The sequence below is a fragment of the Salvelinus alpinus genome, chromosome 19 (genome assembly GCF_045679555.1).
Source record: "Salvelinus alpinus chromosome 19, SLU_Salpinus.1, whole genome shotgun sequence".
NCBI classification, from domain to species: domain Eukaryota; kingdom Metazoa; phylum Chordata; class Actinopteri; order Salmoniformes; family Salmonidae; genus Salvelinus; species Salvelinus alpinus.
Window position 1 is genome coordinate 30845633 of NC_092104.1, and position 112168 is coordinate 30957800.

The 112168-nt window shown below is 42.5% G+C and overlaps 4 protein-coding genes, 1 long non-coding RNA gene and 1 pseudogene across 11 annotated transcripts; 4 read left to right on the forward strand and 2 right to left on the reverse strand.

Moving 5' to 3' along the window:
- The first annotated feature begins 4011 nt into the window (after positions 1-4011).
- Positions 4012-37313, forward strand: LOC139545322 (LIM domain kinase 2-like). Of its 4 annotated transcripts, XM_071352957.1 has the most exons (16): positions 4012-4239; positions 6835-6931; positions 20091-20226; positions 24427-24536; positions 24866-25054; positions 25571-25676; positions 29762-29976; positions 30118-30304; positions 30427-30513; positions 30911-31042; positions 31836-31892; positions 32494-32559; positions 33384-33558; positions 33677-33732; positions 33942-34099; positions 34593-37313. In XM_071352957.1, the coding sequence occupies exons 1-16, from the start codon at positions 4224-4226 to the stop codon at positions 34801-34803; spliced, it is 1998 nt and encodes a 665-aa protein (XP_071209058.1). In that variant the 5' UTR covers positions 4012-4223; the 3' UTR covers positions 34804-37313. The 4 variants fall into 4 exon arrangements, with proteins under 4 accessions (XP_071209058.1, XP_071209061.1, XP_071209062.1 ...); XM_071352960.1 differs by lacking the exon at positions 6835-6931 and having other exon boundaries at positions 4013-4239; XM_071352961.1 differs by lacking the exons at positions 4012-4239; positions 6835-6931 and adding an exon at positions 18173-19528.
- A 191-nt stretch (positions 37314-37504) lies between these two features.
- LOC139545323 (phosphoinositide-3-kinase-interacting protein 1-like) lies at positions 37505-45462 on the reverse strand. Its single transcript, XM_071352962.1, has 6 exons — positions 45179-45462; positions 44629-44757; positions 43937-44053; positions 41569-41733; positions 41206-41284; positions 37505-39499 (listed from the first exon to the last, which is right to left on the reverse strand). The coding sequence occupies exons 1-6, from the start codon at positions 45243-45245 to the stop codon at positions 39286-39288; spliced, it is 771 nt and encodes a 256-aa protein (XP_071209063.1). The 5' UTR covers positions 45246-45462; the 3' UTR covers positions 37505-39285.
- LOC139545324 (uncharacterized) lies at positions 45401-47161 on the forward strand. Its single transcript, XR_011669039.1, has 3 exons — positions 45401-45527; positions 45984-46100; positions 46321-47161. It is a non-coding gene; the product is annotated as an uncharacterized lncRNA (long non-coding RNA).
- A 3744-nt stretch (positions 47162-50905) lies between these two features.
- On the reverse strand, positions 50906-59916 carry LOC139545846 (uncharacterized; annotated as a pseudogene).
- Positions 59917-63883: 3967 nt separating this feature from the next.
- tctn2 (tectonic family member 2) lies at positions 63884-71181 on the forward strand. The gene is made up of 17 exons (XM_071352967.1): positions 63884-64044; positions 64179-64292; positions 64395-64465; positions 64733-64931; positions 65035-65135; positions 65252-65451; positions 65606-65726; positions 65868-66024; positions 66114-66308; positions 66464-66538; positions 66657-66752; positions 66964-67078; positions 67464-67567; positions 67707-67854; positions 68037-68174; positions 68304-68392; positions 68490-71181. Exons 1-17 carry the CDS (start codon positions 63957-63959, stop codon positions 68609-68611), a joined length of 2133 nt encoding a protein of 710 aa, XP_071209068.1. The 5' UTR covers positions 63884-63956; the 3' UTR covers positions 68612-71181.
- Positions 71182-74238: 3057 nt separating this feature from the next.
- Positions 74239-102643, forward strand: LOC139545325 (V-type proton ATPase 116 kDa subunit a 2-like). 4 transcript variants are annotated; one of them, XM_071352965.1, is made up of 21 exons: positions 74239-77864; positions 78530-78619; positions 81316-81394; positions 82572-82669; positions 84029-84166; positions 84514-84608; positions 84699-84825; positions 85043-85125; positions 85285-85378; positions 85976-86188; positions 86839-86989; positions 87201-87340; positions 87510-87670; positions 88287-88377; positions 88641-88759; positions 89290-89500; positions 89752-89874; positions 90845-90964; positions 99209-99326; positions 99568-99739; positions 99875-102643. In XM_071352965.1, the coding sequence occupies exons 3-21, from the start codon at positions 81379-81381 to the stop codon at positions 99975-99977; spliced, it is 2373 nt and encodes a 790-aa protein (XP_071209066.1). In that variant the 5' UTR covers positions 74239-77864; positions 78530-78619; positions 81316-81378; the 3' UTR covers positions 99978-102643. The 4 variants fall into 4 exon arrangements, 3 of the variants coding, with proteins under 3 accessions (XP_071209066.1, XP_071209064.1, XP_071209065.1); XM_071352963.1 differs by lacking the exons at positions 74239-77864; positions 78530-78619 and adding an exon at positions 78681-79403; XM_071352964.1 differs by lacking the exons at positions 74239-77864; positions 78530-78619 and adding an exon at positions 79746-79909.
- Positions 102644-112168: the final 9525 nt, after the last annotated feature.

Here is a 112168-nt window from a genome sequence, read left to right on the forward strand (position 1 = left end):
TGACTCAAATCATTTCCCCTGTATGAAGACATATGATCAGATGTACCTTCCAAACACTGTTCGAATAGGCCTACTGAAAAAGCTAGAATCTTTAACTGAAACAATAACAAAGACACAACCCGCCTCCGTTTTCATGGGCCTTGAGAACGCTCAAATTCATAGATGCAAGGACTGACCCTCCATGATATCAAAATTATAGTTTTAACCATGTTTTGAGGCTGTACAGTGTTTGTTGTCCCCACGATGAAATCGGGGAGGGGCCTGTGAATCTTTCTCCATCCATAAGTACTTTAGTTACACGCGATATCTCAGACAGCACTGGCCCGATTTTGACGAAACATGGGTGAATGCTGCGTCTTGCCATAGAGATCCGGCATTTAAAAAAATTCACTGATTGGCCCAAGGCGGGAGCTGTAGTAATTCACAGAAATGTGTTAGTCGCATGCAATATCTCAATTAATCTCAATTGGCCCAAGGGGAGCGCTGCATCATTCGTGGGGAATGACATTTTTAACCTTTATTTAACTAGGCAAGTCTGTTAAGAACAAATTCTTATTTACAATGGCAGTCTACCAGGGAACAGTGAGTTAACTGCCTTGTTCAGGGGCAGAACAACAGATTTTTACCTTGTCAGCTCAGGGATTCGATCCAGCAACCTTTCGGTTACTGGCCCAACTCTCTAACCACCTGCCGCCCCAAAATGTTTACATTTATTGCCTTGTTTACAAGCATATATTTTGGGTTCTGATGGATACAAGCAAATATAGAGATTTACACTGTAATCAAAACGTCACGCCAGCGTGAGCCTACACGAAACACAGCCCATATTTGAAGTGTTTCTAAAATCCCCTATGGGAAAAATGAATGGTGGAAAAATGATTGGATCCATTTCCCTGTTTGACTGCTAGGTTTTATGGGTTTTATTCATGTATTTTTTACACTGGTGGGGGAGTGCCAAGACTGAGGCAGGGTGGCATCAACACAGCGCCCCCGGTCAGTCATCTAGTGTATATATAAATCATTGGTTCAATATAATGACATATAAACGCAGCAATTTTTTTTTACTTCCTCTCACTGTCAACTGCGTTTATTTTCAGCAAACTAAACATGTGTAAATATTTGTATGAACATAAGATTCAACAACTTAGACATAAACTGAACAAGTTCCACAGACATGTGACTAACATAAATGGAATAATGTGTCCCTGAACAAAGGGGGGGGGGTCAAAATTAAAAGTAACAGTCAGTATCTGGTGTGGCCAACAGCTGCATTAAGTACAGCAGTGCATCTCCTCCTCATGGACTGCACCAGATTTGCCTGTTTTTGCTGTGAGATTTTACCCCACTCTTCCACCAAGGCACCTGCAAGTTCCCGGACATTTCTGGGGGGAATGGCCCTAGCCCTCACCCTCCGATCCAACAGGTCCCAGATGTGCTCAATGGGATTGAGATCCGGGCTCTTCGCTGACCATGGCAGAACACTGACATTCCTGTCTTGCAGGAAATCACGCACAGAACGAGCAGTATGGCTGGTGGCATTGTCATGCCAGAATGAGCCTGCAGGAAGGGTACCACATGAGGGAGGAGTATGGCTTCCCTGTAACGCACAGCATTGAGATTGCCTGCAATGACAAAAAGCTCAGTCCGATGATGCTGTGACACACCGCCCCAGACCATGACGGACCCTCCACCTCCAAATCAATCCCGCTCCAGAGTGCAGGCCTCGGTGTAATGCTCATTCCTTCGACGATAAACGCAAATCCGACCATCACCCCTGGTGAGACAAAACCACGACTCGTCAGTGAAGAGCACTTTTTGCCCGTCCTGTCTGGTCCAGCGACGGTGGGTTTGTGTCCATAGGCGACGTTGTTGCCGGTGATGTCTGGTGAGGACCTGCCTTACAACAGGCCTACTACAAGCCCTCAGTCCAGCCTCTCTCAGCCTATTGCGGACAGTCTGAGCACTGATGGAGGATTCCTGGTGTAACTTAGACAGTTGTTGTTGCCATCCTGTACCTGTCCCGCAGGTGTGATGTTCGGATGTACCGATCCTGTGCAGGTGTTGTTACACGTGGTCTGCCACTGGGAGGACGATCAGCTGTCCTCCCTGTCTCCCTGTAGTGCTGTCTTAGGCATCTCACAGTATGGACATTGCAATTTATTGCCCTGGCCACAGCTGCAGTCCTCATGCCTCCTTGCAGCATGCCTAAGGCACGTTCACGGAGATGAGCAGGGACCCTGGGCATCTTTCTTTTGGTGTTTTTCAGAGTCAGTAGAAAGGCCTCTTTAGTGTCCTAAGTTTTCATAACTGTGACCTTAATTGCCTACCGTCTGTACGGTCTTAACGACCGTTCCATAGGTGTAAGTTCATTAATTGTTTATGGTTCATTGAACAAGCATGGGAAACAGTGTTTAAACCCTTTACAATGAAGATCTGTGAAATTATTTGGATTTTTACAAATGATCTTTGAAAGACAGGGTCCTGAAAAAGGGACATTTCTTTTTTTGCTGTGTTTATAAACCCTGGATTGCTGATGCAAGGTATTGGCCATTGAGAGACTATGAAGCCACCCGTCTATTGGCACTCCATAGTAGGAGCAATCCTCCATGGGAATGAATGGAATTCTACTGTATTTCAATTATATGTTTCAAGGACAAAATTACATGTATTTAAATATGTTTTTGTTGTAGTGGGGACAGTAACACTAGTACTCAATAAAAAAACGACTTGAATGATTTTTTAAAAATATGTTTTTATTTTTATGTTTAGCTCGCATAATTTAAAAGTATGCATTAAGGTATTGTAATAGAGTAAATGTGTCAAATGAACGTAGACCTTAATATATGCATTTCTATACCTTCCAAAATATTTTTACAATCGAGGAGATGGCTGCGTGGTGCCTTCAATACAACGCCCCCTGTCTGTCATCCAGGGTTTATACACATAATTGGTTCACTCCCATGACGAGGCTGAACACTAAACTAAGCCAGTATAGTAATGCAGTCTGGTGGTTGTTTGGGAAGTTGACATAATACTGTAGCAAGGTGGTCATTCCATTTGTGAAAATGTAACAAGAATGTCCATCAAGCAGGACAGGGCGATAAGACCTCAGACACTTAAGTAAGGTTAAGTAACCACAAGAGTCGTCAACATACTATAGATTAGATAGGCACAATACCTTAGGTAAAGCATTACAAATTAAGTCATTAGGCCACTGCACCTATGCAGTTTGCCTGGAAAACCGACGTTGATTTCCATTGCATTTTACGTCAGGCAGAAATTAGCGTTTGAATCAGGAGTTCCTCTCACGACTTCTACAGGCCAGAATGTTGAATAACATTGTCCGTGTGGTTGGTCGTTTGGCAATAGGAATGTGAGACGATATCCACAGGAAAGTATAATTACATCAACTTTTCAAAACGCTGGTAGTGCGTTCAGATTTCTACCACTTGAAGCATGCGCACAAGATAAAAAATATATGCATGCATACTTGCCGAGTTCGTGCACAAGTTTATATGGTTCTGTGCATGTTTCAGGTGATATAAATCTGAATGCACTAACAGCGATTTGAAAAGTTGATGTGGACCAACCGCACAGGCAACTATGGGTTCCCTTAGAAGTTTCCTTCTTCCCAGCTGCTCGATTTGGAGTTACAGGGTAGCTTATTCAGTTTGATGGTTGCAACAATTTTGGTTGACTAGTGTCAAAGTCGTGTTTTATCTTCAGGTATAAGTATCCACTCGCCGCACAGACATACTTGGGGAACAGTAGGCTATCCTGCGTGTAGGACTCAGTCATAACAAGCTGGCATTACAGATGCTCAGGGAATGTCATAATATAAGTTATTCATATATGAAAATGGTTCAACAAAAATAATAACGTGAAATCTTTTTGGCAGTAGATGGTGCTATAGTTTCAGTGTAGTGGATATTTGCCTTTTCGGCTCCAATTTGCTCCTGTTCCAGGTGTTGCTGCTGCCGAGCCCTTCCGGTCTCCGTACAGGAATTTCAACTGCATGACGTCATCCTGCCAACAAAGTAGGCTATTCCAAAACTGAAAGGCGATATTTTCCCTCATAAGAAAATGTACCCGGGATTTAAACTACTATTTCTATATACGATTCTTGTATTCGTAGAATAAATAACCCTGAATGTAACACACACTGGATCACTGTGAGAACTTTCTGGGGAAAAAAGAACAAATATCGACGACACAACAATTAGATGGAGGAGCTGGAAGGTGAGCAGTCTAAACTTCTCTCCCAGTTGATAGTTACGCTTACATGTGGATAACAATGTTGACTTTTTTTATTTATACATACAATCTATTGTTTGGGGAAAGGGAAGCCCAAGCTAAATCGAGTAGGGGGATGCACGATCTTCGAGACTTGATACATTTGCGAGCTGATATTGTTTGTCAAATGAGAACTCGCTACAATGCATCTGATCATCATAACATGCATAGTTACTTTGTAACAACGTCAATGATTCTGCCATTAAGTTCGGGCCGATGTGTAAAATAATGTTACTTGAATTTAGCAGCTTGGATCCATTCATTTCAAAACTCAATATTTATTGCATAGTAGTCTTGTGAATGCAGGCTTGTTTGAGAACAAATGAAAGAGCTCAACGAAAGAGATCTAACTGGAATCTTTAATTGCTACATATATTTTTAGACTTATACAGTGTCATTCAAGTTTGGACACACCTACTCATTCCAGGGTTGTTATTTTTTACTGTTTTCCACAATGGAGAATAATAGTGAAGACTTCAAAACTATGAAATAACACACATGGAATCATTTAGTAACCAAAAAAGTGTTAAACAAATCAAAATATATTTTATATTTGAGATTCTTCAAAGGAGCCACCTTTTGCCTTGATGACAGCTTTGCACACTCTTGGCATTCTCTCAACCAGCTTCACCTGGAATGATTTTCCAACAGTCCTGAAGGAGTTCCCACATATGCTGAGCACTTGTTGGCTGCTTCTCCTTCACTCTGCCTTCCGACTCATCCCAAACCATCTCAATTTTGTTGAGGTCATGGGGTTGTGGAGGCAAGGTCATCTGATGCAGCACTCATCACTCTCCTTCTTGGTCAAATAGCCCGTACACAGCCTGGAGGTGTGTTGGGTCATTGTCCTGTTAAAAAACAAATGATAGTCCCACTAAGTCCAAACCAGATGGGATGGCGTATCGCTGCAGAATGCTGTGGATGCCATGTTGGTTAAGTGTGCCTTGAATTTTTTTTTAAATCACAGTGTCAGCAGCAAAGCACCCCCACACCATAACACCACCTTCTCCATGCTTTACGGTGGGAAATACACATGCAGAGATCATCCGTTCACCAACATGGCATCTCACAAAGACACGGCGGTTGGAACCAAAAATCTCCAATTTGGACTCCAGACCAAAGGACAAATTTCGACTGGTCTAATGTCCATTGCTTGTGTTTCTTGGCCCAAGCAAGTCTCTACTTATTGGTGTCCTTTTTAGTAGTGGTTTCTTTGCAGCAATTCGACCATGAAGGCCTGATTCATACAGTCTCCTCTGAACAGTTGATGTTGAGATGTGTCTGTTACATGAACTCTGTGAAGCATTTATTTGGGCTGCAATTTCTGAGGCTGGTAACTCTAATGAACTTATCCTCTGCAGCAGAGGTAACTCTGGGTCTTCCTTTCCTGTGGCGGTCCTCATGAGAGCCAGTTTCATCATAGCGCTTTTTAAATTTAAATAGATTTTTTATTTGACCTTTATTTAACTAATCAAGTCAGTTAAGAACAAATTCTTATTTACAATGATGGCCTACCGGGGAACAGTGGGTTAACTGCCTTGTTCAGGGGCAGAATGACAGATTTTTACCTTGTCAGCTCGGGAATTCAATCCAGCAACCTTTCGGTTCAATGCTCTAACCACAATGCTACCGGCCGCACTGAACCTGATGGTTTTTGCGACTGTACTTGAAGAAACGTTCAAAGTTTTTGAAATTTCCGTATTGACTGACCTTCATGTCTTAAAGTAATGATGGACTGTCGTTTCTCTTTGCTTATTTAAGCTGTTCTTGCCATAATATGGACTTGTTTTTTTACCAAATAAAGTATTCCTGTATTCCACCCCTACCTGTTCACAACACAACTGTTTGGCTGAAACACATTAAGAAAGAAAGAAATTCCACAAATTAATTTTTAACAAGGCACACCTGTTAATTGAAATGCATTCCAGGTGACTACCTCATGAAGCTGGTTGAGAGAATGCCAAGAGTATGCAAAGCTGTCATCAAGGCAAAGGGTGGCTATTTGAAGAATCTCAAGTAGAAAATATATTTTGATTAGTATAACACTTTTCTTTGGTTACTACATGATTCCATATGTGTTATTTCAAAGAGTTTATGTTTTCACTATTATTATACAATGTAGAAAATAGTAAAAACATTTTTTAAACCTTGAATGATTAGGAGTCCAAACTTTTGATTGGTGTGTGTGTATATATAAATAACAGAAGAATGATGCTCAGGCTTGTCTAAACGTTTTCCTTTTTACTGGAGAATAATTTATAGCCTGAACATTATAATGTAAACAACCTGTGTCAGCCTATGTTCTACAAAAACATTATCCCTATAATCATTGACTGACTGTATTTGCAATTACTCAAAATTGATTGTTATTATAGGTCAGGGAATTTCCATATATTCTTATTTTCTTAAAAAATGTGTCTATGCATACAGATTACAAGTCACACCTTTGTTCAGTCAATAAAATATATGCAGAAATGCATTGTTACTTTTATGAATGGATAGAGTATGCTTTTCCTGTAGTGACATAATTGAACCCTACAGGTACAGATGGATGCCACTGTGAGGGTTGCGGGGGAACAATTCAAGACACATTCAATGTGAAGGTTCTTCAAGGAACTTGGCACAATGCCTGTTTTCAGTAAGTCATACTTTTAAATGTAGATTTCAGTTACATTCACTGTTTAATGTTTTTTTAAATAATTTTTTGTAGGACTTACTGTCTGTGCAGTAGACACGTGAGCTTGGTTTCCTTATGACATGGAATAAGCAGCAATGAAATTAATAGAGACAATATATTCTGTTGGTTAAAATGCAGTTTTTGACTATTTCAGGTATTCTTTGTGGTCAAATGCTGTATGCACATGCTTACAAATTGACATGTGGGTAGTCCTGGAGAGTTCTACCTGTGGAATGTTTTAGCATCATTGTGGGCAGGAATGTTTCTGTTTTAGTGTTCGGACCATTCTACAGTGAGGCAGAACTCTTGTACAGTGCATTCCTGTACACATCCCAGTGGCAGATACCACCATTCTACAGTGAGGCAGAACTCTTGTACAGTGCATTCCTGTACACATCCCAGTGGCAGATACCACCATTCTACAGTGAGGCAGAACTCTTGTACAGTGCATTCCTGTACACATCCCAGTGGCAGATACCACCATTCTACAGTGAGGCAGAACTCTTGTACAGTGCATTCCTGTACACATCCCAGTGGCAGATACCACCATTCTACAGTGAGGCAGAACTCTTGTACAGTGCATTCCTGTACACATCCCAGTGGCAGATTCACCATTCTACAGTGAGGCAGAACTCTTGTACAGTGCATTCCTGTACACATCCCAGTGGCAGATACCACCATTCTACAGTGAGGCAGAACTCTTGTACAGTGCATTCCTGTACACATCCCAGTGGCAGATACCACCATTCTACAGTGAGGCAGAACTCTTGTACAGTGCATTCCTGTACACATCCCAGTGGCAGATACCACCATTCTACAGTGAGGCAGAACTCTTGTACAGTGCATTCCTGTACACATCCCAGTGGCAGATTCACCATTCTACAGTGAGGCAGAACTCTTGTACAGTGCATTCCTGTACACATCCCAGTGGCAGATACCACCATTCTACAGTGAGGCAGAACTCTTGTACAGTGCATTCCTGTACACATCCCAGTGGCAGATACCACCATTCTACAGTGAGGCAGAACTCTTGTACAGTGCATTCCTGTACACATCCCAGTGGCAGATACCACCATTCTACAGTGAGGCAGAACTCTTGTACAGTGCATTCCTGTACACATCCCAGTGGCAGATACCACCATTCTACTTTTTAACCATTGTTGTTAGTACAACAAGTTAACAACTTAGAGGTGGTAGATGATTGTCGTCCTTTTGCCTTTTAAAGGGGAAAATGTTAAACGTGTATGAGGCAACACTCACACATGAATTTGGGTGGGTCACCGGGACACAATGTGAGGAGGATCCCACCACATCTCTGGCCTTGAGGACTTTGGCCCTGGCAGATTCTCTTGTCCGGTGGCTTAATCATTGTCTGGATGGAGACTGACATTAACTATCTGGCATTCCCAGGTTACTGGCCCCCATTGAGAAACCTCTGGACTTAAGCTGAACACTGAGGGCAGTACAATAGGACATACAGTGCATTCGGAAAGGATTTAGACCCCTTAACTTTTTCCACATTTTGTTACGTTACAGCCTTATTGTAAAATGTATTTAAATTATTTTTTTCCCTCATCATTCTACACACAATATCCATAATGACAAAGCGAAAACTGGTTTTTTAGAGGTTTTTGCAAATGTATTCAAATTAAAAACAGAAATACCTTATTTACATAAGTATTCAGACCTTTTGCTATGAGACTCGAAATTGAGCTCAGGTGCATCATGTTTCCATTGATCAAACTTGAGATGTTTCTACAACTTGGAGTCCACCTGTGGTATATTCAATTGATTGGACATGATTTGGAAAGGCACACACCTGTCTATATAAGGTCCCACAGTTGACAGTGCATGTCAGAGCAAAAACCAAGCCATGAGGTTCGAAGGAATTGTCCGTAGAGCTCTGAGATAGGATTGTGTCAAGGCACAGATCTGGGGAAGGGTACCAAAACATTTCTGCAGCATTGAAGGTCCCCAAAAACACAGTGGCCTCCATCATTCTTAAATGGAAGAAGTTTGGAACCACCAATACTATTCCTACAGCTGGCCGATCGGCCAAACTGAGCAATCGGGGGAGAAGGGCCTTGGTCAGGGAGGTGACCAAGAACCTGATGGTCACTCTGACAGAGCTCCAGAGTTCCTGTGGAGATGGGAAATCCTTCCAGAAGGACAACCATCTCTGCAGCACTCCACCTATCAGGCCTTTATGGTAGAGTGGCCAGACGGAAACCACTCCTCAGTAAAAGGCACATGACTGCCAGCTTGGAGTTTTCCAAAAGGCACCTAAATAACTCTGACCATGAGAAACAAGATTCTCTGATCTGATGAAACCAAGATTTAACTTGTTGGTCTGAATGCCAAGCGTCATGTCTGTAGGAAACCTGGCGCCATCCCTACGGTGAAGCGTGGTGGTGGCAGCATCATGCTGAGGGGATGTTTTTCAGCGGCAGAGACTGGAAGACTAGTCCGTATCGAGGGAAAGATGAACGGCTCAAAGTACAGAGATACTTGATGAAAATCTGTTCCAGAGTGCTCAGGACCTCAGACTTGGGCAAAGGTTCACCTTCCAACAGGACAACGACCCTAAGTACACAGCCAAGACAACGCAGGAGTGGTTTCGGGACAAGTCTCTGAATGTCCTTGAGTTGGACAGCCAAACCGCAGACTTGAACCCGATTGAACATCTCTGGAGAGACCTGAAAATAGCTGTGCAGTGACACTGCCCATCCAACATGACAGAGCTTGAGAGGATCTGCAGAGAAGAATGGGAGAAACTCCCCAAATACAAGTGTGCATGCTTGTAGCGTCATACTCAAGGCTGTAATCGCTGCAAGGATGCTTCAACAAAGTACTGAGTAAAGGATATGAATACTTGCAGTACCAGGCAAAAGTTTGTACACACCTACTCATTCAAGGCTTTTTATTTATTTTTACTATTTTCTACGTTGTAGAATAATGGTGAAGAAATCAAAACTATGAAATAACATGTGGAATCCTGTAGTAACCAAAAAAGTGTTAAACAAATCAAAATATATTTTAGATTCTCCAAAGTAGCCAGCTTTTTTTTGCCTTGATGACAGCTTTGCACACTCTTGGATTCTCTCAACCAGCTTCACTTGGAATGCTTTTCCAAAAGTCTTGAAGGAGTTCCCACATGCTGAGTATTTGTTGGCTTCTTTTCCTTCATTCTGCAGTCCAACTCATCCCAAACCATCTCAATTGGGTTGAGGTCGGGTGATTGTGGAGGCCAGGTCATCTGATGCAGCACTCATCACTCTCCTTCTTGGTCAAATAGCCCTTACATAGCCTGGAGGTGTGTTTTGGGTCATTGTCCTGTTGAAAAACAAATTACAGTCCCAAAAACAGTTCTATGTTTTGTTTCATCAGACCAGAGTACATTTTCCAAAAAGTACAATATTTGTCCCCATGTGCAGTTGTAAACCGTAGTTTGGCTTTTTTATGGTGGTTTTGGAGCAGTGGCTTCTTCCTTGCTGAGCGGCCTATCAGGTTATGTCGATATAGGACTCGGTTTACTGTGGATATAGATACTTTTGTACCTGTTTCCTCCAGCATTTTCACAACAACAGTCCTTTGCTGTTGTTCTGGGATTGATTTGCACTTTTCGCAGCAAAGTACGTTAAAAACTTCTTCTTAATAGGGGGCGCTATTTTCACTTTGGGAAAAAATTGTGCCCAAATTAAACAGCCTTGTACTCTGTTCTAGATCATATGATATGCATATTATTATTACTATTGGATAGAAAACACTCTGACGTTTCTAAAACTGTTTGAATTATATCTGTGAGTAAAACAGAACTCATTTGGCAGGCAAACTTCCAAAAAGGAAGTGAAAATTCTGAAATGGGTCTCTGTGAAGGGCTTCGCCTATTCAATTGCCTTGTATTTATGGATATGTATGCACTTCATACGCCTTCCACTAGATGTCAACAGGCAGTAGAACGTTGAATGAGGTGTCTAGCCTGATGTGGGACCGAATAAGAGCTTTTGGAGTGACAGGTCAGCCATATTGGCAGTATTTTGCTGCACACCTGGGTGCACCATATCGTTGTCTGCAATGCCTTAGGTAGACACGAAGAAATGCTCCGTCTGGGACGTTATTGGATACATACGAGAAAAACATCCTAAAGATGGATTCTCAACTGAGTTTGACCAGTTTATTCGACTTTTATTATGACTTTTTGAATTTTTTGTTCCATGCGTCAAACTTTCATGGACACGTGAGCTCCACTATGCTAGCCAAAGTTGCTAATTCGACAGAAGAAATGGACATTCTAAAACAAAACAACGATTTATTGTGGAACTAGGACTCCTTGCACTGCATTCTGATGAAAGATCATCAAAGGTAAGGGAATATTTATGCTGTTATTTCGTATTTTTGTGGACTCTTTGGACTCCAACATGGCGGAGAATGGCTGAGCGCTGTCTCAGATTATTGTATGCTGTGCTTTTTACTAAAGTTATTTTTTTTAATCTAACACAGCGGTTGCATTAAGAACCAGTGTATCTTTAATTATATGTCCAACATGTATTTTTCAGCAAAGTTTATGATGAGTTTTTCTGTTAGATTACGTGACTCTCTAAAATTTCTCCGGACAATTTGGAGCATTTTTGCGCCATGTTCACAATGTAAAACCAGGATTTGTAACTATAAATATGCACATTTTCGAACAAAACATAAATGTATTGTATAACATGATGTTATAAGACTGTCATATGATGAAGTTGTTCAAAGGTTAGTGATTATTTTTATCTCTATTTGTGGGTTTTGTGAAAGCTATCTTTGCTGTGAAAACATGGCTGTGTTTTTTTGGATATGGTGGTGAGCTAACATAAATATATGTTGTGTTTTCGCTGTAAAACATTTAAAAAATCTGACATTTTGGCTGGATTCACAAGATGTTTATCTTTCATTTGCTGTATTGGACTTGTGATTTCATGATATTTATATGCTATTATTTACTTGTGGCACTATGCTAGGCTATGCTAGTCAGTGTTTCTGATGAGGAGGATCCCGGATCCGGGAGGGTGATTCGGTAGAGGTTTTAATCTCTAGGAGACAGAACGCATCTCCTTCCTGAGCGGTATGATGGCTGCGTGGTCCCATGGTGTTTATACTTGCGTACTATTGTTTGTACAGATGAACGTGGTACCTTCAGGTGTTTGGAAATTGCACCCAAGGATGAACCCGACTTGTGGAGGTCTACATGGGGAAATCTTTTGATTTTTCCATGATGTCAAGCAATGAGGCACTGAGTTTGATGGTAGGCCTTGAAATACATCCACAGGTACACCTCCGATTGACTCAAATGATGTCAATTAGCCTATCAGAAGCTTCTGAAGCCATGACATAATTTTCGGGAATTTTCCAAGCTGTTTAAATGCACAGTCTACTTAGTATGTGTAAACGTCTGACCCACTGGAATTGTGATACAGTGATTATATGTGAAATAATCTGTCTGTAAAGATTTGTTGGAAAACTTACTTGTGTCATGCACAAAGTAGATGTCCTAACTGACTTGCCAGAACTATAGTTTGTTAACAAGAAATTTGTGGAGTGGTTGAAAAATGAGTTTTAATGACTCCAACCTAAGTGTCTGTAAACTTCCGACTTCAACTGTACCCCTGGGTCTTCTTTTCCTGTTACGGTCCTCATGAGAGCCATTTTCGTAATCACGCTTGATGGTTTTGGTGACTGCACTTGAAGAAACTTTCAAAGTTCTTGAAATTTTCCAGATTGACTGACCTTCATGTCTTAAAGTAATGATGGACTGTTGTTTCTCTTTGCATATTTGAGCTGTTCTTGGCATAATATGGACTTGGTCTTTTACCAAATAGGACTATCTTCTGTATACCACCCCTACCTAGTCACAACACAACACAACTGAAAAGCCTATTCCCCCTCAGGAAACTAAAAAGATTTGGCATGGGTCCTGAGATCCTCAAAAGGTTCTACAGCTGCAAAATCGAGAGCGTCCTGACTGGTTGCATCACTGCCTGGTACGGCAATTGCTCGGCCTCTGACCGCAAGGCACTACAGAGGGTAGTGCGTACGGCCCAGTACATCACTGGGGCTTAGCTGCCTGCCATCCAGGACCTCTACACCAGGCGGTGTCAGAGGAAGGCCCTAAAAATTGTCAATGACCCCAGCCACCCCAGTCATAGACTGTTCTCTCTACTACCGCATGGCAAGCGGTACCTGAGTGCCAAGTCTAGGACAAAAAGGCTTCTCAACAGTTTTTACCCCCAAGCCATAAGACTCCTGAACAGGTAATCAAATGGCTACCCGGACTATTTGCATTGTGTGCCCCCCAACCCCTCTTTTTACGCTGCTGCTACTCTCTGTTTATCATATATGCATAGTCACTTTAACTATACATTCATGTACATACTACCTCAATTGGGCCGATCAACCAGTGCTCCTGCACATTGGCTAACCGGACTATCTGGATTGTGTCCCGCCACCCACCAACCACTCTTTTATGCTACTGCTACTCTCTGTTCATCATATATGCATTGCCACTTTAACCATATCTACATGTACATACTACCTCATTCAGCCTGACTAACCGGTGTTTGTATGTAGCCTCGCTACTTTTTATAGCCTCGTTACTGTATATAGCCTGTCCTTTTACTGTTGTTTTATTTCTTTACTTACCTATTGTTCACCTAATACCTTTTTTGCACTGTTGGTTAGTAAGCATTTCACTGTAAGGTCTACTACACCTGTTGTATTCGGCGCATGTGACAAATAAACTTTGATTTGATTGGCTCAAACGCATTAAGAAGGAAAGAAATCCCAGAAATGTACTTTTAACAAGGCTGACCTGTTAATTGAAAGGCATTCCAGGTGACTACCTCATGAAGCTGGTTGAGAGAATACCAAGGTGTGCAAAGTTGTCATCAAGGCAAAGGGTGGCTACTTTGAAGAATCTGAAATATTAAATATTTGTATTTGTTTAGCACTTTTTTGGTTACTACATGATTCCATATGTGTTATTTAAAAGTGTTGTCATCACTATTATTCTACAATGTAGAGAATAGTAAAAATAACCAAAAACCCTTGACTGGTACTGTATGTAAATGGTGCGGCAGGTAGCCTAGTGGTTAGAGCATTGGGCCAGTAACCAAAAGGTTGCTAGATTGAATCCCCAAGCTGACAAGCTAAAAATCTGTTGTTCTGCCCCTGAACAAGGCAGTTAATCCACTGTTCCTAGGCCGTCATTGTAAATAAAAATGTGTTTAAACTGACTTGCCTAGTTTAAAAAAAGTGATATTTCAGTTTTGTATTTTTTATACATTTGAAAATATTTCTAAATGGTTTTTGCTTTTTCATTGTGGGGTATTGTGTGTAGATTGATGGGGAGGGGGGACAACTATTTAATCCATTTTAGAATAAGGCTGTAATGTAACAATGTGGAAAAAGTCAAGGAGTCTGAATACTTTGTCGGCACTGTATGTGGTCAATTCCACGTTAACAGAGTGACACTGAGACTCAGATTTTTCATATCTATGTCACACAAAAACCAATGATTGCAAAGGTCAACAAAACAAACAGCTCTATGCACAAGGACTACTTTTAACAATTTACACTGAATATTTTACAAAAACACATTTACTTGAAAAACAGTGCAGATGCAAAGTTTGTAAACAGAATACCTGTTTGTGCCGTCATTTTTTCAGAACTTTGCATCTGCACTGTGGAATTGTCCATGTACAGACGCTCAAACAAACATTTAGCTCCTCTAAAGCTCTGTTTGTGAAATGCAATCACTCAGGTTTTACTTTACCTGAAGATAATTTATGGATTTGACGATGGGGCTTCAGATAGACAATCCAAGAATGGACAGGTCATGGTCTAGAAGATGACAATGCGCTCCACAGGGCTTTTGTGAGAGGGGAAGCTGGGATTGAGGGCAGAGTCACGGCAGCTTTGTTAATATAATGAGGAGAGGGAGTGTGTTTCTGACACTCACTGTGCCCATCCAGCACACAAGGTTACGTAACACGAATGAAAGAGTAGAACTAATGACTAGTTGAATAGAACTGATTAGAGTATAGCTGTTTTTCTTGAGCTCTGAATTGCCCCTGAATATAATAAATGAATGAAGTCTAAGATTACCTGAATTGTGCATCCTAGTATGAGGTATTTCCGATTATGTCTCCCTAGAGTAGAAGGGACTTGCCATTTGTGAGTGTTCCTTATTTTTTCATCTGAAATTTGCCCAAGCACTCAAATGTCTAGCAAAGCTTTTTAGCAGCACAATGTTCTTACATAACCCAGTATTTGGGTCTCTTTCTGTATTTCTATAATTTACTCTTTTATAGCTCCACTGCACCTAGTGTCAGTTCAAAAGCCAAGTCCTTGATGCAGTTGCGCAACTTTCTCTCTCTAGCTCCTTCTTTCTCTCTCTTTCTAGCTCCTTCTTTCTCTCTTGCCCCCCCCCGCCACCCCCAAATCACCTCACACATTTTCTGTGAAATTAACTCTTCAGATGGAGCATCTGCTTTGGAAAAAACCTCCAATCCAGACTACCATACTGACGCTAAACCAAGTGGGCTGGAGTTCAACAGTCAGAACCCCTGGCCCAAAATCTTCCTTTTCCTCAAATGTTAGCTTCTTTTCTGGTAACTTCATTCATTTTGTCATTGTAATACAGAATTATTCCCACTCCATGTGGGACATTGTCAAACTCTAAAGCAACGACAGTAGTTTCCTTTTCCATGTTACCCCCCGCTCTGTTCTATTGTGCACACAGAGCTCTGCACCTCCTCCAAGTTGTACAGCATTGTTAAAGGCTGACGTTATCCTTGTTCCAGTAAAGCTGACATTGTGAGGCAAACGTAAAGGTAAAGACTGGACAGTGTGTTTGTTGTGTGCCTGCATTCCTAGACAGCGATTCAGAGTCGTGGGCCCGCAGCGCCAGACACTGCACAAAGTCCTTTGTTTTTGCCATGGAAAACTGGATCCTGGCTTGTCCCGAAGGATTGTGCTTTATGAGTCAATGTTATTCCTGTAAAAGAAGTGAAGCCTTCTGGCTCAAGTCATACTGACAATCTTATCCCCTCATTAATTGTCTGTGTGGTCCAATTATGTAACCTTGATGTGTTTGATTAGAACTGTAACTATCTGTTCACATTGGTTGCCTTCTGGGTAGTCTTAAAGGGAGTCCTACGGCATCTTGAACTAGTGTTTGTGTTGTTTCCATTCCCACAACACTGCTTCCCTATAGGCTTAATGCTTAGTGTCAGTTTCCAGCATTTTAGAATACATTTCAGTATGAATTCTCTATGGAACCTCCTTGCAATAGAATTAGAGGAGTGGTTTTCTCTCCCTCTCAGAAACTAGTAGTGTAACATGGGAGCACAACAGAGTCACCCTGAGATAAGGGTCCGTGCTATCCGGAATCCTTGGGACTTCCTCCCTACCCCATTGAAGTTGAAATGTAAAATGATAGGGGTTCGGGGGGAGGGGGGGGGGGGGTTATGCAAATCCAAACAAACTTGGAGTCACTGGATGACATGGTATATGGTCCTTCCGCTACGACTCGGGAAACCAATCAGTTTTTAGGCAACAGATGAAATAAGTACTGATGAACTTAAGTGTTCATAAAGTGCATGGGGATGAGCTTGATGATCCTTTACAATAAATATCAAGAGTCTTATTCTGATGCTATGATGATCGATGCTTGACTGCTATTTGACAAATACAAATATTCTCACTCTTATCCAAAATCATCTCATCATGTAGACTAGCCTACCCACACAACCTACCTGCACTATCTGCAAGCTGTTGGCTAGAGCGCATGTCCCACGACCAGAGTGGGCACATTTGAGCTATTTAAGGCAACCGTTTTCATTAGAAAAATTTTGGTAGAGTTGAAAATGCAATGGAAACACATTGAACATTAGATTTTTATTGGGTACATACAAATGTAAGCCAAAAAGTACATGTTGTGTGCACTTTGTCATCATGCACTGATTTTTAAAATATTTTTGTTTATCTGTAACAAGTCTGTTTGGTGGAAACACCACTGGAGGGAAAATGTGCATATTTTCTTCATGCAGATTTGAGAATATTTGCATGAAAATCTGTCGCCAATTGGATGGAAACATAGTTTAAGACCAGCTTTAGTTGCACGACCTGCCTGGGAGATTCTAGTACACTAAAACAAAAGGCATTTGTAAAGGCCTTCCACTAGTTCTTGCTCTGGCTCTTTACACACACAATGATGATATACAGGTTGCTCACAAATACTCACATACAGTGCATGCGTGAGTGTACATGCAATATTCAGGTTTACTATCACATAGAGTAGGGCACTACTACTGACCACAGATTGGCTAACACACTAAACAGTCTCAGTAGTACAGAGACTGGTCAACATTCCGTCAGACAAAAGGATCTAATTTGGGCGTTAGGCCAGTCCGAGGGCAGCGTTCCCTATTACACACAGCACTCCCCTCACTAATGTGATCTTTATCTGGACAGCCTTTCTGCACCCCTCTGCTTTTCCACACCATCCCTCTGTGCGCCAACCTAGTCTCGGAGCATTTCGTATTATTCTGTTCGTAAATCCGTCACACTCCATTTAGTATGATATGTTACATTTTGTATGGTATGTATTAATTTGTGGATGTCCATCACCCATTTCGAATTACAATTTGTATTATATGCTATGAATTTGCCCAGCGTATGATATGTTATGAATTCTAGCTAGCTGGCTAACGTTAGCTAGGCTAGGGTTAAGTTTATGAGTTTGTTTAAAGGTGAAGGCAGTGTTTCCCAAACTCGGTCCTGGGGACCCCAAGGGGTGCATGTTTTGGTTTTTGCCCTAGTACTACATAGCTGATTCAAATAATCAAAGAATCATCAAGCTTTGATATAAGAGTTGAGGTTAGGGGAAGGGTTAGCTAACATTCTAAGTAGATGCAAATTAGCTAAAAAGTAGTAAGTAGTTGAAAAGTTGCAAAAGTTTTCTGTGATGATGAGATTCAAACTCGCAACCTTTTGAGTTGCTATAATTTCGCATTATACGCCCACCCATCCACCCCGACCATCCACCCCGGACCACCTTTAAGTAACCATCTGTCTTATGTAACCAAACCAAACTTAACATATCATACTAATTAGAGTGTCCTGGATTTACATTTGCTATGTTACGTCTAGTCTATGAGACCAGGCTGTGTGCACGGGAAGGCCTGGAAATAACATTTTCACTCTTTTCCTGCTTACCTATTCTTGCTTTAATCTCTCTGTGTGTGTATGTAGGCTGCATGTTTTTGGAGCATTGGTTTTCTCACACAATGTACCAGAAGCCATGAACCACCTCCATAAGATTTTGTCCAAGTTACCAGTAATAAGTGTTGTGTTAGAATGAACCATTGTAAACGGGAATTGACCTGCCTAATCTCCAGGAGTGGATTTTCTCTCCAAACGCTGATGAGCCAGAATCAACTCTACTGCAGGTTAAGAGAACTGTGATCCATAGTGGCGCAGCAGTCGAAGGCACTGCATTGCGGTGCTAGAGGCGTCACTACAGACCCTGGTTTGATCCTGGGTAGGCCATCATTGTAAATAAGAATTTGTTCTTAACTGACTTGCCTAGTTAAATAAAATAAAAATGAGCCCCGCCCACAGACCCAGGCTAGCACTGGGATGTTCTGGTGCTTTATAAAGGGAAAAACTACCCCAATACCCCAGACAGGCAGCTGCTTGGCATATTTGTTAAGACTGTTACCTCAATGTTTTTCTGCTGCCAGTTTACCGAGTGTCCTCCAGTCAAGGGGTCTCATTTAAGGGGTCTCACTTAGACTTCATTCATCCTCATAGCCTGCAGGTGCTCCCTGATCTCTCGGCAACTCCAGCATTCCTAACTCTATGAACATTCCGTCTCTATTGTTGAAGCCATACATTTCTGCCTGATTTGCCAAGTTTCTCTCCAGTCAAGGATATGGATCAATCAGCTCTGGAGTAGAGGTGTGGTGGCAGAATTGTTTTGTGAAAAATGAAGGTTTTTGAACAACAACCTAATCAAATCAAGCATTTCTCAACTATAAATTCAGACAAATTAGTGCATTCACCACATTTTTTGTTGATTCCCCCCCCCTCCACCAGGCTGTGTAGAGGGTTGTTAGGGTTTCTATCTGAGAGGTGCTTCATCCTCCTCAGAAACAACTGGAACACATTAAGATGCTGGAATGTGGCTGTGGATGGGGAGAGCTGAGGGCAGCCTTTGGTGTTAGTTGCTGGTATTTAGGTAAGGTTAATGATCAGCGTTTCCCAAGGTCTGCTGCTTATCGCTTTATTCTTCTGGGAAACCACAGCCCTCATGTAGACATTGTGTGTGTGTGTAGTCACTCTCTTCACAGTGTTACCTACCTTGTGATGGATCACACCAACGAGACGTGACATGTCTCAGGAACAAGGTAACCTACTTCCTTTACATCGTACCCTGGCGATCAGAGACAAGTAGATACCGTCATCCTAAAGAAAGGCCTGAAGCAACCGCTGCACTCCAGTGCAACATGGGAGTGGAAGGTATCATGTTCACCAGTGTAATTTCTCACATGATGAATGGCTTCTGCTGCGCTGTGTCTACAGTGCCAGTGCCTCTCGTTAAGGGATACTTTCACCGTCACTTTCTTTGTAAAGAGGATTGGTTGAGGGAAAGTGTACAGACAGGTCAACTGTTTGCGTGTTGGTTAAGGTATTTCCAATATTAACTGACTTAGATCGCACACTAAGTCCCCAGTGTATTTGTCTTTTTCAGATGCTGTTTTCTTTGAGAATCTTTTTCTAGTTATTCTGCTCCAGCTTTGTCTATTGTTTATTGGTTCTATCTGCATGTCATCTCCCAGACTCTCCATTGTTTGAGTGGTGGGAATCTCTGCTCAATAGGAATCTTTCAGAAATCTAACACATGCCTTTGAGATTGTCAACAGGTCTTTGAAATGATACACTCAGGCTTTGTGGGGACTCTCCTCTAAATCACCTTGAAACAGCTTGCTCTACACTTGATATGGTCTCTGCTGAAAGGATCCGTATGTCCACTCTTCTCTCTTCATTTCTTGCAGAGGTAAAGTGTTTTTCCCATTCACAGGTGCTCGGAGTGCTGTGACCACCTGACCAACTGGTACTATGAGAAGGATGGCAAGCTGTACTGCCGTAAACACTACTGGGAGAAGTTTGGAGAGCTGTGTCACGGCTGTTCTCTGCTCATGACTGGACCTGCCATGGTGAGTCACCCCACTCCATCCTCCTCACCTCACTGTCAGTAGACACTGAGACTATGGTTTGTCATTTCCACATACCAGTATATCCCAGTCTGATTGTGATCCTGGAGCTTCTGCACACCTGGTCTGTTCTATCACCGTGTGAAAGCAAGAAGAACCCTGGTTGCCGTTTAGGTTGGCCCAGGATCCAGAGTATCAGGTATTATTATGCAGTAGGCTTCAGGCTTGGTTCACTTTTAGATCTCATTGAACATAAAGACGACCGTGTTGGTATGGAGAATAGTCAGACAAAGCTGTACATTAGATAATATATTAATAATTCACTGTCAGGATTACTATTGTATTCAGAGGTTAGATGTGTAGGGCCACACTCGGATAACACCAACTCACAGTGAATCACTGTTCTTTGATATGAGCTCAGTGGGTTGTGCAGCAATAGGATCTGTTTTTCTCCATGTGTACAAATGAGGGAACTGTCAGCTTTACCAACTTTTCCCCCTCTCCTCAACTTTCAGCAGAATCCCTAGAGGGAAGGTTGAAGCCCTATGTTGTAACACACATCTCCTTGGTGATTGAGGTCAATACTTATGTACAGGAGAGGTCATGGGGGCTGGGCACTGGCACAGCAGTAATCATCCACACAGAGCAACCATGCTCTGCATCCTGGTTGCTTTAAAAGATGGCAGACTGGACCTGAACCTTCTCTCTGTGTCTGTGTTAGTTAGGTCCCCCAGCACAATGTGTGTGTCTGTGTTAATTAGGTCCCCCAGCACAATGTGTGTGTCTGTGTTAGTTAGGTCCCCCAGCACAATGTGTGTGTCTGGGTTAATTAGGTCCCCCAGCACAATGTGTGTGTCAGTGTTAGTTAGGTTCCCCCATCGTGGATGCTTCTCTCTCTGTTAGTTAGGTTCCCCCAGCATGGTCCTTCTCTCTGTGTCTGTGTGTTAGTTAGGTTCCCCCGTCATGGCCCCGCTCAGTTCTCCTCTGTACAGTCTCCACAGTTCACTTCCCCCAGCACATAGTGAACTTTGGGGGGGAAATGGAGAACGTGGAGTGGTTTTGGAACCAGTCCATCACCTGATTCAGTGCACTGCGGTGGAAAGGCAACAGATACTACCCACACTGCACGGCCAGTCTGCCACCAGACCACCACAGTGTTTATTGGAGACAGTTTTTGAAAGATCAAGTATCTGTTATTAAGGGAAGGTAAGAATGTTTGGCTCGACTGCGTTTGTCAAATCAATGTTCATCTTTCAGGATTAGATCATGAGCTCATGGTTATGCTATTAAAGTGTAGCTGAAGGCTGAATATTGGTTAGCTTTCTTCTTGTTTCATCAGTGCTATGGAATTCCCATGCATGGGGTTGGAGTGCTGTGCTTTTTAATGGAACTTAATTTGAACAGTGTTATGGTCCCTATTAAACCAGGTCTAAATACAACTAGAACTGCTGAAAACACAAACAATTGCTGGTCACAAAAGGGTCATTTCTCTTTAACTGGATTAAAGTGGACCCCAAAATGAAGTATTTTTTTAAACCTGAAGTTTGCCAGTAAGCAAAACACATAATGGGCCTTTCTATTTGGTTTTGGACACATTGGCTCTGTACGCGAAGTGCCAAGTATTTCTGGCAGGGTTGAATTGGCAGCCTTCTCTTACCCTGCAGCCGAACCAACACTGCGTTAAATGTTGGGTCTCTCAGGAGAGGAGAGGAGAGTAGTGTGGAGCATGCAGCTACTTAAAGCTGTTGGGTCTCTCAGGAGAGGAGAGTAGTGTGGAGCATGCAGCTACTTAAAGCTGTTGGGTCTCTCAGGAGAGGAGAGTAGTGTGGAGCATGCAGCTACTTAAAGCTGTTGGGTCTCTCAGGAGAGGAGAGTAGTGTTGAGCATGCAGCTACTTAAAGCTGTTGGGTCTCTCAGGAGAAGAGAGTAGTGTCGAGCATGCAGCTACTTAAAGCTGTTGGGTCTCTCAGGAGAGGAGAGTAGTGTGGAGCATGCAGCTACTTAAATCTGTTGGGTCTCAGGAGAGTAGTGTGGAGCATGCAGCTACTTAAAGCTGTTGGGTCTCAGGAGAGGAGAGTAGTGTGGAGCATGCAGCAACTTAAAGCTGTTGGGTCTCAGGAGAGGAGAGTAGTGTGGAGAATGCAGCAACTTAAAGCTGTTGGGTCTCAGGAGAAGAGAGTAGTGTGGAGCATGCAGCTACTTAAAGCTGTTGGGTCTCAGGAGAAGAGAGTAGTGTGGAGCATGCAGCTACTTAAAGCTGTTGGGTCTCTCAGGAGAGGAGAGTAGTGTGGAGCATGCAGCTACTTAAAGCTGTTGGGTCTCTCAGGAGAGGAGAGTAGTGTGGAGCATGCAGCTACTTAAAGCTGTTGGGTCTCAGGAGAGGAGAGTAGTGTGGAGCATGCAGCTACTTAAAGCTGTTGGGTCTCAGGAGAGGAGAGTATTGTGGAGCATGCAGCTACTTAAAGCTGTTGGGTCTCAGGGGAGGAGAGTAGTGTGGAGCATGCAGCTACTTAAAGCTGTTGGGTCTCAGGAGAAGAGAGTAGTGTGGAGCATGCAGCTACTTAAAGCTGTTGGGTCTCAGGAGAAGAGAGTAGTGTGGAGCATGCAGCTACTTAAAGCTGTTGGGTCTCTCAGGAGAGGAGAGTAGTGTGGAGCATGCAGCTACTTAAAGCTGTTGGGTCTCTCAGGAGAGGAGAGTAGTGTGGAGCATGCAGCTACTTAAAGATGTTGGGTCTCAGGAGAGGAGAGTAGTGTGGAGCATGCAGCTACTTAAAGCTGTTGGGTCTCAGGAGAGGAGAGTAGTGTGGAGCATGCAGCTACTTAAAGCTGTTGGGTCTCTCAGGAGAGGAGAGTAGTGTGGAGCATGCAGCTACTTAAAGCTGTTGGGTCTCTCAGGAGAGGAGAGTAGTGTGGAGCATGCAGCTACTTAAAGCTGTTGTGTGTTTGTGGGGCAGGCTATGGCACCAAATGCCATTTTGTTCTCTGATGAGGAGATCGTCACATGGCATTTCATTTCAGTTTGCCTACTTTTCTCTGTGGCTGTGGAGATGTTTTACAGTTCTTGACAGTTGTAAATCCTCTCAAATTATACCAGCTCCACACACACACTAGCCTCCCCTTGCCGAGAGAGTCTGCACACACACAGCCACCTATGGACTATGACACAGCTGTGTGTGTCTAGCTGGGGTTCCTTCAGGCTGTTTCTGACTGGGGTCAGTGTGGTAATGCTTCAGCCTGGAGGGAGGGAGTCACAGCCACAGACGCACACATGGCTTACATCACTCAGCCTAATCCTAGTGCCTCCTGGACCAGCAACAAGATCCTTTCCCAACACTTTTGCTCATAGCAGCCTACAATGAAGAGCTGGGGAGAATGGAACATATTATCCCACTTCAAAGACTACAGGTTTTCATTAATATATTCACATTCTTTAGAAATGATCCTGTTTTTAAATGATCTGGTGAGGAGCTTAGGTCTTGAGACAAAATCTCTAACCAAAATTGAATTCAAGCTTTAGAAGGCATTGCAGCTCTTTTGTTGTTGTTGTTGTAGACTTAAGACTCCAATGAAATTGAAGTCTGTTAACACTGACTGGTTAAAATAGATTATCTCTCCAGGCCTCATGTACAGGAGCACATTTTAGATTTTCCAGCTGCCCGCCCAGCCTTAACATCACATGATCACTTCAGATCCAGGAATGAAGTTCAAACCCACATGAAGTGGCCTCTGAACCTCCTCTATGGCACATACCATGTGTGTAGGAGTGTGTGTGTGTCACTTGCTTCAGGAGGTGGATACTTTGTCTAATTTAGCATGAGAGCAAGACCAATAGATTAGGAGTGTGTAAGTTATAGAGAAGTAACATGTGAATGAGTAAGCTGTTGCACATGCGTGAGAGAACCAGACTTTCTTTCAGAGTTTGTTAATGTGTGAAAAGAGAGAGCGTCAGTGAGAGGCTGTGATTAGAGAAGGCAGGGCTTGGGTCCCAGGGAGGTGGATTACATCATACCATATTCCAGATAGGTTCAGAGTGGAGCAGCTGTTACTGACTGTGTCACTGCCACAAAGAGAGGAGGACAGCACACAGAACACAACACCATCTAGCACACAACACCGGACAGTACAGAACAGCACACAGCACAGTTCTCTCCATGAAGCTGGAAAGCCATGGGAAAGACAAACCACCTGTATCTGTTCTTCCAGGTGGCCGGAGAATACAAGTATCACCCAGAGTGCTTTGTGTGTCTGAGCTGCAAAGTTGTCATCGAGGACAGGGACACCTATGCCCTGGTGGAGCGCTCCAAACTGTACTGGTGAGAGTTGTTTTAATTCTGTTCAATTCTTTTGTTTAGTCTGATGTTGATAGAGGCAGTTTAGGGAATGTGATTTATATTATTGGAAACAGGCAGCATCGCTCTATTTCTGATGAATCTGTTGTCTGTCACACCTGACTCTCGCCACACCTGCTCTCTCCTTCTCTACATATTTTTCTACAATAAAACTTTACTGTTCCCAAAGGGCAATTGTTTTGAAACAATGTACAGACAGATGACATAGGTGAAGTAGAACACGTTGATGAACACTTTAATAACATTATCCACAACACTGCCCCACTTCCTTCTTCTCTCCCTCTTCCTCTCAGTGGGAAGTGCTATAAGCAGGTAGTCCTGGCACCCGTGTTGGAGAAGCGTTCGGCCGACTCGTCCCTGGACTCTCTGCCTCACACGGTCACCCTCATCTCCATGCCCTCTGCCACCAACAGCAAGAGGGGCTTTTCTGTCTCTGTCATAGGGGACGCGGCCAGCGGCTTGGCTAGCGTGCAAGTCAAAGAGTGAGTGGATTTAACTGTCACTCACAGCCAGTGAATCTATATCTATTTAACTAGGCAAGTCGGTTAAGAACAAATTCTTATTTTCAATGACGGCCTAGGAACAGCGGGTTAACTGCCTGTTCAGGGGCAGAACGACAGATTTGTACCTTGTCAGCTCGGGGATTTGAACTTGCAACCTTTCGGTTACTAGTCCAACGCTCTAACCACTAGGCTACCCTGCCGTCCCACATCACCAATAAGACTATGTAACCTGGATGTTAAATCCCATGTCTCTTTACTTTGGTGGCGTTATTATAGTCTTGATCCGGACTCGGCCAAAGGAGTTGCTCATTAGTTGATTGATGTACTTGATGTTGTGGACAGTCAGACACACCCACCTCTGTATTGTCTAGGTGCTCACTGCTGATTAGTCAATAGAACCAGCTCTCTTCTGATAGACCTGTATGAACTCAGGTCATAGTTCATGCTGATACTGGTGCTTCTGACAGACATGTATTTGTGCTGTATTTCTCTCAGAGTCAGAGGGATGCATATCAGCCCGGAGGTTCGGAATGCCATCCACGTTGGTGACCGGATCCTGGAGATCAACGGTTTTCCAGTGGGGACACTGGTGGAGGAAGAGGTGACTTGCATGATCCCGTTGTTCACCATTCACTGACGTTTTACGTGGTTAACTGCATAATTAACATTCAGTAGTTTGAATAAAGCAATGAAATGTAGTCTCTATTCAGTAGTAACCCAGTGGTGTTTTATAAGTTTGACTATTACATAAGTATTTGTGACCGTTGCTCTACTATGCACCTCATTTTCAAACACTTTTAAAACACGGAAGCCAAACGCAGAAACTATGGATACAACTTCCCGCTCGCTCGCACATTATTCATAATTCATTTGTGCGCCACTAGAAATCCCTGCATTAGCATGTTTCTGTTAGCCGAAACATCCTGACAAAATACAATAGATCACTGGCCTTATGTGTCTGGACCTTGTAGACTAAACTGCAGAGAAATCCCCCCATAATTCATCCAAATGGTTACCCAATCAGGCAGGCTAATGCAGTTATTTCTAAATGAATACTGCAATGCATTCAAAACGCTGGGCGTTTGACTGGTTATTCAAATTACATATGCTTTTCACTGCAGTTTACAGCCTAGACTAGAGTTTTGTACTCACTTGAAAACAATAATAATATTCTTCATTACATTCTGATGTTGTAGCCTAGGTAAGATATTTCTTGTCCCTATAAAACTGAAACATAATGTAGCTTTTCCAGCTTCGTTCCCAGGGACTGGGAGGGAGCACACTCAGCACAGCTTCGGGATCAGCTTCAGGATCAACTTATTTTATTTCGCTGTGTAAATTGACAGGACATATTCACTGCGGCACTAAGCCTAACATTGAGCTCATGAATTATGGTATAATATGCATACGCTTCTACTTATGCTATAGGCTACATTTCTAGCCTTTGTTCTGTTGCACAATTACGCACCTGGCCTCTCCGCTGCCACGGCTATTCCTCTTACATCTTGTGAAGTCCCAGGAAAAAGCAGACTACAAAATGTTGTTGAACACTTATTTTAGTCTTTTTTTGCCTACTTATAGCCTATAGGAGGAGAGATGCGCGCTTGCTCTTGCTTGCTGAATGTAAAATAGGCTACAGCACTAGCGGCCCGGGGAGTTTGAAAGGAGAATCACATATTTTCTTATAGTAGGCCTATCTTAACATCGATAGGCTACATCTTGACAAAATACACCATATGAGCGGCCTGCTAATGTACCTTTCTTGTGCTTCTAAACTGTGGAGAATAGACCCAAACTGATCCATATTGTTTCATAATCAGGCCTAGGCTGTAGACCTATGCAGTTATTTTGGCATGAAACAAAACAGGACGTTTAAGCGGTTATTCAAATTTGCCAACATCACTGCCGTTTACAACCTATGGATAATAATTGTATATTCACTTGAGAATGACAATACATTTGTTGTTGCACTGTGTTGTTGTAGCCCGGGTACAATAATGGTCTTGTCTTAAAAATGTAGGCCTATGCCTAATCAATAGTGGAACTCTGCGTGCCCTGCCCAGGGACCACAGAGCGCAGCCTGGAGGAACGCACTACAGATTTTCTATTTCATCATCTGTTAACTTTTTTTTCTTACACTTTGACAGGTAATTATTTTGCCTATAGGCCTAATATTTAGTTAATGAATGGCCTAATATCAAGCTAGTATTTAGCTTCTTACCTCAGCTACACATCACTACCCTCTCTCTTCCGGCTGTTCCCGTGCGCAACAGGCTATAGGCTACGTACGCCTCTCCACAATAGGCCATTCCTCTTCTCTTGAAATCCCAGGAAAGCTATAGGCTACAAAAGCTATAGGACGTTTAAAAAAATACTTTTTAATACTAAGCCCAATAACCGATTCAGGGAAAGAAGCAGACTTGCTTTTACAAATTGCTGAATGTAAAACAGGCGTACAGCATAGAAAATGCATTTCGGGGAAAGTTGAGGAGAGAAAGTGCATTAGTGTGGTTGTTTTGGGCCGGTAATGATAACATTGTTTCACTGATGCATTGCAAATACACTACATGACCAAAAGTTGAACATCTCATTCCAGAATCATGGGCATTAACATAGATGTTGGTCTAGATGTTGGTCCCCCTTTTACTGCTATAACAGCTTCCACTCTTCTGGGATGGCTTTCCTCTAGATGTTGGAACATTGCTGTGGGGACTTGCTTCCATCCAGCCACGAGCATTAGTGAGGTCGGGCACTGATGTTGGGCAATTAGGCCTGGCTCGCAGTCGGCGTTCCAATTCATCCCAAAGGTGTTCGATGGGGTTGAGGTCAGGGTTCTGTTGCAGGCCAGTCATGTTCTTCCACACTGATCGATACAAACCATTTCTGTATGGACCTCGCTTTGTGCATGAGGGCATGGTCATGCTGAAACAGGAAAGGGCCTTCTCCAAACTGTTGCCACAAAGTTGGAAGCACAGAATCGTCTAGAATGTCATTGTATGCTGTAGCGTTGATTTCCCTTCACTGGTACTAAGGGGCCTAGCCCGAACCATGAAAAACAGCACCAGACCATTATTCCTCTGCCACCAAACTTTACAGTTGGCACTATGCATTGAGGCAGGAAGCGTTGTTTTGGCATCCGCCAAACCCAGATTCGTATGTCGGACTGCCAGATGGTGAAGCGTGATTCATCCCGCCAGAGAACGCGTTTCCACCGCACCAGAGTCCAATGGCAGCGAGCTTTACATCACTCCAGCCGACGCTTGGCATTGCGCATGGTGATCTTAGACTTGTGTGCGGCTGTTCGGCCATGGAAACCCATTTCCTGAAGCTCCCGATGAACAGTTCTTGTGCGAACTTTGCTTCTAGAGTCAGTTTGGGACTCAGTAGTGAGTGTTGCAACTGAGGACAGACGCTTCAGCACTCGGCGGTCCCGTTCTGTGAGCTTTTGTGGCCTACCACTTTGCAGCTGAGCCATTGTTGCTCCTAGACGTTTCCACTTCACAATAACAGGACTTACAGTTGACCGGGGCAAGGCAGACATTTGACGAACTGACTTGTTGGAAAGGTGGCATTTTATGACGGTGCTATGTTGAAAGTCACTGAGCTCTTTAGTAAGGCCATTCTACTGCCAATGTTTGTCTATGGAGATTGCATGGCTGTGCTGAATTTTATACACCTGTCAGCAACGGGTGTGGCTGAAATAGTCGAATCCACTCATTTGAAGGGGTGTCCACAAACTTTCGTGTATATATAGTGTAGTTGCACAGGCATAGCCTAGTTGAGCACAGTGAAAAAGAAGACCCAAAGGAATTGACAACCGTTAGAAAAACCGAAATCACTTGCAAACCACTTGAGCAATTAGTCAATGACATGCTGTAAAAGATGCTCAGGATAAATGCCGTTTGTTGTCGAATTGCTACATTTAAATACAGGTTATATTATTTTTTTGTTAGGCCTACATGTACATTGAAGTATTATTTGCAGTTGTCACTGACAAAACACACCTTGACAGCACTGAATGGTGTGAACCAGTATCTGTGCGTTAGAGACCTCATGAAGGGTTTTATGTTACCCCCTTATTAATAGGCAGTGTGCAGTAGGATGCGTTGATCAGTTGATTAACAGGTGCAGGACTATAGAATGATAAACTTTCCTGTACAGGCTCACCTGTAGGTAGTAGGTAAGTAAAGCAGAAGTCAAATCCATCACTTCCATTGTTTGGCTGTGCCCATAGCCATGTTCTAAAATGAAGTGGATAGAAGACAGAACGTGATCTTTGCATTCTGTCCATTCTTCCTTAAGTTAAACATTCTTTAGTTGGGGAGGATGGCATCTGGAAGGACTCAACACAATCTCACCACACCACCTTACCAAACCATGTGCATTCCAATGGTGCATTCACTGATCTCATTTTAGTTCCCACCTTTCCTGTTTGCCACAAGGTGCGTTCGAATTAAAATTCTTTGGCTCCATTCAAGTCATGTTGTACAAGTCAATTTGATAGCTCTTTGGGTGGTCAGGAATCAGGAACCTGTTCTCATTGGAACCCTGCCTAGTTCTTCTAATTCCATCCTGTGTTCTATGGGCCTTATACCAATACCACTCTCATTAGTGTTGCGTGCTCATGTTACTATGTCAGAGAGGACTTTGTCCAAGCAGATTATGTATTTTCATTGGTGTTTTCAGGTGGAGGATCTCATCCATAGGACCAGTCAGACACTGCAGCTGCTCATAGAGTATGATCCAGTCAGGCAGCGGTTGGACAGGCTCAGACTGGGGTCCTCGCAAAACCGCTTGGGGGTCCCCGCCACCTCCCGCATGCGCCTTTCTTCGCCCTCTAACAGTGTTCTGGAGAGAACAGACGTGGTGGATGACGGCACCCTAAAGAGGAGGTCTCTAAGGTACAGCTGAACCAGCCGACCTTAGGAGAGTCTAATCGTTGGGGGCAGAAATGGAGAGATACAAAGTTATTTATATTTTGTTCCAGTATATCTTGATCTACGTATGTCTAATTGACAATTGTCCCTCTCTGTAAATGGAAGGCGTAGCAACAGCATCTGTAAGTCCCCTGGGCCAACCTCCCCTAAGGAACGCCCTATCCTGACCCGGGACATTGGGCGCTCCGAGTCCCTGCGCTCCTCCAGCAGCTGCTCCCATCGCATCTTCCGCCCCTGTGACCTCATCCACGGAGAAGTGCTGGGCAAGGGCTTCTTCGGCCAGGCTATCAAGGTCAGCTCCTCACCCAACAATCAACCTCTTTTTCCACACACATCTCAATCTCTCACATCTACTCCATGCCTTCACATGTCTTCACACAGACGTCAGTGTTTTGTTTTTCTCCTCATTGACAGGTAACCCACAAAGCCACTGGTGAGGTGATGGTGATGAAGGAGTTGATTCGCTGTGATGAGGAGACGCAGAAGACCTTTCTAAAGGAGGTCAGTAGTCTAGTCCACTCATCTTTACGGATTTGCTTCAGTCTTCAGTGGGAAAAATAAGCTTCAGATTCTTTTCAAAGATAAAATGTGGAAATTGATTGCTGTGGTGTTAAAGTTCAGATTGAAAGCATAAAGGTGAGTTTTTAAAGATGGAATCTGCAGTAAGGGGAAATGGCGCCACTGGCTGCCCACCACCGTTGTTATTGTTATTGTTGTCGAGTTGAGGAGAGTCACGCAGCATGGTAAAACAAAGTCAGTACAACAAAGTCAGTACATATTGTGGTCTTCTATTGCGCGTGCAATGATGTCCGAGGTAGAAAATACTGTGTTGGTTGTTTACAGGACGTGGCTGTTTCACCATTAAGGATTGCAGCTTTAAGTGTATCTCTCTCTCCAGGTAAAAGTGATGAGGAGTCTGGAACATCCCCACGTGTTGAAGTTCATCGGCGTGCTATACAAGGACAAGAGGCTGAATTTAATAACCGAGTTTATTGAGGGAGGCACACTGAAGGATTTCATTAGAGACATGGTGCGTTTCAGCTAATTAATTCACTTAACCCTCTCTTCTCTCCCACTGCACCAAAATATAGTTTATAAATAAATAGCTGTTACTGTTTTCCTTAAAGGTATACTTTGGGATTTTGGCAATGAGGCCCTTTATCTACTTACCCAGAGTCAGATGAACTTGTGGATACCATTTTTATGTCTGGCAAGTATGAAGGAAGTTAGAGGTAAGCACAATATCTGGAAGTCAGACTTCTAGACATTGTGCTAAAGCTAGTTAGCATTGGCTCACAAAACTACCTGTAACTTCCTTCATACTGGACACAGAGACAGAAAAATTGTATCCATGAGTTCATCAGACTCTGGGAAAGTAGATACAGGGCCACATTGCCAATCCCAAAGTATCCCTTTAAGGGCCTGTGCTGTGTGGGACTGGGACTGACTTGACCTGAGGTAAACTCTGCTCAGATAAAGGCTGTTGGCTCAGTGGTGGGCTGGCTGGCATGTCAACCAGCAGAGATGTGGAATGGGAGTAAATAGAGCAAGTGTTCCCAGGTGAAAATTCAAAGGAGTTTATTACCACCCTTACTTCCCAGATTGGATCATTTACACCGCAGTCCAACAAAACATATGGTCAACAGCAATCAGAGGGAACTGGAGTTTCAATTATTTGATTTGAGATTTTCAGTGGTGGGTTACACTATATGATTTTGTGTAACTTTCCTTTGAACTCCCACAATATTCTGTGTAGCCATAAAGGCTACTCGGGGGCCCACCTATTCATTTCTTGTTGTTTATTTTTCCCTGGGTTGCTACAGGACCAGTTTCCATGGGAGCAGAGGGTTAGTTTCGCCAAAGGCATTGCTTCTGGAATGGTGAGTTGGCCCCTTCCAGGGATATTTACTGTTGGAGGGTAAATACTGTCCATATAGACACTGGCTGCTTTTTGTTCAGCTGGAGCAGCTTCCAATATGTATGGTGGTAGTTAAACACAATGCATTTTAAAGGTACAGTACTTGGTTTCAGGTTGAATCTGACTCTATGAACTGAGATCAGATTAATTGAGGCAGGGATTGCTCTTGCCAATGGGTCATACTGGAGTGTGGCTTTGCAGTGACCTAGGGATAGCCATATGTTCCACATACCTTACTGTCTGTCTTAGCCAACAGAGTGGCAGGCCTTCCCATTTCCCTAGAGACCACTTCAATACTGACAGTTCCTTCTCTGATTCCCTTTCCTTACAACCCACAGTCCCTCCAAAGAAACACAAGTATGTAGGGCAACAAAATCATTTATTTGTTCCCTTAAGACATTGTCAAATTATGAAGTTTCTATCAGCCAGGCTTAGTGGGAGACGTTTTAAAGCTACATTGTTTTCTATGCAGCATAAAGCACTATTTCTGTCTTTTAATATGCTGTGTTTGCTTCCATTGTGGATGATTGGTTTGTTTGACTCATATTGTTTCCTTATTTCAGGCTTACTTGCATTCAATGAGCATCATCCACAGAGATCTTAACTCTCACAACTGCCTGGTGAAACTGGTAGGTGACCTATCCTGAATTGTACATGGCACGCTAACTCAAAGATAGGTAGGTAGAGGAGAATATAGAAGAGCAGAGATCCATTTCAGTTTTCCTGATCCATTTACAGAAACACATGCAGATACAACTCCTACTTCATTATCTCTCGTTAATCAGTCATTGTTTCTCTCTTATACCAAAATGTGTGTTTTGCTTCTAAACTGTTAAAGATTGATGTACTGTGGGTAGTGTAGGTTCTTGTTTTAGATTAACCTGGAGGCAGGGTGTTCTAGAACATGTTTTGTTGTTGTGACAGAAGCCTTTGATTGGGACAGAGTAGTCTTGTTGGTACAGGCCAAGTAGAGCTATGTTCTATTCTAGCAGCAGAACACAACTCACAACAACATATTGTGTAAGTAATAAAGTACAGGCTTATATAGGTCTTTACAGAGCTTTCACTGTATGGCACCCCTCCATGAGGTGTAATGAGTCTTGTCTGTTATTTCCACAGACAGATTAAAAATGTACATGTAGTGACCTATGTATAACTGTATACCGGTCTCAGTTCAGTGTATTCCTATATATAAATATATAGGAAGACAACACACATTATTTACAGTTGATATACCCATCTGGTCATACTTCATTGGGATTTATTTAATTTTATTGGTCATTGACTTTACACACAAGCAACAACTCTTGGAAACAATCTTATCTTTTGTTGTTATTTGACCCATATTGATTGATGTATGTTAAGTAAAATGCTCCTTGACTGAAGAAAACACCTGGCACTCTTACATTGCCACGTCATATTCTATTGACCTCTAACCCTTGACCTCCCTCAGGACAACACAGTGGTGGTGGCAGACTTCGGCCTATCCCGGCTCATGGTGGAGGAGGTCAAGCAACCTCCCCCTGAGAAACTGGTCAATAAGAAGAGGGTGTTCAGGCGCATTGACCGTAAGAAGCGCTACACGGTGGTGGGGAACCCCTACTGGATGGCTCCAGAGATGCTGAATGGTGAGCAGAGCAGGAGGACCTAGCTTGGAGCTGTGGATCACATGTATCATTCACTTTAACACTTCTTCATTCATTGTATGCTGGCCTGTTAATTAACTGTCCATTTTGTCATCCTCAGGTAAACGCTATGATGAAAAGGTGGACATTTTCTCCTTTGGGATTGTGCTTTGTGAGGTAAGAATACCATTTTAAAGGCCTGCTTTTTATATTTACTCACATAATTAGGCTATGGGCTATATGTTGAAATGGAGGATACTTGTTGTGTTTGGAAATTGCGCTAATATTGCTTCAGTATCATTTATTTTGTTTGATTTGTCCACAGTGTTGGTCAGATACTGCAATCTGGAGTGTATATTCATTTTTAACTCTCTCTGTTATTGTAGATTATTGGGCAGGTGAATGCAGACCCAGAGTGCCTTCCCAGGACCTATGACTTTGGCCTGAATGTAGACAAGTTCATGGAGAAGTTTCTCCCTGACAACTGCCCACCAGCTTTCTTCCCATTGGCTGTGGCTTGTTGTGACCTCATCCCTGAAAACAGGTGAGTTGAGACAATTGTTTTATACAGTGGCTGATGGCTTAAGATGCTGAGTAATGTATTACAGTTGAATGTATTACTTTGATAAACAAGTCAGTGTAGTGACAACATAGCTGTAGTAGGCATGTATACAAAACATTCTGTAATTGAAGGCTCAAAGTAACAGTGAGAACAAAGGTAGAGAGAGAGAGAGACCAGGGAGGAAGATTACAGAGAGGGGGTGAGGGGTAGCACATGGAACAGAAAGCAGTGTTTGTAACTGAGCTGAACGGCCACATGTGGGAAAGTTTTCCCCTGCCTCCCCATGAGACATTATCCAGGCTATTCTCTGCCCTCTAGAGCCACAAAAGCAAGTGGAAAAACTGAACACTCTTCAGAACCAGATAGCATCTCCGTCTCAGAAGGCAGATTGCTCCCTCATGTTCCCTCACACCATGACCTTCCTTCCTGGTTGTAACCTCTCACCCCCCTGTATCTCCCCCCACTCCCTCCCCAGGCCTGCCTTCCAGAAGCTGGAGGACTGTTTCGAGGCCTTGTTCCTTAACCAGGAGATGGGCATCCGTCTACCAGCCGAACTGGAAGAGCTGCACCAGAAACTGTGTCGACTCCACCCTCCAAAAGAAAGCTCCTCACTCCCAGCTCCCCAGAGCACAGTCCCAACTCCAGCCCCTCCAGAGGAGTCCAGCCTGGCTGACAATTGCACCTAGCAGACGCCTGCCCCTCTGGATCCCCAAGCCCTCCCTCCAAGACCACAGCCTGGACTGCACTAACACAGCTGGAGGAGGAGTGGGGAAGACAAACCTAACTCATGCCATCTGGGAACTGGATAACCTGAGCTAGCTGGACCAAGCTCCTCTCTCTGTGTGTTATTTTGATATGGTCTGTAGTGGATGTGTGTGAGTGACCATACAGCTCTGAGAGCACCAAGGAACTGCAGTGTGTGTAGACTGGAGACAAGGGAGGAGACACATTTCAATGAGAAGACTAGAGGTGTTTGGTATTTATTTTTGTCCTGTTACATTTTTTAAATCGTTTTTTTTTTGCACACACCAGGACATGCAGGGTTTTACACATCTGTTTACCATGCTATCAGATCCTGTTATGTGGTTGGTTCTCTGCTCTCTCAATATGATTCCTTATTTTATCGAGACAATTTAATATCAATCCTCATGTGAAAGCTGTTGTGTTTTTCACTGACTGTTTTTATCTCGTCGGGTGGGTCTTAAGTTGTAGTGCTATGTGTGGATTGTGGAGAGAAGACTCGCTCGGCAGGCAGCAGCAGTGAAAATAGAGATGTGCGACAGACTAGCTGATTGACGGAGTTAACCCAGGGCAGAGCATTTGGAGTGAAGTTTGTTTACCAACAGGAGGACAGAGGGGTATCCTACGAAGCGGTACCCTCCTACAGAGGGGTATCCTATTTGAGTAGTTAGCGAGGTTACTTTGGTCAACTCGGAATAACCGGTCATACGAAGGTGATTCACCTTTTATCCAGGTAAATTTCAATGACAATGAATCCTTCAGAACTAACCTTTTCCGGGGCAGGCTAATTCAGGTAACTCTGCTTACCCTGAAATGACTGAGCCACGCGTTGAGGACTGCATCGTCATCCCTTTCAATTGGAGGAAGACGACTGATTAAAATATATCACATTTATTATTGACGGAATGCATTTACATTTTCCAGCACAGTACCACTTTTGTATGACTTAATGCAGTTATTTTATCGATAGGAGTGGGGAAAGACGGTTGTGCATTGATACGCACACCAAAGTCTGCATTAACGATAAGTAATAAATATACCATAGCCTGCTGAATTTGCAAGATAACTTTTATTTTAGTTTGACTATAGCACAAATGAAATCGAAGTTTTAGCATTGTCGCAATGAAGAGTTCAGCATTCAACTAGCCATGTGCAACATGCACTCGCAGTTATAATTCTGCTAGAGTTAGTGGCAGGCGGACAAGCAATATCCACCGTCATAGTACGGATGAAGCCTGAGCTGGAATGTGAAGCTAACTGAAACTAGTTAGCTTTAGAAAACGCTAAGTAGATTTAGCTTGCTTTGTAGGATACCCCTTTGGTGTGAAGAGCACAGCAGGGACCAAACAAGCACTCTCTGAGGAGGCCACACACTGTCACACCAGTCAGAGAAATATGTGGAGCTGTGTCAAAGGAATGTTATGAGCTCACTGACCAGGAAAATCCTTGTCAAACAGTGATTCAACTTGAAATGTGACCTTAATTTTAGAGAACTTCCAAGCTTCACTGATGGCATCAGATCCACTCTACAACCGTTAACAGTAATCATCCTTTAGTCTTATTGTCATTTGGTTTGTGGTTCGTGGGGCATCTACTAATGTAAAGTTACTGTAGAGGGTGGACATGGTAGTGTATAGATTTTCTTACAATTAACAAAATGTTTTTTATCCACTAAATTAACTCTGAATTTGTTTTTGTCCACGTGCACATGGACAGATTTAAAATTGTATTATGATTTGGAGCTGTTGACTGATTTGGAGTTTGTTATAGGATGAGTAGTGTTTTTACATGCAGCACACCTTTTAGAACCAGACTTGTACCTGGTGCTTGTTAAGGACCACTCAACACAGAGCTCTGTATGCGCTCCAGAATCTCAACTCTGATTGGACAGCATGAACCTGGTGTGTACTCAATGGAGCTCTGCTCTCTGTCAAAGGCATTGTACAATTTACTAAAAAGGCTCTGTTTACACAGGCAACCCAATTATGATATTTTTCCCACATTCGTCTTGACCAATCACATCAGGTAGCCTAGCGGTTAAGAGCGTTGGACCAGTAAGACATGTTTCAAATCCCAGAGCTGACTAGGTAAAATCTGTCTGTGCCCTTGAGCAAGGCATTTAACCCTAATTGCTCTGCTAAATGTATATTTTTCTGATGTGATTGGTCAATGGACAAATTAGTGAAATATCTAAATTGGGCTGCTTTTGTAAACCCTGACCAAGTGAATTGTAGTTAAATAAAACTGGATTTATATATGTAAGTTGGCTGTAAGAAATGTATGTATGCCTAAGGGAATCAAGGGTTTGTTTAGAATAGAGATTTAAATAAACATGGTTTTGTATGCTAACATAATCTAAAGGTACTGATTTGTACACATTGTAATCACTTATCACCATGATGTTGAATGAATAAAATACAATTTCTTTTTTGCTAACTTTAAAGATACACAAAAACCCTACTCTCCCTTTGTAAATGGATGTGTAGATGACCACTAGAGGGTGGTAGTGTATAACTTTGCTCATGGAATGGGTGAATCTTAAACCTGATAGTCTTATTGAATTCCCAGTGAGCATGAGTCACTCACTTTTAGCAGGTTTCAGCTAAATTAAGGAACTCATTTAAAAGGTGAGGAATGAGGATGCAGTTATGCTTTTTCAAAGTCAATTTTATTGAAATCTGCCAAACTTACAAGTACTGTACTCATTTCCAATGATGAGCAACAGTGAAGAAACATTTAAAAAACAGCATTGCACCAAAACTAAGGAACCACAATGATTGAAGAGTAACCACATGTGATGCAGAATGACAACCATTTCAAAGATTAACTCTAAATCACAAAAGACAACCATTTGGAGTGATGCAAGATATTGCATTAGCAGAATAGAGAAATCATGTAAAGCAGAAAGATATTACATTGGTCAATAACATGTTACATTTTCTAACCAACTGTGGCATTACTTTCAGCATCCTGTTTCAAAACATGCAACAGGCTGCTTATTATGCAATTATTCCATCCTGTAAATATCTAATATGGTAGGTTACCTCAGTTTTGGACTCATATCCTGTTTATTACCCTTTTACTTTGCTCGTCTGCTTGCCCTGACATTTGGGACACAATTCAAAATGGTCAAAATTCAATCTAATGCCCCAGGCTTCAACTTTTAAACAGACTTCTGTTCTGCCCAAGCGTCATTCAGACAGCCTCTGTCCGGTTCTAGCCAGACCTCAGACTAAGCTGTATTCTGTTTCACAGCTGTGCTGCTGCATTTCCTCCTGAGAACAGACTCTCCGATTTACAAAGACGTCTCCCTTTTCCTGTCAGTCTCTAACCTAAGGAACCATACAGCCTGTCCTCTCATGTAAAGCCAACGACTCCTGATGTTTCTAGTTACTGCACATTGGTTTCTATCACCCAGCCTTATGAGTTAAACAGAAAGGTCACCAGGGGAACCATGTACAAATACATTCAGACGCATTATGCTAAGGCAACGTCACAGCTTCAGAGAGCAGGAGATGTTTCCTTTCCTTTTGCAGATCTGACATAAATGTTCCCTCATGCTAATTATTACTCCACACATCTGTTCCAACGGTCTTCGTTCCCTGATGCTAACTAATTACTCCACATCTGTTCCAACGGTCTTCGTTCCCTGATGCTAACTAATTACTCCACATCTGTTCCAACGGTCTTCGTTCCCTGATGCTAACTAATTACTCCACATCTGTTCCAACGGTCTTCGTTCCCTGATGCTAACTAATTACTCCACATCTGTTCCAATGGTCTTTATGATGTCTAACGCAGATGTTTAACAGGGCTATCCTATTCCTATAGTAGATGCCCTCCCCATACCCGCCCTAGCAAAGCCAAAAGGGCCAGGGGAAGTGTAGCATTGTTTTCTCAGGTAAGCCCATAACACCAAACTGCCGAACACCTCAATATGAAAAAGAAAGAATAAGTAAAGGCTATGAATTCCCCCTTTCCAAACACTGTCTCCTACTCTTCATCCAAAGCTTATAACATCCCCCTCCATCATTAATGTTGATTGATGCACATCCCATTCACAAGACAATCATACTGCTATAGCAGAGCGTCAGCCCATGATCATGTTTTCTTGGATATCAAATGCACTGTTTCTTAATGAGCATCCCTGACATGCACTTTTGTACACAACCATCCCCGATTGGTCTCCATGTGGAGTGAAATTAGTCCTTCAATTCCACCTGTTGTCATCTTTTTCCCCTGTTGGTGACACGTGTGTTAAAACCAGGGCAATAAGGAAACAGTTTAGTCTTTGGAGCTCAGCCCTGCTCCCCTTCTCCTCATAGGCCTTTAAAAAAGGGGGGTGATTTGGGGGCTGAGGGGAGTATTTGGATCCTCTGAGGTTCGAATGTCCTTGTTCATTCCCAGTCCAGTGGGGTGGTCAGTGCTCAGGCTCCTGGGGTACCAGCCTGCTGGCCCATCAGGGGGTCTCCCCCCTCCATCCCCTCCTGGGTGGGGGTCTGCTCCTCGGCCATGATGACGATGGAGTTCTCATCCACCAGCTCACAGGTTGGGTTGGAGAAGGCCGACAGGGGCAGGGTGATCCTCTGCATCTCCCGCTCATACACTCGCTGCTCATGCTGCTTCTTCAGGTCCCGACCCCTGCAACAAACAGCACAGACACAAGAGGTTAGGATGACGGTGATACTGATCATCGGAGCAGATTATGTAGGCGCATGGTGTTGTTTACACTAACAGTTTACAGGACTAATGTCTTTAACCTGAAGGGAAAAAAAACACTGCTATGAATCAGAGTTTCATCATAGCGTGCCTCGGAAACTTCCAATGACCTGCATCATCTTTCGAAACACAGAGACAGCTAGGTAGCGATTTCTATTTATGACCAGAACGAGAGGCAACGTCCCATACTGAGTCTCATATCACTGGGATGAGGCTATTTTCAACAGTGGCCATTAACCTTGCGGTAGCAAAAACGACAGGGCCAGACAGACCGGTTCGAGACGGTATCTGGTCTGGCACAGGGGATGTTTTGATGGGACCGGGGCTAGTTGGTGGCAGGCATCCTGCAGTATGACATAAGCCAGACCAGGCAGCTGACTGGGGCAGAGTGTCAAATGGCACCCTATTTCCTAGAGATCTTCTCAAAAGTAGTGCACTATGGAGGGAATAGGGTGCCATTTGGGGTACAATCTGAGGGTGTGAGATCTGCCATCTGCTGAACCCCATCCAACACAGGGAACATGCCATACTGTTGGACTGGCGCCTCTTCCTGCTTGACTGCTTCTATGCGACACGTTACGCAACTGTGCTCTGCTCCACTACAGCACTGATTCCTATGCATAGGGTTTGCATAGTGTAATTTTAAAAATCAGCAATTACTCCTAAACCCACTATTCACATTTTTCCTAGTCTTGTGGGGCCATCCTTCCAAATCTTGTTGACTTGATAAGCACGGGCTTCAGAGGCTAAACTTTTTTCTTAAACCTGATATTACTACGTGAGAAAGAAATCAATTTCCTTGACCGATTTAAATCAAGCTATTTGAAACACACCACCCCCCCCCAGCTTCTTAGAATAGATAACGCTGACAGTCAAATAATCAGATTGGACAGACAAACTTGGAGCTCCAGAACATTTAGTTCTGTGCCAGAGGCCATCAGTCAGAATACCCCATCTGCAGAACTGGGTCCTTCTCTCTGCAGTATATTCTCTATCTCCCCCCAGGACTCCTGCATGCTCTCCACTATTTCAGAAACATCAAACGCGGGTGCCTAAAATAGCCAGGCTACAGACGCTCTCTTTTTTTCTCCCTTCCGCTTTCATGTTGCTTCTGAACAGGCCTCATCACATTGGAGAGAGACAGCTATCAGGATGGGTAGTGGAGGGAGGCAACAGGATGGGTAGAGGGGGAGGCAGCCTGTGGCCTCTGCTCCACATCCTGGTAACATTCTGTGCCAACTGCCCACACAAGCCCTCCCTCACCCCACTGACATTCTGCCTGAGAGGTTCCAAGCCTTTAACTGCTGCCTGTGTCATGGACACAACAAGTCTAAGCTGTGCAACGCTACATCAGAGTTCTGAATCACCAATATAGCGGAACATTTTGTTAATGTTCTATTTCGGTCTCTCTGCGCTGTAGAAATAAGCATCTGTTGCAAATCAATGTAGCATTGTGTGTCCCTACTCTCTGAGGCACCATTTGGTCTAGTGGTTCCCGGGTTCCACTTCTTATGTCACTCAGACATACCACATGATGCAACCTAACAAAGTAGTAGACAATAGCTAGGGTTGTAATGCTCTGTGTCGCCAGTCGGAGCACCTAGTGTAGCATAGTGGCTGATACTGACCTCTTGTAGAAGTAGCCGAAGGTGATGCCCACCCCCATGAGGATGATGATGGCCATCATGAGGATGCCAACCACATAGCCTGAGAGAGACAAGACACACAGACTATGGTTACCAAACTGAATTCAAAGGTTTGTATACAGTCTGCATTTGAAAATGTGCATATCAGTGCACCTCACATTTTATCCATATGATAATATTGTGAGTCCTTTTTAAGTCATTTATATCCATCTCATTCTATTGTACCAAGCCAAGCTGCACCAAGCTGGACCACTTTTTAAGAGTATCCCTTGAGGCTCACGTTATGGCCCTATGACATCCCCCCTATGTTAATCCCTCTGCTTCAGCAGTGAGATAAGGACATACCGAGAGTGCCCAGGTCCTTCTTCTTGGGTCCTGTGCGTATCCGCTGGCTGATGCCAATGACTGGCTGGACCGCAGCGCCCCCTCCCTGGGCTGACCCAGACTTGGTCAGCTCAAAGACCTCTCTCTGTGCTGTGGTAAGGGGGCCTGCCTCTGTAGGGGCTTCGTCTGTGGACAATATGAGAAAAGCAGATAAGATCAACAGCCAGTCCCCATACACCGCCCGACCACCATGTTAGTTTGCTTTCTAGGTTCACTGATGTTGAATTTGGGTTTGCATACTTGAACACATGATAGTAGTAGTGGATTCAATTTAACTGTATTGTTTAATTTCACTCTAAGTGCTTTTATTGTAGAATAAATGTGTGAATAATTTCCACTTTGTCCCATTTTAAGAAATCAGACAGCATGGTTTCTAAAATCACTGCCTTTGACATTAAAAACATTGCTGCATGGACTCAGTAGGACGAGGAGAGCTACTGGATTATCCATCATTTGTTCACTCAGTTCTATAAAGAAATTAAATAATTAAAAAAGGACAGCCATTTCCCAGCAAAATGGGGCAGAAGTGCACTACACGTCTCGGAGGAAAGGAAGCTGCTAGTGTCAACATCTGCTCTTGAGCTCCACTGAGTCAGGCCCTACCCCTCCAGAAAAAGTTGTTTATCAACTCTGCTGGAGTTGAAGAGCCTGAGGTCATAACCATCAGTAGCCAATTACCTACTGTCTCCATGGTAAAAGTATAACTTTCCACCAATGGGTTGAGGAATAGGGTGGGGCTTACACCTACCCTGAGGCAGCCATCTGCCTAACAAGTTATGGCTCTACAGGCTCAGTACGGACAGGGCCCTTGTTATTGCTTGACATGCACCGCCTTCCCAGACAATGTGAGAGCAAAGGTCAAACCCCAGGAAACAACCTCAAAGTGGATTAACTGACAAACTGGCCTAGTCTTTTCTTCTCCCACAGCTTCTCACGTGGGAGAAGATATTTCTCTAGAGATGTTCAAATAAGACAGCTAATTAGGCATTATGCACAAAGAATTAGGAATTAGAATACTTTAATAGGATCTCTACAATTTTGCAGCAGTTCTTGTATAAATTGTTGCATTAAAATAAAATAACTACAAATATACCGTCAAAAAATATTGTAGCAAAAGTGCTCTAGCTTCCTTATGAGAATAAATACATTCTAGGTTCCCAAGAAAGAAACCAAGGGGAGCCATGTGTTTTCTTTGTTCTCACGGCCCACTCTGGGGGGGAAAAAGTCCCACCATACCACTTCCAGACTCTCACTTTGGATTTAATAATAACATTCACAGGGTTAGAAATAGCCCCAGAAAAAGATTTACATTTAATCTCTTTAAAAGTTACACATTCCCCAAATACAGTGACACCCTTTTCCAAGAACTGCATCTAGATTCAATTTAGGGAAGGGCTGAGACGACAGTCTTTTCCCCATCCAGTAATGCATTTTGCCCAGCCTTGACCTACATTTCAATGTGTGCACAATATTTATATTCACTCCGTCGCAGCTATGTTTAAACAGCATTTTACATACATTTTCCCAATGTAGTGCGTTCACCTGTGCACTGTATGTATTTCAGATACCACGTTTCCATCCACATGTTTTACGCAAGTAAAGTCATACCGTATAAAAAATAAATAATAAATCACGACAGCTGTGATGGAAACAGGAAGTTTCGGTACAATTTTATAAATGCCGACAGATCGTTCGTTCAACATTGTGCGATATTTGTGTGTCTAAAATAAATTATGTGAATAATGGCAGTGGAAACACCAAAAATTGATAGAACAACCATCATATCGAAGTAAACTTGATATGGTGTGTGGTCCTCCGACTATGACTTGGGAAACCGTGCAGTTTATTAGGCAACAGATTAAATAAATTATTTACTTCACAGGGTTGAGAAAGTGCACAGTGATCTTGATGCTCCTTTCCAATAAATATTGAGGGTCTTATTCTGGTGACATGACAAATAAAAATATCCTCTCCCTTATCCATAATAATCTCATTATGTCGACTAGCATACCCGCGCAAGCTTTTGGCTAGAGCGCACAGACCAAAACCAGAGTAGGCACATTTGCTATTTAATGCAACGGTTTTAGTGACAAAACTATCAGTAACTTTGAAAATGCGATGGAAACGCATTGAACTTTTGATTTTTTTTGGTACATGAAAACTTAAGTGAAAAAGTACATTTTGTGTGCACTATGTCATCACGTACTGAAGTCAGTTTGGTGGAAACATGCCACTGGTGAGAAAATGTGCATATTTTCTTTATGCAGCTTTTAGAATAGTCACATGAAAATATGTTGCCAGTTGGATGGAAACCTAGCTAAATAAATACCTTTGCAGGTGTCAATGGCACAGGATTGTCTCCGGGCCTGTGCGTCTAGGTCAGTCACGTAGCACCAGGGCTTCTCAGAGGAGTCTGGGTTACGGCAGTAGTTATGGTCCCCAACGCCTATAGAGCATAAAGAAAAGGACACATCAACCAAGTCTTCACAAGGATAGTAAAACAAGGAACATACTGACAAGTGGGGACATGTTGCTGGTCCCCACAAGGCCATTTTAGGCTGAAGTTCAGGATCACAATTAAGGTTAGGACTAGGGGTTAAAGTTAGGTTTAGCATTAGGGAAAATAGGATTTTGAATGGGAATAAACTGTTTGGTCCCCACAAGGATAGTAAAACAAGCATGTGTGTGTGTGTGTGTGTGTAGATATGCATGTGACATCTTTGATATGCTGTACTACTGAAATGCATACTCTGGGTAGGTATTTTGCCAACAAGATTCAAAGTTCAAACCTGACCTTGCTAATATAACCCACACAGAGAGACTAGAGCCTGCAGTTATACACTCTAAATAACATCTATAACCAAATAAACTGTTTACCATTAAAACAAATGTGAGTGACCTTTAAATCATGGCACTTGTAGTGAACACCATAGCAATGGTAGCAGATGATAAACTTGTGTCAAATCAATGAAACATCAATTTGATGGCATATTACATGTTTGATTGTGTAATGTAATTTACCCATTTGTGAATCTGTATATGCCATTACATCATAGTCCCGGGTTGTGTTGGTCCAGTTTAGACAGGTTAGTCCTGTGGAGGAGCTCTGTTGCTCCCCTCTGTACTCCACACCATTGAATCTGATGCAGTCTGGGGACGCATTCAGTGATTTATGGAAAAATTGTATTGAAAATTAAGAGGATAAATTACCAGCAAATAAAACATACTAAGTGTGGAATGTAAAAAAGTCTGATGTTTTCACAATGTCATACATTCAAAAAGGAATTCCCATGGAAGTATCACAATTATGCTTAATAATCAACAAAAATTGTATTCTTGAATTTTCTTGTTGTAAACAAATACATTTTATAACTTATTTTGCAACTGCTTAGACATTTCTCAGGTCCTACACAATAATGTAACTATAAAATCCACATTTTAAACTGAAAATAGGATGATAACTTTTTAAACAAAGCCTTGCACATTAATTAAGTAACAAATGCACACATTCTATCGGATAATGTGGACTAATGTGAACAAAAGCATTGATTTTCAGTCATATGAATGTTACCTTCCACAATGGATGCGCTGTCCACAAAAGCGACGCTCAGCAAAACAAAGTGCAACGACAAAAACATACTGTAGAATTTATAGGATGAATAAAAACGAAAACAATATGCACGAAAATTAAATTGATAGGTTATTTCTCAACCCAAAAAAATACTTTGTGCGGAAGAGCCTATGCTGAATAATTCAGTCAAACTGCTCCCATCTGCAGATCAGCCCTTTTTTGTCGAAGTGAGTAGAGCTTTCTTCGTAAACAGCCTTTCTCTTGGACAAGGAAATCCCATTTGCAGTATCGTGCCGCGGCGCCAGCATCTTCAAGGTCCTAGAGCCAACCTCTCCATGCAGAAAAACAGGTGTGTAAAGTACTTAAGTCGTTTTTTTTTGCTATCTGTACTTTACTATTTATATTTTTGACAACTTTTACTTTACTACATTCCTAAAGAAAATGTACTTTTTACTCCATACATTTTCCTGACACCCAAAAGTACTCCTTATATTTTGAATGCTTAGCAGGACAGTAAAATGGTCTGATTCACACACTTATTATCAAGAGAACATCCCGACTGCCTCTGATCTGGCAGATGCTTCGTTTGTAAATTATGTCTGAGTATCCATAAATAAAACTATTTTAAAAATGGTGCCGCCTGCTTTGCTTAATATAAGGAACTTTTGATACTTAAGTATATTTTAGCAATTACATTTACTTTTGATACTTAAGTATATTTAAACTTTCACTTGAGTCATTTTCTATTAAGGTATCTTTACTTTTACTCGAGTATGACCATTTTGTACTTTTTCCACCACTGCAGAAAACAAGCTTTATCCATTGGGACCAAGTTTGAGCACCTGTTGCGTGACACTGCGAATAAAATAAATGAAGCATTGTGGCAATGTTGTCTCTGTACAACAACGTGAGCCTGCTGCAGGTAACTCAACTGATTACTAATCCCAGCAAAGCCCAATTAGTAGTCTACTAAATGGCCTTTGTGTCCATGTTCTAATCCAGGGATGGGCAACTCCAGTCCTTCGGGCCTGTGTGGTGTCACACTTTTGCCCCAGCCCCAGCTAACACACCTGACTCCAATAATCAACTAATCATGATCTTCAGTTTAGAATGCAATTACTTTAATCAGCTGTGTTTTCTAGGGATGGGGGACAAGTGGGACACCACTCCGGCCCATTTCCACTGAGGGTACTACATGGAACCAAAAACGTTTCTCCTATGGACAGCCGAAAACCCCTTTTTTTCTGAAGGTGTACATGCTCAAATAGATTAAGCCTATTTGGCACTGAATGCTACTCATTTTAATGAAGTTATGGTGAGGGTCATTCAACGCAGTTTGATTTGAATAACTCATGGTTTCTCCTGATATTTGAGTGGCTTAATAATTGTTTCTATTGGTAAATAATATCTGGTTCCTTTGGATCTTCTGATCTGAAACCTGTGTTAAATGAAACAGAGGAAGAACCATGAAGTTGTTACTCTAGACTTGGTCACCAAGGGCCTTGTTATACTGATCACTGATCAGTTTTTTCCAATCTTTTTTTTTATGGTGGTAAGACTTGATCTCCTCCTTTGGCAGCATAGAACTGCCCTGACAATCAGATTATAGGCTGCAGGAAACATGTAAAGAAAAAATAAATGCAGCAAAAGAAAAAAGGAACAATCTCCCTGTACAGTAGCAGCATTGAAACACTTCTCCCTTGTTTGTTCACCATTTATCCTGCTGGCCCACTAGGCCAAATAGAACACATTACAGCACTCATAAATAATTTGCCCCACTGCCCTACTTTGCAAGCTTCCAAAACATCACTTTAGAGACTGTTCAGAGTCCAGACACTGTTCCACTGTATATCTCAAATCTCTGCCTTCCTGAGCTGTCCAAAGATTTTCCCCAAAAACTCACACTCAGCCAACAGACATACTGGATTAGTTTACTATTCAGACGTTCCTGCTTTTTAACACTAAAATAAAACACTCTAATGATTTACTTGCCTTCATTCTAAATACAATCCTTTCTGCAAATTTTGTTGACAGAGATTTCAACTTCACTGTGGCTTTTTACTTACAGGAGGTCTAATCCCAGAGAAACTTTTACCAAAAATATTCACAATATTTTAAGGACAGTGTTAATTTAGTGTCAGAGTTACTTGAATTATTATCAGACACACCCTATAAAATAATGCTGGCAATAGACTTTACATTCAACACTTTATCCCAGACAGACCCTTTCATCCCCACACACAGCCCCTCTCTCTCAACCCTACTGTATTCTCCCTCATCCTCAGTCACTGACCCATGTTGATGTCACTGACAGGCCAAGACTTCATAAGGGCATGGGGACCGAAGGAGGCCAATGTTAAATGCTATCTCCTCTCCTTGTGCAGGCAGCTGGGTGCTTAAAGGAGAGAGGCCCCTGTCATTGTTGGCTGACCCCAGCAGAAGGAGAGAGCCACAGGCCACTAACAGAGCATGACTCAGTCAGCGTTCACTCAGCAGCGGCTTTTCACACAAATGTCACCCTGCTTTGTCAATTACCAATACAAACATTCTCCCTCTCTCTCTCAAACTCTCTATCCCATTCTACAGTCACTCGTTCTTTCTTCCCAAGCTAACACAAATACTCTCTCACGCTCTCTTTTTCTCTCATGTAAACACAAATACCCACTGCTGCTGATAGCAGTGTAAGAGGAAGTTAAAACCAATCTTATTCAAACTGACTTCATATATTTGATTAGCTCTTTACATTGAGTTGACCTAAAATCATGTTGTGTTGATGCTGAGTAAAGTGTGAATGTTCCCTCTTATTGTTTTCTTAACCAGAACAGAAGACTGGCAGTGATATGTCAGTGAGTGGAAAAGCAGATTCCTTGTGACCTTAAATGGAACACACAGCTCATAAAAGCCTTGATGCTTACTTGGCCTTGTTCCTGTCTGCCGTGGCTAATCATTTCATTACATGGACACAGACTTAATGAAAACCTCTGAGGCTGTATCCAGGTAACCCTGCAGTCTCAGGGAATGGTAACAAAGGCTCTAATAAGGCCAGATGGTCTGCCTCCAGGTTCCTATTAAACCCTAGCCAGAGTGCAGGAAACACACACACCGACACACACACACACACACCCACACACACACTCCGTAAAAAAACTTACATTTTCTTAATTATCTATGGAAAGTTTCCCATGGAAAAACAATTGGACAGTTAAATAGGTCATAGTTAGAGTGAGCCAGACAAGGAAACAACACCGAAGTGAAAGGAGCAAGAAAATACTAAAGGGTTGTATATAAGATTACACAAGTTGTTTCCATTATTCATTTCATAATGTATTTTTTAGTTCAGTGTTCAGACATACTCAAGGACCGAAATCACAACATGTTATTTGTCTGTCTGTAAGTCGCACAGAGTTCACATAGAAACATTTGTACTGTTTGTTTTCAAAGCACATAGTGTTGGTATCACAATGGGTAAATCAGTAGATTATGTTAAAGTGCTATAGTATTGTACCTGCTCTTAGACATATTTAAATCCTGTAAGATTATACACCCTGTTTATCTCCCTGTGTCTCTAATTTCTAAGACATCTTAGGAACATGGATTGAATAAGTGGCATGTATGAGTTATTAATACAAATTTGATCTCAGAAGTGGTTACATAAAATAGATGAACACAGGTACAAGAGTTAGAGACCTCTCTCAGAGACAGATGTCTACAGTAAACCAATAGGGACCAACACTAAATACCACAGGATTTAAAAAAAAACTTGGTCATGAAAATAAAGCATACCTGGTAAAAGTAGCAAAAAAGTTTCACCACAACACTTGAGCATGAGGTGGATGACAGGCAGTAAGTGCAATGAAAAAAACATATATGATCATGTAAACATGTCTGAAAGAGACCGCATAGATATGCTGGCATGTGGAAATGGTTTTTCAGAATCAAACGTTCAGATAATAGACTCTTGTTTTCTTAAGTTATCACTACCCCCTTTGTGTGCTGCCCTCCACATCCTGGAACCACACTATTATTTCCTCCAAGGCCAAGAAGGCAGCATTTTATTATTTGTCTGACTGTTGATCACATCTGGTGTATATGCTCCTCGCCTCAATAACACTACATCACACATGATCACACTGACCTCCTCCAAGCACATCAAGGACATATTAGAAAAGGTCATTCAGACCCAATGTACACACAAACGCTTCCAAAGAGGGTGGACAGCACAGTAGCTGTAGCCTCTTATCAAATATTTGCCTGCACTGATAGATGCACATCTCCAACAAAAGGAGTGGACTGCTGTAATGATTATGATGTAAGACTGTTCTAGTGTGTAGGGTGTTGCAGGGCAACCAGCAGCTCTACAGTACAGTCAATCATCTTCATCTGACGGAGGGAGGCAGGCGGTCTGACAATGGACACTTATCCAGGCAGAAGGCCGGCCACTAACAGAGCATAAAGCCTTGTATTCCCATGCTGTTCACCAACCCTGCTGTCTGTCTGTCTCTACTGCTGCCGGCCTACTGCTGGCATTACGTCACCGTCTGAGTCTCTCTGCTGCAGATGAAACCCAATAAGACGTAGCTAATATAGAAAGAAGAAGTGAGTCGTAAGACTACAGTACGTGGGTGAGAAGAAAATACCCAGGATAGAATATGGTCTGCCTTTGGTGTATCATATTGTGATTGTCTTGTGTATGTATAAGACATTGAATGTTGTATATATTAGGTGCATGCGAGACCAGGGAGATGGACCTGTCCAGAGTAGTGTAATAGGAAATGGAACTGTACTAATTAGCTCATTTTATGAAACAAACAACTTTTTTTTTCTGTAATAGAACCCCACAGTGTAGTGGTCATAATACCAATTAAACCTAGCGGTCAAACCGGAAAATGGTTCCAATAATTCTTAAACCATTTATTATTCCCATAGGGAATTTTAGAAACACTTCAAATAGGGGCTGTGTTTCATGTAGGTTTACCCTGGCGTGACGTTTTGATAACAGTGTAAATCTCTCTAGAACAAGGGGACTTTTATCAATATATTCAGCTCTATTTACACTCAGATTAGAAAATGCGAATTAAAATCAAAGTGGACATCATGCAAGATTACAAATCCCTGCAAGCTCCTGTCTTGTCCAGATCATCATGTCGTTTGTAGTCCTTTATGATGGCCACATTAGCAGCTAATTAGCATTCATTTTTTGTCAGGGGAAATACAGGCGAATATATTGATAAAAGTCACCTTATCCTAGAAAGATTTACACGGTTATCAAAACGTCATGCCAGGGTAAACCTACATGAAACACAGCCCTTATTTTAAGTGTTTCTAAAAATCCCTTATAGGAAAAATGAATGCTGGAAAAACAATTGGAACCATTTGATGCTAGGTTTTGTAACTCATACTGTGATACTGTTTGTCACTACCATTGCTACCTAACCTTGCTGCATTCCCCCCTTCCTTTATTAATTGTAATCCTTGATGCTTTTCTTAAATTGCATGTGGAGGAATCACTGGCTTGAGCACCCTTAAGTATGTTTTTTTATTTTTTATTGTATAATCATTTCAATCAATCAACAGGAGAAAAGAAAATGCAATGTAGTTTACTGTAGACTGAAATGAAGGGTGCCTTGCTGTGGCTGCTGGGGGTATGACAGTTACACCAGGAGTGGTCAGAGGCAGTTGGAACCGGTCTAGGGAGTCAGAGCTGTATGCATATCCTCACAGAGGGGCTTTGTTCATGGTCTAGTCAAGTACAACAGAGGGATTTAACGTTGGGCTACAGATAAAACACATCTAAACATGAAAGCCTATAGGAAAGAGAGGACAATCCCACTTGAATAGATTATTTAATCTATGACATTAAAAACATAACTTTTAAAACCATGCAAAATATTACTTGCATCATGGTTGCATTATTATTACACAGACATGCAAATGCATGGAAACACAATGTTAATAAAACAAGCAATGGCATCAACTGAAATGAGGCTCTTTGGATGAGTCACTATAGACACTCAGCTCAGGCATTGTAGGTGTAAGGAGAGGCTCTCCATAGGTTATAGCTGTTCAATACTTAGCAGGCCTCATCAGCAGCAGTAAGTAATCTGATCATTGCCATTCATCTGGCTGTAGTCAGTCAGCTCTCGTACATTACTCATCTGAGAGCCTTCCTGCCAAATGCTACTGCATTATAGTGTAGGATAGGAACATAGGAATTAAGCAGCTGCAGAGTGTCCATTCAAAGCCCACATAGTTTGTAACTTCTGTAGGCATTCATACAGCATCCATGGATGTATTTATTCTGGACTTAGATCATCAAAGAGGAGGTCCTAAGGAAATAGATTGTGTGAACCAGACTACTGTATCATCCAGGCAGGTCTCCAGTCATAGCTGCAGTAAAGGCAGCAGGCAACTGGACACCGTTCTGGCTGGACATACAGGTAATTTCCTGGATGTTCTTACATAAACTCTTAGGATCACAGAGGGGCCGTAGATCAGACATTTCCAGCAGCCACAGGAGGAATACTAGCCTGGCCAACAGGCCACCATGGAAACCAGAATCCATGAGAAGAGCCAACCAGGCCGGGTCCTGTGTCTCACCTAGAATGGAAGAACAGTTAGACACGATCAGTAAGTATGTGGCCCTTGGTCCTTGGCCACTGTGTTACCTGGCTGGAGGTCTTTGCAGACCCCAAGGTTCTCCAGCAGGTCTGTAACATTCTCCCTGGCGCACACACCCACGCGCTCTGCCACCACTGACGATGCTGGGTACTTTCAGCGAGCTGAAGCAGGTATGGAAGCCGAGATGCTGACATCACAGACGGTTCTGCAAACACATTGGCCTCATCCTGCTCATAGAGACTAGCACACCTGTGAAACACAGAGTGAACGATGAACAACAACAAAAGTACATAAGACTGAGTGACAAAATACATATTCTGTAGTGATGAGTGATTAACTGAAATGTCGGCTATTTTTCGTTTTTTAAACAAGTAATTGACCGACATCGGTTCAATTATTTAAATTCCATTTGGCTCGTTTTTTCCCAACGGGCTCAATGTGCACATTACGCTGCAGTTTCTCTAGAGATAAATCAGATCAAGCGTGAACTGTGCAATGTAGTAGGGAGTTGTAGTTTCCAACAGGCCAATGTTCTACATAGTTTAGCACAGAAAACCTGATAATTAACTACAATGACCATACTCCATTGCTTCTGTTTCTTATCTAGCAGGCGTAAAAGAAACACAGACCCGACAAATAGCCGCGCAATGGATTAGAGTCAATGTAGTTAATTATCAGGGCTCTTATAAATTATAAATCATGGCATAGAGAGCAGTTGCTTCATGAGGTATTGGTATTCAGCAGTCAAATGTATGCCTTATTTACTTTGAAGAACTACTAAAATTGTGATTTTTGTCAGACAGATGAGATGATGACTTTGAATTAAATAATACATTATTAATTGTTTTATTCTGTGTTGTTACAGCATTCAACTCACATAATGCATATTGCATTTAATGTAAAAAAAAGAAAAAAAGAATAGAAGCCGAAACAGTGATAATTTTTTAAATAATTGAACCGACCTCAAAAAGCACCAAATCGCTCAACGCTAATATTCTGTCTACATGAGCATGTTAATTGCCTGTGAGTGCGGTAACTCACCCAGTGTCCCTGGCCTCCCTCGGTACAGGTCTCAGGTCAGACTGGGGAAGGTGACACAGCAACACTTCCAGGGCACCAGCGTTATCCCAGTATTCCTCCAGCAGCAGCTCCAGCAGGAAGGGCAGAGCCTGATTGACCTGCATCAGGTACAAGCTCCTCTCCCCTCCTCCTCTCCTGGCCTACTCTCATCCTGCAGCAGGTAAAGCCCTGTGTTGATCAACATGTAGAGGAAGCACAAGTAGAGGATATTATCATGATGAGACAAGATAAACGACAGCAGATTGTGAGGAAGTCAGTAGGTATAGTATACTGTACTTTTTAATCTACGACCCTGCTCTAGATCTCTACCTGGTGCTGAAGACAGGGAGAGGAGTGTGGTCCCTCAGGACCATGCTCAGTGACGTGGCCCCAGCCAGACAGGGCCCAGGCTATCCTGAGAGCCTCAGGGGCCTTCAGGGCCAGGTGGACCGCCAACAGACTGCACCAGCGAGGAAACAGAGATGTCTGAAGACTGAGATAGAGGGAGAAGAAAAAGACACTGAAGGTTTCGGCATGTTTATTGTGTCTCTGACACCATAATGCCATGTTATTGTACAGTGTAATAAATCATGGCAAAAAAACAGAGAAGAGTGTGGTGTGCTGAATCTGTATCCTGACCTTTGGGAGAGCAGCAGGCTGGCATCCCACAGGGTCTGGGAGAGGAACTCCGTACCCCCTTCTGTTGCCCGCCAGGGCCACCAGCAGCAGCTCCACACACTCCAGCAGGACTGGACCATCCAGTGTGGGAGAAGGAGATGGGTCCTGGGACAGAGTCATCACTGCCACTAGGGCTGTCAGATACAGTATATCCTGCTGTACTCCACACTCTGGTCCAACAGCGTCTCCTTCAGGTTGGCCGGAGCAGAGTGCCATTCAACATAACACAGCAAGGTCAGGTCAGCATTGTCAATTCAGGAATGTGGAGTCATTAAAGGGACTAAAAGGGCAGCCAATAGGTGGGGACACTTAGCTTTCCAGAAACTGAAGGAGGTGTAACACGGGCACTGACACAAGCATATTGATTGGACCTATGGGGCTTTTTATCAAAGGCAAAATAATGTTTTCTTTATATAGAGGAAGTATCAAGAGCTCTTATCAGACTATGCTACAGGAAACATTTGTGGACTGAAAGGCAGATCACTATTTGGTCACCAATGGGTTATGGAGAGAATGTAGTGCAGTGTTGACTTAGTTTTCTTTAATACAACAATCTCAGCGAACCCATAATGACTTTGACACAACAGAGAAAAAGGACGGATATCCTTGACTGGTCTTGTTCAGATCTGCCTGATTAGTTAGTATATAATAGCTGTGAGCTGATACACACCCATTTCATGAGAAAATAAAAGATTCTCAGCTTGATTTCAGCCCCATGCAGCAGTGTGTTTTAAGTCAAACATATCTTTGATGCCTTGGTTTCCTCATATTGTGCGTTGAAAACTAGTCCATGAAAACTGTTAGTAGGTTTTGGGCAGGGTGACTCTGCAGCACCTGTTACATGCTGGTCCCAAACCATCGCCGCCCCTCCGCCGCCCAACTGACCAATGACAGCCTCAGGTCGGAGCTCTCAGAGGATAAACTCCCCCAAACCCACTTGGGCTCTGCACACAAGAAATGGATAGAGCTGGAAGGAAGTGCACCCAACCTGTAAGGTGCACAAATCACATGTCATAAACTTTCTATATGGTGGGATGGTTAACACAAACACAATGTGATTAGTTAGCACATCATGAATGTACTGTGTTTCTGGAAAAGAGTGAGTGAGTGAGTGAGTGAGTGAGTGAGTGAGTGAGTGAGTGAGTGAGTGAGTGAGTGAGTGAGTGAGTGAGTGAGTGAGTGAGTGAGTGAGTGTGAGAGAGAAAGCGAGAGAGTTACTTGGAGCCTGTGGTGAGCCTGTGGTACATTACTCAGCTGGTGGAGGAACCCCTGTGAGCAGCGCCCCCTCAGCACGCCTGCCTCTCCCAGGTAGGCCCCCCGCACCAGGGGGAAATGCTGAACCTCTGTCACCAGCCACAGTCTGGACTCTACATAGCCCACCACATCACATCAGGGAGAGGGCTGGGGAAATATAAAACAGATTATAAAACCTGTCAATCACTGAATTAAAAAGAACATGAATTAAAGGATCTCTATGGCCTCAATGGAATCTTTCCCTTATATTCTGTTCTGTAAACCCTCAGCTGTGTGTGCATAGAGCTCAGTCCAGGATGGCTCTGATCTGCAGTAGCTATCCATGCAGACGGTTGTGAGCACAGTGGTCCTGGGACCTTGCCAGTCTCCTGTCAAATGGGGCAGGGTACTCATGTATTGGGAGGGGGGCGTCATCCAAGGCTTTGGAGGTCTAGATCCTCACACTGTAGATGAGACTGGCAGCCAGATGGAGCAGGGGAATCAGGAAGTCTGACAGAGCCCTGGGAACAAAGATTACATGGATCACTTTACATAATGCAGGGGGACGGACGCACAGAACACTGTAAATGATTATGTGCCTAACTGAGCATACAGGTTTGTCATCCTTAAACAGGTACACTACCGTTCAAAAGTTTGGGGTCACTTAGAAATGTCCTTGTTTTTGAAAGAAAAGCAATTTTTTTGTCCATTAAAATAACATCAAATTGATCAGAAATACAGTGTAGACATTGTTAATTTTGTAAATTACTATATACTTTTCTGAATATAACTCTTCAGATATTTTAATATCTGATCAATTAGTCTTCTATTAATGAATTATTCTTTACCTCACGTCAGTCTCATCTGAACGTCGTAAATTATTGGTTATCTGCACGAACCCAGCCTTTACTATAAATCATCCATACACCAATTGGCTTAATCATTTATTTACCAACTAACTAAATAATCACAGAAACACATAAACAAACAAACAGTAGATATTGGTTACTAACAATGATAGGGAAGATCCCTAGTGGGCTAAACCGATATGACGGCTTGGTGGGGATGTGGACTGAGAGAGAGCGGGAAAGACAAAATAGATTCATTACACAGTCTATAATCATATACATTGAAATGCTAATCCTTCGCACATGAACTGCCGCTCATTCGAGAATAATTGCAAGTACATATTTACGGCATATGTCATTCTCTGTTGGAATCCGGTCCGTCTGTTGGAGAGTTCATCCGAGTCTCTCTCTCTCTCTTTCTATTTCCCTGAAGATCAAAGTATTTCGTGGTTAGTATGGATACTTCAAAGTACCATTCAGAAATGTTCTCATAGAATAGATGTTTCGGCGGTTATCTGTATTCGCATCCCAGGTTTACATAATTTCTAGCTGCAGACTAGTAATTAGTATCTAAGATTTGCTCTTATTCTGTAGGGATCGATAGTCTCAGAGTTTAACCATTTCCAGCCATGTAGCCAATGCTCCACGTGGTATGGTTAGGAATTCAATAACCTGTGCCACCTCAGCTTACACCGAGGTATGCGTGGTCTTAACTATTCGCAATCACAGCTCACGCTGTGGGTTTGCTTAGTCTGAAGAGGATTTTCTTAGGAGGGGCTTTTATTCGTAACAGTAGAAAAGGTGGTTCCATGATGCCAGATCATGTCTGTGCTGACGGGGGCGTGGCCACTGACTAGGTCAACTTTACACATTACATCATTTCACAAATAGTTTCATCTTTACTCATTCATTTTATACAAGAATTAGATGCAAACACCATAATTGAGAAATGTACACATTCAGAGATATAGTAATGTGTGTTTCCTGTCCTTTGTGAGAGAGGTCACCAAATGAAACACACTCAACAAACAAGTGGACATATAGTTTCATTTTCCCATTTTGGGGATTCAGGAGTTCGGTCACGTGAAATCCTTTATTCACTCTGTGGTCTCACTCTCTGCATGAAAAGGGGAAGAGAGTCTCCGCCAGGAATTTACGACCTGAGATAACAGAATGTGGGTGTAGGAGAGAGTGAGAAGCCACGATCTACACCCAGAAAGGGCCACGCCATGACAGTGGTTATTAATTACACTTTGGATCGTGTATCAATAAACCAAGTCACTACAAAGATAAAGACGTCCTTCATAACTCAGTTGCCTGAGAGGAAGGAAACCACTCAGGGATTTCACCATGAGGCCAATGGTGACTTTCAAACAATTACAGAGTTTATTGGCTGTGATAAGAGAAAACTGAGGATGGATCAACAACATTGTAGTTACTCCAGAATACTAACCTAATTGACAGAGTGAAAAGGAGGAAGCTTGTACAGAATAAAAAATATTCCAAAGCAGGCATCCTGTTTGCAAGAAGGCACTAAAGTAATACTGCAAAACATTTATCAAAGCAATTCACTTTTTGTCCTGAACACAATGCGTTATGTTGGGGGTAAATTCAATACAACACATTACTGAGTAGCACTTTCCATATTTTCAAGAATTGTGGTGGTTGCGTCATGCTATGGGTATGCTTTTATTCATTAACGACCTGTCAGTTTTTCAGGAGGAAAAAGGAAAACCTGGTTCAGTCTGCTTTCCACCAGACACTGAGAGATGAATTCACCTTTCAGCAGGACAATAACCTAAAACACAAGGCTAAATCTACATTGGAGTTGCTTACCAAGAAGACAATGAATGTTGCTGTGTGGCCGAGTTACAGTTTTGACTTAAATCTATGGCAAGACCTGAAAATGGTTGTCTAGCAATGATCAACAACCAATTTGACAGAGTTTGAGTAATTTTGAAAAGAATAATGGGCAAATGTTGCACAATCCAGGTGTGGAAAGCTCTTAGAGACTTACCTAGAGAAACTCACAGCTGTAATGGCCGCCAAAGATGCTTCTACAAATATTGACTCAGGGATGTGAATACTTATGTAAATTAGATATTTCTGTATTTCATTTTCAATACATTTGCTAAAATGTCTAAAAACATGTTTTCACTTTGTCATTATGGGGTATTGTGTCACGCCCTGACCTTAGAGAGCCTTTTATGTCTCTATTTTGGTTTGGTCAGGGTGTGATTTGGGTGGGCATTCTATGTTCTTTATTTCTAGGTTTTGTATTTCTTTGTTTCTGGCCGAGTGTGGTTCCCAATCAGAGGCAGCTGTCTATCGTTGTCTCTGATTGGGGATCATACTTAGGCAGCCCTTTCCCTCCTTCTGTGTGGGATCTTGTTCTTTGTTTGTGTGCAGATAATTTGCACATCGAAGCTGTTCGGTCGTTGTATTCTTTATTGTTTTGTCCTTTCAAAGTTTCACTTCGTTATTAAATTATGTGGAAATCAAAGAACGCTGCGCCTTGGTCTCTTCCTTCCGACGACACCCGTTACATATTGTGTGTAGATTGGCGAGGGAAAAAATATGTTTAATCAATTTTGAATTGAGGCAGTAACATAACAAGATGTGGAATAAGTCAAGGGGTATGAATACTTTCTGAAGGCACTGTATATCTCGCTAACTTATGTTTGGTGCATTGATGATGTGTGTTACCTGTGGCAGGACCAGTGTCTGGTCCCAGTCCTGGGGCAAAGGGGCCCTGGCTGTGCCCAGCAGGGTGTGTATGCTGTGGGCCAGGAGGGACAGAGCCTTACTGGCCTCCTCTGCTGACACCACTCATCCTGCTGACAGGATGAGCATGGGCAGTCCTGCCGCCCGCCGGGTCATTGACGTACAGCGAGACTGCAGCACCTCTAGGCCTTGGAGAGAAAACCAGTTAGCAGTTTAGCACACACACGGTTTAACCATACTAGCTAAATAAGCACGCAACATGATTGTTGAAGGTAAAATTAGATATGAATTGGCAGAGAATAATGCTGTACATCCCCGGCCTGGACCTAAAACATACTCTACAGAAACCCCTTCACCCCATGAGAGCCCTGTGTGAGGTGTAGGTGAGTCCCTCAGCAGTGTCTGGGTAAGATTATACCTGCTTTAACATGTGGGCTGGAATGTCCCTGAGCTCTGGGTCACTGCTACTCAGGAAGCAGGCACAGAACCTTGTGAAGCCCACACAGAGGCCCTCTACTGCCCACTGGGGGATAGAAACATGGATGCCAGGACTGAAGGTGAGACAAGAAACCAAGGGAGGCTTTGAGTTGTGGCCCATAGATGGATGTTGTATCCTTCTTACCCAGTGGCGACATTTGAGAAGAGAGGATTCTGTCTGCTTGGCCTAAGCAAGGATTCTCTCCACCAGGGAACCTAGAAAGATTCCCATTTCCTGAAATGCAAAACATTGCAATAGTTATTGAAGGCCAGAATGTATTTTTTAGTGGTGCTGAACATTTATTAGAATGTGCTGCCGGGTGGTCAGTGAGTGTAGATCGGTAAGATGTAGAGTACCTTGAGGTAGACCCAGCAGGATTAGACACTTGGTGGACAGGCACTTCAGATGATTGGGAAGAGTACTGCTCTAGCACCTGAGGGGTTAACAAAAAATGAATTAGAAAAATTTCCACAACTAAACATACACTTACATACTCAGAGGTTAAGATTACTTTGTATAATATACATGTATAATATAATAGTGAGCTCCAAGTATTGGGACAGTGACAAATTTTTTGTTGTTTTGGCTCTGTACTCCAGCACTTTGGATTTGAAATGTTACAATGGCTATGAGGTGAGGGTATTATCATTTTTGCACATAGTCTCCCCCATTTTAGGGGACCAAAAGTATTGGAACAAATTCACTTATACAGTTGAAGTCAGAAGTTTACATACACTTAGGTTGGAGTCATTAAAACAAATTTTTCAACCACTCCACAAATATCTTGTTAACAAACTATAGTTTTTTTTTGGCAAGTCGGTTGGGACATCTACTTTGTGCATGACACAAGTAATTTTTCCAACAATTGTTTACAGACAGATTATTTCACTTATAATTCACTGTATCACACATCCAGTGGGTCAGAAGTTTACATACACTAAGTTGACTGTGCCTTTAAACAGCTTGGAAAATTCCAGAGAATTATGTCATGGCTTTAGAAGCTTCTGATAGGCTAGTTGACATCATTTGAGTCAATTGGAGGTGTACCTGTGGATGCGTTTCAAGGCCTCCATCAGAATCAGTGCCTCTTTGCTTGACATCATGGGAAAATCAAAAGAATTCAGCTAAGACCACAGAAAAAAAATTGTAGACCTCCACAAGTCTGGTTCATCCTTGGGAGCAATTTCCAAACGCCTGAAGGTACCACGTTCATCTGTACAAACAATAGTACACAAGTATAAACACCATGGGACCACGCAGCCGTCATACCGCTCAGGAAGGAGACGGGTTCTGTCTCCTAGAGATTAACGTACTTTGCTGCGAAAAGTACAAATAAATCCCAGAACAACAGCAAAGGACCTTGTAAAGATGCTGGGGGAAACAGGTACAAAAGTATCTATATCCACAGTAAAACGAGTCCTATATCAACATAACCTGAAAGGCCGCTCAGCAAGGAAGAAGCCACTGCTCCAAAACCACCATAAAAAAGCCAGACTACGGTTTGCAACTGCACATGGGGACAAAGGTCGTACTTTTTGGAGAAATGTCCTCTGGTCTGATGAAACAAAACATAGAACTGTTTGGCCATAATGACCATTGTTATGTTTGGAGGAAAAAGGGGGAAGCTTGCAAGCCGAAGAACACCATCCCAACCGTGAAGCACGGGGGTGGCAGCATCATGTTGTGGGGGTGCTTTGGTGCAGGAGGGACTGGTGCACTTCACAAAATAGATGGCATCATGAAAAACTAAAATTATGTGAATATATTCTAGATAATATATTGAATATATATATAATATATTGAAGCAACATCTCAAGACATCAGTCAGGAAGTTAAAGCTTGGTCGCAAATGGGTCTTCCAGATAGACAATGACCCTAAGCATACTTCCAAAGTTGTGGCAAAATGGCTTAAGGACAACAAAGTCAAGGTATTGGAGTGGCCATCACAAAGTCCTGACCTCAATCCTATAGAAAATTTGTGGGCAGAACTGAAAAAGCATGTGCGAGCAAGAGGCCTAAAAACCTGACTCAGTTACACAAGCTCTGTCAGGATGAATGGGCCAAAATTCACCCAAGTTATTGTGGGAAGGTTGTGGAAGGCTACCCGAAACGTTTGACCCAAGTTAAAACAATTTAAAGGCAATGCTACCAAATACTAATTGAGTCTATGTAAGCTTCTGACCTACTGGGAATGGGATGAAAGAAATAAAAGCTGAAACAAATCATTCTCTCTACTATTATTCTGACATTTCACATTCTGTGAAAGTGGTGATCCTAACTGACCTAAGACAGTACATTTTTACTATGATTAAATGTCAGGAATTGTGAAAAACTGAGTTAAAATGTATTTGGCTAAGGTGTATGTAAACTTCTGACTTCAACTGTATGTGTATTAAAGTAGTCAAAAGTGAAGTATTTGGTCCCATATTCATAGCACGCAATGACTACATCAAACTTGTGACTACAAACTTGTTGGATGCATTTGCTGTTTGTTTTGGTTATATTTCAGATTATTTTGTGCCCAATAGAAATGAATGGTACATAATGTATTGTGTCATTTTGGAGTCCCTTTTATTGTAAATAAGAATATGTTTCTAAACACTTCTACATTAATGTGGATGCTACCATGATTACAGATAATCTTGAATGGATCGTAAATAATAATAATGAGTGAGACAGTTACACAGACATAAATATCATATCCCCCCCAAAAATGCTAACCTCCCCTGTTATTGTAATAGTGAAAGGTTAGCATGTCTTGCGGGTATGATATAACATGGAACTTAAAATGAGGCCAACAAGATTATTGTTCATATTGACATATTCACACTAAAACAGAAGACAAAAATGATTCTGATCCACAACTAACCTCTGTGGAGGTCCCCAAATGATAATGCCTGAAAAGGAAAGCTGCTGAAACATGACTGCATTGCTAAAGAATACTTCTAACCATGGATAATGTTTTAGAACAATAAGACACCTACCTGATCATTTTCCACTACAGTGAACATACAGGGTTGGATCTCTCTAAAAACCAGCAAGTGGTTGACTTTCGCCAGATGTTGAAACATCTGTAATGACATGATCAAACACATATTCAGGATAGCAAAAATCTAATGATTTATTATTGAAATAGCATGGGTGACCGAGAAATACGAATTGGTACAATTTAAGGCCATGTGAAAATCAATAATTGCCTAGTTAAATAAAGGTAAAAAAAGATATTATAATAATAATGCAGGCACTAGGGATGGGGGTGTGAGAATGCAGGACTGGGCAGATGAGATCTAGTCATTGTTTGTGTGCGTCTGTGTATGTTTGTATCTGGGGTGGGGAAAAACATTTGGGAAAAAATTATAAATAAAATATTAGTTTAAAAATGAAAACAACTTCTAGAGGATAGAGCTTGTTCTGGACCTGGTCTAATTTGCAACTGTCAACGGAGATGTTAAACATCTACATCTGTATGGTGATGAGGAGCCTGATCAGTAGTGCTTCTCCTCCAAACACTGGGGCTGCTTCTCTGGGATCTTCCTCAGCAGCTAGCCTGCCTCCTCCAGACTGCACTCTTTGCATCGCTTTATGCTGCTCCTGTGCAGAGACAGACAACATGTGATGCCATCAAGAGACAGTGACACAAACGGTAAACAATGAATGTGTAACAAGATGGTAGGAACAGTCAGTGTTGGGCTTGAACCAGTCACTCAGAGACCGCAGAGAATATACCACTGCTGCCACCAATGTAGTGATTGAATGAGAACAGTCACTGCTTGAACCAGCAACCTTGTGGCTATGGGGTAAACATTATTATATTTTTTTTACCTTTATTTAACCAGGTAGGCTAGTTGAGAACAAGTTCTAATTTACAACTGCGACCTGGCCAAGACAAAGCAAAGCAGTTCAACACATACAACAACACAGAGTTACACATGGAATAAACAAACATACAGTAAATAATACAGTAGAAAAAGTCTATATACAGTGTGTGCAAATGAGGTAAGATAAGGGAGGTAAGGCAACAAATAGGCCATGGTGGCAAAGTAATTACAATATACCAATTAAACACTGGAGTGATAGATGTGCATAAGATTAATGTGCAAGTAGAGATACTGGGGTGCAAAGGAGCAAGATAAATAAATACAGTATGGGGATGAGGTAGTTGGATGGGCTATTTACAGATGGGCTATGTACATGTGCAGTGATCTGTGAGCTGCTCTGACAGCTGGTGCTTAAAGCTAGTCAGGGAGATATGAGTCTCCAGCTTCAGTGATTTTTTTCAGTTCGTTCCAGTATTGCACTACCACATACTGCCTGTGCCACAAAATCCCAGATCTTTTGGCAGAAGCAGTAGTAAATCATTCATATACAGGTGAGGCTACACATGCACTTCCCTACAACTGCCAGAGAAAACACATTAGGCACTTCCCAACCAGATTTACCTTGAGCACTCATCAAGGTTGTTTATGAAGAGCTTCAAAGTAGTGCTAATGTAACAGTATAGCTTCCGACCCTTTCCTCGCCCCAACCTGGGCTCGAACCAGGGACCCTCTGCACACACCAACCACAGTCACTCACGAAGCATCGTTACCCATCGCGCCACAAAAGCCGCGCACCACCGCTAACTAGCTAGCCATTTCACATCCGCCACACTAGTACAGCTTTCATTTGATCTTCGACTGATCCAACAAGCACCATTGTTTTCTAATTCCTAAGGTTTTTGCCTTAAACTTATCCCTGGAAAGAAAGATGACATGCTTCCTTCCTCGTGTTTTTCCTTGTCATTTTAACTCTACTATTGGAGCTGAGTCGTTACAGAACCGTGTACGATGAATTGCCGCCAGTTAGTGTATAGGATTATACATTGGCTCAACAGATCATCTTTGCAAAATGATGCTTTTTGTTGCAACATTGTTGGCTTCAAGAATTAACAGTTGCATGATTGTTTGTCTGTTTTTGTAGTACACACTCGGCTCCACAAGCGTCGCTGTTGACTGTCTGAACAGTAGCATGTCCTCTATGGAGCACGAGAGAGCAAGTCATCGTATAAACTGTGATTGGTTGATATGTCGTTGCCATAGCTAGAGATCTCAACAACACTTCGTAAAAATGGCGACTCCCTGGTGAACCGATATTTTCAGCGATGGCTAATATACTTTCTGCGCGTGTTTTATGTCGATGTGCATACATTCTTCTGATTATTTTGATTACGGATGCAAAGAGCAATGTCGGTAAGTCATTCAACTCTCATACTTATTCCATGAATCAATCAACTAACATGATGTGTGGCCCTAAGGCTAGCTAACTTTAGCTAACGTTAGCTAGCTAACGTTACCTGGCTAACATCAAGCAATCCCTTTTCTAGTTTTTCAGCCGTCGTATCTCGTCACATCCGGACCTAGATTGTCTGCTTTCTTGCTTGGAAACACATCTGGCATATCCCTGACCCTAAGCTCTCTATCGCTCTCCAATCCCTCAGGTAAATAAGCTACTTGCATGGTGTTGTCAATATGCACTTGTCATTGTCCATGGCATGGGTTTTGTAAGCAATAACATGCATTTTGTCGATTCATTTTGGCAGGTCGCCTTCCACCCCCATCATGCTCAGAAGATCTGACGCAGTGGGTTCTCACACAGGAGTTGGTGGGCAGGGTAAGTGTGTGACATACTGCTCTCACCAGGAGCTGTTTTTCAGCACGACAGAGTCCCTCCTGACCACTGCTACCAAAAATGACTGCTACCTCTTCCTGGCCTTTTCATGGTTTAAGTAGACATAAAATATTTTGTTAGCAAACAAATAGTCTTGTCTACACACAAAGACACCAAACGATTGACACCATTCAGAACTTTCTTCATGGTAATTACTCTCGCCACTTAATTGTTGTCTCCCTGCAACCTCTCTCTTTCCCTGTGTGTCAGACTACAGTGCGAGTGCAGCTGAATCTGAACCGCAGCCTGCTCCTGTGTGGTAATAATAATGACACAGACTGCTGTCCTGAGCCACTGTGTGTGCTGGAGACTCTACGTGTGTCTGCCTGTCTGGGGAACACACCTCAGGCCTCACTGCTAATCCAGGCTAGGATCTATGCCCAGGTGTTTCCCACTGAACCTGTGTCTGGTAAGTCTGGCTCTTTTTAAAGTAGGTATCTTTAAACAATCCAAGGGATATTTTGTTTGTCTGGTTTTCCCCCTTTTTAATAGTGCTTTTTCATTTTTGTCAGACAACAAAACAGTAATTCCCAACCAAGTGTACCGGCCCCTGGGCTCCTGTCCCTGCGACCTCACTGTGGGAGCCTGTGATGTGCGATGCTGCTGTGACAAGGTATTTACATCCATCGTTGTACATACTAATCTGCTTGCTCTCTGGCTAGAGTAGACATTTTGATTCTGTCTATCTGTCCATCAGGTAATGGTGTTTCTGTCATGTGTCTCCCCCAGGACTGTTCTCCTGAAGCCCTGAAGCTGTTTCAGGGCCAGTGTCTTTCGGGGCCCTTTGGAGGGGAAATTTCTCCAGTTCCTGATTACCTGTGCATTGCACAGTCTGCTGAAAATGCCCCCGATTGGTTTCCATTTCTCTGTGTCATCTCCCTGCCTGAAAACAATCCCTTCCTTGGACTTTTTTATGAAGGGGACACAATGTGAGACACCGTCTATTTCCTCAAGACATTTTTGTCTCAAAATCCAGTTGTCATAAACATAGACTTCAATCTTAATTGATAGAGTTTTTGTGTTTGCTATATCTCCTTTAGTGCATCGACCTAATATGTGTTGTGCCTTCTATACATGCTCCAGCACACCAAAGCCCAGGCCATCTTTCCAAAGGCCAGTGCTGTCAGCTCCACTGCCCACCCATATCTACCAGCAGGGGGATCCCATTTTTACCATAAGTGATCACTATTTCACCATTCCTCAGGTTAGACTTGTGTGTCTGATTCTCTCTCTCTGTGTTTAAACTGTGTTTGTAAATGTACAGTCAGAAGTCTCTGTGGCTCAATGCAAAGTGTTTTGTCTTCTATGCCATCTGATATGTCTAATTTATGTCTTAATTCCTCAGAACTCCCTGGTTGGCCAGTGTGTAGATAATGCCCCTGTGGCATTTTTGAAAAACTTCCAAGCGCAGTGTGTGACCCGTCTCCTGTCCTGCCCAACTGGACCCCCCTTACAGACGACACCAACTGAGCTGAGGGTGCAAGTCAGGGATGGCCAAGGGGGTACGTCTCTCTCCCTATGATCAGAACAATTACTTACTTTTTCTGATTGATTTGATTTGCTTTGTGTGCTCATTGGGGAAACATTTCAGGTGTGGTCACAGTGGATGTCACAGATAAAATGGCTGTTGATCTGAGGCCCTTTGTCGCGAGTCCTGTGGCTGAAGATGGCATACTGCTGTGTGAAAATGTGACCTTGGCCTTAGATTACAAATTCTTCTGGAAAGGGAACGGTCTCACAAATATCACACTAACCCGCATACTTGGGAATGTCCTTTCTGCTAGTGGTAAGGGCCTCTTTCTTTTAGTTTTTACATGCTGAGCATTACTGGGTATTTGTAGTATCATTAATTATCCTTATCAACGCTGACGTTGTGTTTGTCAACGATTAACAGATAATTGTACTGCTTTTATGTGTTTGTATTTTCTCTTGCTCTCACAGTGGGTTTGACAGCCAGGTATTCAGTTGTGTTTTTGAATGGAGATGCTTTGGCTCAGCCCAACTCGGGGAACCCAGGTTTGTGCAACCTAATACACTTCTTCTAAGCGTTTCATAATGGGGATCTTAATGTGCAACATAAAAAGATGAGACTAGTTTCACTGATTTACAGACAAAGCCTTGTGTAATCTCTCAGGTTACCAGGTGGGCAGGCCTGTGATTGGTGGGATTGTGGACACCTTGGAGAATGGAACAATCATACAGAGGACCCCAGTCAATCTTTGGAAGCCAGGTAACGGTCGTCTTTGTACCATGGATAGTGCACTGAAAAATCAACGGCTTTGAAAGGTCTCAATTATTTAACTCTACACATCAAAAATATATTACATCTTTTAGCTTAGGCACTTCGATTAGACTATTGTGAGAACCAGCAGTTACAGCTGTTGGATGGCTTGTGGCCTGTTAGTGTATGTGTATTCATGTTTTTCTATTTCTGTTTTCAGTAAGCAGTGGACTGTGTGCCTCTGAGGGGAGAATAGTTATATTTGGGGAGAACTCAACTGCAGGATGTCTGTTACCTGTGAGCCTACAGAACCTGACCCAATGTAGCCTGCTCAGGTGAGTCACTGGATACACAAAAAAACTATTTTCACGCCACTTCGATACTGAAGTGACTTTTTCGTAGCAAGTTAGGAGAATTAACGTAGCAGGTTAGGAGACTGAGGTTAAGGTTAAGAAAAGGGTTAGGTTTAGCGAAAATGCTCTCCTAACCTGCTACGAAAATCTATTTGTATCGAAGTCGTGTAAAAAGAGTGTGTCTCGTAATGTTTTACACATACTGTATCCTGTGCATGTTGCAATACAACTTAGAAACTTGAAACACACACACACAGATAAATAGCATTTCTGGAGTTGATCAAATTACAGCTGCATGTCTGCAAATGGAAAGGATCCATGTCTCCTGCAAAATGTTTGACCTCCTTTTTTTTTTAACCTCTGCTAGTCAGAATGTGGCCTCTCTTCAGAGGGCACTCAGCACAGCAACACACATAGCGAGGAATGGAGACCCAGATGTTCTGAACCTGACTGACTGGTTGAACATTAGCTGTGAGTAGAAACCTTTCAAACTTTAACTGTTAAATTAATCTAAATATTAGCCAAAATATTCACCCTATTAATTCATTATTTTGGCTTTGTTGCTTGCTTCAATTCCACGTCTGTGTCCAACACACTGAATAACCAACAGTTGTAGAACTGAACTCCAACCAGCCTGTGGGTGGTGGTATTGGAATATGTTCTGGGATTCCCTCCCACCGGCACATCCACGTTAGGAGCATTGTGACAGAGGTGGTGGGGGGGTTGCCTCAGCGGGAGATACAAGCAGTGGAAGTCAGGTATGTGGTAACAGCCTACAACACTGTCCATTGCCATCACAAACATATTTCCTTTCTGTCTGTGCTGACCTTCTGTTCATACTCAGGAAGGGCCCATTACAATGCATTGATTGGATGTGTGATTGAATAAAGTCCTCCTTGTTTAATCCACTGTCTCTGATGTGAGTGTTGCCTCTCCACAGTGACCATGTGTCCACTTGGAAGTTTGAGTGTGGGGGGGGTGACCCCTGTCTGGAGCCGACTGGGATTCAGACTTTCCCTGTCACCTCCTCCATCACCTTCACTGATATCTCCATCAACACAGGACCACCCAAAACCAGGTGACCCCTGAAAGGCTAAAGCCCTGAGAATTTAAATATAGCCTCAGTATAAGGTTTCCTGACTATGTTGAACAGTTGGGAAGAGCAGTGAATAAAACTCTGATGTGGTTCTGCCCTGGTGTCCTTCAGGTTTCAGATGAACTTTACTGAGTATGACTGCGACAGGAACGATGTGTGCTGGCCCCAGCTTGCCTTCCCCCTCACCAGGTATTATACAGGTGAGACTCTCTGCTGTCCCAAAATGTGACTAATTAAATATGCTAAATGGATGATGACAGTAGGATTAACTCTTTCCCTCCACCCCTCTACCTCCAGGTGAGTCGTACTCTCTGTCTCTGGCCAAGGGCCTCATCTTGGTGTTTTTCTTCATCACTGCCTCCATTCTCGGGACTCCATGGAAACAGATCCGACAGGCATGGAGAAGTGCTTCTCTCTAAACCCATGAATTTGAGAAAAAGCGCAATAGTAGACATACTGACATGCCCTAGTTCTTGACGTGGGCTACCCACCTTGACCATGACTGTCTAATGGCTTAAATATTCTTGATCCTGCTGAAAGATAATGGATGAACATATTGTTATTGAGCTAGTAAATAGCCAGTAAGTAAGTAATTTTCAGGTGGTAAGTTCGAACATGTTCAGCAGGTTTCTTTCATGGTTGGTAAGAATGTAAATGATCAAGTTGACTGTATTTTGATATTTTTGTTACCTTTTGGAAAATCATTTTTGATTTAGGCTTGAAATGTGAATCTGGCCTGGGATAAATCAAATCACATTGTTATTTGTCACATGCGTCGACTACAATGGGTGTAGACTTTTCTGTGAAATGCTTGCTTATGAGCCCTTCCCAACGATGCAGAGTAAAAAATAAAATAATAGTAAAAAATGGTAACTCGAGGAGTAAAATACACAAGAATGGAGCGATATACAGGGAATACATGTACCAGATCAATGTGCAGGGGTATGAGGTACAGTATTTCAGGTAGATATGCAAATGAAGGCAGGGTAAAGTGACTAGGCATCAGGATAGATGATAAAGAGTAAAATAAAGAACAGAGTAGCAGCAGCATATGATGACTGCAGAAGTGTGTTTGTGTAGGTGCATATGTAGTGTACAGTGCATTTGGAAGTATTCAGACCCCTTCACTTTTTCCACATTTTGTTACAGCCTTATTCTAAAATTGATTAAATCGTTTTTTTCCTCCTCATCAATCTACACATAATACCTCAATGACAAAGCAAAAACAGGTTTTTGAAATATCAAATTTTCATAATTATTCAGACTCTTTTTACTCAGCACTTTGTTGAAGCACCTTTGGCAGCAATTACAGCCTCGAGTCTTCTTGGGTATGACGCTACAAGCTTGGCACACCTGTATTTGGGGAGTTTCTTCCATTCTTCTCTGCAGATCCTCTCAAGCTCTGTCAGGTTGGATGGTTGAGCGTCTTTGCACAGCTATTTTCAGGTCTCCAGAGATGTTCGATCGGGTTCAAGTCCAGAGACTTGTCCCGAAGCCACTCCTGTGTTGTCTTGGTTGTGTGCTTAGGGTCATTGTCCTGTTGGAAGATGAACCTTAGCCCCAGTCTGAGGTCCTGAGCGCTCTGCAGCAGGTTTTCATCAAGGATCTCCCTGTACTTTGCTCCATTCACCTTTCCCTCGATCCTGACTAGTCTCCCAGTCCCTGCCACTGAAAAACATCCCCACAGCATGATGCTGCCACCATCATGCTTCACCGTAGGGATGGTTTTGGCCAGGTAATGAGCGGTGCCTGGTTTCCTCCAGATGTGACGCTTGGCATTCAGGCCAAAGTGTTCAATCTTGGTTTTCATGGTCTGAGAGTCCTTTAGGTGCCTTTTGGCAAACTCCAAGTGGGCTGTCATGTGCCTTTTACTGAGGAGTGGCTTCCGTCTGGCCACTCTACCATAAAGGCCTGATTGGTGGAATAAAGCAGAGATGGTTGTTCTTCTGGAAGGTTCTCCCATCTCCACAGAGGAACTCTGGAGCTACGTCAGAGTGACCATCGGGTTCTTTGTCACCTCCCTGACCAAGGCCCTTCTCCCCCGATTGCTTAGTTTGGCCAGTCAGCCAGCTCTAGGAAGAGACTTGGTGGTTCCAAATGTCTTCCATTTAAGAATGACGGAGGCCACTGTGTTCTTGGGGATCTTCAATGCTGCAGAAATGTTTTGGTACCCATCCCCAGATCTGTGCCTCGACACAATCCTGTCTCGGTGCTCTACGGACAATTCCTTCGACCTCATGGCTTGTTTTTTGCTCTGACATGCACTGTCAACTGTAGGACCTTATATAGACAGGTGTGTGCTTTTACAAATCATGTCCAATCAATTGAATTTACGACAGGTGGACTCCAAGTTATAGAAACATCTCAAGGTTGATCAATGGAAACAGGATGCACCTGAGCTCAATTTTGATTCTCATAGCAAAGGTCTGAATACTTAGGTAAATATTTTTAATACATTTGCAAACATTTCTAAAAACCTGTTTTCACTTTGTCATTGTGGGTTATTGTGTGTAGATTGAGGAAATGTTTATTTAATACATTTTAGAATAAGGCTGTAATGTAATAAAATGTGGAAAAAGTGAAGGGGTGAGAATACTTTCCCGATTGCACTGTATGGGAATGTGTATAGGTTTTGTGTGAGAGTCAGAGGTGTGTATTTTTAAATAAACAAGCAAACACCCTCCAATAGAATTCATAGCAAGCAGTGCACTGGGTTAGTCAGATTTTATGAAATATATGATGATATTCCCTCTCACAGGGTAGATTGCCAAAAAGAACTAACTGAAAGCCACACCAGCAATAAGCCACGAATATGACAGCATTGAGGCAAATGTCCCTCCACAGCCTCATAGATGATCTAGACAACTATTCAAACCTTTCTGGATTACAACAAAATTCTGATAAGTGTACTATGTTACGTATTAGATCATAAAAAAATACAACTTTTACATTCCTGTGTAGTTTTCAAATAAAATGGTATGATGGTGAAGTGGACATACTCGGTATTCATATCCCGAAAGAAATTATCTCACTACAATACATTTTAATAGAAAGTTAACAAAAATAGATAAGCTCTTGCTACCACGGAAAGGAAAATATCTGTCTATTTGTGAAAAAATCACCCTGATTTAACATTTTAGTCCTATCCCAGTTTACCTATTTGCTTATGGCCTTGCTTACACCTAGCATCTTTTTTTATGTTATTATATGAGCAGCAAAAGATATTCAATTTGATTTGGAAGGGCAAGCCACACAAAATGAAATGGGCCTATTTATATAATGAATATGAATTCGGAGGGCAGAAATGATTAAATATTAAAGCATTACATCTCTCACTAAAGGCTTTAGTCATACAAAAGTTATACTTAAATCTGAACTGGTTCTCTAGCAGATTAGTAAGAATTTCTCACCTCATGTTCAAGAATGGCCTTTTTCCCTTTCTTCAGATCACAACCTCTCACTTTTGGTTATTTGAAAATGAAATAATCTCCAGTCAAAAGTTTGGACACACCTACTCATTCAAGGGTTTTTCTTTATTTTTTACTATTTTCTACATTGGAGAAGAATTATGAAAACATCAAAACTGTGAAACATCACATGGATTCATGTACTATACTTCATACTTCTTCAAAGTAGCCACCTTTTGCCTTGATGACAGCTTTGCACACTCTTGGCATTCTCTCAACCAGCTTCATGAGGTAGTCACCTCTGGAATGCATTTCAATTAACAGGTGTGCCTTGTTAAATGTTCATTTGTGGAATTTCTTTCCTTCCTAATGCATTTGAGCCAATAAGTTGTGTTGTGACAAGGTAGGGGTGGTATACAGAAGATAGCCCTATTTGGTAAAAGACCAAGTCCATATTATGGCAAGAACAGCTCAAATAAGCAAAGAGAAATGACAGTCCATCATTACATTAAGACATGAAGATCAGTCAATCCAGAAACTTGAATGTTTCTTCAAGTGCAGTTGCAAAAACCATCATGCGCTATGATGAAACTGGCTCTCATGAGGCCCGCCACAGGAAAGGAAGACCCAGAGTTACCTCTGCTGCAGAGGATAAGTTCATTAGAGTCAACTGCACCTCAGATTGCAGCCCAAATAAATGCTTCACAGAGTTCTATTAACAGACACCTCTGTTCAGAGGAGACTGCGTGAATCAGGCTTTCGTGGTCAAATTGCTGCAAAGAAACCACTACTAAAGGACACCAATAAGAAGAGACTTGCTTGGGCCAAGAAACACAAGCAATGGACATTAGACCGGTGGAAATCTGTCCTTTGGTCTGATGAGTCCAAATTTTTGGTTCTAACCGCCGTGTCTTTGTGAGACGCAGAGTAGGTGAACGGATGTTATCCGCATGTGTGGTTCCCACCGTGAAGCATGGAGGAGGAGGTGTGATGGTGTGGGGGTGCTTTGCTGGTGAGACTGTCAGTGATTTATTTAGAAGTCAAGGCACACTTAAACAGCATGGCTACCACAAGTTTGAGCTTAATAGACTATTGTTTTTCAACAGAAAAATTACCCAAAACACATCTCCAGGCTGTGTAAGGGCTATTTGACCAAGATTGAGAGGGATGGAGTGCTGCATCAGATGACCTGGCCTCCACAATCACCCGACCTCAAACCAATTGAGATGGTTTGGGATGAGTTCTACCGCAGAGTGAAGGAAAAGCAGCCAACAAGTGCTCAGCATATGTGGGAACTCCTTCAGGACTGTTGGAAAGGCATTCCTTATGAAGCTGGTTGAGAGAATGCCAAGAGTGTGCAAGGCTGTCATCAAGGCAAAGGGTGGCTACTTTGAAGAATCTCATATATAAAATATTTTTATTTGTTTAGCACTTTGTTTACTACGTGATTCCATGTGTTATTTCATAGTTGTGATGTCATCACTATTATTCTACAATGTAGAAAATAGTAAAAATAAAGAAAAACCCTTGAATGAGTAGGTGTGTTCAAACTTTTGACTGGTACTGTAATTTTCATCATAGGTACACTTCAACTATGACAGACAAAATGAGGGGAAAAAATCCAGAAAATCACATTTTAGGATTTTTAATGAATTCCACCATAATTTGCAAATAAATTCATTAAAAATCCTACAATGTGATTTTCTGGATTTTTTTTTCTCATTTTGTCTGTCATAGTTGAAGTGTACCTATGATGAAAATTACAGGCCTCTCTCATCTTTTTAAGTGGGAGAACTTGCACAATTGGTGGCTGACTAAATACTTTTTTTGCCCCACTGTATATACTACCATTCAGAAGTTTGGGGTCACTTAGATATGTCCTTGTTTTTGAAAGAAAAGCTAATTTTTTGTCCATTAAAATAACATCAAAGTTGATCAGAAATACAGTGTAGACATTGTTAATGTTGTAAATGACTATTGTAGCAGGAAACGGCTATTTAAAAAAAAAAAGTTTTTAAATGGAATACCTACATAGGCGTACAGAGGCCCATTATCAGCAACCATCACTCCTGTGTTCTCTTTGGCATGTTGTGTTAGCTAATCCAAGTTTATCATTTAATAAGGCTAATTGATCATAAGAAAACCTTTTTGCAATTATGTTAGCACAGCTGAAAACTGTTGTCCTGATTAAAGAAGCAATAAAACTGGCCTTCTATAGACTAGTTGAGTATCTGGAGCATCAGCATTTGTGGGTTTGATTACAGGCTCAAAATGGCCAGAATCAATGAACTTTCTTCTGAAACTCACCAGTCTATTCTTGTTCTGAGAAATGAAGGCTATTCCATGCGAGAAATTGCCAAGAAACTGAAGATCTCGTACAACGCTGTGTACTACTCCCTTCACAGAACAGCGCAAACTGTCTCTAACCAGAATAGAAAGAGGAGTGGGAGGCCCCGGTGCACAACTGAGCAAGAGGACAAGTACATTAGAGAGTCTAGTTTGAGAAACAGATGCCTCACAAGTCCTCAACTGGCAGCTTCATTAAAAAGTACCCGCAAAACACCAGTCTCAACGTCAACAGTGAAGCGGCGACTCCATGATGCTGGCCTTCTAGGCAGAGTTCCTCTGTCCAGTGTCTGTGTTATTTTGCCCATCTTAATCTTTTATTTTTATTGGCCAGTCTGAGATATGGCTTTCTCTTTGCAACTCTGCCTAGAAAGCCAGCATCCCGGAGTTGCCTCTTCACTGTTGACGTTGAGACTGGTGTTTTGCAGGTGATGATCTCCATTTTAAAGTTCTAAACTCAGCAAAAAAAAGAAACGTCCCTTTTTCAGGACCCTGTCTTTCAAAGATAATTCGTAAAAATCCAAATAACTTCACAGATCTTCATTGTAAATTGTTTAAACACTGTTTCCCATGCTTGCTGTCTCTGCCTGGCCGGTTCCCCTCTCTCCAGTGGGATTCTCTACCTCTAACCCTATTACAGGGGCTGAGTCACTGGCTTACTGGTGCTCTTTCATGCCGTCCCTAGGAGGGGTGCGTCACTTGAGTGGGTTGAGTCACTGACGTGATCTTCCTGTCTGGGTTGGCGCCCCCCCTTGGGTTGTGCCGTGGCGGAGATCTTTGTGGGCTATACTCGGCCTTGTCTCAGGATGGTAAGTTGGTGGTTGAAGATATCCCTCTAGTGGTGTGGGGCTGTGCTTTGGCAAAGTGGGTGGGGTTATATCCTTCCTGTTTGGCCCTCTCCGGGGGTATCATCGGATGGGGCCACAGTGTCTCCTGACCCCTTCTGTCTCAGCCTCCAGTATTTATGCTGCAGTAGTTTATGTGTCGGGGGGCTAGGGTCAGTTTGTTATATCTGGAGTACTTCCCCTGTCTTATCCGGTGTCCTGTGTGAATTTAAGTATGCTCTCTCTAATTCTCTCTTTCTCTTTTTCTTTCTCTCTCTCGGCGGACCTGAGCCCTAGGACCATGCCTCAGGACGACCTGGCATGATGACTCCTTGCTGTCCCCAGTCCACCTGGCTGTGCTGCTGCTCCAGTTTCAACTGTTCTGCCTGCGGCTATGGAACCCTGACCTGTTCACCGGACGTGCTACCTGTCCCAGACCTGCTGTTTTCAACTCTCTAGAGACCGCAGGAGCGGTAGAGATACTCTTAATGATCGGCTATGAAAAGCCAACTGAGATTTACTCCTGAGGTGCTGACTTGCTGCACCCTCGACAACTACTGTGATTATTATTATTTGACCATGCTGGTCATTTATGAACATTTGAACATCTTGGCCATGTTCTGTTATAATCTCCACCCGGCAGAGCCAGAAGAGGACTGGCCACCCCTCATAGCCTGGTTCCTCTCTAGGTTTCTTCCTAGGTTTTGGCCTTTCTAGGGAGTTTTTCCTAGCCACCGTGCTTCTACACCTGCATTGCTTGCTGTTTGGGGTTTTAGGCTGGGTTTCTGTACAGCACTTTGAGATATCAGCTGATGTATGAAGGGCTATATAAATAAATTTGATTTGATTTGGATTTGTTCAATGAACCATAAACAATTAATGAACATGCACCTGTGGAACGGTCGTTAAGACACTAACAGCTTGCAGACGGTAGGCAATTAAGGTCACAGTTATGAAAACTTAGGACACTAAAGAGGCCTTTCTACTGACTCTGAAAAACACCAAAAGAAAGATTCCCAGGGTCCCTGCTCATCTGCGTGAACGTGCCTTAGGCATGCTGCAAGGAGGCCTGAGGACTGCAGATGTGGCCAGGGCAATAAATTGCAATGTCCGTACTGTGAGACACCTAAGACAATGCTACAGGGAGACAGGACCGACAGCTGATCGTCCTCGCAGTGGCAGACCACGTGTAACAACACCTGCACAGGATCGGTACATCCGAACATCACACCTGCAGGACAGGTACATGATGTTAACAACTGCCCGAGTTACACAAGGAACGCACAATCTCTCCATCAGTGCTCAGACTGTCCGCAATAGGCTGAGAGAGGCTGGACTGAGGGCTTGTAGGCCTGTTGTAAGGCAGGTCCTCACCAGACATCACGGGCAACAACGTCACCAATGGGCACAAACCCACCGTCGCTGGACCAGACAGGAATGGCAAAAAAGTGCTCTTCACTAACGAGTCGCGGTTTTGTCTCACCAGGGGTGATGGTCAGATTTGTGTTTATCGTCGAAGGAATGAGCGTTACACTGAGGCCTGCACTCTGGAGCGGGATCGATTTGGAGGTAGAGGGTCCGTCATGGTCTGGGGCGGTGTGTCACAGCATCATCGGACTGAGCTTGTTGTAATTGCAGGCAATCTCAACACTGTGTGTTACAGGGAAGCCATCCTCCTCCCTCATGTGGTACCCTTCCTGCAGGCTCATCCTGGCATGACAATGCCACCAGCCATACTGCTCGTTCTGTGCGTGATTTCCTGCAAGACAGGAATGTCAGTGTTCTGCCATGGCCAGCAAAGAGCCCGGATCTCAATCCCATTGAGAGGGGTACCACTCATGTGCTACCCCTTACAGGGAAGCCATCCTCCTCCCTCATGTGGTACCCTTCCTGCAGGCTCATCCTGGCATGACAATGCCACCAGCCATACTGCTCGTTCTGTGCGTGATTTCCTGGAGACAGGAATGTCAGTGTTCTGCCATGGCCAGCAAAGAGCCCGGATCTCAATCCCATTGAGCACGTCTGGGACCTGTTGGATTGGAGGGTGAAGGCTAGGGCCATTCCCCCCAGAAATGTCCGGGAACTTGCAGGTGCCTTGGTGGAAGAGTGGAGTAACATCTCACAGCAAGAACTGGCAAATCTGGTGCAGTCCATGAGGAGATGCACTGCAGTACTTAATGCAGCTGGTGGCCACACCAGATACTGACTGTTACTTTTTTATTTTGACTCCCCCTTTGTTCAGGGACACATTATTCCATTTCTGTTAGTCACATTTTTGTGGAACTTGTTCAGTTTATGTCTCAGTTGTTGAATCTTGTTATGTTCATACAAATATTTACACATGTTAAGTTTGCTGAAAATAAATGCAGTTGACAGTGATAGGACGTTTCTTTTTTTGCTGATTTTATATGTTCTTCGTCTTCTATAGCTGATTGCTCCCAACTAATAGGAATCCCCACCCAGTTGACTACTTTAAAATGGTGGAACCCTTCAATGGCAATGTCCATGCTAAAACAGGTTATATCCATGATGATGTTGTTCTCTAGAGCGCATAGAAACAAGTCTGATGATTAAAGCATATGTACTTTGGATGGTGTCCATATTGATCGTGTCCATGCTTACAAATATCTGGGCATCTGTTAGATGAAAAGCTGTCTTTTAAAAAGCATATGGATGAGTTAAAGAAGCTGAGAATGAAAATGGGCTTCTTTTATAGAAATAGGTCCTGCCTTTCGCTTAATAGTAGAAAGTAGATTATTCAGTCGATGTTCCTATCGGTCCTAGACTTTTCGACATCATCTATATGAATGCAGCTGCCACTTGATTAAAACCGTTAAATGCAGTTTATCATTGCGCACTGTGCTTTATTACGGGCGACAATTTTTGTACAAATCACTGCATTCTCCACCAGATAGTTTGTTGGCCTTCTTTGATGTCATGTATGTTGATATATTGATATGTTTTCATTTATAAAGCCCTTTTACAAAAAGTCCTACTGTACCTAACATCATTACTAATCTTTGGACATAGGAGTTACCACACCCGGTCTCAAGGATTGCAAACTCTGGAAATTCCTGTGGTCTCTACTGACTTAGGTAAATCAGCTTTTAGCTTTCTTGCACCTTATTTGTGAAACAATCTTCTAAATGTTCTCACATTTTATGTTCTGGTGCCTCTAGGGCAATTCAGAAAGCTGATTGGGGACCTTATTACTGATTAATGTTTTTTTTTTTTTTTAAATGTATCTTATTTAACATTTATTTAACAAGGCAAGTCAGTTAAGAACAAATTCTTATTTACAATGACAGCCTACCAGGGAACAGTGGGTTAACTGCCTTATTCAATGGCTGAACGACATACTTTTAAGACATAGACATTTATGACCGTGTTTTACTTTCTGCATGTTGTATTTATATTTCGATGTGTGTATTTTCTGTAATTTATGTCATTCAGGGCTCATCTGTAAAAAATACCTTGGTCTCAGTATGACTCCCTGATAAAATAAAGGTTAAAACAATAATTAGGCTCAACTGAAATAAAGTATTTTTTCTTTCAAAGTTGCCGAAATGCCACATAGGTCTACTTATCCATAACTTATATCAGTGCACTCGTAACAACCTAACCATTACAAAACCTATAGTTTATCAAATAAGCCTTACGTAGCAAATTAGCAATTATATTTTTTGTTGATCAAATTCGACACCCTCTCATTAACCTCCATCCAAAAATTAACCACTTCTGTGTCTTATTTTGTCGACAGATTTTGGGCGGAGTAAAACCTCTCGCTTCAGACGTCCGAGAAGGCAACAGTTGCAAAACTAAAACGAGAGTTTCTACTGGACAAATTGAGGTAGGTCCCGCCCCATTTCATTCTGTTAAAGAAACGTTTTGCAACATCATTTGCGTAATGAATACGCCCCAGAGCACGCACAAGAGTTGTATGAAATGACGTGGAATTTGTAACTTGCTTACAAGCGCTATATCAAAGTGCGCATGATTTCGAGAGTATTTAATAAAACGAGCTACTGTAGTCTTTATTGAAGTTTTAAGTTTAAATGTGCTTATAGTCATAGTTTGCTATCAAACATGATTGTTTCTAGTGTCAGTTAGCTAACAGTAGCTTCTGCTAACTACGACAACTAAATTGAGAAGAGTTCACCGAAGCAGAGCTAGCTAGCCCAAGTGACAGAGCTCCTACTAGCTAGGATCTTCTGGTTCTCTATCGATAGCTACGTTATATGGCTACAGCAAGATGACTTCAACAACCACTTCGACGGGAACGTCTTGAGACTGAACTCGAGACGTGTCACTGATTAGCCAATGATTGACACGGTGTTGAAGCGAATGCTCATCAGTAGTTTGTTAGCTAGCATGCTAGGTAGCTACTTCCAACGACGCCGGAGCCCGCATTTATAAGCCTACCCAGTTAAGTGGTTTGCGCTCGAGACTAACGTTAGTTAGCTGTAGTTGAAGTTAACTAGCCGGTTGTATTGTAAGGACAAGAGCAAGCTGTCAAGATGGGTTCGTTGTTCCGAAGTGAAGAGATGTGTTTGGCCCAGATGTTTCTGCAGTCTGGATCGGCATACGACTGCATTAGCGAACTGGGAGAAATGGGTCTGGTGGAATTCAGAGACGTAAGTAACTTACTGATTGCTTCCCAAATAAACAGTCTCATGTAACTAGCGCAGCTGTCAAAGTTAATCTCTCTTTGATGGTACAGTTGCATTGTGAGCTGTCAGACATGATCAGGTTGGTAGAATGTTGCCCGACCCTAGCCCTTGATCATGACTCTCAGTTCCAGGCATTACATTACACTAGTTATTGGACGAAGGCGTCTTTTGTAGTTTTTTTTTTTGTTAAGATCCCTGACGCTTAGTCTGAACATTAACATGCACCATTTGCGTTACGGGTTTGGAAGCATAAGGAACTTATTTTATGTAAATAATTTTTAAAGATCACATTTATACACCTTGATAGGGTTAATGTTCCCACATGGCCATATCTCCATGTTACAGCGCTTGTTTACCTGTGCTAATTAGCTATCTAGCATGCTCTGAACACCTGTGTGTAAGCGGTAACTTGGTTTAGTTTCGTCGGATGGAGGCACCCATAGTTTATGGATCTGTGCGAAGCTGCTACAGTAAGTGTATATTTTTTATTTTAAGGATTCTTTCTCGCCGATGAAAGATAAGGTGCATATATTTCGAAATTGGTATCGCAAGCGATGATTATTGACGTTTCTAAATGTTAAAACATAGCGTGGGGATTGTAGTTCACACGAGGCAGTCATGGGCGAAGCTAATGATGTCTGAGAACTGTAGGGAGAAGGCAGAATGTCGCTTAGAGTTTGAGAGAGAGAGCGTTCCTAACACAATACTTGATCAAATAGCTTAGACCAGTGTTTCCCAGCTCTGGTCCTCGAGTACCCCCAACAGCACACATTTTTGTTGTAGCCCTGGACAAAAACACCTGATTCAACTCATTGTTGTGGGTACTTGAGAACTGGAGTTTGGAAACACTGGCTTAGATAACACGTCTTGCCTAACCTAGTCTGATTAATCAGGCTGTAATACACAATTTATTGGTGTATATACAACCTAAAACATTTGTGTGCAAAATCGTGTAAATGCTCCTTACAAGCCAGAATGTTGAATACAATTAGATTTGAATTTACTCTACCGGTTGTCTGTGTGGTTTGTCCTTCAGCTGCTCAAAATTGTAGACAAATGTCCAGTGGAATGTATTGTTGACCAGACTTTTTAGAGAGCCAGTAGGTATATGGTTTTATATTGGATATTCAGTTTTCTCTTGGCAATAGCTATTGAACCAAACAATACATGAAAATTGTATATTCTGAATCGGGTGAGGATGGAGAATAATCCAACCCTTTTTTTGTACTTAAAAAAAGAAAGAAAAGAAAGACAAATACAAAAAAAAGAGTGAATTGTTCTCCAACGTCCCCTGATTCAGAATATACAATGTTCATTGTCATAGCATGCTTGGTTCAATGTTTGACGATAGAAAACCGAATATCCAACATAAAACTAAATTTACCTTGGTTCCAAACCGAACTACCAGCTTTCTAAAAAGTTGCCTAAGCAATACTTTCCTGTGGATATTTTGTCTCAGATTTCAAGCAGCTAAAGGACATACCGCATAGACAACCGGTGGAGTAAGTTCCAATGTAATTTCTTTCAACATTCTGGCTTGTAAGCAACATTTACACAATTTTGCACAAATGTTTGTCTGTAGATGACAATTAATTGTTTATTACAGCCTGATTAATTAGACTATATCTAACCTTACCGAGTACAGTAGATTATGGATGTGCTTGTTTACTGACATTTTTAATAGGATCGTGAGAAGTCTGTGGACCAGTTTGATTTCATAGTGACATCTCAAAATATTGCAACTTGCCCTGTAGGGTTGTGCATCAGAGAGAATGTGGAATGTTGGCGATCATTTGCAAAGTCCATTCAATATCAGCTTAGACAGGTGTGTGTTCGTGGTGACAGTAACAATGTGGCTCTGCTCCTACTGTTTCAGCTCAACCCCAGCGTAAACCTATTCCAGCGGAAGTTTGTCACTGAGATAAAACGATGTGAGGAAATGGAGAGAATTCTAGGTAAGGATAAAACAGGTTGGTTTGTTCCTAACTTAAAAGCAGGAGAGAAAGTATATGTAATTTCTTACGGTACGGGACACCCTATGTGTGTGCGTGCACTTAAAAATGTAAAAAATAAATAAAGTTATAGCCTAGGTGTAATCATAGAATTGCATATAGAATCTCTAATCATTTCATATGATCTGTGGGCTTAGTAAAGTATTGTCATAGAACTTTTAACATGTGTTACCTTTTAATGTGGCATGAACACAACCAGCCATGATGTGTTCATCTGGTTGTCAATCACTTCAAACAGGTGCTCCTGTAGGCTCCCCGCGTACGTTCTTCCACTCACAAAATAATTCCAGCTTCCAAACTGTGCACCCGCAATTTGATGAATGGAAAGACGTCTGTCCCAAAACCTACATGTGTATTGTAATCACATTCTGCCATTAGGCCTACACTTGTAGCCCAAATTGATGCGTCCACTGCTGTCCACACGTGTCTCGGTCTTGACCACTCATCTCTGCCTAGGCAAAACCACAACGCAATTTGGAGCTTATACAACCCGGTTTCAAGTCAATTCGCTAAATGTTCATGCGACTGACATACAGTAAGGTTAAATAATGGTGTGATAGCCTATAGTTTTCTTGCATTTTGTGTTAATTATTGTGATAGGCTCATGTTTTAACGGTACGGTGTACCCCCACTATTTATTTTGTTTGGATGCTGTACTGGACCGTATAGGTTTACTTTCACCCCTGTTTAAAAGTGATGGACATTGATGCACTCCTGAATAACTCATTAACTTTCACACAGTTGCTGCACAAATCCCAGTCTCCATTACATGACCACTGTACAGTTCTGAGATACACTGTGCCCTGGCCAATGAGTCTCATTTAAAGGAATCTAAACTCAGGCTTAATTGGAGGCAGACACTTGGAGATTAAATTTAGGCCCCCAAAAAAGGAAAGTACAAGGAGTGTTGGGGTAGGTTTCTCAGAGGAATGTGAGTTCCTGAGGGAAGAGCGAGAGAATTAGTGTGAGGCAGAATAGAGACTCTAAGATTCAATGAAAAACACTATATTTTTTAAATGAAAACAGATGAAGCTTATTGCTGAAGATGAAGTATTTTAAACAAATAGATTCAGTGACTGTTTGTGTGTTGTGTACTAAGACTTCACTGCGTCTTTGACAGGGTACCTTCTAAGGGAAATCAAGAGAGCAGACATCCCACTTCCAGAGGGAGAAGTGAACCCGATTGCACCCCAGCCCAAGCATGTCCTGGTTATAATGGTTAGCACACTCTACCTGTCTCTCATTCTCTAAAATGTTATTAATCCTTTTTTTCATAAGAATTAAGTATTTTATTTGTCCCAAATGGCACCATATACACTGAACAAAAATATAAACAGAACATGTTAAATGTTGGTTCGCTGTTTATGTCCCTGTTAGTGAACATTTCTCCTTTGCCAAGATAATCCATCCACCTGACAGTTGTGGCATATCAAGAAGAACCTTGTTCTGGGGACAATAAAAGGCTACTCTAAAATGTGCAGTTTTGTCACACATCACAATGCCACCGATGTTTTGAGGGAGTGTGCAATTGGAATGTTGACTGCAGGAATCTCCACCAGAGCTGTTGCCAGATAATTGAATGTTAATTTCTCCAGCATAAGCTGATGAAACTGTGGGTTTGACCAACCAAAGAATTTCAGCAAAAACTGTCAGAAACCGTCTCAGGGTAGCACATCTGCGTGCTCGTTGTCTGCACTAGGGTCTTGACCTGACTGCAGTTCAGTGTCGTAACCGACTTCAGAGGGCAAATATTCAGCTTGGATGGCCACTGGCAAGCTGGCCACTGGTGTGCCCTTCACGGATGAATCCCGGTTTCACCTGTACCGGGCAGACAGCGTGTGTAGGGTATCGTGTGGGCGAGTGGTTTGCTGATGTCAACATCATTGTAAGCCGAGTGCCCCATGGTGGCGGTGGGGTTTTGGTATGGGTAGGCATAAGCTAATTTGGATGGCTGGCATGAGAATTTGAATACACAGAGATACCGTGACGAGATCCTGAGGCCCATTGACGTGCCAGCCAGCCATCTGCCGCCATCACATGTTTCAGCATGGTAATGCACTGCTCCATGTCACAAGGATCTGTTCACAATTCCTGGAAAGTGAAAATGTCCCAGTTCTTCCATGGCCTGCATACTCTCCATACATGTCACCCATTGAGCATGTTTGGGATGCTTTGGATCGACGTGTACGACAGCGTGTTCCATTTCCCGCCAATATCCAGTAACTTTGCACATCCATTTGGACAACATTCCACAGGCCAAAATGAACAGCCTGATCAACTCTATGTGAAGGAGATGTGTCTTGCTGCGTGAGGCAAATGGTGGTCACATCAGATACAGTTTTTTTGAAGTATGTGTGACCAACACGATGCATATCTGTGAAATCCATAGATTAGGGCCTAATGAATTTATTTAAATTGACTGATTCCCTTATACAAACTAACTCAGTAAAATCCTTGAAATTGTTGCATGTTGCGTTTATATTTTTGTTCAGTTTATTTACTATATGGAGAATAGGGTGCCATTTGGGACATCCCATATTATCATTGCTAATTGACACTATGTATGGCTCTCTCCAGGAGCAGTTGCAGAGGCTGGAGGTGGAGCTGAGCGAGGTGACCAGGAATAAGGAGAAACTACAGAAGAACCTCCTGGAGCTGACCGAGTACACACACATGCTGCGCATCACACGCAACTTTGTGCACCGCAGCACAGAAGTAAGTCCAACAGCTCTTCCACAAAGCAAAATCCCACTACTGACCAAGTGCTCTGTCCCACTGTTTGACTCCAGACCACTTGCTTTGGTATGCTTGAGGAGGAGACAATAAATAGTTTAAATCACATGATTTGGCTTGGCTGCTTCCATTGTCACAATTTCTTTGCTCTTTCCTCCCCTCTATATAGGAGGTTTTGGGGGATAAATCTTGGATTAGCCAAAACCTCATTCATGCAAGGGCAAAATGTAGCCTTTTTTCTAGCAATGTGTTTTTCTCTCCTGGTGTGAATTTGGGGTATGTATTTTGGTATGTGTGTCCTTACGCTGGGAAAATTTTATTTTTCCCAGCGTGAGCCCCTGCATGCCCAGCATGAGGAGTTCTCCTTCCTAGAGGACTCCATGATGGAGTACACTAGCATGCAGCGGCTAGGAGCCAAACTAGGGTAAGGGGCTATTAGCAGACATATAGATTTATACACACTTGTGTGTGCCTGTTTACTGTAGCACCCTGTTTCTCTCCATTCCCCCGGCAGGTTTATATCAGGGCTGATTCAGAGGGTGAAGATAGAGGCCTTTGAGCGCATGCTGTGGAGAGTGTGTAAGGGCTACACCATTCTTAGCTACTCTGAAATTGACGAGTATTTGGAGGACCCTGACACGGTGGGTCAATCTTGTTCTGCGTGAAAGATATTGCTAACCATTTTCTAAAGTAAGTGCTTGAGTGTGAATGTGAAATCAAAGATAAAAGAATAAGATGCTGTTTATCACATAGCTAAATATAACAGCACCTGTGTTGGGCCTATGAGAAGTAGAACCTCTCACCTCTGCCTTACTGTGTGTCTATTCTAAACCACTTCCTGTTCTATGGTTATTGCAGGGTGAGCCAACTAAGAGTGTGGTGTTCCTCATCTCCTATTGGGGTGAGCAGATCGGACAGAAAGTCAAGAAGATCTGTGACTGGTAATTAAACCGCCTCTCCCAATGACCTCCTGTTCCACTTTCAGCCTGAGGTCCTTCTCTGTCAAACCATTAGGCCTAATATGTTGCCCCCAACAAGCTCTGAAGACGGTGACTTTAACCTGTGCTATAATAACATCATCTCCTCTTTTTGCCCCTCAGCTACCACTGTCACGTGTATCCATACCCTAACAGCAATGAGGAGAGGAATGACGTTGTGGAGGGACTCAGAACTCGCATCCAGGACCTGCACACTGTAAGCTCTATAAAAGCCTTGTCAGCAACTGGAGCTATCCCTCACAGAATGGGCCTTGTGCTTCTGGCTAGAGCGAGGCATGGACAGTGGGTGTTTAGAGTGATTTAGAACATTATAACTTTTTGGGAAGAAGCGGAATGGAGTGTGAGGGGTATATTTCTCAGGAGCGAGAGAGAGAGCTCTCACTCAGGCGCCAGAGCGCGTTTTCTGTCATGACCACTGTGGGGTCAAATGACTTAGCTTGTGCCTTGTTGTCTGGTAGACTGTTCAGATCAATCCTTTTCTTGAGGAAAAAAATAATTGCATTAACCTCTGGTCCCAGCATATGATCTCCATGAGGTCTTAGTTGAAGGCTCCCTCTTTGTTTTCGCTTTCTCGTTCATGCGAACATTAACACACACACTCACACTAAAACTACCAGCATACACACTCAAATTCCATCCCTAGCATGTGCATTGGAAGATTCTATCATGCAAAGAACATTCTTAAACAGTCATTCATCATTTGCCCACACCTTCTTGATATTCTAAATGGATGGGAAACCCTCCCATTGTTAAAATGTAATACTATTCCTCTCCCCATGCTGGCTGTCCCCAGGTTCTCCATAGGACAGAAGACTACCTGAGACAGGTGTTGAACAAGGCCTCTGAGTCTGTCTACACCTGGGTCATCCAGGTCAAGAAGATGAAGGCCATCTACTACATCCTCAACCTGTGCAGCTTTGACGTCACTAACAAGTGTCTGATAGCCGAGGTGTGGTGCCCTGTCAACGACCTCCCGACCCTGCGGCGGGCGCTAGAGGAAGGCTCGGTCAGTCAGCTCGTTGTTACCATGGCTACCTGTGTAATGTCATTGTTGGGCTTAACTCTTTACGTTTTGGATTGTAATGCATTGTTTGTGACCTCCCCCTTCTAAGTTCAGTATTTGGCTAAACCAACACAGTCACACACCTAGTCAGCATGACCTGCTTTAGTAATGGGGTCATGGTTGTTGTAGAAAGAGGGGAGTGGCATTGATCTTATCTTGACCACGTCTGATGGTTTAAGCCATATTGAATAAACTAGTCATGTTATAGGTCCTGTTGGGTCCCAATTGATGGCTACCAGGGCTTCTGTCCATTCATTAATTGCACTGGCTAATGTGCATAATTAAGGTCACAGTCAATTCAATGGCAATAGTTCATGTCAGGGTTCTGCCAGGGGTTTTAGTCCTTTAAACATGGCTTAAATGAGGCTTCCAAAAACGAGGCTTGAATGGTCAAAATGTATTTGAATGGTCTTAAAGTATTTGAACTTACTAGCTATTTGATAAGCTCTTAGGTTTCTGTCTTACCCTCTGGAAAATATATATTTTTATGTCTCAAGTTATTGGCTTGCCCTCAAAAAACATTTATGCAACTTTTAGACTAATAACATTTCAATAATCCTGGTCTGTCTAACATTATTGGCTTGCCTTCACAGAGGAAAAGTGGAGCCACAGTGCCTTCTTTTGTCAACCGTATCCCCAGCAACGACACTCCGCCCACCCTGATAAGGACCAACAAGTTCACCTCAGGCTTCCAGAGCATAGTGGAGGCCTATGGAGTGGGAAACTATAGAGAGGTTAACCCAGGTACAGTAAGACCTCGTCAGTCAATGACCACTGATTAGTATATTTAGGAAGCTGTCATTAGGCCTACGGTTTTTCTGTTTGTTTGCTATGTGTATGAGCTACATGCCTGTAGCCAAAGACAAATGTCCACTCCTAACAAGAATGGACAATGAACTTGAGGGATAGTTAAATGTGTTTATGGAATATGTCTTGTTTTGTCTGTTGTCTACAGCTCCTTACACAGTCATCACCTTCCCCTTCCTGTTTGCTGTGATGTTTGGAGACCTGGGCCATGGTATGATCATGGCTCTGTTTGCTCTCTGGATGGTGCTGTATGAGGACAACCGCAAACTGAAGCGCACAAGAAACGAGGTGAGAGGGCCAGGGAGATGCTCTTGGGGGTGCGTCTCAAATGGCACCCTAAAATGGCACCCTATATAGTGCACTAGGTTTGACCAGGGCCCATATGAATAAGTTAACAGGAAATATGGTTAGCTAGATTATTTCCCCTACATTGACATTGGTGTGTTTGTATGCTCAGATCTGGAACACGTTCTTCGAGGGCCGTTACATCATCCTGATGATGGGCTTGTTCTCGGTCTATACCGGCCTCATCTACAACGACTGCTTTTCCAAGTCTCTCAACATCTTTGGCTCATGCTGGAGCGTCAACGCCATGTTTAAATCTGGAAATTGGACTTGGTTAGTACTATACTATAATCTGTTCTGTAATGTACCCAGGGCTCTAGATTAACATTTTTCATTGGTCGAACTGGTGCTCCCAATTTTAAAAAGTTAGGAGCACCACATTAATTTAAGAGCACCAGAAAATATGATTTTTTTAAATGGATTGAGATACAGCCCGAATTCTATCTACTTTTGAAGCACATTATGTCCTATAAAATAATATGTAACACTGTAAATACGTTTGTTTATTATAAAAGTGATACAAATACCTGTCATTGAAATTAAAGTCATTTGTGGAATATTAGGTATCTACATTGTGTAAAAGCACTGTTTTCCTATTGATATGAGTACATAGAAAATTGTACACTGTCTCTTTAAAAATGTCAGGTTTATGATGATGACATGCAAGAGATTTGATATTCATTCATTGCTATGATCATTGATCTCCTGAAGAAGCTATCCCTTTTCCTTATTACTGATTGAACAGACTCTTTTTTTTTTCAATTACATATGAATTAAATGTAAAATAAAGTATAAAAATATCAATAACAATGCATGTGACATTAAACATTAAATCACCTGATAGTTTGCTCTTTGTTATAATTGTTGACTTTGGGATTTTCTTTAAAAGGGATTCCACGCTCCGCACCAATGCCTTTCTGACCCTTGATCCCATTGTCCCTGGGGTTTTCGATGGACCCTACCCTTTGGGCATTGACCCGGTAAGTACATAGCTTTATGATCCATGGTCATAAACAGCATTGTCTTATCTCTATGTTCACTACACACACACACAAGTTATTCCCTGTCCATAACCATACACTCTTGCCTCTCACCAACCAGAGCCAATAAAGTAAATCATGGATCATTACTCATTTTAATGTTCTTATAAAAATATTTGTTAACAATCCCATCAATCTGACTGTGATGTAGTCTGTCCATACCTCAACCTGACAGGGTTATCCTAATTTCTTCCACTATGTAGATTTGGAACCTGGCGTCAAATCGTCTGACCTTTCTGAACTCCTACAAGATGAAGATGTCTGTGATTGTGGGTATCATTCACATGAGCTTCGGGGTCATCCTAGGTGTCTTCAACCACCTGTGAGTTACAGCACACACATTCCCCACAATATCAGCACTGTTAAGAACTATATAAGATTATGGCAAATTTAAAGATACCGAATGTCCTGCTCTGAATCCTAAAAGTTCTGTTTATCCATGCAGGAACTTTAAAGCCCTGTTGTCTATGTCTGTCCAGGCACTTTAAAGCCCTGTTTGTGTCTGTGCAGGCACTTTAAAGCCCTGTTTGTGTCTGTGCAGACACTTTAAAGCCCTGTTTGTGTATGTGCAGACACTTTAAAGCCCTGTTTGTGTCTGTGCAGACACTTTAAAGCCCTGTTTGTGTCTGTGCAGACACTTTAAAGCCCTGTTTGTGTCTGTGCAGACACTTTAAAGCCCTGTTTGTGTCTGTGCAGGCACTTTAAAGCCCTGTTTGTGTCTGTGCAGACACTTTAAAGCCCTGTTTGTGTCTGTGCAGGCACTTTAAAGCCCTGTTTGTGTCTGTGCAGACACTTTAAAGCCCTGTTTGTGTCTGTGCAGACACTTTAAAGCCCTATTGTCTGTCTGTGCAGACACTTCAGAAAGAAGTTCAACCTGTACTTAGTATTCCTCCCGGAGCTGCTGTTCCTGCTGTGTCTGTTTGGCTACCTGGTCTTCATGATCATCTACAAGTGGCTGGCCTTCTCTGCCCGTGACTCCCAGATGGCCCCCAGCATCCTCATCCACTTCATCAACATGTTCCTCATGCAGGGGGACGGGGTGCCGCCCCTCTTCCCAGGACAGGTACAAAGATGGGGATCGTACAGTGTTTGCGTCCTAAATGGCATCCTATTCCCTATATAGTGCACTACTATAGAGCCCTGGTCAAAAGTAGTGTACTATATAGGGAATAGTGTGGCATTTCGGACGCACCCACTGGGAAAAGGGAGTGGTTTTCCCAGTGGGGGTGAAGACATGTATACAAGCCCAACCCACTCCAAAGATACTTCAGTGTGACTAACAGACCTGTCTGTTGCGTCCCTCTGCTACGGTAGGTTGGGCTGCAGGTGTTCCTGGTGGTAATTGCTCTACTATCAGTGCCTGTCTTACTGCTGGGGAAACCAGTTTACCTCTACTTGCTGCACAACGGAGGAGCCAACCTCATGGGAATGTACAGGGTGAGGCTTTGTGTGTGTGTCGTCTGTTTCTGACCTCGAGTCATGGGCGTGTGTGTAGTTTGTCCATATATGAGTCTGTGTTCTGGTTGTAACACAGTATGGTGGTTTGTAGTCTGTTTATAGGAGTGTGTTCTGGTTGTTACACAGTATGGTGGTGTGTAGTCTGTTTATAGGAGTGTGTTCTGGTTGTAACAGTATGGTGGTGTGTAGTCTGTTTATAGGAGTGTGTTCTGGTTGTAACACAGTATGGTGGTGTGTAGTCTGTTTATAGGAGTGTGTTCTGGTTGTAACACAGTATGGTGGTGTGTAGTCTGTTTATAGGAGTGTGTTCTGGTTGTAACACAGTATGGTAGTGTGTAGTCTGTTTATAAGAGTGTGTTCTGGTTGTAACAGTATGGTGGTGTGTAGTCTGTTTATAGGAGTGTGTTCTGGTTGTAACACAGTATGGTGGTGTGTAGTCTGTTTATAGGAGTGTGTTCTGGTTGTAACACAGTATGGTGGTGTGTAGTCTGTTTATAGGAGTGTGTTCTGGTTGTAACAGTATGGTGGTGTGTAGTCTGTTTATAGGAGTGTGTTCTGGTTGTAACACAGTATGGTGGTGTGTAGTCTGTTTATAGGAGTGTGTTCTGGTTGTAACACAGTATGGTGGTGTGTAGTCTGTTTATAGGAGTGTGTTCTGGTTGTAACACAGTATGGTGGTGTGTAGTCTGTTTATAGGAGTGTGTTCTGGTTGTAACACAGTATGGTGGTGTGTAGTCTGTTTATAGGAGTGTGTTCTGGTTGTAACACAGTATGGTGGTGTGTAGTCTGTTTATAGGAGTGTGTTCTGGTTGTAACACAGTATGGTGGTGTGTAGTCTGTTTATAGGAGTGTGTTCTGGTTGTAACACAGTATGGTGGTGTGTAGTCTGTTTATAGGAGTGTGTTCTGGTTGTAACAGTATGGTGGTGTGTGTGTGTGTCCCTCCCCAGGGTTATGAGCGTGTGCGGCGGCACAGTGAGGAAGAGCTTTCCCTGATGAGGGCTCATGATATGGAGGAGGGCAGTGTCCACAATGACCTCTCCACCAGCAGAGAGCAGCAGAAAGAGGAGGTTAGCTGATGACCATCACCACCTCCCACTAGCCTCTGATTCAGGCATCAGTACACTACAGTATGGGTACTAGGGTTGAATGGCAGGAACCCAGTTACTGCCCAAAACCACTCCCTTTTCCCGGGATAAATAACTGAGAAACCGGTAAATTATATGCGATGTCTAAATGTCTTTTCTACGGCCTCATGATGAATCAACGCTCAGGGTGGGAACAGACAGCCCATCTCAATATGTGTAGTTCACAATGCATGTAGACCTACTTGAAGTATAATCTCAACATGGTGAGACATAGACACGTAGACCTACATTTGCTGCAGCATATGCTACAGTAATATAGAGACTTAATGCGTGTGTAATTTACCCATCTCTATCTGGCTTTTGCGGGTCATCTTTTTTTTAATCGTGAAAAAAATAAAAAATAAAATTGCCGCTGCTGTGTTTTAAAACCGCTTATCACTCGAATATCGTTTCTTTATATCCATGCACCCATGAGCACTCTGTCTTTCTCTCTCGCCATCAACTCCATTCAAATTGCATCCACAATGGATCATCCTGTTCTAGATTGATATATAGATGTCCTAGCCTACCCCTTTCAGGTAATCAATGCAATATTAACATTGTATTTAGCTAATTAATAATGGGTTATGCATAATAAGCTTAACTTATAGCCTCTCTCTTGCGTAATATGTAACCACCTGTGCTCCGTTGGCCTTTCTCTTGGAGTTCCATGCAGGAAAATCTAGACTAGAATAGTGTAACCGATGTGAAATGGCTAGCTAGTTAGCGGGGTGCGCGCTAATAGCGTTTCAATCGGTGACATCACTCGCTCTGAGACCTTGAAGTAGTTGTTCCCCTTGCTCTGTAAGGGCTGCGGCTTTTGTGGAGTGATGGGTAACGATGCTTCGAGGGTGGCTGTTGTCGATGTGTGCAGAGGGTCCCTGGTACGAGCCCAGGTAGGGGCGAGGAGAGGGACGGAAGCTATACTGTTACAATAGCTTGCTGGACATTCCTTTTGCACTTCTTATACCGAAGAGGGATGCAAGCTCTTTTTTGCTGAATGTTAAATACAGCAACCAATAGAACACACGGGTAGTTTGAAATAAGAGCGAACGCGCAATGGCGGTAGGCTATAGCAGTTATTTATTCAGACCCTTTTTTTTTTTTTTTTGCTTTATTTAACCAGGTAGGCTAGTTGAGGAGAAGTTCTCATTTACAACTGCACCCTGGCCAAGATAAAGCAAAGCAGTACAACACAGAGTTACACATGGAATAAACAAACATACAGTACAGAAAGTCTATAAACAGTGTGTGCAAATGAGGTTAGATAAGTGAGGTAAGGCAATAAATAGGCCATAGTGGCAAAATAATTACAATTTAGGAATTAAACACTGGAGTGGTAGATGTGTAGAAGTAGAGATACTGGGGTGCAAAGGACCAAAAATAAATAAAATGGATAACAGTATGGGGATGAGGTAGTTGGATGGGCTATTTACAGATAGGCTATGTGCAGTGATCTGTGAGCTGCTCTGACAGCTGGTGCTTAAAGCTAGTGAGGGAGATTTGAGTCTCCAGCTTCAGTGATTTTTGCAGATTGATCCAGTAATTGGCAGCAGAGAACTGGAAGGAAAGGCGGCCGAAGCAGGAATTGGCTTTGGGGGTGACCAGTGAAACATACCTGCTGGAGTGCGTGCTACGGGTGGCTGCTGCTATGGTGACCAGTGAGCTGAGATAAGGCGGGGCTTTACCTATCAAAGACTTGTAGATGACCTGGAGCCAGTGGGTTTGGCGACCAATATGAAGCGAGGGCCAGCCAACGAGAGCATACAGGTCGCAGTGGTGGGTAGTATATGGGGCTTTGGTGACAAAACGGATGGCACTGTGATAGCAAATTGGATGCATTCTGATTAGAGTGTTGGAGGCTATTTTGTAAATGACATCGCCGAAGTCAAGGATAGTCAGTTTTACAAGGGTATGTTTGGCAGCATGAGTAAAGGATGCTTTGTTGCGAAATAGGAAGCTTGGATTCGTGATGCTTAATGTGAGTCTGGAAGGAGAGTTTACAATCTAACCAGACACCTAGGTATTTGTAGTTGTCCACATATTCTAAGTCAGAACCGTCCAGAGTAGTGATGCTGGGCGGACGGGCAGGTGTGGACAGCAATCGGTTGAAGAGCATGCATTTAGTTTTACTTGCATTTAAGAGCAGTTGGAGGCCACGGAAGGAGAGTTGTATGGCATTGAAGCTCGTCTGGAGGTTAGTTAACACAGTGTCCAAAGAAGGGCCAGAAGTATACAGAATGGTGTCGTCTGCATAGAGGTGGATCAGAGAATCACCAGCAGCAAGAGCGACATCATTGATGTATACAGAGAAAAGAGTCGGCCCGAGGATTGCACCCTGTGGCACCCCCATAGACTGCCAGAGGTCTGGACAACAGGCCCTCCGATTTGACACACTGAACTCTGTCAGAGCAGTAGTTGGTGAACCAGGCGAGGCAGTCATTTGAGAAACCAAGGCTATTGAGTCTGCCGATAAGAATGTGGTGATTGACAGACTTGAACGCTTTGGCCAGGTCGATGAATACAGCTGCACAGTATTGTCTCTTATCGATGGCAGTTATGATATCGTTTAGGACCTTGAGCGTGGCTGAGGTGCACCCATGACCAGCTCTGAAACCAGATTGCATACTGGAGAAGGGACAGTGGAATTCGAAATGGTCGGTGATCTGTTTGTTAACTTCGCTTTCGAAGACCTTAGAAAGGCAGGGTAGGATAGATATACAGTGGGGAGAACAAGTATTTGATACACTGCCGATTTTGCAGGTTTTACTACTTACAAAGCATGTAGAGGTCTGTAATTTTTATCATAGGTATACTTCAACTGTGAGAGACGGAATCTAAAACAAAAATCCAGAAAATCACATTGTATGATTTTTAAGTAATTAATTTGCATTTTATTGCATGACATAAGTATTTGATACATCAGAAAAGCAGAACTTCATATTTGGTACAGAAACCTTTGTTTGCAATTACAGAGATCATACGTTTCCTGTAGTTCTTGACCAGGTTTGCACACACTGCAGCAGGGTTTTTTGGCCCACTCCTCCATACAGACCTTCTCCAGCTCCTTTAGGTTTCGGGGCTGTCGCTGGGCAATACGGCCTTTCAGCTCCCTCCAAAGATTTTCTATTCGGTTCAGGTCTGGAGACTGGCTAGGCCACTCCAGGACCTTGAGATGCTTCTTACGGGGCCACTCCTTAGTTGCCCTGGCTGTATGTTTCGGGTCGTTGTCATGCTGGAAGACCCAGTCACGACCCATCTTCAATGCTCTTACTGAGGGAAGGAGGTTGTTGGCCAAGATCTCGCGATACATGGCCCCATCCATCCTCCCCTCAATACGGTGCAGTCGTCCTGTCCCCTTTAGAGAAAAGCATCCCCAGAGAATGATGTTTCTACCTCCATGCTTCACGGTTGGGATGGTGTTCTTGGGGTTGTACTCATCCGTCATCTTCCTCCAAACAGGGCGAGTAGAGTTTAGACCAAAAAGCTCTATTTTTGTCTCATCAGACCACATGACCTTCTCCCATTCCTCCTCTGGATCATCCAGATGGTCATTGGCAAACTTCAGACGGGCCTGGACATGCGCTGGCTTGAGCAGGGGGACCTTGCATGCGCTGCAGGATTTTAATCCATGACGGCGTAGTGTGTTACTAATGGTTTTCTTTGAGACTGTGGTCCCAGCTCTCTTCAGGTCATTGACCAGGTCCTGCCGTGTAGTTCTGGGCTGATCCCTCACCTTCCTCATGATCATTGATGCCCCACGAGGTGAGATCTTGCGTGGAGCCCCAGACCGAGGGTGATTGACCGTCATCTTGAACTTCTTCCATCTTCTAATAATTGCGCCAACAGTTGTTGCCTTCTCACCAAGCTGCTTGCCTATTGTCCTGTAGCCCATCCCAGCCTTGTGCAGGTCTAAAATTTTATCCCTGATGTCCTTACACAGGTCTCTGGTCTTGGCCATTGTGGAGAGGTTGGAGTCTGTTTGATTGAGTGTGTGGACAGGTGTCTTTTATACAGGTAACGAGTTCAAACAGGTGCAGTTAATACAGGTAATGAGTGGAGAACAGGAGGGCTTCTTAAAGAAAAACTAACAGGTCTGTGAGAGCCGGAATTCTTACTGGTTGGTAGGTGATCAAATACTTATGTCATGCAATAAAATGCAAATTAATTACTTAAAAATCATACAATGTGATTTTCTGGATTTTTGTTTTAGATTCCGTCTCTCACAGTTGAAGTGTACCTATGATAAAAATTACACACCTCTACATGCTTTGTAAGTAGGAAAACCTGCAAAATCATCAGTGTATCAAATACTTGTTCTCCCCACTGTAGGTCTGTAGCAGTTTGGGTCTAGAGTGTCTCACCCCTTGGAAGAGGGGGATGACCGTGACAGCTTTCCAATCTTTAGGGATCTCAGATGATACGAAAGAGAGGTTGAACAGGCTAGTATAGGGGTTGCAACAATTTCGGCGGATAATTTTAGAAAGAGAGGGTCCAGATTGTCTAGCCCGGCTGATTTGTAGGGGTCCAGATTTTGCCGCTCTTTCAGATCTACAGCTACCTGGATTTGGGTGAAGGAGAAATGGTGGAGGCTTGGGAAAGTTGCTGTGGGGGGTGCAGGGCTGTTGACCGGGGTAGGGGTAGCCAGGTGGAAAGCATGGCCAGCCGTAGAAAAATGCTTATTGAAATTCTCAATTATTGCGGGTTTATCGGTGGTGACAGTGTTTGCTAGCCTCAGTGCAGTGGGCAGCTGGAAGGAGGTGCTCTTATTCTCAATGGACTTTAGTGTCCCAGAACTTTTTGGAGTTTGTGCTACAGGAAGCAAATTTCCCATAACCATTCAATCTTCATGAAGAGAAGAAAGCCTTTTGCATATAATTCTAGTCCTATATTATTCAAGTATGTCATTAGAATGATGAAGTTGAGGACAACAAAACTGATTTCATTTAACTGTTGAAAGCGACGAAGGAATGAAGCAACAATAGAGAGAGAAAGAGGAGGGATGCTAATAACATTAGGGGAAATATTATGAAATGTATAGCCTATTAATTATACAAATAGCCCCTATTATATTTGAAAATCTAATTCTAGCCTATAATTGTAACTTTGTAGGCCGCATGTGCTCCACCAGATTTGCATGTTCTCTTTATCATGGTTTGAATGATGTCCGTAATTCCAGTCCATATACAGTACTGTAAAACGGTACAGTTCATACTCAAAAATATTAGCCTACTGGAGCTAGTTTCATTTATTTACCCAAAAGAGTGTCGTGACTTGCATTAATCTAATGCCTGTTATTTATTTAATCTGCTATGTTTAATTGGTACCTGATTTTAAATTAATCATGTAACATTTAACTCATTAGGATTTGGGGCACCACGGAGAAGTTGTTTAGAGTTACCATCTCCCGAATTAAACTCTGTAAGGTCTTTACCTATAACATCGATAAACAGTCATCTTAGTATTTGATAAGGGGTAATTGTTAATATTTCTGAACGATCGTAACCTTCTTGGATCTGCAAAAACCCCAGTCTTGCTCATTATTCAGTACTACACAAATTGGTTTAATTATTTATGTACAAGCTAACTAAATAAATAATAACACAGAATATACACACCTACATGAGACTAAGGTCCCTAGTGGACTGACAAGATATGACTGCTTGTTCCAACATATGGAAAGGGGGGAGGACACTTATCGTGTATACACTCTAGGACTGTCCTCACATTAATCCTATACCTTGCACATGAACCGCCGGCAGTTTGGAATTAGAAATAATTTATGTATTTACGTGTTGAATGCCGTTGATCTCGCTCGGAACCAAGCCTTCTCGGAAAGTTGTTGACCTTCCAGCTGTATGGCTCTGATTTGACTGAAAGAGGTCTCCCCTTACCCATCTTCTACAGTTGTTCACTCTGGAAGATAACCAGCCATATCATCGGTTCCCATTGGTGATGAGCATAGTAGGAAAGTCTCACTTATATTCGCTTTTCTCTATATCTGACTTAAGACAGCTGATCAGCTGTCCCAGTGACTATATGAGGTGAGCTTCTCGCCTCTTCCTCCTCGTGTTGGTATTCAGGATTCGGACCACGATGGACATGAGCTGCAGCTCTTCGTCTCTGGTCTAAAGTAAGGTGAGTTTTTTTTTTTTCACCTCGTCTTGATGTTCAACGTTTCAACCATTTCCAACATGTAGCTAACGCTCCACGCTTTTCTGGTCTGATATGTTAATTCTTAGCCAGTCCTTTTAAGCACTCTGGGGGTGGTTCCATCACACTGACACGCTCTTCTGACCTCACTCGGGGCGTGGCTAGTTACTGTGCAAGGTATTCTCAAAAACAATTATTTTATTAGAAAACTAAAATCACATTCCTATCTTAACAAAAACAATTCATATTGGATGAAAACTTGATAGATATAGGGGGCATCCATTCCAAGTTACAGTATTGGTCCATACAGTTTTTAATAACATCACACAATGAAAAACAATATTACATTCGTTTTCTACATCTTCCCACTGACCATTCCCCAAATTCTTTGTTAGAATTGTTCCATTCTCCACTTTTTGGACATCAGCGTTTTGAACGGGTAAAGTCCCTGGAGACTAAAGTACATTCCTTTAGTTCAGTGGTTGCCAACCGGTCGATCGTGATCTTCAAGGCATTCCTAGTTGATCACCAAATATTTCTGTAGAAAAGCCAACGAATGATAAAGGTTTGCGCTCCTTTTTTAAAATCGTGTTGAGCAGTTGCCGGTAGGTGCACTTGATTCAAAAGTCTTGCGCACCGGGTAAACAAAGTGTTCCCATAAGACAAACTCTGCCTACCCGGTGGACCGGAAAATCTGTGACTAAATCGAGTGCCCCTGCTGTGCTGCCCAATCGGCTAGCTCAAATCACCGTGGCTACAGAGCTTCCATGACCCTGGCCACAGCCAAGTTTAATAGGCTACTAGCCTACGTAAGATTTAATCACTTTTAAAACCACGATTACAGCAAAGCACTGCTGTTTTTCTGCTTGAGTTTAAGTTTATATTCAGCACTGTCACTGTTTTTATTCAACACTATTACAAACGCGCTTCTCCGTACTCCGTACTCCGCTCTGGCTGTAGCTGCAATGAATGAGTTACCAAGTATCGATAGCCCTGCGTTTTATTATTAGCAGTTCGTCGTGTCGATTTGTAATATTAAGGAATATTTAACTTTCTCTGGTCATAGGAACAACATGAATTTGTGCATGAGGCAGATGCGGTGCGACTCGAGTTTTGCCGTCAGGTGGGAGACGCTGTCCCCTCTCGCTGGTCAGTCTCACCGGAGGAAAGGAAGGAGAGAGGAGGGACCGTGAGAGGAGGTTGGGGAAAAATTGTTTTGAACGGTCATCCAACTCGGGCATCTTTCTAGAGCTCTGACTTTTCGACCTGAAGATCATTGAGGTCTTGAGTTTTGAAATATAACATGGTCTGACTAACAATATTGGCAGGCCAATCATATAGCCAATATGCTGTGATAATGTATTAGTCCTACTGCCCAAACCTCATTCTTACAAAACTGTTTGTAGATCTCAGCTTGCTTTTTGAATGCGAAAGTTTTCTAGACTCAGAAAAGTTTGGTGACCACTGCTTTAGTTGATACTAAAGGGTAAAGAGTTCCCTCCTGCTTAATTTCCAACCGTGTGAACGGTCGTCCATCCAGCAGCTCCCCATCTCCCCTCTTTGGGAGAGAGAAAGAGGCCTGGTTACTGTCACCCCCCCCCACACCAGTCTGATGTAACCCATTCACAGTCATGACAAGAGCATATAGCTAGCTACATCTATGGACTTTTGTTTTTCAATTGTGTGCAATAGCAATAGCCCATATGTATTGGATAACGGCACAATCATTTGGGCTTCGGCTCATTAAATGTCGTTAATGTAGGGCTCATAAAATGTGTCTAATATATGTCTCATCAGGCTCCGGTAGCATCAGGTTTGAATTTTCATGCTGGACTAAGTTCTAATCAAATCTAGACACATTTATATGTTTTTGAATGACACTTCCGGTTTTGGCGGGAAATGCCAGGTTACCTGGGAGAATGTAAAAAAATTTTTTTTATCGGGATGGAACATTCTCTAAAATACTGGATAATTATTCAACCCTAAAGAGGACCCAATACTTTCAGTACCCATGTCTTTTCTTTTTTTTTACAGTTTGACTTTGGGGATGTGTTCCTCCACCAGTCTATTCACACCATAGAGTACTGCCTGGGCTGCATCTCCAACACAGCCTCCTACCTGCGCCTCTGGGCTCTGAGTCTGGCACATGCCCGTGAGTATCACCGCACCTAAACAGTTTGGTAAATTCATCTTTCTGATGGATGAGCATTTAAAGTTTATTTTATTGTGAGAGAGGAACACATTGGAAATAAGCCTTTAGGTTTAATTGTTAACTTCCAAACATTTTTCGGTGTGTTTGTAATGTCTCTGACGTGAAGCCTTCTTTTTACTTAACTAATACATTTAATTAAATCAGAGACTGATGTGACGTTTATTTGTCCTTGCTCCCCCAGAGCTGTCGGAGGTGCTGTGGTCCATGGTGATGCGGGTGGGCCTGCGGATGAACACCAGTCTGGGCATCATGTTTCTGGTGCCAGTGTTTGGGATATTCGCTGTGCTCACTGTGTCTATCCTCCTGGTTATGGAGGGACTGTCTGCCTTCCTCCATGCTCTCAGGCTGCACTGGTTGGTTACTTACTAAACTTGCAGAATTGACAGTGTAGGACAGGAAGTCTGTGTAAAAATGCAACACATCACGCCTTTATAATGCTTTGATTAATGCTTACTCTATATTCAGTGATCTCTGTTCTCTCTCTATAGGGTGGAGTTCCAAAATAAGTTCTACAGTGGGACTGGAATCAAGTTTGTTCCCTTTGCCTTCTCCATCCTGCCCTCTAGCTTTGAGCATGATGACTTGCTGTGAATGGGACACAATGCTCCCGACCTCCGAGGCAAACTGCCACAATGTACCAGCAGGATCCAGTGCTATTGAGCTAGCCTGCGTACCAGTCTCTTTGTGCCATCATGCCACTCCTTTTCATGCCAAACATGATCATCTACAAGTGGCTGGCCTTCTCTGCCCGTGACATATGATGGCACAAAAAGATTTGTACTCTGACTACTATTGAGCCTCATCGATGTACAGTTCAGTTTCATAGTGTTTTTTTTAATACTATTTGTTGTACTGACTGACTGCCTTACATATGTACAAACAAATGTCAACATATCATGCTCTATTTTCAATTGAATGATATTCTGGGTTACCAAAACTTTGCAAAGAAAAGCCTCATTCAGTCTTGGTTGAAAATGAAAAGTATTTTTGGATGAATGTAGGAGCGAGATGTACATTTTATTTTATAGAAATAAAGTTGGAATGAGAGAATAGCATTTGAATGACTACGACAGGCTTAAAAACTATAGTGGTGCATACATTCAAGAGAAAATGTATGATTACTGTTGTTCCGAATGTTAACAAAATGTCCTAACACATGTTGCCTATGCCTCCATCGCTTTGTGGGAGACTACTCTTAAAACTGTACATTCCATCGATGGAAATTTAACGTATAGCTCAAGACATCCTTTCACAGAGATAGTTCTGCTGGTCAAGAGCCAATTTAATGACACCAACAATCCCTGATTAGGAATAAGGCAAGAAAAGCAGGTACTGGACCAGTGCAGCGATCAATTCTTGCTGAAGCCTTTTCCTATATTCCCATCCTGTAGCACCATAGCAGGAGAATGTCGTTTTTGCTGTTGGGTAATGGCATTGTACCTTCAAGATGAAAAGAAAAGGGGTATAATTTATTTTATTGGATTTTTAAAATATATATATACAGTACAGGTCAAAAGTTTGGGTTTTTCATTATTTTTACAATTTTTTACATTGTAGAATAATAGTGAAGACATCGCAACTATGAAATAACACATGGATTCATGTAGTAACCAAAAAAGTGTTTAAAAAATCAAAATATATTTTACATTTGAGATTCTTCAAAGTAGCCACCCTTTGTGGTCAAATAGCCCTTACACAACGTGGTGTTTTTTGGGATCATTGTCCTGTTAAAAAAAAAAAAAAAAAAAATGATAGTCCCACTAAGCATAAACCAGATGGCATGGTGTATCGCTGCAGAATGCTGTGGTAGCCATGCTGGTTGTGTGCCTTGAATTCTAAATAAATCACTGACAGTGTCACCAGCAAAGCACCATCACACCACCTTAATGCTTCATGGTGGGAACCACACATGAAGAGATCATCCATTTACCTACTTTGCGTCTCACAAAGACACGGTGGTTGGGACCAAAAATCTCAAATTTGGACTCATCAGACCAAAGGACACATTTCCACTGGTCTAATGTCCATTGCTCGTGTTTCTTGGCCCAAGCAAGTCTCTTCTTATTATTGGTGTCCTTTAGTAGTGGTTTCTTTGCAGCAATTTGACCATGAAAGCCTGATTCACGCGATCTCCTCTGAACTGTTGACGTTGAGATGTGTCTGTTACTTGAACTCTGAAGCATTTATTTGGGCTGCAATTTCTGAGGTGCCGTTAACTATAATGAACTTATCCTCTGCAGCAGAGGTAACTGTCTTCCTTTCCTGTGGTAGTCCTCATGAAAGCCAAAACGTTCAAAGTTCTTAACATTTTCCAGATAGACTGACCATGGCTTAAAGTAATGATGGATTGTTGTTTATCTTTGCTTATTTGAGCTGTTCTTGCCATAATATGGACGTAGCCCTATTTGGTAAAAGACCATCTTCTGTATACCACCCCTATCTTGTCACAACACAACTAATTGGCTCCAATGCATTAAGAAGTAAAGAAATTCCACAAATTAACTTTTAACAAAGCACACCTGTTAATTGAAATGCATTCCAGGTGACTACCTCATGAAGCTGGTTGAGAGAATGCCAAGAGTGTGCAAAGCTGTCATCAAGGCAAAGGGTGGCTACTCTGAAGAATCTCAAATATAATGAATATTTTGATTTGTATAACACTTTTTTTGGTTACTACATAATTCCATATATTTTATTTCATAGTTTTGATGTCTTCACTATTACTCTACAATGTAGGAAACAGTCAAAATAAAGAAAACCCTTGAATGAGGTGTCTAAACTTTTGACTGGTACTGTATATATATTGTATTTGTTGAAATGATATTAAACCCTTTGTAGAGGAGCTAATTGATTTAATTGTGATTACCATGTAACAGAACTTTATGGGGCGCTTGCACCATTTCATTGTAAACTGATTTTCTGTGTTATCAAACCTCAATGAGCTGTATGTTATTGATGCTTAAATATGCTCCTAAAGCAGGATTCTATGGGAAATGCTGCTGTGAAGTTGAGACTAGGTAATGTCAAAATAGTGGCTAGAAAGACTTCTACAACTATGATCACCACTAATTCTTAGAGAGGTGTATGTCATGAGCTTGTCATCTAATCCTTGATAACACAATGTGTGTGGTTTGTTGAAGGGTTGCTGTAAATGTCTGTTCCTGGTCTAGATGTAATCATATTTATTTTAAAGAGTAATGTAACTATTTGATTACTTTTCTTTGCGTCATTAAAAAGTCCATAGGGGTATCCATACATTCCTCTGTTTTGGCTTTGCATAATTATTTTCTATTTTATAATGGTGAACATGTCAAAATATGACATGTCACTTGTGAATAAACCTGATGATTTGATTGAAAAAGTATAGAGGCCTAGCATTCCATGGCGTACCTGACCGAATCTGGACACGCACACTGTTTTTGAAAGCAAAAATTGCTTTCAATCATAACTCGACTTGAAATTAGCCAACACAGACAATGACATGCTTTTCGAGTGTGCTGAGGAGTAAGATGTCAGGAGTGACTGGGCAACTACTAGACTAGTAACATTCAATTGTCACAGCTGCATTGACCTAATGTAACCTCCATTATTTGTGATCTGGAATCTGTTCTATACCATCTAAGGCAAAGAGGAAAATAGTTCAAAAATCCAGGGGAGCAGGTCACCGATACAAATGCTGCTCAGAGATTTACCTCTTGTATGTTGGTTCTCGATGCATATCTGTGATGTGCTGGTTATGTCTAACGAGTCAAACTGGAGTAAGTAAGTTTGACTAAGTATTCTTGCATGGATAGTTTTATTCAAATAGGCCTATCGTAACAATTCTTTGAGTATAGTATTAAGAGATGAAGGTTTTGATTTCTCTGTTTTTTTTGCTTTGGCACTCATCTTTAGGATTGAGTAATAAACACCTGGACAGGGGATTAGCTCTTGAGCTCCTGGAGAAGAAGGCTGTTAAGGCTGCATTCAGTCTAGGCAACAAGGATGAGATGGAATACTGCTACCCAATCCTCATTTCATTCCTGTGCAATCTGACTGATAGGTATGTTAGGCCTACATGTTTTGCTCTAGCCTCACATACAAGAAACTGCCAAAATAAAGGAAACACCAACATTTAGTGTAGTTAGGCCACCACGAGTCAGAGCTGCTTCAATTGGCATAGATTGTATCACTCTATTGGAGTGATACAACACCATTGTTCCATGACACATTCCATCATTTGGTGTTTTGTTGGTGGTAGAAAAAGCTGTCTCAGGTGCCACTCCAGAATCTCCCGTAAGTGTTCAATCTGGTGACCGAGACAGCTATGGCATATGGTTTACATACAGTTCCTCATCGTTGAAGGGAGTACGTTTTACTTCAGCCTCAGTCATTGAAAAGATCTCGAGTCAAGGGTCAAGTGAAGAGTTTCAGATAAAGGCACCCAAGAAAGTCAGAAAAATACTGATCAAATCCGTCAATTGCTTCCCCAGCAAAGTTGATTGAAGCCAGAAAGATTCTAAGATTCTAACATCCATCATTTCCTTGAAGCATACAGATTCAGCTGCTTTTGAAATTGTTGGATCAAATACGAACGGTATGAAGAGAATTTTCCTGCCCACAGTCTTCTACTACTCTATGGCAGGCAGACTCTATCCTTCAACAGAGTGATGAGAAAACCTCAGAAGCCACCGAGCCCGCAGCAGTAAGCTTCCAGTCTAGTGGTTAAATATCTGAGAAGAAGATCTGGACAACTGCAAGTACTATTTCTCACAATGTGAAGACAAAGATGAGAAAATATTTCACGTTACAAAGACAAGCCAAAGCAATTAAGGCTCAAAAGCCAAAAAGAACCTCAGCCGTATTCTGATTTCCATCCAGAAAGAGCTATTAACTGTGACTGCAGGAGAGCTTCCACAAATGGAGAAAGTGGTTGGAACTATGCAAGAGGATGTTGACAAGATAAGCAGTGAATGTGGCGAGGAACTAGTCTATCAAGAGTCACGGCGGTCTTCATCCTCATCTACTACATCACGGAAGTCAGAGTGGGAATTTGCGCTCCCTGGCACTCCTATCCCTACTGAGTTACCCGAGAGTCCTGCTCAGCCCATTGTAAGATGCTCAGTCATCGACATGAGCAAATCTACTAAGCCAAAAACATTGGTGTGTGATGCCAGGAAAAGCATGTCTGCGATAGCGGATACCATCATGAAGAAGGTATATCCAGAGGAAGAAGGGTAGGTTTACATCTCACTCTGATCTGACAGCTGCAATAGCTAGACTGGAGGAGCTCATATCTCAGGATAGGAGTGGTGCTCTCTCCTGTGATCTGTCACCAAGTCAGCCGGATCGATTCCGAGACCAACTTGACCCCTCTGGTACTGACAGTGGCGACTGGAAAGAGCGCATCTGATACGGTCCTTACGAAGCTGAAGAGGAATGACAAGAAAGTAGGGAGGCTGGTTCAGCTGTTTGCAGTCTGTGAAGTCCCTCCTGCTTCCTAGTCTTATGCCCTCTTAAATTCAATGAGTTTGGCTCAGGGAGCCAGCGTGTCGGCCAAAGTGTCTGAAGATAGAATTTGATGCTCTTCTTCATCAGTATTTAGTGACACAGTCAGTCTCTTTACCAAATGTATGGTAAGCCAGGTCATGGACTGTGGTTTCTGATGCACAAAGTAGAGGGTCCTCTCAAACCGAATCTTTCCAAAAATCTCTAACCACTGTAACTGATGTAGGCACTGTCTATTGAGTGGCAAGTCCTCCCCTCGGGTGTGTCTCTCTGGTGTCGGTATGGCAACAAGTGAGACTTCCAATGCAGCACAAAGATTTAAGGTCAATATGGATGGAGAGGAAGTTAATACCACCAGTCTTTCTGGTGTAGCTCAGAACATTGCCAGGGACGTTATGTCAACCACCCCAGACATGGTCAAAGATGTCCCACTTCCAACTCTGTCCTCTGATAACTCAGACAGTGGTGATGACTTCACCGGCCTCATCAAATCAAATGTTATTAGTCACAAGCGCCGAATACAACAGTTGTAGACCTTACAGTGAAATGCTTACTTACAAGCCCCTAACCAACAATGCAGGTTAAAAAATATGAATAAGAATAAGAAATAAAAGCGATATAATAGCGAGACTATATACAGGGTCTACCGGTACAGAGTCAATGTGCGGGGGCACCGGTTAGTTGAGGTAATTGAGGTAATATGTACATGTAGGTATAGTTATTAAAGTGACTAAGCATAGATAATAACAGTGTTGCAGTGGTGTAAAGAGGGGGGGGGGCAATGCAAATATTTGAGGAGTCTTATGGCTTGGGGGTAGAAGCTGTTTAGAAGCCTCTTGGACCTAGACTTGGCGCTCCGGTACCGCTTGCCGTGTGGTAGCAGAGAGAACAGTCTATGACTGGGGTGGCTGGAGTCATTGACAATTTTTAGGGCCTTCCTCTGACACCGCCTGGTATACAGGTCCTGGATGGCAGGAAGCTTGGCCCAGTGATGTACTGGGCCATATGCACTACCCTCTGTAGTGCCTTGCGGTAAGAGGCAGAGCAGTTGCCATACCAGGCAGTGATGCAACCAGTCAGGATGCTCTCGATGGTGCAGCTGTAGAACCTTTTGAGGATCTGAGGACCCATGCCAAATCTTTTCAGTCTCTTGAGGGTGAACAGGTTTTGTCGTGCCCTCTTCACGACTGTCTTAGTGTGCTTGGACCATGTTAGTTTGTTGGTGATGTGGACACCAAGGAACTTGAAGCTCTCAACCTGCTCCGCTACAGCCCCGTTGATGAGAATGGGGGCGTTCTCGGTCCTCCTTTTCCTGTAGTCCACAATCATCTCCTTTGTCTTGATCACGTTGAGGGAGAGGTTGTTGCCCTGGCACCACCCGGCCAGGTCTCTGACCTCTTCAGCATGTTAGTGGTGAGACTGACCAAAAATCCAAACCCAGTTGACATTGCATGCAAGTCACAAGACCAGGGTCTACATCGACAAAGTGTAGCGCATGCTCGGAGTACACGTTGTGGTAATCCGTCTGGCCCTGCAGCCTTGTGAATATAAACCTGTTTAAAGGTCTTACTCACATCGGCTACGGAGAGCGTGATAACACAGTCATCCAGAACAACTGATGCTCTCATGCATGCTTCAGTGTTACTTGACTCGAAGCGAGCATAGAAGTAGTTTAGCATCTTCTGGTAGGTTCGTATCACTGGGTACCTCGCGGCTGTGCTTCACTTTGTAGTCTGTAATAGTTTGCAAGCCCTGCCACATCTGACGAGCGTCGGAGCTGGTGTAGTACAATTCAATCTTAGTCCTGTATTGACGCTTCTCTATAATGGTCAGATTTGCCAAATGTAGGCCGAGGGAGAGCTTTGTATGCGTTTCTGTGTGTGGTGGTCTAGAGTTTTTCCCTCTGGTTGCACATTTAACATGCTGGTAGAAATGAGGTAAAATGGATTTTAGTTTCCCTGCATTAAAGTCCTCGGCCACTAGGTGCGCCACCTCTGGATGACCGTTTTCCTGTTTGTTTATGGCCGTTTACAGCTCATTGAGTGCGGTATTAGTGCCAACATCGGTATGTGGTGGTATATCGACAGCTACGAAAAATACAGATGAAAACTCTCTTGGTAAATAGTGAAGTCTACAGCTTATGACAAGATACTCTACCTCGGGTGAGCGAAACCTTGAGACTTCCTTAGATTTCATGTACCAGCTGTTGTTTACAAATATACATAGACCCCCACCCCTTGTCTTACCAGAGGCCACTGTTCTATCCTGCCGGAAAAGCTTAAAACCCCCAGCTGTATGTTATTCATGTCGTCGTTCAGCCACGACTCGGTGACACCTAAGATATTATAGTTTTTAATGTCCCATTGGTAGGTTATACGTAATCATAGTTTGTCTATTCAACCGATTGATTGTACATTGGCTAATAGGATAGATGGTAAAGGTAGATTACCCTCTCGGCGACGGATCCTTACAAGGCACCCGGACCTTCGTCCCCGATACCTCTGTCTCTTTCTCCTGCGAATGATGGGGATGAGGGCCTTGTTGCACATCTGAAGTAAATCCTTCCTGTCCGACTCGTTGAAGAAAAAGTATTCCTCCAGTACGGGGTAAGTAATCGCTGTCCTGATATCTAGAAGCTCTTTTCGGTCATAAGACACGATGGCAGAAACATAATGTACAAAATAAATTACAAATAACGTGAAAAAACATACACTATAGCACAATTGGTTACGGGATCGTAAAACGGCAGCCATCTTCTTCGGCGCCATTCTCAAGTCGGATCCCTCTGTACTTTGGTCAGTTAATCTTTCCCTCGATCTTGACTAGTCTCCAAGTCCCTGTCGCTGAAAAACATCCCCACAGCACGATGCTGCCCCCAACATGCAGACATGAAGCTTGGCATTCAGGCCAAAGATTTACATTTTTGTTTCATCAGACCAGAAAATCTTGTTTCTCATGGTCTGAGAGTCCTTTAGGATCCTTTTGGCAAACTCCAAGCGGGCTTTTATGTGCTGTTTACTGAGGAGTGGCTTCCATCTGGACACTACCATAAAGGCCTGATTGGTGAAGTGCTGCAGAGATGGTTGTCCTTCTGGAAGCGTCTCCCATCTCCACAGAGTAACTCTGGAGCTCTGTCAGAGTGATCAACGGGTTCTTGGTCACCTTCCTGACCAAGGCCCTTCTAGCCCGATTGCTCAGTTTGGTCAGGGAGCCAGCTCTGGGAAGAGTCTTGGGGGTTCCAAACTTCTTACATTTAAGAATGATGGAGGCCACTGTGTTCTCGGGGACCTTCAATGCTGAATAATATTTTTGGTACCCTTCCCAAATCTGTGCACTGTCAACTGTGGGACCTTATATAGACATGTGTGTGCCATTCCAAATCTTGTCCAATCAGTTGAATTTACCACAGGTGTACTCCAATCAAGTTGTAGAAACATCTCAAGGATGATCAACGGAAACAGAATGCACCTGAGCTCAATTTCGAGTCTCATAGCGAAGGGTCTGAATACTTATGTAAATAAGATATTTCTGCTTGAAACATTTCATAAATGTGCCAAATTTCTAAAAACCTGTTTTTGCTTTGTCGTTATGGGGTATTGTGTGTAGATTGATGAGGAATTTGTTTTATTTAATCAGAATGCTGTGGTAGCCATGCTGGTTAAGTGTGCCTTGAATTCTAAATAAATCACAAACAGTGTCACCAGCAAAGCACCGCCACACCATACACCTCCTCCTCTATGCTTCACGGTGGGAACCATACATGCGGAGATCATCCGTTCACCTAGGCTGAGTCTCACAAAGACACGGCAGTTGGAACCAAAAATCTCAACTTTTTACTCATTAAACCAAAGGACAGATTTCCACTGGTCTAATGTCCATTGCTCGTGTTTCTTGGCCCAAGCAAGTCTCTTCTTATTATTGGTGTCCTTTAGTAGTGGTTTCTTTGCAGAAATTTGACCATGAAGGCCTGAATCACGCAGTCTCCTCAGAACAGTTGATGTTGAGATGTGTCTGTTACTCTGTGAAGCATTTATTTGGGCTGCAATCTGAGGTGCAGTTAACTCTAATGAACTTATCCTCTGAGAGGTAGGGGTGGTATACTACGGGTCTTCCAGAGGTAGCTCCGGGTCTTCCTTTCCTGTGGCGATCCTCATGAGAGCCAGTTTCATCATTGTACTTGATGGTTTTTACGACTGCACTTGAAAAAACTTCACATTTTCCGGATTGACTGACCTTCATGTTTTTAAGTAATGATTGACTGTCGTTTCTCTTTGCTTATTTGAGCTGTCCCTGCCAAAATATGGACTTGGTCTTTTACCAAATAGAGCTATCTTCTGTATACCACCCCTACCTTGTCACAACACAACTTATTGGCCCAAACGCATTAGGAATTAGAAATTCCACATATTTACTTTTAATAACAAGGAACACCTGTTAATTGAAATGCATTCCAGGTGACTACCTCATGAAGCTGGTTGAGAGAATGCCAAGAGTGTGCAAAGCTGTCATCAAGGCAAAGGGTGGCTACTTTGAAGAATCTCAAATAGAAAATATATTTGGATATGTTTAACACTTTTTTGTTTACTACATGATTCCATGTGTGTTATTTCATAGTTTTGATGTCTTCACTATGATTCTACAATGTAGAAAATAGTAAAAATAAAGAAAAACCCTTGAATGAGTAGGTGTGTCCAAACTTTTGACCGGTACTGTATATATATACACGCACACTATGCACTTTTCATGCAAGTGGCCTATTAGACCGCCACAATAGTCCCTCCACTGCTTTCTGTTCTTGGTTGTTTGTGTTGTCTCCTTCTAGCAATCATTACACTACACTCTTGACTTTTTGGTGCTCTCATATGTATATCGCAATACTGTCAGTCTGTCAACCAGCTGAAGCTGACTGATGGAGGCTACCAGCAGGGGGCAGCAGCCTCCTAGGATAAGGAGGCCAGTGGTGATGGGAACGGGGACAAGGATGAGAAACCTGTGGAGTCAAATTGGTTACCTAATGATTCGTGATGAGTCACTCAACAGCTGTCACAAGTTCCTGGGTCACATCGACAGGATTCTCCAGCAGCTGGAAGGTGTGTGTGTCTGTGTTTGTGGATCATAGATACCATGGGCTCTTGAGTGGCGCAGCGGTCTAAGGCACTGTATCTTGAGGCGTCACTACAGACACCCTGGTTTGAATCTAGGCTGTGTCATAACCGGCTGTGATTGGGAGTCCCATAGGTGGCGCACAATTGGCCCAGCAACGTCTGGGTTTGGCCGGTGTAGGCCGTCATTGTAAATAAGAATTTGTTCTTAACTGACGTGCCTAGTAAAATAAATGTAAAAAATTGTTCTTCCTCCCAGACAGGACCCACCCAACCATCAACAGGGTCAGGACGTAGTTCATCAACCAATCTACGTGATGTGTTTGAATGCATGCATACATCATGTAACAAGTGCACTGTTTTTCATTAGTGTTTTACACTGTATCTGAATGTTTTTGTGGTGAATGTTTATGTGGTGATCCGGAGGATCCGGAGGTGGATGTGCTGCTGGCCACACCAGAGGTGATGGAGAAGCTGGAGCAGTGTGTGTTGAACTGGCAGACTCAGATCACCATTGTCATCGAGGAGCAGCAGAAGAAGAAACCACAGGCGAGAGAGGGAATAGCCTATTGGATCCATACTTTTCATTCAGACCTTTTATGATTTCAAATGAAAATTAATTGAGTAGAAATGGCTGGTTAGTATTATTACTGGTTGTTTTACACATTCCCAGGCACCAGGCCCCATAGCAGACATAGAAACCTAGACCTGACCATGACCGAGCTAAGCAATCTCCATGTGGGGATTGTGCGCTTCCTCAGCACACTGGAGAGACACTTCAAGGTGAGCTTATAGTCCTGAGGAACAGGCCCTGTTCTCCCTAAGTTTCACATTATAGCAGAAACATTCCATGTGTTATTGAAATGTGTAAATTACCAGTCAAAAGTTTGGACACTCTAACTCATTCAAGGGTTTTTCTTAATTTGTTCTATTTTCTACATTGTAGAATAATAGTGAAAACATCAAAACTGTGAAATAACACATATGGAATCATGTAGTAAACAAAAAAGGATTAAACAAATCAAAATATATTTTATATTTGAAATTCTTCAAAGTAGCCACCCTTTGCCTTGATGACAGCTTTGCGCACGTGGCATTCTCTCAACCAGCTTCATGAGGTAGTCACCTGGAATGCATTTCATTTAAGAGGTGTGCCTTGTTAAAAGTTGATTTGTGGAATTGCTTTCCTTTTTAATAAGTTTGAGCCATTCAGTTGTGTTGTGACAAGGTATGGGTTTTATACAGAATAAAGCCCTATTTGGTAAAAGACCAAGTCCATATTATGGCAAGAACAGCTCAAATAATCAAATCAAAGTTTATTTGTCACGTGCGCCGAATACAACAGGTGTAGACCTTACAGTGAAACCTTACAGTGAAATGCTTACTTACAGGCTCTAACCAATAGTGCAAAAAAGGTATTAGGTGAACAATAGGTAGGTAAAGAAATAAAACAACAGTAAAAAGACAGGCTATATACAGTAGCGAGGCTATAAAAGTAGCGAGGCTACATACAGACACCGGTTAGTCAGGCTGATTGAGGTAGTATGTACATGTAGATATGGTTAAGGTGACTATGCATATATGATGAACAGAGAGTAGCAGTAGTGTAAAAGAGGGGTTGGTGGATGGTGGGTGGGACACGATGCAGATAGCCCGGTTAGCCAATGTGCGGGAGCACTGGTTGGTCGGCCCAATTGAGGTAGTATGTACATGAATGTATAGTTAAAGTGACTCTGCATATATGATAAACAGAGAGTAGCAGCAGTGTAAAAATAAGCAAAGAGAAACTACAGTCCTTAATTACTTTATTAAGACATGAAGGTCAGTCAATCAGAAAAATGTCAAGAACTTTCTTCAAGTACAGTCGTAAAAACCATCAAGCGCTATGATGAAACTGGCTCTCATGAGGACCGCCACAGGAAAGGAAGACCCAGAGTTACCTCTGCTGCAGAGGATAAGTTAATTAGAGTTACCAGCCTCAGAAATTGCAGCCTAAATAAATTCTTCACAGAGTTCAAGTAACAGACACATCTCAACATAAACTGTTCAGAGGAGAATGTGTGAATCAGGCTTTCATGGTCAAATTACTGCAAAGAAACCACTACTAAAGGACACCAATAATAAGAAGAGACTTGCTTGGGCCAAGAAACATGAGCAATGGACATTAGACCAGTGGAAATCTGTCCTTTGGTC

Bases quoted from the DNA above. Each gene is read 5' to 3' on its own strand.
- LOC139545322 (XM_071352957.1), top strand. The intron at 25,677-29,761 runs GTGACTTGCATG...TGGTGTTTTCAG, and splicing joins GGACACTGGTGGAGGAAGAG to GTGGAGGATCTCATCCATAG. The intron at 31,893-32,493 runs GTGAGTTGGCCC...TCCTTATTTCAG, and splicing joins AAGGCATTGCTTCTGGAATG to GCTTACTTGCATTCAATGAG.
- LOC139545323 (XM_071352962.1), bottom strand. From the start codon at position 45,245: ATGTTTTTGTCGTTGCACTTTGTTTTGCTGAGCGTCGCTTTTGTGGAC. The intron at 41,734-43,936 runs GTATTTATTTAG...TATTGTCCACAG, and splicing joins TGCCATTGACACCTGCAAAG to ACGAAGCCCCTACAGAGGCA. The intron at 39,500-41,205 runs GTCAGTATCAGC...TGTTTGTTGCAG, and splicing joins TTCGGCTACTTCTACAAGAG to GGGTCGGGACCTGAAGAAGC.
- tctn2 (XM_071352967.1), top strand. From the start codon at position 63,957: ATGGCTAATATACTTTCTGCGCGTGTTTTATGTCGATGTGCATACATT. The intron at 65,136-65,251 runs GTATTTACATCC...TGTCTCCCCCAG, and splicing joins TGCGATGCTGCTGTGACAAG to GACTGTTCTCCTGAAGCCCT. The intron at 68,175-68,303 runs GTGACCCCTGAA...GGTGTCCTTCAG, and splicing joins ACAGGACCACCCAAAACCAG to GTTTCAGATGAACTTTACTG.
- LOC139545325 (XM_071352963.1), top strand. From the start codon at position 79,287: ATGGGTTCGTTGTTCCGAAGTGAAGAGATGTGTTTGGCCCAGATGTTT. The intron at 81,395-82,571 runs GTAAGGATAAAA...CGTCTTTGACAG, and splicing joins GGAAATGGAGAGAATTCTAG to GGTACCTTCTAAGGGAAATC. The intron at 86,990-87,200 runs GTACAGTAAGAC...TGTTGTCTACAG, and splicing joins CTATAGAGAGGTTAACCCAG to CTCCTTACACAGTCATCACC.